General features: G+C 48.3%; 6 protein-coding genes across 8 annotated transcripts; 4 read left to right on the top strand and 2 right to left on the bottom strand.

The window, feature by feature from the left end:
• Positions 1 to 263: 263 nt before the first annotated feature.
• On the top strand, positions 264 to 14,623 carry CATSPER4 (cation channel sperm associated 4; the record flags this gene model as incomplete). Its single annotated transcript, XM_080921254.1, has 11 exons — positions 264 to 329; positions 421 to 492; positions 890 to 1,033; positions 4,918 to 5,019; positions 8,940 to 9,037; positions 9,219 to 9,339; positions 9,530 to 9,663; positions 11,361 to 11,538; positions 12,843 to 13,054; positions 13,328 to 13,493; positions 14,341 to 14,623. The coding sequence occupies 11 exons, from the start codon at positions 264 to 266 to the stop codon at positions 14,389 to 14,391; spliced, it is 1,344 nt and encodes a 447-aa protein (XP_080777380.1). The 3' UTR covers positions 14,392 to 14,623.
• Positions 14,624 to 22,003: 7,380 nt separating this feature from the next.
• LOC308424327 (uromodulin-like) lies at positions 22,004 to 31,659 on the top strand (the record flags this gene model as incomplete). The annotated part of the gene is made up of 9 exons (XM_080921253.1): positions 22,004 to 22,094; positions 22,148 to 22,990; positions 24,634 to 24,839; positions 25,856 to 26,010; positions 27,258 to 27,494; positions 29,413 to 29,572; positions 30,013 to 30,127; positions 30,602 to 30,634; positions 31,607 to 31,659. 9 exons carry the CDS (start codon positions 22,004 to 22,006, stop codon positions 31,657 to 31,659), a joined length of 1,893 nt encoding a protein of 630 aa, XP_080777379.1.
• A 1,869-nt stretch (positions 31,660 to 33,528) lies between these two features.
• On the top strand, positions 33,529 to 71,251 carry CEP85 (centrosomal protein 85). 3 transcript variants are annotated; one of them, XM_080921496.1, is made up of 14 exons: positions 33,529 to 33,630; positions 46,629 to 46,690; positions 50,085 to 50,237; positions 53,189 to 53,883; positions 55,427 to 55,560; positions 56,029 to 56,146; positions 57,775 to 57,960; positions 60,260 to 60,412; positions 60,866 to 61,017; positions 63,518 to 63,611; positions 64,443 to 64,493; positions 67,831 to 67,938; positions 69,126 to 69,351; positions 69,726 to 71,251. In XM_080921496.1, exons 2-14 carry the CDS (start codon positions 46,636 to 46,638, stop codon positions 69,884 to 69,886), a joined length of 2,286 nt encoding a protein of 761 aa, XP_080777622.1. In that variant the 5' UTR covers positions 33,529 to 33,630; positions 46,629 to 46,635; the 3' UTR covers positions 69,887 to 71,251. The 3 variants fall into 3 exon arrangements, with proteins under 3 accessions (XP_080777622.1, XP_080777623.1, XP_080777624.1); XM_080921497.1 differs by lacking the exons at positions 33,529 to 33,630; positions 46,629 to 46,690; positions 50,085 to 50,237 and adding an exon at positions 52,617 to 52,697; XM_080921498.1 differs by lacking the exons at positions 33,529 to 33,630; positions 46,629 to 46,690; positions 50,085 to 50,237 and adding an exon at positions 52,751 to 52,844.
• Positions 71,252 to 72,278: 1,027 nt separating this feature from the next.
• On the top strand, positions 72,279 to 73,631 carry SH3BGRL3 (SH3 domain binding glutamate rich protein like 3). The gene is made up of 3 exons (XM_080921037.1): positions 72,279 to 72,412; positions 72,951 to 73,118; positions 73,230 to 73,631. The coding sequence occupies exons 1-3, from the start codon at positions 72,365 to 72,367 to the stop codon at positions 73,293 to 73,295; spliced, it is 282 nt and encodes a 93-aa protein (XP_080777163.1). The 5' UTR covers positions 72,279 to 72,364; the 3' UTR covers positions 73,296 to 73,631.
• A 634-nt stretch (positions 73,632 to 74,265) lies between these two features.
• UBXN11 (UBX domain protein 11) lies at positions 74,266 to 97,386 on the bottom strand (the record flags this gene model as incomplete). The annotated part of the gene is made up of 15 exons (XM_080921341.1): positions 97,362 to 97,386; positions 91,961 to 92,064; positions 91,191 to 91,219; positions 90,667 to 90,765; positions 87,728 to 87,828; positions 87,271 to 87,325; positions 86,651 to 86,727; positions 83,918 to 84,044; positions 77,277 to 77,491; positions 76,985 to 77,062; positions 75,940 to 76,060; positions 75,732 to 75,835; positions 74,753 to 74,826; positions 74,529 to 74,669; positions 74,266 to 74,449 (listed from the first exon to the last, which is right to left on the bottom strand). Exons 2-15 carry the CDS (start codon positions 92,029 to 92,031, stop codon positions 74,266 to 74,268), a joined length of 1,476 nt encoding a protein of 491 aa, XP_080777467.1. The 5' UTR covers positions 92,032 to 92,064; positions 97,362 to 97,386.
• A 9,977-nt stretch (positions 97,387 to 107,363) lies between these two features.
• CRYBG2 (crystallin beta-gamma domain containing 2) lies at positions 107,364 to 126,848 on the bottom strand (the record flags this gene model as incomplete). Its single annotated transcript, XM_080921499.1, has 19 exons — positions 124,380 to 126,848; positions 123,956 to 124,003; positions 123,761 to 123,873; positions 123,494 to 123,623; positions 120,553 to 120,692; positions 119,012 to 119,138; positions 118,680 to 118,715; positions 118,276 to 118,412; positions 118,010 to 118,136; positions 117,612 to 117,751; positions 117,398 to 117,524; positions 117,035 to 117,067; positions 116,802 to 116,914; positions 111,870 to 111,999; positions 110,520 to 110,659; positions 110,098 to 110,221; positions 108,350 to 108,508; positions 107,556 to 107,715; positions 107,364 to 107,452 (listed from the first exon to the last, which is right to left on the bottom strand). Exons 1-19 carry the CDS (start codon positions 126,837 to 126,839, stop codon positions 107,364 to 107,366), a joined length of 4,533 nt encoding a protein of 1,510 aa, XP_080777625.1. The 5' UTR covers positions 126,840 to 126,848.
• Between the last annotated feature and the right edge of the window lie 14,072 nt (positions 126,849 to 140,920).

Here is a 140,920-nt window from a genome sequence, read left to right as displayed (position 1 = left end):
AGAAAGGGGACCTCTGTTTACTATATTTAGAGGGTATGAGAGGCCAGACCTATTCCCACCAGTCTCTAGCCTCTGACTCCATCCCGAAGCCCTTGGCTGAATACTTACTTGGTTCTTTCTGTGAGGTACCTTGTGGAAGCTTGGAATGTCTGGATGGAACACAGAAGGCTGTACGCAACAGCTGTCTCTGTGATCTCATCACAAGGGGGAGAGAGACTGCTCACAGCCAAGAGGCAGTCTCTGAAGAGAAGGGGACAGCAAAGATGTCTGAAAAACAAACGTGGTGGCATCGGGCAGAGACCGTCGATGTCCCACATGGGGGCCCTAAGGTAGGGAACCTCTGCCTGGCACTGCCACCAAGTTGGCATCCTAGGTTAGGTGGGGGCAGTGGCCACACTGAAGGTCTGTTCCTTCCTTCAGAAAAAAGCCTATGAGCTCATGGGTCGGCACGAGGAGCAAGTGTTAATCAACCGCAGGGATGTCGTGGAGAAGGTAAGGAGAAGAGGAAGATAGGGACAGGCAGGGCTGCAATCCGAGGTGACTGTCACCCCATAGGTCCCTTCTCCAGCTTTCTGCCCTTTAAATTCCCTCCCTGAGAACCTTCCTTGGGAGATAATGCCCCTTGGGGTGATTCTTCACCAAGATCCCTATAATGTGATAGGACCTCATCAGCAGAAACCCCCAAGCTCCCAAAGGTCCCCAGTAGTGACCCTCTTTTTGATGACCATATAGGTTATGACTACTATACAGAACTCAGACAACATCACCCTCTAGGGCAGACCCCTAAGTACACCCGTTCACCAGGAAGGGGCAGAGGAGTTAAACAGTCCTGGCAGAGGCCACCTGTGGTGATACCTGCCTGAAGGAAAGGCCTTCCATCTCCTTCCAGGATGCCTGGGATGTGCAGGAATTCATCACTCAAATGTATATCAAGCAGTTGCTTCGCCATCCGGCCTTCCAGCTGCTGCTGGCCTCTCTGCTGGTGACCAATGCCATTACCATTGCCCTCCGAACCAACTCTTATCTCGGTCAGGTGAGATGCTAGCCTGATCTCTACCCCCACTGGCTCTGACCTGGGACAAGATGCCTTCCAAGGCCTGTGGCTCTTGGTCTGTGTCTGATGGTTGAATTGGTTATTCTTCAAAATTCGGGTCCCCACCCAGACCTGGTGTAGCAAACCTATGATTCCAGTGCTAGAGAGGTGGAGACAGGAGGCAGGAGGAGGCAGGAGGAGGCAGGAGGAGGCAGGAGGAGGCAGGAGGAGGCAGGAGGAGGCAGGAGGAGGCAGGAGAAGGCAGGAGGCAGATCTCTTGTCTGGTCAGCAGGTTACATGCTAGGTTAGTGAGATTATGTTAAAGTAAATAAAATATGTCATTGTCAGCCTTGCATGGATGGATCTGTAAGTTGAGAAAGACTCCTTGGGCTGAAGATATGGCTTGGGCTAAGCCAGCTCTCTGCTGCTCTTCCAGAGAACCCAGTATGGATCCCCAGAATTGAAATAGAAGTTGGAGGCCATGGTTCAGTATATGTCTGTACTCCCAGCTCTCCCGTGGAGACATGGGAAGTGGGGACAGAGAATTCCTCAGAAACTCAGGCTGGCTAGGCTGGAGTAGTCACCAGGGTGGCAAAGAGCAAGACAAGACCCTGCCTCAAAGTGGGCAGGGACCAGTTCTTACTTCTCACAGTGTTTTCTTATTGCCACATACACACTGAGGAAGGTTTGCATCCACATCCACACACACACACACACACACACACACACACAGGTGTGTACACACATGTAGTCACATACACATAGGCACATACAGACACACACAGGCACATACACATAGACACACACAGGGACACACACACAGGCACACATATACACAGGAACACATAGGCACACATACAAACAGGCACACACAGAGAGACACACACAGATACACAGAGAGGAAGAGGAGGAGAAGGAAAAGGAACATGAGAGAATTCATCATGTGTATGTCCAACTTGAGAGCCCAGTCTTGCTTCAAACTTTCCATGTCTCCCAGGCTGCCCTCAAGCTCAAAACTACTTTAGCTTTGTCAGTGCCGACATTATACCTGTGCACCATGATACTTGATAGATTTCTTGTTTGGTCTTAGATTTTACTTATTTATCTCCTTGGTTTGAGACAGGATCTTACTATGTGGCCCAGCCTGGTCTCAAATTTATGACTCCCCTGTCTCAAGCACCTGAGTGCTGGGATTACAGATGTATGCTGCCATGCCTGATGGGTTGGTTGATTGTTTCATTTCTTCTTTAGACAGAGCTCCGTATAGCCCAAGATGCCTTCATATATATGCATATATATACATGTGTGTGCATATATATGTACACATATACATATGTATACGTATAATCTGAGGACAGATTTGAAAGCCTACAGCTTCCTCCTAAGTTCTGGGAATCCAGGTGTGAGTCACCACCTTTCTTATAAATTGTACACATATATGCTGCTTAAATTCAGTATGTCCTAGGTGGTGGTGACAACAGATGAGTTCAGAAAGGTGGCCAGTGGCCAGATCACACATAAGGTCTTTATGTCAAGGGAGATACGTTTGTAGCCAGGAAAAGATATAAGCAGCATTGAAGAGAAGTGAAATTCAGAACTGGATGGAATTGGAATTTTAGAAAATGGACTGCCTGGGACTGGAGAGATGGCCTAAAAGTTAGAGCACTCGCTGCTCCTGGTTTCTGGGACATACCTTAAGGAGCTTACAACTGCCTGTAACGCTAGGCCTCTTTTGGTTTCCAAGGGCATCTGCATGTGTGTGGTGCACATACAAATCACACACTTTCTAAAAGAAAAGAATCTTGTAAGAGGCACAGGTTGCCACAGTGTGGACCATGCAATGAAGAGGGTCAAGAATGAAAGAAGATGAACCAAGATGGGTCAGAGATGTCCAGGGGAAAGATACTGTGACCTGGACCAGGACGATGGTGGTAGGTGAGAAGAGCATCATATCCGTGGCTCTTCTACCTCCCCCTTGTGGTCCGTGGACTGAGGCCAGGCCCTTGTGCATGCTAGGCTAGCATTATACCACCAGACTATAGCTCCAACACCAGGGCTTCTCTGATGAGTCACACTGCTAGTTAAATTTAGTGAGCCATTACCACGTACCACCTTATGTTACCACATAGCCTCATGCTGTGCCACAGCAACACTGTGAGGCTTATGGAGACAGCTCAAGCAGAGCAGATAGATCTAAAAGGCTGGATGCATAGGGCTAGGGATGGACACTTGAGAGCTGCCAGTGTCCGGGTCGGGGTTAAGGTTGAGTGGAGATGACAGTCAGGATGTGAGGGGCTCAAGACAGGTTCCCCAGAAGAGGAGGAATGGGGAATGTGGGAAGCTGACTGAGGAGTGACCAAATAGAGAGCTCAGGAGATTTACAGCCAGGGGAAGCAGCCAGTAGGGCCAGCCTTGGTGAGGAGCAGGCCTAAGAAAGACTACAAGTACTCCCTAGAGTTAGAGCCCTTGGCCTCCCCCAGAACCGGCTATCAGGGAGGAAACCACTCATGTAACTTACCCAGCGTGGACAGTGGAGATCCATGCACAAGTCATTGCTGGGTTATGAAATGAATTCAGACTGCAGATGTCAGCAATCTGATAGGGAAATGGAGCTGGGGAGAGGAGATAAAAGAAGAGGGGTGAGAAGGCAGGGACACCCCCTTCCCTTGTTCTCTCCCTTCCTCCTTCCCCCTCCTTCCTTCCCTCTTTCTCTCCTTCCTCCTCTGTGTGTGTGTGTGTGTGTGTGTGTGTGTGTGTGTGTGTGTGTGTCTACAGACCTCAAAGAACAACTTTCAGGAGGAGTTCGTTCTCTCCTTCCACTGTGGGATCTAAGGTTGCCAATCGTGTTGGCACACACCTCTGACCACTGAGCCATCTTGCCAGTCCCTGAAGATCATTTTTCTAAAACGTAAAAAACAGCTCTTCTTATGGGTCTCAGTTAAAACTGTTGGAACTGGGGCTGAGGATGTTCAGTCGATAAATAAGAAATCCAAGGTCATCCTTGGCTATGTAGTTTTGAGGCCAGCCTGGGATACATGAGATTGTCTCAGATAATATAGTAAGATGGGAAAATAAAATAAAATAAAGCCTGAAACCCTACTGTTGAACTTGTGACTGTGAAGGTCAGTCCCTAGAAGCCTGTAGGCTCAATAACAGGTACTCTGTTGGCTGCTGGGGTTTAGAAGTAGAGGGGGCGGGGTGACTGGTTTGCTGGGGTTTAGAAGTAGAGGGGGCGGGGTGACTGGTTTGCTGGGGTTAACTCTGTGGACTGGAGTTTTTTTTTGTGGGGGTGGGAGGCAGGGGGATAGATCACAGCTATGGCAGACCTTAGCTATCCATCTACCAAATCATTCACCCAGGGTACATGTCCTGGATCTACAATGGGGAGGGTACCTCAGACCTGACCCAGAGAACTTAAGATGCTGGAATCAGTAGGGGTTGTAAGGACCAGACTAGCAGAGAAGTTCTCTGGAATTTGGGGTCTGCTGCTCCAGGGGCCATGCCCTTTTCTTTAAGTCCCAAAGTCTGCTTAGCTCTTTTTACATCTCACTTTCCCAAAGAGCCTGCTCTAGAGGTTAGGGGTGAAGGCTGTGTGCACCTGGGCTCCCAATCCTCCATCTGTGACATGGGACAGAATAGAAAACTACTTTCCAAAACAGTATTCACAGTCACATGACACGCTTTTAGTATTGTGTGGCTTTTGTGCAGCAAGTGTCCCCTAAAGGAAACCATAGAGATATTGAGGAGGAAGAGCAGCCCAGGTTCCCCCTACACACACACACACACACACACACACACACACACACACACACACACACACCTTTTCTCCAGCCTGGCATGAGTCCTGCTCACTAACACCTCATCTCCTTCTGTCTTCCATGTAGAAACACTATGAGTTATTCTCGACTGTAGATGACATTGTGTTGACGATCCTTATCTGCGAGGTTCTGCTCGGCTGGCTTAATGGATTCTGGATTTTCTGGAAGGTGAGCTCCGGGGATTCCTGGCATTGCCCTTGCCTTATTTCTCTATTGCTGTCTACACTACATCGGGCCTTTGTCCTTCAAAGTAAAGGGTTTGTATGGAGAGAGAGTGTATCAGTGAGTGTGTGTGTGTGTGTGTGTGTGTGTCTGTGTGTGTGTGTCAGTGTGTGTGTCTGTGTGTATAAGTTGTTCGTGAAATGCCCCCCTCCACGTGTTCCAACCCCTACTCCTGTCTTCCCAGCTCCCTCTACTCACCCAAACCCAGATTTCTTTATCTGGGAAATGGAGTTGAGGGATTGAGAGTATCTACCTTCATTTACATGGTTCTGGATCAATACTCTGTAAACATCTTCTGTAATGAGGTCATTGGTATTTTAAGCTTTATGGGTTCTAGTCCCCGTTGTAACAATTCACCTCTGTCAGGTAGTGTAGAGCTGTGCCAGCCAGAACATGGGTGAGTGGGAGTGGCTATATTTCAGAAAAGCCCTCCCCCCAGTGTGTTGATAAAGTGTTCATTTGTTTGTTTGAGAGTCTTACTATGTTGCCCAGGCTGACCCCAAACCCCTGAGCTCCAACTAACTAGGACTACTATGGGGATTGGCTCTAGTCCAGTAAGACTTCATTTGCCAAGCACAGTAGTGCACACTTACATTAACAGTAGTTAGGAGGCTGAGGTAGAAGGGTCATGAGTTCAAAGGCCTGCCTGGCCTAAGTAATGGAGGCGCTGTCTCCAGAAGACAGACAAAGCACTTTGTGTGTGAACACTACAGTTTGAGTTTCATGTAAGTTTCATATTTCCCAAGCCAGCCTGCTGATTTCTCCCTCTTGCCTTGTTTTAAAAACCATGAACTGACTCCTTAGGATTTCTTCCAGGCTAGGCCTCTGCTGCCCTGTGTCTCCTTCCGAGCTTCTACTTATCTCTCTGGCAAAGTTAAAGTCTATTCTCTATCTGTCTCAGAAAAATCTGTGGGTCTAGCAGGGTGAACAATTTGTATTCTCAGAAAATAGACCAAGATAGGGGATCCAGCAGGAACTTCATGCTGGGTGGATTTGTAGACCAGCCAGTTTGGCTGGGCTTTTTGTTCTGACTCCTTGTGTTGAGAACAGAGCCAAGGGTCTCACACTTACCAGGTGTCTCATTCACTGTTCTGTTGCGGTGAAGAGACACCATGACCAAGGCTCTTATGAAATAAAGCACTTATTGGGGCTGGCTTACAGTTTCAGAGGGTTGGTTTATTATCATCAGGACAGGAAGCATGGTGGCAGGCAGGCAGACAGGCAGTGTGCTGAAGCAGTGGCTAAGAGCTTTACATCCTGATCCACATGCATGAGGTGGGGTCAGGGCAGGGGGAGGAAGAACGAGGGTGGGGGAGGGAAGGGGAGAGGGAGAGGGAAGGGGAGAGGGAGAGAGACTGAGCCTGTCATGGGCTTTTAAAATGTTAAAGCCTACTTCAAGTGACAAATCTCCAACAAGGCCAAACTACTCTAAGGCCACACCTCCCAGTCCTTCCCAACAGTTCTAATCTCTGGTGACCATAATATAATAAAACATTAGCCTATGGGGGCCATTCTCATTCAAACCACCACCATACTAGGTTTAATCACTCATCTAACAAGTTATACTCTAGCTTTTTTTTTTTTTTTAATCCAAGACAGGGTTTCCCTGTGTAGCCCTGGATGTCTGAGAACTTGCTCTTTAGACAAAGCTGGCCTCAAACTCAGAGATCTGCCTGCCTCTGCTTCTTTTATTTATTTATTTATTTATTTATTTATTTATTTATTTATTTATACACTGTACACTGTAATTATTTTCAGACATGCCAGAAGAGGGCATCAGATCCCATTACAGATGGTTGTGAGCCACCATGAGGTTGCTGGGAATTGAACTCAGGACCTCTGGAAGAGCAGTCAGTACTCTTAACCACTGAGCCATCTCTCTAGACCCTGTCTCTGCTTCTACCTCTCAAGTACTGGGATTAAAAGCATAAGCCACTATGGCCTGTCCTGTGGCCCTCTTTTTACCTTGGAACAAGGACTTATCAAGTTTCCCAGGATGACCCTGAGTTTACACTGTGGTCCAGACAAGCCTTGAACTAGGGAAGACATCCCTGTAGCTTTAATTTTTTTAAATCTACTTTTAATGATGGCTCTTAAACTCTTTAACCTCCCTTCTAGCCCACCACCCACCAGAGGTAGTGGAAAAGAAAAGATGGGGGAAAATGGCCCTGTTTAGAATTGGCTCTTTGGAGCAAACCCCATCTGCGTTGTCAGGAACTTAGCAGTTCAGTTCACAGGAGTCAGCAGCTGGACCCACTCACAGATACTTCATAAATATCAGCAGTCCAGTTTGGTAGAGTTGGGACAGCAGCAGTGGTGCTACGACATAGCAGGAAAAGCCAGGTCTTAGTGTGAGTCAGCAGGAAGGATTTGGACCAGCAGGGACACCAAGAGAGAGCCGTCTCTGTGCCTTTCTCAGCAAAGCAAAGATCAGCAAAGACAGGAGACCAACAAACGTTGCACAGCTAACTCTATAAGCAAGCCTAGCCCAGCCTCCATCACTGTCCCATGGAGGCCTTTTCTACTCCCTCCAAACATCACTGGTCTTGCCTCAGCAGGAAGTAAGTCTGTCTTAGTTGACATTACTCTGCCAATCGGCCTGAGTCTGCTGGAATGGCAAGAAGCTGCAGCCCACCACCAGAAGGTTTTAAGCATCCTTTCATGTGCTTGCTTTAGCAGAACACTGTCTCACCTGTGTCTGCTCCAGTGAAACCCTCCTTCACATGTTTACCCCACAAAACACCATCCAACACCACTGAGTCTCCAAAGAACCTTTACCCAATTCATCGCCCCAACCCCTACCTTAGTTTCCTGAGTGGCTGGGGTGTTACAGGCCTTGATTCCACAGAAGGACAGACCCGTGTCCCCCATATGTGTAGTATGTGGCATAGACCAGAGTTGTCAGGCAGACTTGTATTTATTGGATTGCCTTCCAAATTTAAGGACATCCTCCATTAAAATACCGGGTTTGTTTGTTTGTTTGTTTGTTGTTTTTTGGGAATTTTCTTCAGACACACAGTGGCCAAACTTTATTGAAAAGCATGTGGAGTCCTGGGTCCACTCCAACCCCTCAACCCATTGTCTTCAATCTCTAGATAATCTTCTCATAGTCTCTGTTTATCTGCTCAGCAGCTGGTTTATAATCCTAGGCAAACAGGCATGTATTTTTAGTGCTTCCTTTTCTGACAGTAGCCTTTGGTACACAGCGCTTTGCACTAAGTTGCTGGTATTTACAGGGGTCCTAGAAATCAGTCTCTAATATTAGTGAATGATAGATGTACAACCACTTCTATCAATCTCCCATTGCAGGCCCTGTTAGTTGTTTTCAACTTCTTTTTTTTTTTTTTTAAACTTTGTTTTCAACTTCTATTGATTGATTGATTCATTGATTCATTGACTGATTCATTGATTCATTGATGGTCTCACTGTGTAACACTGCCTGGCCTGGAACTCCCTCTGTAGACCTAGCTGGCCTCGAATTCACAAGCTCCAATTGCTTCTGCCTCCTGAATGCTGCAATTAAAGACATGTAACCACCAGGCAAGTCACTGGCTAAGGGGCTAGCCGTGTGTGTGTGTGTGTGTGTGTGTGTGTGTGTGTGTGTGTGTGTGAGAGAGAGAGAGAGAGAGAGAGAGAGGGTGTCTTCACTGTATCTGAGAATGGCTGCTGGCATAGGTGTAGGACTGTAATTCTGTGTGTTTGCAGCATGTTGGGACAACAATAGGATGACAGCCACAAGATGGCAGCCATTTAGCTTTGCTTTTAGAGGATTGTTGAATCTCTCATCCTTGGGGTGTGGTAGGGCCAACAGGGATGCTCACAGAGGCTGAACTTGATAGACCCTTATGGTCTGCTCCCCTATTCAGGATGGCTGGAATATCCTCAACTTCGCCATTGTTTCTATCTTGTTTATGGGGTTCTTTATAAAACAACTGAACACCATCTCCATCACCTATACTCTCAGGTGAGTTGGGAACCCTGAAGGTGAGAGGGGGGACATCTTGTCTGGCTCCAGGAAGAAGAGAAATCGTTACCACCTGGGGCGCAGCAGCTCTGCCTCTTTGGGAAGTTGGTGGGAGGGAGGCAACAAGGAGGAAGGGGTATGGGAAGGGTCAAGAGGCATCTCTGAGAGGTGCTTCCCACAGGGCGCTTCGGCTGGTACATGTGTGCATGGCGGTGGAACCCCTAGCCAAAATCATCAGGGTCATCCTGCAGTCAATGCCGGACCTGGCCAATGTCATGGCCCTCATCCTCTTCTTTATGCTGGTAAGTGTCTCCTGACCCCAGCCTTCCTTCCCTGGTTAGAGCCTGTAGGACAGTGGGGAGGGATGGGTGCCCCGGGAAGCAAGAGACTTGGGTCTGAATCCTTGGCAGTATTTGCTTGTGTCCCTTTGCATGTCTTGTCAAGCTCCAAGGCCACTGGTGAAATTCAGGTGGGTTCTGGTGTTTCTGACAGGTATTTTCTGTGTTTGGGGTCACGCTTTTTGGTGCATTCGTGCCCGATCATTTCCAAAACATGGGGGTTGCTCTGTACACACTCTTCATCTGCATCACTCAGGATGGATGGTTGGACATCTACAGTGACTTCCAGTGAGTACCACTCACTGGGGCTCTCTGAAGCTTGGTTTCTTCCTGGCTAGGGCAGGGCTGGAGTTCCTGCAAGAGGGAAACAACGAGAGGGGGCTCCTGGGAAATGATGAGAGGAGGCTCCTGAGACTTCCAGGAAACTGGCCTCATAGGAGGCTTTGTGGTACTTGAACTTTATTGCCATAGAAACTTCACACATCCATAGGGCCACCTGACCCTGTTCATGGAGACTTCAACAATTGCAGCATAGCTGTGTGGGTCAACTTCTGGCCAGGAAGCAGGTCTGTGGTTGAGCCTGAGGTTACTAGGTAGCCTCCACCTTGCACCAGAGCACAACGAAACACCTACACTCCTGGGAACTTTGGGTTTAATCCACTCACACTCAGACCTGCTTCCCAAGGTCATTTTCTCGTTCTAGTCTTTGCTTCTTCTCAATCAAGTCCAAGTCCAGGTTCACTGTCCCACTCCCCACTGTGAAGTAGGAGGCAAGTTGGCTTTCTGCAATCAGGATTCATCCATCGTGACTCAGGGAGCAGAGTTCCAAGCATTCAGGGGGCAGAGACAGGCAAATCAGGAGTTAAAGTTAATTGTTGGCTATAATTAACAAGACTTGCTTCAAAAAAAAGGAGAAAAGGGGAAGGGTAGGAGAGACAAGCTGGGGTACAGCTTAGTGTGTAGCTTGGAATCAATCCCCAGAACTAAACAAAGCAAGATTGGTGGTATTCACGTCCATTGTACAGTCTGAGGCCAGCCTGGGCTAACAGGAGTACCAGTCTAAGAAGGTACATTGTGACATTAGACAAATGATTCCACTGTTGGCCTCAAACTCACAGTGATCTTCCTGCCTCGGTCTTTTTAAATGCTGAGTTTACAGATGTGGGCCACCAGCTTTTTTGTTTGTTTGTTTATCTTGTGGTTCTGGTCTTAAGCATGCTAGGAAAGCCCTCCACTACTGAGCTCCAGCTCCCCACTTCTAGCTTTTAAAAGCCGGAAGAATTTATTTATTTGTTTTGTTTTTCAATGGAGTCTAACATAGCCCAGGATAGCCCAGAAATCCGGCTCTTCCTCCTCTCACTTCCCAAATGCTAAGCTTACGGTCATGCGACCCCACTGGCTCATGTTGTGCAGGGGCTTCATGCATACTAGGCAAATGCTCCACCGACCAAGTTTCATTCCCAGGTGTTTTGTTTTGTTTTGTTTTTGAGGCAGAAGCTCAGGTGCCCAGACTAGCTTCAAACTTTTGAACTTTCCTATCTCTACTTCCTGTTATTTCTCAGACCCTCTGTTTAATCACTCACAATTAGATACTACAGGACAGAACTGACTGCCTCAACAGACACTTGACTGTGGCATAAGGATCAGTCTAGAAAGATCTATAGGAGTGTGCTGGCTTCTGTTCTGAGAGCTGGCCCTGCAGTCAGAAAGAGCTGCCACAACCAGCGGGCGTGGGGAAATTTATTTACTTATGTAATTGACTTATTGCATGTGAGTGCTCTCTCTGCATATACACCTACCTGCACACCAGAAGAGGCCATCGGATCCCACTACAGATGGCTGTGAGCCACCATGTGGTTGCTGGGATTTGAACTCAGGACCTCTGGAAGAGCAGCCAGTGCTCTTAACCACTGAGCCCTCTCTCCAGCTCTAATTCTCTGAAGCATAAAGGGCCAGGGAAATGGAGCCCTGACCCCTATTTCCAGGATGGATGAGAGAGAATATGCAATGGAGGTCGGGGGCGCCATCTACTTTGCTGTCTTCATCACCATTGGTGCCTTCATTGGCCTCAACTTGTTCGTCGTCGTGGTGACCACAAATCTGGAACAAATGATGAAGACAGGCGAGGAGGAGGGGCATCTGCACCACATAATGTTTAATGAGGTGAGCTGGGTGTGGTTGTGAACACCTTTAACCCCAGCACTCGGGAATCTAGGCAATTTGGTTGCTGTGAGTTTGAGGCCAGCCTGGTCTCCAAAAGAAGCTCCAGGATATCCAGGGCTGTTTTGGGGAATTCTGTCACAAAACAAGAAACTTTTAGTGAGGCACGTGGAATGGGGAAGACAGGAGGGAGGACAGTGTGCACATGGATGACCTGAGCACATGTGGATGTGCATGTGTTTTGCACACTCGAGTGCAAAGAGAAAGCCAAGCCCAAGACCTGGATTCAAGACCCCACGTTTGTAATGTACACTTTGTGACTAAGGCTCCTGGAGGCCAGCATGCATTCCTAGATGGGCCATAGCTCAAGCTGAGCATGGAGTGGTATTTGGGCATCCCCTCAGATGCATCTGAAGTTCCTCTTTATGACAGGAATGGTAATATACTCGCTTGCCAGCACTCTCAGAAGAATCTCAAAGGATCTGGTGACGGCTCCTAAGTAAGAACCCAACAAGTGCACTGGAGAGGTGGCTTGGTGGTTAAGAGCACTTGCTGCTCTTGCTGAGGTCCCAGGTTCGGGTGCCAGTCACATGGCTACTCACAATTTGTAACTCTAGTTCCAGGAGATCCCTACCCCTTTTCTGGTCTCCACTGGCATTTCATGTACACGGTGCCTTTACTTACATAAACACAGGCAAGACATTCATACACATTAAATAAAAGTAAATAGCTGCTGGGTGTGGTGGAGCACACCTTTGGTCCCTGCAGAGGCAGGTGCATCTCTTAATCTGAGGTCAGCTTGGTCTACAGAGTGAGTTCTAGTCAGGGCTACAGAGAAAGAAAGGAAGAAAGAAAGACAGGAAGGAAGGAAGAGAAAAAGGAAGAAAGAAAAAGAAAATTTGATATGTAAGCTACCCAGTAATCACTTGGCAGAATTTGTCTAAGCTGGAGTGGGCATGGACTTTGGAGAGGATAGAGGGCCACACAACCATCACCTCAGAGTAGGCAGGGTTTTAGCAGTTTCCTGGAGTGAGAATTCCCAGAGGTAAGAGGAACACTTATGTGCTTGAAATTGAGTTACTGCAACAAACTATGGAGGCTAAGTTTGACTGGAGCTAAGAACTAAGTGGGCCTAGTACTAGACCACTTGCCTAGCTTGCTGGATACCCTGGGTTCCATCCCTAGCATGCACAGATTCAAAATGTTATAATACCAAATCAAGTTAAAGAGGCACGTCCTAAGAGATGCGTCTTCCCTGAAGCCCCATGACCCTGAGCTGTCTCTCTCCCTCTATCCACTGTCCCCAGACAGAGGCAGAGGAAGAGGACTGGACCGATGAGCTTCCGCTGGTGCATTGTACAGAGGCACGCAAGGAGACTTCCACTGTCCCCAAGGAACCACTGGTCGGCGGCCCCCTGTGTAACCTCACGGAAAAGACTTGCGATAACTTCTGCTTGGTGCTTGAAGCAATACAGGAGAACTTGATGAAATACAAAGAGATCCGAGAGGAGCTCAACATGTAGGAAGGGTCCTGGGGAGTCTGAGCTAGGCCTGGCCTCAAGCTCATTTGCAAAGTACCATGCCCAGGGTTCCTGCTTCCCAGCTCAGGAGCTGGCATCTGACCTTTGGGTCATTCCTGTCTGCTGGGAGGGGCCGACCTGGTGGCCAGGGTCTCCGTGAGGGATGTTTCAAAGGCCAGTTAGTGGGGAAGGGAAAAAAAAAGTGTGCACAGCAGGGAAGAGATGGAAAGGCTTCAACAACACCAACAAACATGGTATCTCTTATGCCCCAGGATCATAGAGGACCTGCACTCCATCCGTTACAACCAGGAGCAGGAACAGGTGATACTGAACAAACATACTTCCAAAAGCATGAACTTCCAAAGTGAGTCTTCGGTGGACATATTGGGGATGGTTAACAAGCAAGACTTGATCACTGCGCTGGTCAGCAGAGAAAAGGTGCGTGTTCCTTTCCCTATGAAATAGACCCCTGGCACACACACACATGCATACCAATAGCCTACGGGCACATAGCTAAGGTTTCCTTCCTTTTCTTGTACACCTACTAAAATGTCACTCATCTTAGCTGGCACCACCCAATCTGTGTTGTTCCCACCCTCAGCACCTACAAATCCTTTTTTTTTTTTTTTTTGAATTTTTATTTATTTTTATTTGTATACTGTAGCTGTCTTCAGACACACCAGAAGAGGGCATCGAATCTCATTACAGATGGTTGTGAACCACCATGTGGTAGCTGGGAATTGAACTCAGAACCTCTAAAAGAGCAGTCAGTGCTCTTAACCTCTGAGCCATCTCTCCAGCCCATACAAATCTATTCTTGAGTGGCTTCTGCCAACTCAGCTCTTCCTTAGAAACAGATGTTTAGCTCCACATTGGGTAAAAGGCCCTCTGTGTGTGTCTGTGTTTCTGTATGTGTATCTATGTGTTTATATGTCTGTGTGTCTGTGTGTATGTCCATGCGTATATGTCTGTGTGTTTCTGTGTCTCTGTGTCTCTATGTCTATGTTTTTGTGTGTGTATGCCTGTGTGTGTATATGTCTGGGTCTCTGTGTGAGTGTCTGTGTTTATGTCTGTGTGTGTTTCTGTGTCTCTCTCTGTCTGTCTGTGTGTGTCCCCTTCTTTCATGGGACTGAAGTAGAATGGAGTCTTGGGCATGCCTGAGCTCTCCAGTTTAGAGTGGGTACTAATTACCTGGATGGAGCAGCTTTTGAGGCAGGAGGAGAGAGGAGCAGCAGGCTATCCCATTAAGGTAAGCAGAATGACAAAAAAATCTCTTTGTTTGCAGGTGTATGAATCGGCTACAACCATGGTTAGCATGCACAAGTTCAACTTCTGAGAAGGCAGTATGGGAACAGAAGGGCCTGCACCCACAGGGCCAGCTGCTGCATCCAGACTGGAGCCCATTCCTCTCCCTTCCACCCGGGCAGCAGAGGCCATGGGGCTGGAAAGGGCAGCATCTGCAGGGGGGATATGCCTGGGAGCCTCAAGTCCAGAGGAGTCAGGATTCTGGATGAGAGTCGAAGTACAGAAAGATGTAGCCAGGCTTTGGCCTAAAGATGAACATCCCTGACCTCTGCTTCAGCCAGAGCTGGATGAGGCCTGTGTGGGGCCCAAGCACCATAGAGAAGAGCCAGGCCAGTGAGACCATGTGCACCGAAAATAAACTTTTGCATTGTAAGCATTGTGTCTGACTACTAGTCCTCTACTTGTTCCACATCCCTGTCTTTGGTGAAAAGAAAAGATAGTTCTTGTATCCTAAAAGCCTGCTTGCTTGGGACACAGTGGTTCGTACCTTATTCCCAGCAGTTAGGAAAGAGGGGCAAGAGAATCAAGAATTCAAGGATATTCTCAGCTACATGTAATTAAAGGCCAGCCTAGGTTACATGAGACACTATCTCTAACAAAACAGAACATACAAACTTCAGGTCTATGCTGAATGTGGTGTGAATGTGGTGACAACCATATAATCCCAGCCCCTGAGAGACCAGGATAGGAATACTGAAGAGGGTTAGAGGCTAGCCTGGAGTTCTCAGTGAGAACTTGTTTTGAGGTTGGGGTAGAAAAAGTCTGATGACCCTCTTAAGGACTTCTAATCCTATGAAGTTATCCTCCAGGTTATTTTGACTTAATGACCTAAATTAGGGTGAGGGTACTGTTTCTGGCATCATGCTTGGGAGCCCCTGTCTGATGAAGCAGGGCCATGTCCTCTGTCCCTTCTCACCCTAGGAAGCCCTGACAGGATTACCACGGTTCAACCTGCACAGGTGGCTCTAGCCTTAGACATCAAAGGGTAGGCAGTTAAACTGTGAGTCCTCAAAGGCCTTCTGGAAAAGAACAACACTGAGACTTACTGGGAGGAAGCAGGAGGATTTTGTGAGTCAAGTGAAGTCAGGTGGGGGAACTCAGGGTCTGAGCTGGAGTGGTAGCTCAGAGCTTATATCATGATCTGCAAGCATGAGGCAGAAAAAATACTGGGAATGATGGAGGCTTTTGAAATCTCAATGCCACTCCCAGCAACATATCTCCAATAAGGCCACGCCTCCCGATCCTTCCCAAACAGCTCCACCAACTGGGGACCAAGCATACAAATATAGGAACTTATGGGAGTCATTCTCATTCAAACTACCACAGGGAAAGCTAGATCAGTATATGTAAGATTGTAGGCCACAGGGCACAGACCATAGAACACAGCCACTTGGGGAGGCAGAACTCAGAGTTTGACTATACTGTCCCACCCTGCCACAGGGCAGGTGCTGGGCTGTAGGGAAATTCTGAGACACCACTCTGGCAATAAGAAAGTGCAATCTGAGTTGTAGAAAGCCAATTTTTTTGTGGGGGGTGTGTGGGTGTGTCCCCAGGACTACAAAGAGGCCAAGGTTGTAAGGTTCTCAGACTCTTGGACATTCAGGTGCTGCTGGAGAATGGAGTCAGAGGCCTGCGAGCTGGAAACAGAATCTAGCCAGGGCAGGGGGTTGAAGGAAACTCCACCTTGTCCCAGCAGAGATGACTGTCCTTAGCTTGGCAGAGGCAGGCTTGGTGGCGGTTGTGGCTGGATTGTGAGCGCAGAGAGGCCTTCTATGGAAGATTGGACTGAGGCTCTGTAGGAGAAGGCCTTCTTCATGGTTCCCCACTGCGGATCCTGATGAAAAGAGACAGTCTGTGGTTCTAAACAGTTTATTGTCATGGTGAAAATGGATGTATAATGTATCATACCCCACTTCTCAGGGTGGGCCTGAGATTAAATACTTTTTGTAGGGAGGAGCATCTGGGAAAGGAAGCTTATTGATTAAGTCCTCCAGGCCTCTAGGTACCTCATTAGCACGGAAAACTCTGTCTTGAGCAACCATGACCATAGGACACATTTTATGTGAGAAGTATGACATGTGTTCCAAGTCAGGAATCTGGCAGGGAGCTGGGAGTCACCTAAGCCTCAGCTGTGTGTTCACCGAGTCTCCCAGTCTTGACCTGCTCTACCTTACCAAACTTCCTGGCATGGTTTTATGTCTCACAAGCACAGGCAGAAGATCTGATTTTTCAAATGTCAACTCAAGCCTAGAAGGTGGGAAACCAATATCCCTGAAACTCAGATACTCTGGTGCTGGGGACAGGGAAGCTGGGTGGCCCAGAGTTCTGCCCTGCTATTTGTTAAGGACTGACAACTAGGGTCCTTGGGGATATTCACTAGTTGGAAGTGCAGTCCCCAGAGGCCCACTGATTACAGCTGATGGGAAACAGCCTCTCCCCCTCCTCTGACTCCCCATCAACATTGGTTCTAACTATAAAAAGCCCCAGGACCGTGTTGTCTTGTTTGTCTCTTTGTTCGGCCTAGAGTTCCTTCCTAACATCCCCCAGGACCACCCACCAGCACAGACATGGGCAGCCTCTGGTTTCTGCTGCTTCTGCTGCTGCTCAGCAAGGAAAGAGCCTTCATCCTGCCTGGTGAGTGCCGGACACCTTTCCATCTCCCATTTGTAGCTTCTTTTCTGACTGGCCAGGGAGGGGAAGAACTTGCTAGAAATCCAGGGGATGCTTCTCTGGAGATAGCAGGGAAGCCCTGCTATGCCCTAATGAACCTCTTCAGCAATCTAAAGGGTATAGGATAGAGATACCAGAGAGGTTTAAAAACAGGGTGACATCTATGGGGTTCTGACCTCTCCCACATGTCTCTTCCAATTTGTCTCTGCTTGCCTGACTCCTCCAGCTGTCTGTCTTGCCCTTTGTTTGTCCTTTCCAACTGTGACAAGTTAATAATCTTGGGTTTTCAGCGGGCTGAGGGCCTAGGTGTTCAGAACCTGTTGCTTTACCTTCCTCTGACAAGACCAGCACCCCGCTGCCTCGTTTGAGAGTGGAAAGCATTCTGGGTTCTGAGTTTCTAGGTCGGTATGAGAGAGGACACAGGCAAGACACTGCATGTGACATCAGCTCCCCAGGTCTGTGACTTGGACCATGGACAGGGGCCTCTTTGACAGAGCAATGAAGAAACAGGCATCAGTAAGCATGCTGAAGGCAGGGTGTGGGTGATGTCATTGCTCTAGCTGCAGGGTTCCACTCACAGAGTACCTGCTGGAGCCTGTTCCTGTGCCAAGCACTGTGTGAGGGCTTCCATTGTCTGTCCTACTTTAAGCAATCTTAGGGTCACACTGAGGTACTGTCAGCATCCCTGCTTTGCAGTGAGGGAAACAAGGCCCAGAGTCACATGTTGATTTCCATGTCCTCCCCAAGTCACACAGTAGGAACTGTGCCCAATCACACAGTAGGGATTGCCTCCAGATCTGACTCTAAAGTCTAGGTCACATGCCCTGGCTGAGGGTGAAGAATCTCAATTATCCTGAAGATGATTAAAATCTCAATCGGGTCTTGTAGATAAGCTGAGTCTAAGATGTGTAAGGAAGGGCAGAAGGCAGCTGACTGCTGCAGCTCAAACTTGTAATCCCAGCACTTGGGAGGCAGAAGCAGGTGGATCAGGTACTGGAGACCAGCCTTGGCTATAGTCTCGAAGAATCCAAAAAGTAAAAAAAAATTCACAAGGATTGTAAAAGTATCTACAAGTGTGTGTGTGTGTGTGTGTGTGTGTGTGTGTGTGTGTGTGTGAGAGAGAGAGAGAGAGAGAGAGAGAGAGAGAGCAAGACTTGGAAGAAGCATAAAATTAGGTCAAGAGTAGTGTTATATGCTTGTAATCTCAGACCCAAGATAGTGAAAGGATCAGACACCAGACTAACTGGTGGCCTTACAGAGGACAGAGCAGGGTAAAGGAAGGGAACAGGGTCCAAAGCCCTGGGCCATCAGCCCACTTAAAGCCCAGGCTATTACTAGGGTGTCAGATGCGCTGGATCCAGAGTTAGAAACCACTGTCAGCCATGCATCATGGGCACTGGGAATGAAACCTGGGTCTTCAGGAAGAACAGCAAGTGCTTTTAACTCTGAGCCATCTCTCTAGGCCATCCCGCCCCAAAGCAATTGTTTTTTCTGAAGGACAAAATAGGAGACTAGAGGTAGGGGTGGGGAAGATGTAAAGGAAGAGATGTTGCTGATGTTGGTGCAGTGATACAGAAACAAGCCAGCCAATGGAAAGACAGCAGGGAGACTCACTGATTGCAAGACCTATCAGCATGACTCATCAGTGGGGAAAAGAGAGACTGCTGCATAGGGACAGAGCAACTGGCTGACCACTTAGAAAAAGCATGAAGTCAGATTAGATGTAGTAGTGTGTGCCTATAATCCCAGCCCTGGGAAAGTGGACGATCTGGATTTGAAGGTTAGTCTGGGCTACTCAAAACTGGTCTCCAAAAAAAAAAAAAAAAAGCAGTTCAAGTCGAGGGAGATAGCCCTCTATGCAAACAAACACATGAGGGACCCAATGACAAGGCATCTGCTCTGTTAGAGTGTAATAATCTCACTATGCTGAGTGGGAGGTGGAGACCAGTATGCATTCCATAGGTTACACAGGAAACACAGTAGAACCAGTCCCCCCATCCCAAGCTTTTAAGCTTCTGTTACCCTACGGTAACTCCTCCGGTCTGCACAGGAGGAGGAGGACCTTGAAGTATCAGCAAGTCAGGGGCACGCAGAAGGCCAAGGGCCAGTGCCTCTTCTGATGTAGTTGATGGGAAAGAGAGCTTGGGCCATGCAAACTTCCATTTTCTGAGTCAGCTCTCTGGTAGTTGTATAGTTGCTAGGAGGGCATCTGTTTAGGAGGGCATCAGGTGATGGTCTGTTTTTGCCCTTTGCCCAGGGGAAGGAGCAAGGTTTCTTGGGAATCTAGTTCTGCATATGTGAATGGGGTTTCCCCTCAAGGGAGAGATTGGCTCTGCTCAGACTTGGAAATGAAGCGATGTTATTGTAAGCTTCACTGGGCAGCTGAGAAAAAAAGACTCAGGGGTCTTATGGACCTAGTTTCAAAGGCAGTATCCCCACATCCGAGGGTTGTGGCTTTGGACAAACTGCTCTACCTTGTTTCAGCCTCAGTTTCAATATCTGAAATGTAGGATAATAGACATCACCAAAGTTAGTGAGCAAACTGCGTATCAATTTGAACGCTTTAGACAAATGAGAGAAAAATATGTCAGACTCATTAATGACCACCAATGTTTCAAAACAAACATATTATTATTATTATTATTGTCATCGATGTTATTGTATGTATGTGTGGTGGTGGCAGGAAAAAGAAGAGGCTGCATTTTGGTACAGTTAGAAGTCAGATGATAAACCTCAGAAGCGATCTGGGGATTAAACTCAGGTGTCAGCTCTATGTGACATCGTTATCTGATAAATCATCTTAACGACCCCACAGAGAGACAGGGTCACTCTGTAGACCAGAGTGGTTGGAACTCACAGAGATCCTTTTGCTTCTGCCTGCTCTGCCTCTGCCTCTCCTCTGCGTCACCTCTGCCTCTGCCTCTCCTCTGCCTCTCCTCTGCCTCTGCCTCTCCTCTGCCACTGCCTCTCCTCTGTCTTCTCTGCCTCTCCTCTGCCTCTGCCTCTCCCTCTCCTCTGCCTCTCCTCTGTCTTCTCTGCCTCTCCTCTGCCTCTCCTCTGCCTCTCCCTCTCCTCTGCCTCTCCTCTGTCTTCTCTGCCTCTCCTCTGTCTTCTCTGCCTCTCCTCTGCCTCTCCTCTACATCTCTGCCTCTCCTCTACATCTCTGCCTCTCCTCTGCCTCTCCTCTGCCTCTCCTCTACATCTCTGCCTCTCCTCTGCCTCTCCTCTACATCTCTGCCTCTCCTCTGCCTCTCCTCTGCCTCTGCCTCTCCTCTGTCTTCTCTGCCTCTCCTCTGCCTCTGCCTCTCCTCTGCCCCTCCTCTGCCTCTCCTCTGCCTCTGCCTCTCCTCTGCCTCTCCTCTGCCTCTGCCTCTCCTCTGCCTCTCCTCTACATCTCTGCCTCTCCTCTGCCTCTCCTCTGCCTCTGCCTCTCCTCTGCCTCTGCCTCTCCTCTGCCTCTGCCTCCCAGTGGTAGGACTGAAGGATTATACCACATGCCCAGCCTATGTTGTTGGGGTTTTTGTTTTTGTTTTTTTGTTTTTTGAAGCAGGATCTTGGCTAGCCTCGAACTTGCTTTGGAAAGTTTCTCTCTGTTTCCCAAGCGCTAGATTAAAGCATCTGCTACTACATCTGACTTTTGTATATGCCAGCAGTTCTCAACCCTTTGGGAGTCGAATGTCACCTAAGACCATAGGAAAACACAGAGATTTACTTTATGATTCATAGCAGTAGCAAAATTACAGTTGTGGTGTAGCAACAAAAATAATTTTATGGTTGGGGAATCACCACAGTGTGAAAAACTGTATTAAAGAGTCACAGCATCAGGAAGGTTGAGAAGTACTGGGGTGTGTGTGTGTGTGTGTGTGTGTGTGTGTGTGTGTGTTACTAAGGTTTGAAGTCAAGGTTACTAGAAAAGCTTTCTACCACTGAGCTGTGTGTCCAGCCAGCTTGCACTATGATGGTGCACAACACTTTTGTACCTTTAGTTTGTTTGTGCCCCATTTTCGTTTTGAAGCATATGTGTGTGGAGTATTTTGCATGCACATGTGACTGCGTACCACATTGAGTATCTGGTGCCCTCTTAGGCCAGGAGAAGACATCAGATTCTGTACCTGGAGCTCCAGACAGTTGTGAACTATCACACGAGTGCTGTGATTCAGAACCAAGTCTCTGCCAGAACAGCAAGCGCTCTGAATGGCTGAACTGTCCCTCCAGCTCCTTCTTGGTTTTCTTCTGGGTTTATTTATTTAATGTGTACCAGTGTTGTGCCTGAATATATGTAGGTGCAACACACGTGTGCCTGGTGCCTTTGGAAGTCAACTTTCCTGAGACTATAGTTGCAGATGGTTGTAAAACACCATATGGTCGGAACAGAATATAGGTGTTTTGGAAGAGTAACCAGTGTGCTCTTAATCACTGAGCCATCTTTCCAGCCCAAAGACACCATTTCTTTTCTTTCCTTTTTTCCCCAAGATTTATTTATTCATTCATTCATTTATACATCATTCTGCCTGCATGTATGCCTGCAGGCCAGAAAAGGGCATCGGATCCCATTACAAATGGTTATGAACCACCATGTGGTTACTGGGAATTGAACTCAGTTCCTCTGGAAGAGCAGCCAGTGCTCTTAACCTCTGAGCCATGTCTCCAGCCCCAAAGACACCATTTCTACGTATTTTAGTCTTCTGGCCCTCACAATCTTCCCAGCAGCCCCACCATCCCCCACCCCAGCCTTCAGGCGAAGAGATATGTTTTAGACGCATCAGTTGGGGGCTGGGTACTTCAAGGTTAGTTTTCTGCATTTGAACCACTTGTGGCTTTCTGTAATGGTGTCCATCGATGGCTGCTACAAAAGCCCTCTTTGACCGGCGAGAGCTACACTTCTGCGTGGCTATGAGGTGAATATTCAGAATGCAGTTAGGAAACTAACTCCAGCCAGCCTCTGAAATCTATCGGGCTAGAGTTGGCGCGGAATGAGCATGCCTCTCTATACGGACTTCCGGCTGCTGTTGTTTTTATCGGAACTCCTCATCGGATTCGTGGGAGCCAGAGAGCCTGAGAGCGGTAGGAAGCGTGGGCCAGTGTCTTTATTTTCGTTGCTGTTCTTGTTTTCACAGGCAGTGTTCTAGTCTGCGTGGCTGCCTCAGGCCTGCCTTCCACAAGAGGCTCTAATGAGAATCTACCCTGCCAGTGTTCGAGTTCAGTGCTGCCTCACCAAACAAATGGCCACAACTCCGTAGAGGAACTCAACAGTTCACCTAAGAGCAAGACGCCCCAGGGAGAGATGACATCAACCACTCTTCCAACATCACCCCAAAGCAGTAGCAAGACAGGGCCCACTGAGCAGACAGCCTCAGTCACCAATAGTACGTCACTATTAGATGCCACGGTGACCTCTATAGCAAAAGAGCTGGCAGGGTCACCCAAAACCACGGCACTCAGCTTGACCACTTCCACTGAGACCCCACAACCGAGTCAAACCTCACCCTCATCAACACAGGACAAAGCCATTGATACAAATAAACCTTTACCCACGGCAACCACGGCAACGATGGGCACCTCTTCACCAACCACAACCATGCTGAGGACCACTGTGCTTAACACAGCCACATCTGAGACTCAGGAAAGGGACACCACAGCTGTGCTCCCAAGCCCAGTGACAAGCCCCACAACAAGCCAGCTGCCTGACACACACCACAGCACAGTCACACAGACACCTTCCCAGACAGTGCAGATGGGTTCAAGCACCAGCCCGGGCACAACCCAAGCATCTGACCATTCTACAGGCCTTGCTCCTGGCTCCTCAGAGACAATCAAATCCTCCACGATCATTGGGACTAGTAAAGCACCCCCCAACTCTAATCAGAATGGCAGTCCAGGAGATGGCACCTGTGCTTTGGACGAGTATCCAGCCAGTATCGGAGGTTGTGCATGCAACAACAGCTACTATTCCCACTTGGGTAAGTGTGTATAATCCCTTCCAGAGAGCTGCCATTGGCTGCTGCTGCTGCTGCTGTTTCTCTTCCTCTCCTCCTCTTCTTTTTTTTTTAAGGTTTCTCCTCTATTTGGATTTTATGTGTATGGGTAACACGGAGTAACACGAATAACTCACGTGAACAAACCAGATAAACGGCAGGGACTAGAAAGGTCATGGAAGACCCAGAGGAACCCTGTCCAAAGGTTGGTAAGGCAGTAGCATGAAATGAGCGAGTCCACCAGAAGTGATGTCTCATGAGAGGGCAGGCGGCTGCGCAGATGAGATGATCCACCCTGCTCCAGCTCCTGGGACCTGAGCTGCTGTCTGGATACTGATGCACATTACAGGCGTGTGTGGCATGTGTGTGTGTGTATGTGTGTGCACGTACACACACACACACACACAGAAAGAGAGAGAGAGAGAGAGAGAGAGAGAGAGAGAGAGAGAGAGAGAGAGAGCAAGCTCTAGCTTCCTGCTTAGTGTTGGAGAAGAACTGGAGAGTAAACAAATTAACCTCCCCCAAACCACTGTTTGCCAGTTACATTTTGTTGAGGTAAAATATACCTATTTCATCATTGTGGTCCACGCCATACTCCCCGGTTCCCTAGGGACTAAAAACTGAACTTGAAATTGGAGTGGAGCAAGAGCCACCTCCTTTCTAAAAACTCTTACCTCTCCCTTCATCTTAGCTTATTCTATTTCTCTGTCCACTGGCCCAACTCTCAGTGTACCTGGCTCAAAATGGGAACCTCATCTCCCAAGCTTTGTTGTTGAGTCATGGTCTCCTAGTCCAGAACTGGCCTGGTCACTGAAGACGACCTAATGCTCCTGACCCTCCTGCCTCTGCCTCCAAGTAAATGGGTCAATGAAGCTACATTCCTAGCTCCCACATTAGCTTTGAGGCCCTAGTAGTCACTTTTTAAAAAGATTTATTTATTTTATATATGTGAGTACACTGTAGCTGTCTTCAGACACTCCAGAAGAGGGCATCAGATCCCATTACAGATAGTTGTGAGCCACCATGTGGTTGCTGGGAATTGAACTCGGGACCTCTGGAAGAGCAGTCAATGCTCTTAACCGCTGAGCCATCTCTCCACCCCCTCCCTAGTGGTAATTCTTGGAAAGAAGATTCTAAGAACCTGTGAGGGCCAGGAATCAGAATCCCATAACTCAATAGATGATTCTTGGAATCCACATGTGTGAGAATCTGCATTTAAATATATTTAATTTTTTTCCTGGTGTTTCAAATTTGAAGCCAGGTTTCTCTGTGTAGCCCTGGCTATCTTGAAACTTTCTCTGTAGACCAGACTGTCCTCAAATGTACAGAAATCTGCCTCTGTCTGAGTGCTGGGATTAAAGACTACTATGTCCAGTTACGTTTACAGTTTTAACAATTATTGGTGTGTTTGCGTGGTGCATGGTGTGTGTGTGTGTGTGTGTGTGTGTGTGTGTGTGTGTGTGTGAATTAGGGGGCACACATGCCATGGTGAAGTCAGATCTCTCTTTCCACTTTATGTGGGCTCTAAGAATTGAACTCTGGTCTCCATGGTAAGCCTGTACCGACTTCTCATGGCTTCTTCCCAAGATCCTCAGGAGATCCCACCTCTGGCTCTTGTTCCTCTGCAGAACTAGACAGAGAGATAGCGACCCTGCGCTGCGGGCCCCAGGACATTGAGGTGTCTCTCAGGAGCTGCTTCCTGAAGACTCAGCACTGGGTCCTGAAGCAAAATACCTTCGAAAAATGTTCCAGTATCAATATGACAGAACAGGGTCATCGGGTCCAGGTCTTTCAATTGGAGAAGAAGGAGAGAACTTGTGGACTCCACATCTCTGTAAGCTGAAGGGGGTTTAAGAGGGAGAGGAAAGTTGTGGGCGGGGCTGGGAAACCTGTGGGTGGAGCTGAGAAAGTTCTGGGGTGGAGCTGGGAAGACTGTGGGGTGGAGCTGGGAAGACTGTGGGGTGGAGCTGGGAAAGTAGAGGTTGAGTAACTCTTGACTTTCTTTGGTGGACTCAAATCTTTGCCATCAGCCCATCCCTGATGAAGAAAAAGAACAAGCTGTCTCCAGACTGGGAATTCCTTTATACGTGCTGTGTGTGCTGAATTAGGATATTGATTGGTTCCCAAACTGTCAGCCGTGAAACACTTAAAAACAGTTAACTACAAGCAGTTATTTATTGGTTTCTGGCCAAACACCAGGTCTATCAAATAAATTTTAATGGTTCTGATCCTGAGAGGTTTCGAGTAAATCAATGGCCCAGAGAACTTAAGGGATTTTTCTCAAATTGCAGTTTGAACTTGAGGTAACCCTCCTGCATCAACCTCCTGAGTCCTGGGATTACATGCTTGCACCAGCACACAGAGATTAGTTTCGTAACAAAATATAACTCACATAAAAATTGGGTATTGTGGCACAAACTGGTAACCCTGACACTGGGAGGTGGAACCCAGCGGAATCCCAGGTGGGTCACGGATTCAAGACCATCCTTAGCTACATAGTCACTAAGGCTAGCCTGAGCTACATAAGACTGCATCTCAAAAAAAAAAAAAAAAAAAGAAAGAAAACAAACAAAACTTAGGAACCACTGCATGGGGATGAAAGTGATAGGCCCCAGAGCCAGAGTGATGTTGGGTTTAGGCTCCGTTGCTTGCTTTGTACGTCTCTTAACCTTTATTTTACTCATTCACAGAATGGGGCTGATGACAAAGCGCTGTGTTCAAGCCACAGGACCAGGCTCAAAGAGCTCAGTCACTGATTTTATTTTAATAAACATCTTGTAGCTAGACAGGATGGGGTGTTTGCTCCAGGGACTTATGGGTAATGGCTGCTCACCTACCTGCCTTTTCTAGACCAACAGCAGCCACGCTCTGTACTCTTTGGACGTGCACCTTGAACAGGCTCTCCCTGGCTCCATCACCACTGTCAGAGTGCTGCAGTTCAGCTGTGCCTATCCACTGGCTGTGAACATTAGCAAGCCTGTATCCTATCAAGAGGTCTCCATCCCGTGAGTAATGCCCAGCCAGCCGCCTATGCAACTAGGCCCTGGGCCACCCTACGTTCTCACTGCTAACTCTAATCCAGGCCAGAGACGCAACTCCCTCAGGAAATTGGCCCTCATGCTCACCCACCATATGTAAGCACCTCTTACACAGAGGGAGACTGCTTCTGAGAAGAAATGCAGTATGGGTGTGAATCACCACGGAGTTAGATAGATGCCAAGGTTTTGGGACCTATGATGGAGCACTTTATCTTTTTAGGTGGTCTATAGAAAGGTTAAAAGACTTACCCTTCTGCCCATCTCTTATTTTTTTTATATTTATTAATTTATTAATCGTGTGTGTGTGTGTGTGTGTGTGTGTATGTGTGTGTGTGTGTGAGAGAGAGAGAGAGAGAGAGAGAGAGACATGCACAAATCTGTTCCCGATTTCGTCAGGTCAAGCATGGCAGCAGGAGCCTTTACCCATGGAGCCATCTTGCTGACCCATCTTTTTCTTTCTCTTCCCTCTTTTTCAAGATTTATTTATTTTTATTTATGAGTACACTGCAGCTGTCTTCAGACACACCAGAAGAGGGCATCGGTTCCCATTACAGATGGTTGTGAGTCACCATGTGGTTGCTGGAGAATTGAACTCAGGACCTCTGGAAGAGCAGCCAGTGCTCTTTACTGATGAGCCATCTGTCCAGTCATTTCTTTCTCTTTCTTAGTACATGTTTGTTTGTACTAAGGACAACCTCTGGTATTCCTTAATCACTCTCCAACTTATTTATTTATTTATTTATTTATTTATTTTTGAGTCAGGGTCCCTCTGCATGGCCTTGACAGTCCTAGAAGTCACTATGTAGACACCAGGTCGCCCTTGAACTGACAGAGACCTGCCTGCCTCTGTCTCCTGAGTTCTGGGGTTAAAAGAGTGGGCTACATATCACTTGTTTCACTTTAAATCCACATTTGTGGAATTTTGTTTTGAGACAGGGTTTCTCTGCGTAACAGCCCTGGCTGTCCTGGAACTTTCTTTGTAGACCAGGCTGGCCTCAAACTCAGGGAGATTGCCTGCCTCTACTTCCTGAGTGCTGGGATCAAAGGTGTGGGCCACTGCCGGGCATGCCTGGGCACTTTAACATGGGTTATGTGTCTTAAGTCCTCTTGCTGTACAGTAAGTACATTACACTCAGTGACCTCGAGAGTAAGTCAGAAGGTGGATACGCATCCTTCTCTCTGAGGGACTCACTCTTGTTCCTCTCTGGATACAGTGCCATCCACGTTCCAAATACGGGGGAGACTGTCGTCACCCTGAGCATCTTCACAGACCCTCAGCTCTCCGTTCCACTCAAGAACAGTACAGCGCCTGTCGGTGTGCCTCTCTATGTGGTCCTCAAGTCCACCAACAGTGATCCTGACCGGTTTGCCCTGGTGGCTAATGAGATCTTTGCAAGTACCAACCTCTCCAACAAAGAGCCTAAGGCCACCTATCATTTTGTGAAGGAGAGGTAAGAATCCCTCAGGTCCCAGGACTCGGGCTGTGACTTACTTGGGTACTTTTGTACCTTAGCTTCCTTATCTATATTCCAGGGGTAAAAGTAAGTTTTATTCTCCCGACATAATTGTTGTCTTGGGGGCTTTTCTAAGTCTTTAAGATTCCTTTACACCCTGGCGAACAAACATGGGAAGAAGTAAAGGACCAATGAACGTTTGTTCAGTGAATGCATTCAGCTTCATTTTACAGACGAGTAAACTGAGGCTCAGGGAAAGTAAAACCTGCTCAAGATCTCACAGCAAAAAGATAATATTTACTTCTATTCTTCTCCCCTTCCCCAAACAATTTCTGAGGGCCTCAAATGATGAGATAAAAAAAAATGCTAACATTTCAGAATACCATCTGCTATTATATATATATATATATATATATATATATATATATATATATATATATATGTATGTATGTAATTATATACACAATAGAAAACAGCTAATAATGACATAGTATTTTTCCCATGCCAGGCATAATTGGAGTCACTTCGTATCTATCAGTTAATTTAAACCTTACACACTATGATGTAGTTATAGCTCAATTCCCGTCTGACTCAAGGAGAAACCAAGGCTCAGCTCAGGTTGCTCACTTTGCTAAGTGTTGAACACACTGAGACAAGAGCTGGGTCTCTTAGACAGGTAGGATGGCCTAGGCTCCAAATCCAAGCCCTTCGGAGGCAGAGGCAGGGGAATTACCCAGAGTACCAGGCTAACCAAGTAAGGCAGCAAGACCCTCTTTTAAAAATAATAATTACTTGGGGCTGGAGAGATGGCTCAGAGGTTGAGAGTACTTCCAGAAGTCCTGAGTTCAATTCCCAGCAACCACATGGTGGCACAGAACCACCTGTAGTGGGATCTGATGCCCTCTTCTGGCCTGCAGGCCTATATGCAGGCAGAACACCGCGTATATGTGTGTGTATAATAAATAAATCTTTAAAATACTACTACTAATAATAATAATAAATAAAAAACTGGGTATGGTGCTGGATGCCTGTAACTCAAGTTCTCAGAACAGAAGAGGGGGTTAGCTAAGGAGTGAATTCCAGGCCAGCCTGTGGGTTGCATGAGATTGTGACTCAAAATTAGCGAGAGAACGAATATCTCCTGTCAGACTCACATTTTATTCATGTTGAAAATAGTCCTCATAGGAGCACAGTGGATTGCCCATCCATTTACAGATCACTGAGCAACTCCATGAAAGATTATTTCCTCCACTGTGCAGACGAGAGAGCAGAAGGCTGAGTCTGACAGAGGACTGCTTATGCTCAGCCTGGACCCAAAACACACTGCTGAATTGCAATTAGCTTTGCCCCGTGTTCTGAAGGTTCTGGGGTTCCTACTTAGGGACAGCAGCCTGTTCCAACAGCACTGTGGCCCAACCTTGAAGACCCACCTAATATCTCTAAGCCTTAGTTTTCTCCCTGTTTAAAAGAGAAAAAGCAGGGCAGGGGGCTGGGGAGACGGCTTGGCAGCTAAAAGCACTTGCTGCTCTCGAACAGGACTTGGCTTAGGTCCCCAGCATTCACACGGTTGTCCACAATCATCTGTAACTCCAGTTCCAGGTGACGGGCCAGCCTCTTCTGATCTCCGCAGACACTGTATTCCCGTGGTGTACACACTACAAGGCAAACACTGACAGGCATAAAATAAAATAAATAAACCTTTAAAAACGGGGAGCAGTCAAAAGTATGGTCTTCCTCAGAGTATTGATTTAGGGAATAAAATTCAATAATCCATGTAAAGTTAGTTCTCAGCCAGAGATCCAACACCTATTATTACACAGGACAAGCTAAAGTGGCAGAAATCAAATGTTGTGTGTCCGCACCTTGGGCCCCAAACCTGAGTCTCAAAGATGGATATATGGCCTTTTCCCTGCAGCTGCCCTGTCCAAGGCCGGATGCTTCAGAACTTCAGCAATGGGGCCTCCGTGTATGTGACACTGGCCTTCATTCTGTCCCGATTCTTGGATAGTGACATGCTTTACCTACATGCCCAAGTGACCCTCTGTGACAAGCAAGTGGGACACCCATGCCAACCGGTAAGTAGGGTTCCTAAAGGCCAGCAATACTTCTGGTACTGAACCAAGGGCAGTTGCGGGATTGTGTGCTGGCCTCATTTTCTAGGACCGGACTTGTAGGAAAAGTTAAAGGCCAGCATTTGAAAAACCTACATCTTTTTTTTAAAAAAAGATTTCTTTATTTTATTTATATAAGTACACTGTAGCTGTCTTCAGACACACAAGAAGAGGGCATCAAATCCCATTACAGATAGTTATGAGCTCCCATTTGGTTGCTGGGAATTGAACTCAGGACCTCTGGAAGAGCAGTCAGCGCTCTTAACCACTGAGCCAACTTCAGTAGCCCAAAGACCTACATCTTGTAGATGAGAATGAGTGAATTTATCTGGGCCACGGGGTAGGGAAGCATGAGTCTTTGCGGTCCTGGGGTAAAGTTTCCAAAGCTTTTTTGTCACCCACAGTCTTGTAGTGGAAAGAATCCCCTGCAGAGAAATTCACCCTGGGACACTCGAACTGGGACCCAGATGGAGCCTGGCAGTGGCAAGTGGATCGTGTTTGGACCTCTCCGAATAAGTGGTACGTGGATAGATAGTTCAGAAAACAGCATCCAGTCCCCTGGAACTGGAGTCACAGATGGTGTGAGCCACCACGTGGTTGCTGGGAATCAAACCTGGGTCCTCTGAAAGAGCAGTCAGTGCTCCTAACCGCTGAGCCATCTCTCCAGCCCCGCTAAGCTCTCTGTCTCCTTTTCTATCACATCAGCTCAGCCTTCTCAAGTTGTCTTTCATGCCAACCTCAGTTTGATCATTTTTCTTGTCCCAGCACACTCTTGTCTTTTTATACTATTAGAGTACTTTAACCCTCGCTGGGAAAATCCCACGCCTTAAGTCCACCTAGAAGTATCTTTCTCACCCTTCTGAGTCTCAAAAACATAAAAATAAAACCAGCAGCCTCCTCTGTGCCGCCCTGATGGAATGGTGGGTGAGGGCTCTGGTCATGTCTTGTGTGAGGGGCACTTTGAACTTAATCTCTGTTTCTGTGTGGTTGCAGAGTCCAGAGCCTCCGGCAGCAGGAACTCGGCAGGTTGGTATAAAGGGATTGCTTTAGGAAAGAAAGGTCTAATGTCGCATGAGTTTTCTAGGGGTTTGTATGGTGTTGATCTTGGATACTGTTTCTTCTCTGAGCTGTGTGACCACCATGTCAGTTTACCTCCTGCGTCTCAGCTGGAGCCGTACATGGCAGTTAATATGAGGCTGTTGCCTTCTCCTGCCTCAAAATCTGATACTACCCAGAAATGACTCAGAGTGAGGGGTTGAAGGTCTAAAATGCACCAGGCATGGTGGAGCATGTTGGAAGCTGGAAGTTTAGAACCAGCCTGCAAAAGACAACGAGACCCTACTTGACGTAAAAGCCACGTATAGAGGTTTACCCTGTAATCCTAGCACGTAGGAGGTGCAGGCAGGAAAATTAAGTGCTCAAAGCTATCCTTGGCTACAGAGCAAATCTGAGGCCAGCCTGGACTATATGTCTTAAAGCAAAAGAAATAAAGAAAGGAAACAAAACAAAACAGTGTACACAGTAACACTCCAAACTGAGGTTGCTTAGTGAGGAAAGGTGCTTGCTGCTAAGCTTGATATATCTGAGTTCTATCCCTGGGAACCATGTGTGGTAGGAGAGAACCAGGAAAAGATGCCCTCTGACATCCCTATGTACGCCATGACTTGCATGAACTAACTAAATAAATAAATAAATGTAATAAAAATTAAAACTCTCCCAGACTCTTAAAACTCCTCTGATCCCATTTTTAAAATATTTATTTTATTTAAATTATGCATGTATGTGTGTGTACACTGTGCACTTGAGGAGTAGCACCCAGGGAGGCCAGAGGTGTCAGATCGCCCTGGAACCGAAGTTACTGATGATTGTGACCTGTCCCATGTGGGTGCTGGGAACTAAGCTAAAGCCCTCTGCAAACGCAGTAGGTGCTCCTAACTACGGAGCCTCCTCTCCAGCCCTTTTAATACTGTCTTGCAACCATTTCTTTCTTTCCTCTAGGAGCCTGGATATCCATCTTTCTCCTGATCGTGATTGGCTGGATGCTGGAATAAAATCTGACCCAGCCTCCTGATTCGACCCTAGAGTTTAGAGTCTAGTTTGCTTGCAGAAACAAGGGTGGAGTGGAGGAGTTGTGTCAAGACAAGTGGTGTGGCCTCTGTTAGGTACCAGAGGAACTGGCCATGGACCAGTGTGAAGTTCAATACTGTGAGGAATGTGCAAAGGCCTGTTGCTTGCTCTTAATAGTTTCTTTAATTGGGACTCTTGGGGGAGGGTGTGTGATTACACTGCTCAATATGATGTGGGGAAAAGTAGAGAATTTGTGGTCAATAAACACAAGAAATTCTACATTTTCTGGTTCCTGTCTGTATAATCTGAACAGAATGATTTGGTATTCCAGGTCAGCTGGCTGATGGATTAGAGATGGCACAGAGAATATGTGTGTGTGCATGTGCATGCATGTGTGTGTGTGGTGTGTGAAAATCACTTTATTCTCTATGGGGCTTCATCTCCACACATGTAAAATGAAAGTGTTTGACCAGATGACCTCACTGTGGGAGTCATTCTCAGGAAGTCCTTGGGCCTTGGTCAGCTTCCACTACTTTCTCTTCTTTCTTTCTTTCTTTCTTGAAAAATGACCAAAACTGTTCAGTTCCAGAATGAGAGTTAAATGCATATATAAAATATTGCTCAAGCCTTTTTGTCCTATCCCTTGGTTATTCCAGGCCTTATCAGACCCCCTTTTCCAGTCAAGGGTAGATATAGCAACAGTGGTTTTTCTGCCACCATTAATTCATCCCAAACCAGAATCTATAACATCTCCGGGACTGTGTTACACCTGGGCTTTCAACAGTTCACAAGTCAATCTTGGACAAATGTAAGGACAGGGTAGACAAGGGCTTGAAGAAGACGGTGAACTAGGAAAGAGAACCAGGTTTAGATGTTAGCAGGCTAGCCACACAAGCCACACAAGCCTGTAATTCCATGGCCAGGAGACTGAGGCTGGGAGATTATTCTGAGTCTGAGGCCAACCTGGGTTGTATATCAAGACCCTGTCTCAAAAAAATAAACAAATGTAATAAGCAAAATTCCACAAAAGGGTAGATCATTTGCATAGCATATACAATACCTTGAACTCGTTTCTCAAAACCACAACAAACCAACTCAAACAATTCCCAAACATATGCACGCCAAAAAAACCAATCAGAAAATGGAAGCTAGATATAGTGGAGTATATCAGTTTTGGTCTTCCTTCTTCTTGACCTTCATATGGTCTTTGAATTGTATATTGGGTATTCCAAGCTTCTGGGCTAATGTCCACTTATCAGTGAGTGCATACCATGTGTGTTCTTTTGTGATTGGGTTACCTCACTCAGGATGATATTTTCTAGTTCCATCCATTTGCCTAAGAATTTCATGAAGTCATTGTTTTTAATAGCTGAGTAGTACTCCATTGTGTAAATGTACCACATTTTCTGTAGTGACCCTTGAGTAGGCAGTGACCCTGTCAGGTCACCGGCACAATCTAACTTCCTGGTTCCGTAGGGAGGAGGATGAGGTAGGTTGGGCAGGATCTCTAAGACCTGGCCAAATCCCGGCAAGGCCGCCCTCAGCCTCGTGGACACAGCGCCACCGAGTGGCAGGACCCGGTATGGTGCAAAGAGACCGATCTAAGTAGCCGCTGTGTCATGCGCAGAGGGATGCACCGGTCCAGCTCCTCCTGCGCAGCCATCCGCCCGCCTACAGCCCAGGACACAGTGAAGGGGCAGGACGCGAGAGAAGCCTGGCTCTCCATTGGTCAATGGCAGGCAAAAAGAGGCGGAGCGGCCACGCGCCTCGACTTTCTATTGGCCAGGAGCAAGCAGAAAGGGGCGGAGCCGGGCGGCGCGCGCTCCGGGGCGTGCGGCTTGACGGGCGTGGAACGGCCGTTAGGCGACCTGAGGAGCGGATTCGCCGCTCGTGCGGACGTGGTGGCCGCCGTCAGTGTCCGAGTGAGGGGGGTCGCCGCTCGCTCTCAGGCCTGTGTAAGTTCTTTTGGGGGCTCCCGCCGAAACGGCGGTCCCTGTCCCTCATTTTGTAACCCCGGAAAAACCTTGGAAAGTCGGGACCTAGCTTCTTGGGGGGTGGGGGGGGGATCCTCGGGGGAGAACGAAGCGCATGCGCAGATGGACCGAGCCGTAATTCCATCCCAATCTCTTCTCTCACCGGCTGAGTTTCCTGGCTAAGGATCCTCACACGCCCCCTCGCGTCTCTGTCCCTCCCCCCCTGCACCTCGGGTCCCCCTCGTCATTAAGTCCACAGCAGTTTTCATACTTGTGTGCCAGACGCCCCCTGCTCTCGTAAGAGCCCACGGCCCGCGGGAAGAGCTGGGCTCTAAGAGTAGAGGTTAAGCAAGTTGTCACTCGGCGGGTGGAGACCTTTCACAAAGGGCCAGGAACTGAAGGCGCCGGTGTGTGGGGTCAGCGAGCCATCCCCGCAGAGGTGGCGTCTGAGCTGAGGGGTAGTTGAGGGGCAGAGGACCTATCCCAGGGCTTTGCTACAGCATTTAGCACGAAGAAGCTAGCGATGCCATTAGATTCCTGTACGTAAGACAGCCCTCCCAACCCCCACCCGCAGTTAGCTGAAGCTAAGGTCAGTGGTGGTCAAGGTGGTCTGAGGCTTGGGATGAATCAAAACTTTAGTTTGTCTAGCGGTGTTAGAACATTTGACTTAAGTAAATCGGGAAGGTCAGACCGTGTCTTTTTGTTGTAGTTGTTGAAATACTGAGCATTAAATAAGCCCTTAGCCCAAGTGAAGCAGACCCTCCACTGCTTAGCTGTGTTCTCACAGAGATCCTCCTAATGTTGTCCTCTTTGCTGAGATTAAAAATGTGAATCACCATATCAGGCCCAGGCTGTCTTGAATTTTTTTTTTTTTTTTTCATTTTGCCTTAGCCTCCATAGCGTTGAGATTGCAGGCTTACATATGACCAGTAGTTTTTCTTTAACACAATACATCTCTAACTTGGAACAGAGCCGGGCAGATAGTAGGTCCTCTGTAAATTTGGGTTGGTGAATATCAGGTCAGGACTTCTTAAACTGCCACTGTCTTTTGCTTTTTTAATGTTCATTAGTAGTTGGTCTGCATCCATGTCTGTGTGAGGGTGTCAGAAGTCCTGGAACTGGAGTTATAGACATTGTGAGTTGCTATATGGGTGCTGGGAATTGGACATGGGCACTCTGAAAGAGCAGCCAGTGCCCTAACCACTGAGACATCATCTGTCTCCCCAGCCCTTAGACTGCCACTCTTGATCTGTCTTTTTGCTTGGAATAAAATTTTGAGATCTTTGCTGATAAGGAGAAACTTACTTTGAGACAGTTATTTGAAGTTTGGTTTGGTAGCCCATGCTTGTAATCTGAACACTTAGGAAACTGAGGCAGGAGAATTTGTAAAAGTACTGACTAGCTCAGTCGGTAGAGCATGAGACACTTTAATTTAGGGTTGTGGTTTGAGTACCACATTGGATGGCAAATGTTAAATACTGGGGGCTTTTCTATGCCTACCCTAGTTCCCAAGTAATGACAGATTTTATATTTATTTTATACCATACACTTATATATAAATATAGTCTATATTTATCAAAAGGCCTCAGGCATTGTAACTGGGCAGGTTGAGCTATTCCTACCTGACTATGTCTTCTTCCCAGTCTTCTACTTCCCACTCTACTTCCCAGGCAGATGGTGTTACTGTCATCTTAAATTCACTCTGACACTTCTTTCTTCATACACATCCTGATGGTGACCTCCTCTGTCCCACCTGTGATCTTCTCTCTCTCCATCTCTGGGCTCGGAAGTCTAACCTTACCCTCTCCTGCCCAGCAGTAGACTAATCAGCTCTTAACTGAGCAATTAGAAGATGATATTCTGAGTCAGGAAATACTTTATAATGACAGTACCAAGTCCAGACTATGCCCAGATCTCTGGGGTACAGAAAACAACAATTGAATATACAGTGTGCAAAACCATCCCCTAACATCATTGCCTGGGAGTTCAGTGCTAGCCTGATCTGCATATTGAGTTCTAGCCTGGGCTGCATAGAAGACCATAACTCAAAACAAGAAAACAATTCTTTGGTATATGTATAATTTTTGTCATTTATCAAAGATAACAGCTATTTGTATAATAATGAGGTGCTTATTTTTATGTAATTAAATATTGCCAAGATGGTGATCCATGCCTGTATTCTCAGCACGTGGAAGATAGAGGTTTGAAGATAATCCTTGGCTACATAGCAAATGCTAGGTCACTTGGGCTACATGAAACTTTGTCATAGAAACCAAATGAAATCTTAGGTGGGGGGCTGGAGAGATGGCTCAGTGGTTAAGAGCACTGACTGCTCTTCTAGAGGTCCTGAGTTCAAATCCCAGCAACCACATGGTGGCTCACAACCATCTGTAATGAGATCTGATGCCCTCTTCTGGTGTGTCTGAAGATAGCTACAGTGTACTTATAATAAATAAATAAATAAATAAATCTTAAAAAAAAAAGAAATCTTAGATGATTGTTTGATACTGCAGGATATATACCATCTTCAACGTTTTTCAGAGTTGGTATTTTTTTGAAAAAAAAATTATTTTAGGTATATGAGTACACTGTAGCTGTCTTCAGACCCACCAGAAGAGGGCATCAGATCCCTTTATGAGCCACCATGTAGTTGTGGGAATTAAACTCAGGACCTCTGGTTTAATAGTCAGTGCTCTTAACTACTGAGCCATCTCTCCAGCCCCAGAGTTCGTATTTTGATGTTATCACTATCAATACTGAGAACTCAGCTTCCCATAAATACATAGTACAAGATGGCAGAAGTGTATTTAGGGCCATTTAATATTTATCTGCACACACGTGGTGGGCGAGTGGAGAGAGAGAGAGGGAAACTTTCAGGAATTCTTTCTGCCCTTATACCATAGGATCCAAGGATTGACTCAGGTTGTCAGGCCTGTGGCAAGTCATTTAACTTGCTGAGCCATCTCATTAGCTTGTCAAGCATTTGGACACCATGCATCACATACATGTGCTATAAGGCCAAAGAAGACTGAATTTCTGGTCTTAATGCTACAACTAGGGGTGAATGCTACTTTGCTCAGTTTTGTGTGGTACTGCATACAGATCCAACTCAGAAAAGTTTTATGAACTAGAGAAGCACTCTACCAGCTGAGGTACATCCCTAGCTTTTTGTTTTGTTTTGTTTCTGTCTTGTCTTTTCTTTTTTGAAATCTCACTGTAGTCCTGGGTAGCCTGGAACTTGCTGTGTAGAGATCCTTTTGCCTTTGCCTCCACTAGGTGCTGGAATTAAAGGTATATCCTGTCATGTCTGCTTCCTTGTGGGTTTTTTGTTGTCTGTTTTTGTCTTTTTGAGACAGGGTCTCATGTATCTCAGGTTGGCCTGGACCTCACTGGAAAGCAAATTCCTGGTCCTCTTATCTCCACTCCTCAAGAGCTACAGATTACGGGCATCCACCTCTTCAAACACTATTTTGATGCTTAAAAAAAAAAAAAAGATAGTAGGAGAATATTAAAATTGTTTTCTTCATAAGAGTATGTTTCCATAAGAGGAGAAAACTTTCAATGCTTAGTGAAACAGTCTAGTTGATGCCCTGCAAGGGCCTCAAAGCTGGGCCAAGGTGTCCAAGGCCATGTGTTTGGTATAGCGTAGCTTGAGGGCATGTACAGTGCAAAGAGTTCATGCTGCATGTTCAGAACCAAGGCTGCAGAGAAGTCAGGAAATACAGAATAGGTGAGCCAGAAACCTTGCATTTGTTCCGTTTGATTTAGAATTGATAACTGTCTGTTATATATTCAAGTATCTTTTACTATTCTTAGATTTTTTTACACTCTTCACTTTGCATTGTATCACCTGTCAACCCATAGGCTAAGAAGTTGTATGCTGAGGCCTGCCAGTAATTGCACCAGTAATCTCAGCACTAGAGAGGCAGAGCAGGCCAATCTACGAGTTGAAGGCCAGCCTGGTTCTACAAAATTAGTTTCAAGATAGCTAGGGCTACACAGAGAAAACAAAATGATCAAACATAATGTGTGCTGGACCTTCAGAGTGGCTCCATAGATAAAGGTGTTTGCGGCCAGGCCTGAGAACCTGAGTGTCCGCACACATGCACACACGAATGCACAGGTAGGTCCAAGGCTGATGGCAGTAGTCATCATTGATTTCTACCTTCATGTTAGCAGGATCTTATCTCAGTCAACCCAGAGCTTGCCAACAATACTTAGTCTTGTGAGCTGGCCTGCTCTTAGGATCCCCTATCTCTGCCTTCTGACGCTGCAATTAAAATAAGCTCCCACTCCCACTTGGCATTTACTGGGGTTCTGGGAGTCTAGACTCTTATTCTCGTGCTTATGTGTGAGCATTTTAACTACTCAGCTGGCTTCCCAGCCTGTCAGTCTAGACCTTTATTTTCTTATCTGTAAAAGGAGGATGGTAATAGTAACTGACTCAGTATTAAACAGGATGCATGATATATATGTAAAATAGTTATTTAGCTCAGGGTTTAATAGGAAGTTTTACATACATACTACATTTCTTTATGTGAGTGAACATTTTTTGTAGTCTATTCACTTTTAGTTTAGTTACCAATTCTGTTAGGAGCTTTTATCCACTTTCTATCTGCATTAAGTTATATTTCTTTAGCTGTATAGTTGATTATTTGTGTCGGATTTTTTGTTGTTGTTTGTTTTGTGTATTTTATTTTAGAAAGTCTGTAGCCTTTGATGAGTCCTAAAAATCTTTGTTGTTGTTGTTGTTTTGATTTTTGAGACAGGGTTCTTTATGTAGCCTTGACTGTTCTTGAACTCACTCTGTAGATCAGGCTGACCTCAAACTTGTAGAGATCTGCCTGCCTCTGCCTTTTGAGTGCTGCAATTAAAGGCAGGCACTCCTACCACCTGGCCCCTGAAAATCTTTTTTAAAAATACTTTTAAATTGATTATATTTTATGTGGTGTGTGTGTTTATTAGTGTGACTGGCAATCCTTGTGCCCTGACGTCTGTGTAGAGGTCACAGAATGCATCAGCCGTCAGTCCATGTTTTTAACTTGTTTGGGACAAGGTCTTTGTTTGTTGCTGCACATACCAGGCTAACTGGCCCACAGATCACTAGTGTATAGGAGCACTGAGAGATGAGCTCCTGTCCTACACTTTGTCTTGGTTTGGTTTGGTGTGTTGTTGTTTTTAGGTTTACACAGAAGCACACACTTGTGAAATTCCTACAGAGATCAGAAGAGGTTTGAAGCTGGAGTTACAGGCCTGATGTGGGCCCTGAGAAATGAACTCCGAGCAGTAACTGCTCTCCTATCTCTAGTCCTGATTTGATGTTTTGGGACAGATTCTCACTGGGTAGTCCAGGCTGGAGATCCCCTGTGTAACATCCAGAGTGCTGGGTTACAGTGTGCACTATGTTCAGCCTAAAATTGTTATTGTTGCTCATCTGACTCTAAGCTTATTAAGAAAAGGTCTAGACTGACTTACATGGTTTATTAATGGGGATACTTTTGAAAGTTTATTCACAAAATTTTTTTTTAAACTTTTCATTGGTTCTTGTTGAGTTTCACACCGTGCACCCCAGTCCTACTCATCTCCCTGTCCCCCTCACCCTTCACCCTTGAAACCTCTCCAAATAAAACACACAAGCTAACAAACAACAATAAAAACAAAGCATAGAAAACAACTCATCATGGAAGTTATAGTGTGTCACAGTATGTCCCACAGTGTATCCCTCTGTCCACATATCTTTACTAGCAAATGTTCACTGTAACCAGTCATTGGTCTGTTTCAAGAGATCCCTGGCTTCTGTGACACCATCAATATTGTATCCTCACCTGGATTCCTCCCATTTATCTTGTTGCCCTGTGTCATGTAGATCCTGCAGCTTTGGATCAGCAAGACTGGCCTTTTCATGCATTCCAACTATTCGCAGATGATACAGATTTTTAGATGGGCCAGCTCAGTGCCCTGGATCTGGGCATGGCTGTTAGCTGAGCAGGTCAACCTCCTGGCTCTCCCTTCTCCATACCACCAGGGCGAGTTCTACAGCACTGTTCTGGATAGGCCACCCAATGCCACCATCAGCAGGAGGCAGTGTCAGCTCTCCCTTTCTTATGACCCCAGGGCCAATTTTCCTCAACTGCTGCAGATGGTGAGGGGTAACTAATACAAGGAGGGAGGGCATCGCCCCACACCCATATCACCTCATAACAGATGAATGGTGGAACCCGCTCTCTGTCTTTGAGGCTGGCCTATCTGCTTCCCCTCAATCCGGCCCAGTACGGCTGTGCTACCTAGGTGAGGCACAGGGCCCACACTGCTGAGTGCTGATTCTGTTGATGTACAGGGCCAGCTTTCTGGCTCTCGTGACCTCTCTTTAACAGCCTCTGGGGACAAGGGGACAGAGAGCATTCTCTGCCCCCCACCCGGGCTACCTCACAGCAGAGGAGTGGCTGGGCCAGCTCTCTTGCGCTCTTGGTGCTGGTTCACCAGTGCCTGCTCCACTAGGGCTATCTTTTCTATGCTGCCCAGATAAGATACAGGGCTTGCTCTCTTGAGTACTGCAGCTGTCAGGGGGCAGGGCCAGCTCACCAGCTCTCCTGACTGCTGCAGGACATGAGGTGGGTGGTGAGGGCATCAACCATGCCACCTCATATTAAACTAGGGCTGGGGCAGGCTCACCTCCTCCCTATCAGGGTCAGCACTATTGTGTTGCTGAAGCAAATTGAAAAACCCACTCTGCTGAGCGTTGCAGGCGGCAAGGGGCAGAGCCAGCTTACCTGATCTAATGACCATGGGACCAGCTCTCCGAACTACCATAGGAAGTAAGGGGCAAGGAAGGGAAGGCATCACCTGTGTACCCATTGTCACCTCGTGGCAGACATGTGGTAGGGCCAACTCTTGCTCATCTGTGCCCCTGCCACCAGGGTCAGCTTTGATGTGCTGTCCAGGCAAGGTACAGGACCTGTTCTGAGTTCATGACTGTGATCCATGAGTGATGGTGGTGGGAAGGGTGAAAGTCACCTCTGTACCCGTTCGGCCTCACAGAAGATGAGTAGCAGGATCTGCTCTCCTAGTCTCATGCCTGGGCAAGGAGCAGGGCTGTTCTCCTGAGTGCTGCCAGTAGTGAGAGATGGGGCAAGTTCTCCAGAGCATTGCAATCACTGAGGGTTGGGAATAGTTAGACATAGCTGCTAGACATCCACATGGTCCCTGGCTGCTGTCCCAAGCAGGGACATCCGATAAGGATACTTAAAAATAAAAACAACAACAACAAAAAAAAAAACCCTTGAAATTCAAAGTGACATGATAACCTAAGCCCCTAATCCCAGAGATAGAGTCAGGCCAGCTTTTACCACATGGAGTTCAAGGCTAGCTAGAGCTATATAAGACATGTCTCAAAACAACATGGGGAGGGTGTGTGCAGAAATTGTGCATGCCTGTAACCAGCCTCTTATCTCTGCCTTCAGTGCTCTTCAGTAGTTCTCAACCTGTGGGTCGCAACCCCTTTTTGGGGAGGAGTTTACTGGGGTTGTATAACACATATTTACATTATGATTCATAATAGTAAAATTATGAAGTAGCAATAAAATAATCTTGTGGCTGGGGATCATCACCACAACATGAGGGACTGTATTAAAGGGTCATAACATTAAGAAGATTGAGAACTACTGAAGAACACTGAAGACAGAGACTGAAGAATCACTGCAAATTTGAAGTTAGCCTGATTTACATAAGACCCCAAAGAAAAAACAAAACCCTGAAATACAATTAACATTTGTTTTATGCAAACATTGTAGTTTCTGAGAGGATTTTGATTACATACACTAACATAAATATATTGATTTTTAATATCTTCCACTGTAGAATCTAACCCCTAAATATTGAGCACTCTGAAAAGAAAGATTATATGTATTAGCAGTTACTCTCTAGTCCCTGCCTGCTCAGCTCTTATTTCTGCGAAGTTAGCTATTTTAGACATTTCATATGACTTAGACCACTCAACATGTGGCTGTTGGTGTTTGGCTTCATTTAGCATGATACTGTTTAGGTAACCTGTGCAGGTACATGTAGGGGCCGTTGATCAGCCTCAGACATTGTTCCTCAAGAGATATCCTCTGCTTGTTGAGACAGGCTTTCAGTGGGACCCACTCCCTCAGTTAGGAATCCCAACAAGAACACCAAACTACTCAGCCATAGCATATATGCGGAGCACCTAGGTCAGACCCCTGTACGTAGTGTTAAATATTTAAAATAAACCAACCCTCACTATGGCCGGCATCATAGAACCATATGGTATTAGTGGGGTATTTTCATCTCAGCAGCAGCTGCCCTCCTGGCTCTCTGTCCCTGGCTACTCTTTGGTCCCAGTGGCAATCTCACCGCCTCTGTGACTAGCTCCATCTATCTCACAGCTCTCTGCTGTGGACCCTGAGGGACAATTAAAATCTAAAGTCAGCCTGAACTGCATAGTAAGACCCATTCTTCAAAAGGGGGGGTGCAAAAGAAGAGGCTTAGTGAGAGGGTAGAGTTGGTGTTGACAGAAGTATCACTAATAAGTGGGTGATTATGCTGTATCATTAACTCAGTAGCCATCAGTTGAATGGCTAGCTATAAATTGATTATAACTAGCCATAAGTTGAAGAAGTTGTTATTTTAAGGGGTTTTGGTCTTTATTTTTATGGATATTTTGCCTGCATACATGTCTGCACAGCATGTGCATGCAGTGCCCACAGAGTCTAGAAGAGGATGTCACATCCTTTGAAACTGGAGTTAAACTGGTTTGTTTGTTTTTTGAGGAACTGTGTGGGTGCTGGGAGCCAATCTAGATCTCCTGAAAGAGCAACTAGTGCTTTTACCCACTGACCCATCTCTCCAGCCCGTTTGTTTTGGAGACTCACTGTGTGGCTCAGGCTAACCTGGAACTTTCAGTCTTCCTGTTTCTGCTTCCTGGGTGCTCAAGTATACTTTTATGAGGGAAGTGTGGCTTTAGGATATGGTTTCATTATGTTATTACACAAAATGAGTTGATGATGGGTTATTGTTGCTAAGATTGCACTGTAGAGATCAATAAAGTACATTAAAAGTGCCATATAACCCCCCCTTTTTTTTCCTTTCAGATTTCCTCTAAGAATTGTATCCTGTGAATTTTCCCAATTTTTTTTGGCCACTCACAAATTCAGTTTCTGAATTCCTGTTATGCCCACCCCCATTTTTGTTTGTTTTCCTAAGGACATCTCAAACAATGGCATTAAATACAACAGATAATTAAATGTATACTTTTGTTTGTAGACTTGAATCTACCATATTAGTACTTCCACAAATCTACACAGTGCACCTCATGAAATGATCTTACAAAAGACAGTTTTTTAGAAAAATAACTAAATTAATTAACATTCCTACTGTAATCTTAGACTTTGCTTAATGGTAAGTCTTGTTATAAATTACATTTTTTTTTTTTTTTTGAGCAAAAGGACTTAGCCACAGCATCACATATAGCTGTTGAAAAGACACCTTGATGAAGTCCTCCTGAGAAGCCCATACCCATATCCTGCATGTTACAGTGTTTTCCTATGTGTAGCTATCTAAATACTTAATAAATACAACTTAGTTTCACTTAGTTCAACCTAGCCAGAGGTCTGGCCTTACCTGAGTGAAGGGCCCCCGTAAAGGAGAAAGTCCACTCATGGCTGGCCACAATGCTGTCTCCTTGTTAGCATTGACAGTTGACTTCATCTTCCTCTTTCAATTCTCTCCCTCCTTCCTTTGTTTATTTCATTTTGTTTTCCTCATAGGGTCTCATGTAGCCTGGAGAGTGTGAGTGTGAGTGTGTGTGTGTGTGTGTGTGTGTGTGTGTGTGTGTGTGTTGTGTGTGTGTGTTTTCAGACAGGGATTCCTGGCTATCTTAGAGATCCCTCTATAGACCAGGCTGGCCTTGAACTCAGAGATCTACCTGCTTCTGCTCCCTGAATGTTGGGACTAAAGGCAAGAGCCTAGAATAAATAGTCTTAACCAGTGTCTCCCAAATTGTAGTGTTCAGGCAGGCATGGTGTAAGAAGAGCTGAAAATTCTATATCTTATTCTGAAGGCAAACAGGAGAATACTAGTTTCCAGTGAGCTAGGAGGAGGGTCTTAAAGCCCATGCCCACAGTGACACATTTTCTCCAACAAAGTCACACCTACTCCAACAAGGCCCCACCTCCTAACAGTGCTACTCCCTGGGCCGAGCAAATACAAACCACCACAGCTACCCTCTTGTCTTCCACACAGGCTGTATGGCACACATACACATCAGAATGACAATTATAGAATGAATAATTTGTTTGTAAATTTAAAACATTGTTTCTTTGGTCTGATATCTCTGCAGTCAGGAATTAGAGGGATGAAGATGACAAATTCAGGGTCATTTCTAGCTACTTAGTGAGTCTGAAGCCAACCTGACCTAAGTGAAACTGTTTTATACCCCCACCAGCAAGCTTTTACATTTTTGAAAAGAAGACAGAGACTGGCTTAAGAAAACTGCTTGGGAACTGGAAAGCTGGATGTAAAATCCTAAGGAACTGGATACGGAATCCAGTTGGCTCAGCAATATGCATTTATAACCCCAGTACTTCAGAGGAAAGGGGGTAGTATGGCCAGCCAGGCCAGCTGAATCAGTGTGCTTCTCTTTAGCACAAGAAAATATGGTAGAGAACACTTGATATCTATCTGTGGCCTCCTCAGATTGGTGGAGGTGACTAGCATGTAAAAGGCCCTTGTCCCAAGCCCAACAACCCAAGCGTGATTCTCAGTCTGCACATGGTGGAAAAACAGATCCTGAAAGTTTGCCCTCTTGCTTCCACAGGTGCACTATTGTGCACACATACAATAAATGTTAGTTTATTTTCATTTACTTATTTATTTGTTTTTTTGAGACAAGGTTTTTCCGTGTAGCCCTGGCTGTTCAGGAATTCATTCTGTAGACCAGGCTTGGCCTAACTCAGATAAACCTGCCTCTGTTTCCTATGTACTAGAATCAAAGATGTAAGCCAGTACCACCTAGCCAAAAATTTTTTTAAATTTAAATTCTATGTATATGTGTGTGGTATGTGCATGTGAGGTGTGAGTGCAGGTGCCTATGAAGTCCAGAGGAGGGGATTGGATCCCTGCAGCTGAAATTGTTGTGATCTGCCTGACATGAGTGCTTAGAACTGAACTCAGAACTTCTGCAAGAATAGTACACAGACTTAATGACTGAGCCATTATCCAGCTCCTTTTGTTTGTTTGTTTTGAGATGTGATCTTGTTATGTATTTCCCAGGTTATGAATTTCTTGAACTTTTTGTAGTATCCAGCAGTTTTTCTATCTCAGCCTCTTAAGTAGTTGGGACTATATGCGTGTGTCACCATGCCCCATGTTTACTTATTTTTGGGTTTTTGTTTTGTTTTTTGTTTGTTTTTAAGACAAGGTCTTCATAGTCTTGGTGGTCCTGGAACTCTCTATTATATACCAGGCTACCTTGAACTCACAGAAATGCCTCTACCTCTACCTCCTCATGCTGGGATTAAAGATGATTATGCATGGGTGTTTTGTCTAGATAGTTTTTTGTGTGCCATGTGTACCTACTGCCTGCCACCATAGATCAGAAAGAGAGTGTTGGATTCTTAAAGTTGCAGGTAGTTGTGAGCCACCCAGGAGATTCTGGGAATCAAACTTTTGTCCTCTAGAACAGTACTCTTAACCTAAGCGGTTTCTCCAGCCTCAAAATACTCTACAGTTAGGGGCTGGAGAGGTGGTTCAGCGGTTAAGAGCACTGACTGCTCTTCCAGAGGTCCTGAGTTCAATTCCCAGCAACCACATGGTGGCTCATAACCATCTGTAATGAGATCTGGTGCCCTCTTCTGGTGTGTCTGAAGACAGCAAATGCTCTGCAGTGTAAAATATGGGAAAATACTTGAGTATGTGGTATTTGTTTCTTCTCTTGCTTGTTGTATACTAATAAAGTAGCCCTAGAATCTTTGAAATGTTATGTGTCTTTTCATATGCTAATAAATCTATTAGTTGGCTGATAGCCAGCCCCTGGATAGTTTTTATGGTTCTTTGGGGGAGGGGTTAGCCAGGGTTATTGTGCCTGCCTGGCAATCCTATTCCTTTTGATATGGCAGTAAAGTATAATGGGCAGCAGTCTTAGTGAGCAAATCTTTACAACTCATTATAAACATCCTTAGTAACCCTAAACTAAGTAAAGCCCTATTTTTCTTAGCTTCCAATAGTCCCTAGGAAATGTGGGTAGTATGCTACTTATATTTCCAGTCATATCTGAGGCAGTACTCCTTTAGCTAAATTCTACTTTTGTTTAATTTATATTTTCCCAACCAAGTTTATTTGTAAGTCCTTTATAATATCAGTTTATCATTTCTAGCTTCTCCATCAGTAGCAAACTCGAGGGAGTGTGTTCTCTTTGAAGCTCTATAGCCATTATTTGCCTTTAGGCTATGCATCTCTTTACCTATATCCCTGTCATATCCTCTTTTTCTCCTTTTCTTCCTGTTTTCGTTTTATTTGAGGCAGTCTCATTGTGTTGTACAGATTTGTGGTAATTCTCCTGCTTCTGCCTCTTGAGTGCTGGAAATACAGAATTCAGATCATACCTGATCTGAACTAGTAAATGTAAAGATTCTTTGAGATCTGTAAACCATTCTAGCAAATAAACTCTAGGTTGGAGTCGTGTGACTGTTGACTTGTAGCTGGTTGATAAGACGTATGGCTACAACAAGCTGGGAGTTAGGATAGCATTCGAAGCTGGGCAGTTGGAACACCAACACACACACACACACACACTGATGCTAGAAGCATATTGTTAGAGTTAGGAGGAAACTGAATTTGTTTATTCTTATATTTAGATCATGGCGGGTTTTGTTTTGTTTTATTTCCATCTAATGGGAACAGAGTTACAAATAATTTTTACAGAAGTATTGGAAAATTCTGACTGGTTACTTTTTCATTCTCAGGTAACTGATGGCCATGCAAGAAAAATACCCAAATGACAGGTCTCCTCACGCTGCTTCACCGGGTGAGTAGTCTTCTATATTGAATTTTGACTTCTTTTATTTTATGTGTGTATGTGTGCGCAAACAAGTATGCTGTTGTCTTGTGCATGTGGAAACCAGAGGTTTAACTTATATGTCTATGAGACAGTTTTGAGTGAAATTGGAGAGGAACAGCATGAATCACTGTGTTCTACTCACATGCTACTCCACAAGGATTGGAATTCTTGGATGCCCGCCATCTCTTGTACCATGAGAGCTGGGAATTTATCTCTAGATTGGACTGACAAGCTTTTGAAAGCTCAATAGATGCGCACTCTAGGTAAATGAAGTGTGTGTGCTAGTCACACACACAACTATAGCGAGGGGAGTTAGTTAAGGAATCTAAAGCTAAGTAAAGCAACTTGATTTTTTGAGATATTTGTCAAGAAATGACATTTTAAAATTCAACTTTAACTAGACAGATGCTTTTTTTGTTAAGATTTATTTATTTATTTATTATATATGAGTGCACTGTAGCTGTCTTCAGACACACCATAAGAGGGCATCAGACTCCATTACAAAAGGTGGTTGCTGGGAATTGAACTGAGGACCTCTGGAAGAGCAGTCAGTGCTCTTAACCTCTGAGCCATCTCTCCAGCCCTAGACAAATGCTTTTAAACTTCAGAGTCTTAGTGCCTGGCTCATGGTAGACCCTGGTTCTTTCCCTCCCTCTTTCTTTCATTTTTATTTGTGTGCATGTGTGTGTACAGGTGCAGGTGCCATGGAGGTCAGATCACAACTCTCAAGAGTTGTTCTCTTCTGCTACCTTGTGGAATCTGGGCATCAAACTCATATTGCCAAGGTTGTGCCAAGTGCTTCTTTCTACCCCTGAGCCTTTCTGTTGGCCAGCTTGCTTCTCACACACAGTAGGCATCATGATAAGCATCTGGATTAAGTTCAAGATTCCTGCAGTAGTTATTGAATGTTTGCCATGTCCATGCGCTGTTTTATAGGTAAATTATGATTTTACTATTGTGCAAGATAGTTCTTGCCTTTTTTGTTGTCTTCAGTAGCATGTCTTTTGGATTAATAATGGTCTTTACAGCAACACAAGCACATACACATAAAATGGGTTTTGTTGGTTTAGCAGGGGATGAGGTCGTGCGGCCCTGGCTGACAAGGAATTCACTATATGGACTAGTCTGATCTTAGACTTGAGGCAGTCACTCTGTGCTACCACACCTAGCTATACAGATGCTGCTGGTGACTTTAAGCTTACAACTGGGTCGCATATGTACCCCAGGCTGGTCTGAAACTCCATTCCTAGCCAAGGGTGACCTTGAAATCCTGATCCTGCTGCCTGCACCTTCCAAGTGCTGGGATTTTAAGTGTGAGGCACCACACCAAGTTACAAAAGTATAGTATAAGTGTTGGCATTAGGATAGGATGGCTCCACCCACAGGTGACAGGAACCTAGCACATCAATTGCCATGGAAACAGCCAAAGCATTCCCAGAAAACATCAGTTCAAAATTCCACCTCCACCTGGGAGCAAGTCACTACCCCTACAAAAGACCGAAACCCCTCCTTCTCTCTCTCTCTCTCTTTCCTCTTTTGTTCTCTTGACCTTGACCCCTGCCCCTTCCCATTCTATTAAACCTCTCCACGTGGAACCCTGTTTGTTTGGTGTGGTCTGTCCAGGCGTGGGCCAAGAAATATAATTAACAGCAATAAGTAACTCAAATAGTACATACTCACAGAACACACATTAAAATATGTCAGATAAACTGGGCATGATGGTACAGTTTTAATCCTAGCACTCTGGAGGCAGAGGCAGATGAATCTCTGAGTTCAAGGCTAGCCTGGTCTACAGAGCTAGTTCTAGGCCAGCCAAGGATACACAGAGAAACCTTGCCTATAAAAAGTATATATAAGGGCTGGAGAGATGGCTCAGTGGTTAAGAGCTCTGACTGCTCTTTCAAAGGTCCTGAGTTTAATTCCCAGCAACCACATGGTGGTTCACAACCATCTGAAATGGGATCTGATGTCTTCTCTCTTCTGGTGTGTCTGACAGCTAGAGTGTGCTCAAATACATAAAATAAATCTTTTTTAAAAAAAAAGTTTGGATTTAAGTCTTTTTAGAATTTGCTTTATTTTTTGCTTGCTTGTTGGTTTTGTTGATGAGAATTTGCTATGAGTCCAGGTTGGATTCAAAACTGGAACCAACTTCTTGATTTGAATTTCCAAGTGCTGAGATTTTAAAGACTTTAAAACTAAGTGTATGTGGGTATATGAAGTGAGCACATGTGTCAGGCCAGGCCAGGAGAGGATGACGGGTCCCGTAGAGCTGAAGTCACAGGTAGTTCTGAGACACCCAAACTTAGATACTCATTGAGAGCAATATGTGCTCTTAACCACTAAGCCATCTCTATGACATGTTAATTTTTTAAAAATTCTAATCTAAGTTGCCTAACTGAACATTCAAAAAGCTTGAAGTCAGATTCTGGTAGTCTTTTTTTTTTTTCTTACCTGCTCAGAAACTGGAGTGCTTTCTTTAATTTCTTCATTTAAAATTTTAAAGATTTTATGTTTATAAGTGTTCTTCCTGCATGTATGTCTGTGCCAAGTGTATTCCTGGTGCCCTCAGAAGCCAGAAGAGGGTATCAGACCCCATAGAACTGGAGTTAGAGATAGTTGTGAGCCACCATTGTGGGTGCTGGAGACCCAGTCTGGGTCCCCGGAAGAGCAGGCTCTTCCAGTGCTCTTCACTGCTGAGCCATTTCTCCAGCCCCATACGTGGGTTCTTTGTATTGTCCTCACTGTGTGCCACTGGCCAACCGTGAACTCAGTGAGAGCCTATCTCTGTGCTAGGACTAGGTGCACCACCACCCTGACTCACCTTAACCTTTGTGGATTAACTTTCAAAGTTTATCTTACTGACCTGTTGCTGGGACTCTGGTTCAGACTGGCAGTCGTTTTCAACAGAGTTGAAATGCCTGTTCTGTGTATGGCCTTGGGATATGTAGGATAATTCACACATCATTGTGATTGAATGAGGGTTGCCACTGATAATTAGTTGGTAGAGACCAGGGATAGTATGTGCTTTGAGCTTGACTCTATTGTGAATCTTTCTATTTTGCTGTGATAAGGTTTTATATGTTGGTAGGTATAATTGAAGTAGAATGTAGCTCTAGGTGTTTAATTGATTATTAAACTAAATGTTGTCATACAGGGCTAATAACACAACTGGATTAAGCACCAATCCTTTGAAAAGGGCCTATCTTGAAAAATCGTGAGCTTCAACAATGTGAATAGGAAGTTACAGAATTACATGTGAAATCACCTAAATAAAAATGTACTGACCTTACACCCCAAAAACGTGCTTAATTGAATTTCATCAGCTGGCTCACACTAGAGTGAAAAATGCCTCTTGTTACAGGTTCCAATGTGATTCAAAAAGGCAGTTCTCTGGGAACTGAATGGCAGACGCCAGTTATCTCAGAGGCCTTCCGGAGCCGCTTCAGCCGCTGCTCAAGCATAGCTGACAGTGGGGACACAGCCATTGGAACATCATGCTCAGACATTGCCGAGGGTAAGGTTGATTCCCGCTTTGGTTGTCAGCATACTCTGCCATTTTCTGTTTGAACTCCACATAGATTGTTATTTACAGAATGATCATAAGGACAGGCTATTCAGTCATGGAATCTGAATAACCATAAATAATCTCAAGCATGTTTCTTTTTTAAAAAGATTTGTTTACTTAACCTATTTATTTATTATGTACACAGTGTTGTCCCTACATATTATGCTTACATGCTAGAAGAGGGCATCAGATCCCATTACAGATGGTTGTGAGCCACCATGTGGTTGCTGGGATTTGAACTCAGGACCTCTGGAAGAGCAGTCAGTGCTCTTAACCACTGAGCCATCTCTCCAGCCTCCAGTTTTTGTTTGTATACTGTGTGTGTGTGTGTGTGTGTGTGTGTGTGTGTGTGTGTGTGTGTGTGTTGCTGGAGATCAAATCAAGGTCTTTTGTACATGTTAGGTAATTGCTCTATCACTGGACTATGCTAACCCAGTCCTATGCCATACAATTTTAATTTTTTTAGGTTTTAGAGACAGTGTCTCATATAGTAGCCCATAGCAACTTGGAAATCACTATTTAGTCAAAGATTGGAAGGCAACTAATGGAATTACATGCATCTCTATCCAGTGTAGCTTGATTTTTGTTTAAATAATTTATTTTTATTTTATGAGCATTGATTGGTGTTTCACCTACATGTATGTGTATGTGAGAGTGTCAGATTTCCTGGAATTGGAGTTACAGACAATGTGAACTGCCATGTGGTTGCTGGAATTGAACCCTGATCCTCTGGAAGAACAGCCCAATCTCTCCAGTACCCCAGCTTGATTTTTAATTAGGTTTTTTAGATTTCAGAATTTTGTGTTAAAGATGCCCAGCCAGTCAAATCTGTGCAAATATCCCCAGATTACCTTCTGTCCCCTTCCGACACTTATACCACTTTTGGTTCCAATTGCTTCAGAATAGAATTATTCAACCTAAAGTTGCTGGGCTGATTCAAACTCTCATCCTTGATAACCTGTGTAGAATGTAGTCAGAGCTGATTGATTCTTAGAAATGACTGACTCTTCCTATACCATGAAAGGAGGGCTGCTGGGAAGAGTGAACTGGTCTTTGAGTGACAGCATATGACTAAGAGACTTAGGATTATAGCCTTGAAATATCAAAAGAACTGTGTCTGTACATAAAAACCCCATAAGCTAACTGGAATACCTTTGCAAATCACAGATAATAGTGCAAGTGTGAAAATAAGAATTGCTATTTTGGGGTTGGGGAGATGGCTCAGTGGTTAAGAGCACTGACTGCTCTTCCAGAGGTCCTGAGTTCAATTCCCAGCAACCTCATGGTAGCTCACAACCATCTGTAATGGGATCTGATACCCTCTTCTAGTGTGTCTGAAGACAGTGACAGTGTGCTTATATAAATAAAATAAATAAATCTTTAAAAAAAAAGAATTGCTATTCTCTTTCAAAATATTCCTAAAGACAATTCATATTTCAGGTGTGACTTGCTGTTTAAAGCCTGGGTCTAAGTTCATTGTTTTAGCAGTGCTTGTAGTCTCAGTGTCCTTTTTCATCACCGAGCTTTGGGAACAGGACAGAGACCTCTTCTGAGAGCTGTGGGATGGTGTGCTTGTCCCACATGAAATAGATTGCTGGCTGGGCTTAGACTCACTGCAGTCTCCTTCTGCCTTTAAATAGTCATACTTAAATTCTGAACTGCAGAGCCTGGCCTTTAATTCAGAAGTTTCTTTTTTGATCCTAAGAGGCTAATTTGTGCTATCTTATCAAAAGTTACTCTGGTTTGGGGGATTCCATGTACTTGCTTCTTTTTAAGAGAGTTTGACTGTGTAGCCCAGCCCGCCTGGAATTTTATGTGTAGCTCAATTTGGTCTTGAATTTGAAATCCTCTCTCCTTAGCCTCCCAGGTGTTCTAGGATTTTAGGTATGTACAACCACTCTAGGCTTAGTTTGTTGGTGGTGGTATTGGTTTTTGTTTTTGTTTTTTAGTATAATCTTTTATAGCCTCCATGATAACCTAATATATAGGAAGTTGTATTCTTCTCAAAAAATTACAAGAGCTAATTTGGATTGGATGTATTTGTTGTTACTTGTTTTGGTTTTAGATATATTTTGTTTTGTTTTGAGACAGGATCTCACAATATAACTCAGGCTAGTTTTCAGCTAGCTGTGTAGCCCAGAAGGGCCTCAAATATAAGTCTAAAAAGTTTAAAATCGTATTCTAATATAAACAAGTGGACAAATAGACAACAAAATACAAAACAGAAGATTCTGTATTTACCCACTTGAGCGTGCTCAGTGTGCTACGGTGAAACCTGAGAGTTACTAAGAATAACCTTGAATGTGCAGGCAGTCGGCTCTGGGGTGTGGGAGAGAGAACAGTCCTGACTCAGATGCTGTGTGCTCCTGCCTGGATCCTCAGCAGCTCCGTCTGTCTCCGAGCTTCAAGGTAGTTTGGGCTCGATACTCACTTTCACTAAGGAGCTTTTGGAGGTCAGAGGGCTTTGGCACTCCCTGGAAGGAAAATTGTTTTTATTAAAGTAGATTAGAATTGTCTAGCTTCCAGAAGAGTAGGACCTATTCCATTTCCCTTAAAGTAAGTGATTTTTTTTTTTTTTTTTTAAGTTTTCAGCTTTCTTAAGTTGTTCCATGATTCTTTTTTTCTTCTTTTTTTAAGGGCACAAGGGTTTTATTCTGTAGCCATGGCTACCCTGGAACTGTTAGTATAGCCCATACTTGTCTCAAACTCGGGATGATTCTTCTATTTCTACCTCCAAGTGCTAGGATCTTAGTCGTGAGCCACCACTTCCAATTCTTCCCTGCTCCTCTGACCACACACTCTGCTTGGTCTGAAAGCAGACAGAGAACATCTGGCACTGCAACCAAACAAGAAAAACTGCTGCTTTTATCTTGACTCATGAAAGACTCTTCTCTCCACAGATTTTTGCAGCTCAAGTGGCAGCCCTTCCTTCCAGCCGATCAAAAGCCACATAGCCATTCCAACAGCCCATGTGATGCCTTCTACTTTGGGGGCCTCTCCTGCCAAACCAAATTCTACACCTTCTGGGCCTTCTTCTGCCAAACTCCCCTTGTCAGGATTGACTGAAGGTGTGGGGATGACAAGAAATGGAGACTTCGGTGCAGTGAAACGTTCTCCAGGCCTCTCAAGAGACTTTCTGTATCTCCCTAGTGCTGCTGGAGAAAATGGGGTTCAGCAGTCCTGGTTTCCAGCCGTGGGCCATGAAAGAGAAGGAGAGATGAGGAAGTTTGATGTTTCTAGCATGGAGTCTACCCTTAACCAGCCAGCCATGCTAGAGACATTATATTCAGATCCACATTACAGAGCCCATTTCTCCAACCCAAGACCTGATACAAATAAGGATGTCTACAAAGTGTTGCCAGAGTCCAAGAAGGCACCAGGCAGTGGTGCAGTATTTGAGCGGAATGGACCACATACTAGCAGCAGCGGGGTGCTCCCTTTGGGACTCCAGCCTGCTCCGGGGCTTTCCAAGTCACTATCCTCTCAGGTGTGGCAGCCAAGTCCTGACCCTTGGCATCCTGGAGAACAGTCCTGTGAGCTCAGCACTTGTCGGCAGCACTTGGAATTGATTCGTTTACAGATGGAACAAATGCAGGTAGAGAGCTATTTCTTGAATTCTACATGCTGTGTTCCTCCTTGAACTTAATAATCTTTGTCTTATATGTTTTGGGTGCTTGTTTGTTTATTTGGTTAGTTGGTTGGGTTGGTTTGGTTGTTGTTTTGTGACAATGTTTCTCTGTGTAACCCTGGCTGTATTGTCACATTTATATGTGAGTGTAGTGACCAAGAAGGCCAGGAGAGGATGTGAATCCCCTGGAGCTGGAGTTAAAGGCAGTTACCTGACTTGGGTACTAGGAACTGAACTTAGGTCCACTGGGAGAACAATTCTCTTAATTGCAGAGCCATCTCTTCAGCCTATTTTGCCCTTAACAAGTTTTAACTGTTAAAAACAATTATGAATGAAGATAATGTTTGTAGATAGGAAACAAAAATGTAGTTATTGGCTGTTGAACCTGTTGGGTCTGATAAAAGACCAGTTATGTTCTCCCAAGTAGAGATTAGAGAGAAAGCTAATAGAACACTAACGCCAATCACATACGTACCTGTATTTAATCCTCATAGCACTTGGGGAACTGACAGAAACTTTAGTCTTGTAGAATAATCTGCGCAGGGTCAGCAGAAAGGATAAGCACCAGAACTAGGGATTAAAGATCACTTTGTTTTGTTATTTTGACACAGGGTCTCTGTGTAGTCCTGGTTGTCCTAGAGCTTGCTATATAGACTAGGCTGGTCTTGAACTCAAGGAGAGCCACTTGCCTCTGCCTCCCCAGTGCTGGGATTAAAGGTTACCACACCCAGCCCTAAAGATTATCTTTAAGGGGCCAGTGAGATGGGTCATCATGTAAAGGCACTGCTGTAAAATCCTGGAACAGAGTTCCATCTCCAGAACCCATGTAAAGTAGGAGAGAGCTGACTACACAGTTGTCTCCTGACATCCAAGTTCTCCACCCTTTCTCTCCCCAACACACATCAGCATTTGAAGCTAGACCCTTCCTTGAAAACAGCAGTGATGGGTATAGGCAGTGTCTTGAATTCTTGATTGGACTTTTATTTTTAAGTTTTATCTATTTTATGTATATAAGTACACTGTAGCTGTCAAACACACCAGAAGAGGGCATCGGATCTCATTACAGATGGTTGTGAGCCACCATGTGGGAACTGAACTCAGGACCTCTGGAAGAGTAGTCAGTGAGTGCTCTTAAACACTGAGCCATCTCTCCAGCACTCTTGGTTGGTTTTTGTTAAGCTGTTCTAGTGCCCCCTTACCCCACCACCTGTGCTACTAAAGAATGAGATGGAAGCAGGGTGTATTTCCTTCCCTGATCTGTGAGCTGATTTAATAACTGACCTTAGAAACTAGAGACTTTCTGAGCAGAGAGTTAGTTTAGTTGGCAGACATCTGCCTGGCAAGTTCTTTCCAGTCTTGCATCAGTGCTAAAATTATTTTTAAAACATTGACTTTATCAAGCTGAACCAGACTAGACCTTGACTTCAAATCCTAACTGACTACTGCTCAGGTGTTTCCAGGTACCTGTGGTTGGGCTCAAACCTCTCTGGCCTATTTGTCTTCCTTCCAGCTTCAGAATGGAGCAGTCTGTCACCATCCTGCTGCTTTTGGTCCATTAGTGCCCACCTTAGAGCCAGCACAGTGGATCAGCATCTTGAACAGTAATGAACATCTCCTGAAGGAAAAGGAGCTCCTCATTGACAAGTAAGACAGCCGGGGTGCCAAAAGACCGGGCTGTGCTCTGGCAGGGCCCCAAGACCAGGGTATATGTGACCCCACTAAATTCCCTGGTTTAAGTCCTTGCCTTTCCTCAAGATAGAGCCTGGTTGATGTGCAGCTTGGTCTTGTACCTTACTAATGCGATAGACCAGTCTCTCTGCAGGGGCTCTATGGGAGGAAGGCTTGGGGCGGGGTGGAGGGAGTGGTTCATTGCAGCTAATCTTTCCTCGGTTTTTCCCATTAAACCTTTTCTCATTTGACCCTACATTTCTGGCAAAATATAATATCCAGCATACTTTCGTGGTATAGTGGTAGAGCATACATCGCTGCCTTGCAAAATGTGATGACTAGAACCAAGGTGTAAGGATTGTTAGCTTTCTATCTAAAGAAGGGGGCTCATGCTATACAGGAGTTAATGGCAGGACCTCACATCTGCCTTTGTTGGTTTTGCAGGCAGAGGAAACACATCTCTCAGCTGGAGCAGAAAGTTCGAGAGAGTGAGCTGCAAGTCCACAGTGCCCTTTTAGGCCGCCCTGCCCCCTTTGGGGATGTCTGCTTGTTGAGGCTACAGGTAAACATAGCCCCCAGGACAGCACTGTTCTTACTATAATTTAGTGTTTTCCCTGTGCTTAGATATTCAGGAAATACAAATGGAGTCAAATGACAAAGGTGCCCTGCCCTTAAACTTTGCTGAACTCTTGAAATGTTAAAAAAGGCTTCAGGGGAAAGTCTTGATAATAGAAGATACTTGGAAAGCAGAGTACTGTAAGTAGGTCCTAGCGTCAAGGTAGTCTTAGAAGTCCTTATGTTTTATACGTTTGTTTGTTTGTTTGTTTGTTTGTTTGTGTGTATGGGTGGGTGGAGTTTAAGAAAAGGTTTATGTGTTTGAATGTGTTGACTTCATGTACATATGTGCACAGTATTTATGCTTGGTGCCTGAGGAAGTCAGAAGAGGATGTGTAATTGCTATAAGTAATCTAAACCAGTGTGTCATCTCTTTAACCCCCTATATGTCTGTGGAAGCCAGAAGAAGGCATCAGAAATCCCTGGAATGAGAGTTATAGATGATTGTACATTGTTACATGGATGCAAGAATGAAACCTAGGTTCTCTAGAAGAGCATCTAGCACTCTTAGCTGCTGAGCATCTCTACAAGATTATTGAACTCTTTTGTTTGTTTGTTTGTTTGTTTTTTCCTTTTGGTTTTTCAAGACAGGGTTTCTCTGTGTAGCCCTGACTGTCCTAAAACTTGCACTGTAGACCAGGTTAGCCTTGAACTCAAAGATCTGCCTGGCTCTGTCTCCTGAGTGCTGGGATCAAAGGTGTGCACCATCACTGCCCTGTATTCTTAGAAGCCTTAATCGGCCAGCCTGGTCAAATAGCGTGACAGAGGCAGTGCAAGTTTAGATAGAACTCTTGTCATCTGTATTTCTTTGTATCTAGGAACAACTTAGAGAAAGCTGTTTTCTCACTGTCCTTTAGGATTGAGAAGGAATCTACTTTGTAAACCCAGGTTGTGTCTTTTGTGCTTTTGAGTAATGAATTACAGTATTAAAGCCTATTCAATCCAATAGCATCAGAATATCACCTATTTTACTGATGAGAACAAGAATGAGGAGAGGGAGTAGTCTTGGGATATTTGTCTGTGGTCCTTCCTCTGTGCTAGGTCTCCTTGGGTATTGCTGTGGGTTTCATTTTAATTTTATTTCTATTTTTTATCTGTACAGGTATTTTGCCTACCTGTATGACTGTGTACCATGTGGTACCTGGTGCCCATGGAGATCAAGAAGGGGCTTCAGATCCCCTAAAATCAGAGTTACAGGTGGTTGTTAGTTGCCATTTGGGTGGTGGTACTGAACCAGGGTCTTTCGCAAGAGCAGCCAGTGCTCTTAATGACTGAGCCATCTCTCCAGCCCCCAGTATTGCTGTAAAAACAGTAGTTCTCGTATTTGAGTGCACATCTTTGTCACTTGAAGGGCTTACCACAACACAGATTACTAGGATCTATCCCTAGACTTCTGATTCAACAGGCCAATGAAAGATTCCAAAACTTAGCAAAGTTCAGTAGTGAGTGATACTGACTGTTGGCCCTAGAGAAGAAGCACTGCCTGTAGAAATAACTGGAGAAGGGTGACACCTGGTCTAGAGTGGGATTGGAAATTGTAGGGAACCAGTTACATATTAAGAATGTTTTTGGCAGGAGCTACAGCGAGAAAACACTTTCTTACGAGCACAGTTTGCACAGAAGACAGAAGCCTTGAGCAAAGAGAAGATGGAGCTTGAAAAGAAACTCTCCTCCTCAGAAGTTGAAATCCAGCTCATCAGGGAGTCTCTCAAAGTGACACTGCAGAAGCATTCAGAGGAGGGGAAGAAACAGGAGGAACGGGTGAGCTGGGAAGCTGACTGCTCTCTAAACCACAGGAGAGTTGCAGTCAGCCCTCGGCCAGATAGGCTCGCCTACTTCTAGTCTGTTCCCCAGCCAGGAGCAGCAGTTAGGTGAGACTTCATCAGCTTCTCACAGGCCAGTCTAGAGATGGAACTCTACTTCTCTGCTTTATTTCTACAAGATGGCTCCGGTAAGGGAGAGGTATACAGTCCCTCTCTAGCCCAGGTTCTGTTGTGCTCCCAGCTCTGCGGGGAAACCAGTCTGGGCACAGATGGCACGTGGCAAAGGTTTAAGTGCCTGGGGCAAACTTAACTCCATTCCGTCTGGTATCTCTTCATCCTGCTGAAAAGTAGAGAGAGTCATGCTTGCAGCTAGATTATGAGTTTGTCAGTGTTCTTAGAACTCCTTAGGAGAAAATTTGTCACTATTGGGGAAAGTCTTTAAAATCTAGGCCAAATAAGGCAACATAGTGAGAACCAGTCATTAAAAAATAAAAATAAAGGGGCTGGAGAGATGGCTCAGCGATTAAGAGCACTTACTGCTCTTCCAGAGGTCCTGAGTTCAATTCCCAGTAACCACATGGTGGCTCACAACCATCTGTAATGGGATCTGATGCTCTCTTCTGGTGTGTCTGAAGACAGCTACAGTGTACTTATATAAATAACTAAGTCTTTTTAAAAAATCACATATATTTTATTTTAAAGACTGTTTTATTTATGTGTGCGGGTATATGCCACATATGTGGCGTTTCCTCCTACATTGGACCTGGAGTCACAGGAGGGGATGAGCTGCCTGACATGGGTGCTCTCTTAACTGGTGAACCAGCTCAGGCAAACCTGGATTTTTTTAAATTTAGTTTTGGTCTTTCTGTTTTACATTTGAATCAGTGCATATGTATGCGCATGCCTCTGTATGTGTGGGAGAGCACAAAACCAAACCGAGGTTCTTTAGAAAAATAATACTCTCACCAAGCTAATTTCTCACCTTCCTTTCTTTTTTCTTTTTTTCTTTTCTTTTCTTTTTTTGAGATGTGGTCTTTGCTATGTAGTCTTGACTAATCTAGCCTTCACCATGTATGTAGTCCAGGCTGTCCTCAAACTTGACACAGTCTTCTTAAGTGCTGAGAACTACACAAACTGGGAATATATGTGAAGATTACCCCAGGACACCTACTTTTGGCTGTTTTCTTTTCTTTTCTAAGATAAGGTCTTCTATGTACCCTGCTGGCCTCAAACTCAGGAAGATCCACCAGCCTCAAGTGCAGTGCCTCCCAGCTTGTCTGTTACAATACTTGATTTACGTTTTACTGTGATCACTTTGTCTCTCTGGCTTTCAGTCTAGAATGGATTTATCATCATTTTTCAGTGAACATCCCAGGTGGTTTTGGTCCAGACTGAAAGGTAAATGCTACAGCTTCAGAGCGTGGTGGCCACAGCTTAGATCTGAGATGAAGTCATTCTTAAAGACTGTACGTAATGTCATCACATCCTTGAGGGAAGAGTAGGGTTATGTCTCTGCTCTGACCCAATTATCTGCCTCAATTTTGCTATTTTGGTTCCCCTAGCTTCCTTATTGTAAGCCAAAGAAAACGTCCTCACTCAACAACACTTTATTGAACTCCTGCTGAAACAAGCATTGTGCTATGCTTTAGGGGTGGGATAATTTAACAAAATGGATATCAATCATAGAAATAGCCATTCCTCTTCAAGAGCTTACCGTATCAGAGGATGATGTCACCATAGTGCTAGTTTGTTGTTAATGCATACTTGTATGTCAGCATGCCATGTTCATGCAGTGCTCTTGGGGCCCAGAAGAGGGTACCAAATCCCCTCAAACTGAATGTACTGGTAGTTGTGAGCCACTGTGATGGTACTGGGTCCTCTGCAAGAGCAGTCTTAACTGCTGAGTCATCTCTCCGGCTCAGATACCAGTTTTGTTTTGTTTTAAATAAAATCAATTTTTTTAAAGGGATTTTGATATCTTTGCTGTCCATCCAGGTCAGCTAGGTTCAAGGTTTCTGAAACAGCCCCTTTTCTTTGCTTTACATGAAAGATGCTTAATCCATGTATGCTATCAGCCCCTTTTGCTTTACTCTCTCCTTCATCTAAGGATACAGTCATGACAACTTTATGGTTTCACTAGAGGATTTCTGACAGTTCCTTCAAACAGTTTACTTTAGAAACCATTTAAAAGTAGATTTACCTATCACTTGCTGACCAAGGGTAGAGACAGCAGTCACTGAAAAATGTTCATAGCTTTAGAGGAATGAATAAAACAGATGTGATGTTTTTTTCACTAGGTCAAAGGTCGTGATAAACATATCAATAATTTGAAAAAGAAATGTCAGAAGGAATCAGAGCAGAACCGGGAGAAGCAGCAGCGTATTGAAACTTTGGAGCGCTACCTAGCTGACCTGCCCACCCTGGAAGATCATCAAAAACAGACTGAACAGGTAGCAACTATCTCTGGCTATACTGGAAGTAAGCAGGGAGTGGCAAGGTGAGGGGACAGTCTCATTATCTCTGAGTTCTTGAATATCCCAAAGGAGTCACGTCTAGTTAGATTTACAACTGGATGCATTTGATTTTTTTCAATCGAGATGCAGTCTCTCTATGTAGTCCTGGCTGTCTTAGAACTTGCTATGTAGACCAGAGAGAGACTACCTGCCTCAGCCCCCTGAGCGCTGAGATTAAAGGCCTGCTCCACCATGCCCAGCTCCCTCCCCACCCCCCGGGAAAAACAAGGTCTCATAGAAAAGTTCTGACTGGTCTAACTTCAACTCACAGAGGTCACCTGCCTCTTGTTGGGATTAAAGGCATGTGGCACCACACCCAGCTTCAGAACTCCAGATGCTGAGATAGCTGCTTAGTCTTTCATGGCTAAGCATGGGGGTCCTGTCTCCTAGCTTAAGGATGCTGAGTTAAAGAACACAGAACTGCAGGAGAGAGTGGCTGAGCTGGAGACTTTGCTGGAGGATGCCCAGACAACCTGCAGAGAGAAGGAGGTGCAGCTGGAAAGTCTGAGACAAAGAGAAGCAGAATTCTCTGCTAGACACAGGTAATGTCCTGTGTACTTGGGGGAAGGAGGGAGTTTGGTTTTGGTGCAGTGTTAACTCTTGTGTGTTTAACAGTGTTGATTCCGAGTGAATGTGAAAACCTCTTTCTTCTAAGAGCTTTGTTTTCTTTCAGTGAACAGGGAATTTGTCTTTGTAGAGTAGTGGGGGGTTTTATCATAGTGTGATTGGGAGAGCCCACTTCAGTTCTTAAAACAATTTTGAGAGCCTGGCATGGTAGTGCACACCTTTAATCAAAGAAGTTGCACTTGGGAGGCAGAGGCAGGCAGATCTTTGAGTTCAAGTCCAGTCTACTCTACATAATTGCAGGTCAGCTAAGGCTACATAGTGAGACTGTCTCAAAACAACAGAAATAGTTTGTTAAGTAGGAAATGAAATCATCTATATTTTCAGAAGTAAATATTGGTGCTAAGGCCTAGGGATTTTTGGAGTATCCACATTTGGAGACTGTAAGCTGAAGGCTACCCAGAGTATGCACCTATTTCTTATCAGCTCAGGATGAATTTAGGGGTGTTTGTTTTTACAGATTTATTTATTTATGGTGTACACTGTAGCTGTCTTCAGACACACCAGAAGGCATCAGATTCCATTACAGATTGTTTTGAGCTACCACATGGTTGCTGGGAAGTGAACTCAGGACCTCTGGAAGAACAGTCAGTGCTCTTAACCACTGAGCCATTTCTCTAACCCTGTTTGTTTTTTAGTGGGGGAGAAGAATTTTTGAGACAAGGTTTGCTGGTCTCAATGTACCTGCCTCTGCACCCCAAGTGTTAGGATCAAAATGTGAGACACTACTCCCAGTCTTCCAAATTATTTTTAATTGCTAGGATAGTCTCTGAGAGCAAAAGAAGATGCTATAGTGTACTCTCAGGGCATCCTGGGAGGTAATAATACTTTCTGAAAAGGATGGATGTATTTCAGCAGCCTCTTGGAGTGAATGTTTCCAGTGGGTAGATTGGATTGCTCATTCTTTGTCAGGCACAGTGACTCTTGTTTATCCCTGTGGTGAATTATGCTAGAATGATTTTGAGGGGCAAGTTGGAGGATGTTGGTTGGAAACAGAATTGGAAGACAGTTATAGTGTCATCTTTGCTGCTGTGATTAAAAACATACTGACCAAGCCATGTAGGGGAGAAAAGGTTTATTTCATCTTACACCTCAGTTTACAGTCCATCATTGGGGAAGGCAGGGACCCTAGAGGAAAGCTGCTTCCTGGCTTAAACACTGGCTCATGTTTAGCTAACTTTTTTTTAGGTCTTATTTGTGTTTATGTATGTGTGTCTGTGTGTTGGTATATATATGTCCATGACATATATGCAGAGACATCAGATCCTCTTGGAGCTAGAGTGGCAGGTGGTTATGAGCTGCCCGACATACATGTCCAACAAACTCATGTCCTCTGCAAGAACACTTGATTTCTACTGGCTGAACCATGTCTCCAGCCAAGCTAGATTTTTTTATGTAGCCCAAGACCACCTGACTAGAGATGGTGCTTTCCCATAGCCAATCTGATCTAGAAAATTATCCAGTCAAGGCTTTGAGGGTATCTCAAAATGAGTTTCCCTAAGATGATTCTAAGTTGACCATTAAAGACCATTAAAGGACAAAGCTGGCTTTGCCTTATATAATATGCATCAAGAAAAACAAGAGACATGATTTGTTTTGTGACAGGGTCTTGCTCTGTATCCCAGCTTGACTTAATACTTTTTTTTTTTAATACTGTGAAATTCGGCAAATCTCTGTTTTCCTCTGTTTTCTGGGATATGCTAAAATTCCAGGTATATACCACCATGCCCAGCTAAGAGAGTTCTAGTGTATTTTTCAATTTATTTTTATTTTTTAAACTCTTTTTGCTTTTGTTTTTTGAGACAGAGTTTCTCTATGTAGCCCTGACTGTTTGGAACTCTGTAGACCAGGCTGGCCTGAAACTCACAGAGATCCGCCTGCCTCTGACTCCTAAGTGATGGGGTTAAAGACGTGCTACCGCCATCCACCTCAAATTCTGTTTTTAATGTGAAGACAGAATACAAGAGCCTTTGGTAAATACAGGGTTGATATATTGTGCAGATAGATTCTGGCTCCTGGAAAAGAAAACTGAATTTGAGTATCATCTGTCAGGGGCACCCTGTCTCACACAGTCCTCAGCTGTGGGTAGGAGTGTATAATTGTTTTGCTCCAAAGACATAGAAAATAGTAGAACCAACAGTTAGAAGTCACAATGGGGGCTAGAGAGATGGCTCAGCAATTAAAATCACTGGCTGAAAAAAAAAAAGAAAGCACTGACTGCTCTTTCATAGGTCTAGAGTTCAATTCCCATCAACCACATGGTAGCTTACAGCCATCTATAGGGGGATCAGATGCCTGCTCTGGCATGGGAATGTAGATGCAGCAGCAGAGCACGCATACATTAAATGTATAAAACTTAAAAGCAAAAGCCACAATGGTTCTAATTTCATAGTTCTAGAAGAAGAAATTGTCTTTCAGCTTCCAAGATAAACAGTCTGTGGAGGAAGTCAGTGGAGAAAGCCTCAAAGTGGAAATGGAATCCCAGCAGAAGGAGTGTGACTCCCTCCGAAAGGTGACTAGGGTTTTTGAGTCTGGCCTGGGTAGGCTGGGAGGAAAGAAGAGATTGTATACTGGGAATGAAGCAGGAGTTCCTGGTCTTAAGCCACCTAGGGTCTGCTTGCAAGAGCTTTTCTCTCTTCAGAGAGGTCAGCCTTGTGTAGTAAGTTTACATTTTAGATATTCAGTCTTATCACAGGCAGATTGCTTATCACGAATATACACAAAAGTTAGGGGCAACATGCCCATCAAATGAACCAGAATGGTGAACTGAATCCCAGGTGCACTGTGGCCATGGTTCAGGTCCTGGAAAAACTGCAAATGTTCATCAAAACCTTAGAACTAGGGAGATGGCTTAGTTTCTCAACTCAGAAAATAATAGAGATCCTGTAACCTGCTGTGAGATAGGTTAGCAAAAAACATTTAGAAATGGTTCAGAGACTATGAGCTCCTGAGGCACAGAAAGCTGATACTGTTTAGAGTCTCTCCTGGAATAGTCACTGTGACCAAAGCTCTAACCCCATACCCATTGTAGGTAGCCCTGGATAGGGAGATCCACTAAGCTGAATTTGTACTTTTGAAGAATATGTGTACTGGGAGTTTCTTCCTCTGACCTGAAGTCATTAGGTGAAGGTCCCCAACCCAGAATTACTGGTGAGGAATGTTGCATTCATCTGTAACCTCTATTACATCCTGAGTACAGTCCAGCGAAGATCAGGAGTCTGAGTTACATTTCTGTAGGTTGTGCCAACCAGTCCTTACCCTGGTCTTATACTGGGCTACAGGTGGTCTTGGATTGTCACATCAGCCTGTGCTTGTAGCCTTTCTTGATAACTTTGCCTTTCAGATCGTGGAGAGGCAACAGCTGAAGATGGAGCAGCTGCTCTCTCAGGTCCAGGTGAGCAGGAGCCTTATCCCTTGGTGGGTACTGAACTGACGGAGCTTAGAATTCAGCTTCTCATTCCCTTTTCGGCCGTATTATTTGCTGCTTGTTTGCTGTCCAAGAAGGAAACAGTGCTTCTGAGCCTCTCGCTTTGTTGAGATGACAGATATGACAGCAGTTCTCTTGAGAGCAGGCTCATATCACGTTTGGGGGGGGGGGTGAATTCAGGAGAGTCAGTGGGAGGAGGGGAGGTCAAGGACAAGTTTCTGAAGATCCAGAGTATGAGTGAGGAGGCATTCGCCAGGCAAACAGGAGCTGACTTAGGATGTTACTGGCGTCCTATAGGAAGAACATCAAGATGTAAAACTGCATAGTTTAACAGGAACCTGCAAACAGCTTGATACTTGTTGGACTTCAGCATGTACTGCTTACCAATGAGGAGGCATTTTGACCAATGTGCAGTTAGATGATTTCATCTTTGTGAGCATCATAAGTGGACTACTAAGACACTTCATCCCTAGACTGTATCTGACAGGGTCTCATCGCAGTGCATGCCTAGGTCAAGTGAGTGCAGAGCTGAGCTTAAGGGGTTATGGGAAGGAAGGAAGGAAAGTCTTCTCTGTCCTACAGTGTTAGTGTCTTTTTGGTTTTTTTTTTTTTTTTTTGACTGCATCTATGCATGCCACATATGTGCCTGGTGCCCACAGAGGTCAGAAGTGGTGTCAGTTCCCCTGGAGCTGTAGTTACAGATAGATGCTTGTAAACCGCCATGTGTGCAGGGTGCATAGCCTGGCACCCAGTTTGCCCAGGAAGGCAGCAAAGGTGTATGGAGTTAGCGATTGAGGTTAAAGCCACTTTATCTTTGACAATTCCTTAACTCTGATGTTCTGTGGCCAAAAGCTACCTACTTCTGGTAATTCTTCTGTCTTTAGCTCTGTTCTTGTGTAACCCAAAGCTGCTTAATCTTGGTAATTCTTCTCTTTCTTTAACTCTTTGCTGTTCTAAGGCCAGAAGCCTCTGGCTTCTGGTAATTTGACTCCACTTTATAGCAGCAGGGGAATTAGAAAAAAAGGCTTCCTTTCTCTCTGGCTCAAGGGCCCCTCCCTCCCTGACCAGGGAAGAGGATTAGAGTTTGTTAACTCTTTGTGAGCCAGAGAGAAGAGGGAGAAAGGGAGAATCCAAACACACACATCGACACACACAGACACACACAGACACACACACTTACACTGGGCTTGACCACCTGTCTCAACAGTTCCACAAATGTTCATGCATACTTACATGCATACGCATTATACCTACACATGCATGTATCGATAGACAGACACACATGCATACACATTTGGTGGATGGGGTTCAGCCCCAAATGCCATACTTTATTTCTTCTCTCTGGCCTTCTTATACCTTACTAGACAAAAATTATAAAATTACCTCATAGATGAAACATTACACAAAAGGGGAGTTACAGAAGAATGTTGGTAGTAAGTTCAAAGCAATGTTTCATGTCATAAGCTCATTATAAATTCAAAGCAACGTTTCACAGGGCCTTGCTCTATCACACCTGTGACTTCATCCTTGGACCAGACTTTGAATGTTTTTCCTTGATCAAAATTTGCTCCAAGCCTAGTACGATTAGACCATGACACGTGAAGGTTTATAGAGCTCTATTTGTAGCTCTATTTGGTGCTTGAGATTACTTGTATCAATTTAAGAGTTCTATAAAATTATTACCCAGAAATTGTGAAATCATTAATTTGTCTGTACAGCCTTACTACATGAGAATACATCTTCATGTTGATCTGAAGAAAATATACCCAATAGGGTGGGCAGATGCCCAGGAATTGGAGGCTGTATGATCACGTAAGAGTGGCAGAAAAGCCTGTCAGCAGCAAGAAGCAATCCTGGGGTGATGTCCCTGGTGACCTTGCCTCTCAGAGCTCACTCATCCCAGGCCATGAAAAACAGTGGGCCATCTCCAGAAGACTCACTTCCACATCTTACCCTTTTCTAGATGGCTTCTGACATGTGTGCTGGGAATCAAACCCAGGTCCTCTGTAAGAACAGCAGTGCTTTTAACTGTGAGCCATCTCTTCAGCCCCCGCCATGTTAACTTTTAATCTTCAGTGGGTGATGGTAATCTTACTAGAACATTATCTGTAGTGTGGCACAGTGAGGTTTACGGTTCAGGTCAGTGAGAAGATTGGCGTCCTATAGAGGCAGCAGAAAATCCAGTGGGGTGTTGGGAATGTGGTATAAGACGTGATGACAGAGGTGTAAGGAGACAGCCCGAAAAACACCTCGAAGAAGTCAGTGACTGACAGGAGTAAGGAACAGTAAAGAGCCACGCAAGGCAAGGATAACTCCTGCTTCCTATTTTCGGCCACCGTAGGAGTGTTCATTAATTGATTCTCTGAGAAACCTTGAGTGAAATAGACTCAGGTTCTCTAAAAGGTTTTACATGCAGATTAGTGGAGGAAGCACTTTCCTGTGTGTCAGGACCAGAGTTCAGACCCCAGCGGCCGTGTGATGCTGGGTGATATGGCACCGCTCAGAGGCTAGATGCCCAATCACTGGAGCAGACGAATGAGCTGGGCTGGCTGGCGGGTTAGCACTGGGCTCAAGTGAAGACCTTCCCTCAGGAGACAAGGTGAAGAGTCAAGAAAAGACTCATCAACCTCTGTCCTCCCTCCGTAATGAGTGAACCTGGACATGTTTGCTTGCACATAAACACATGTGCAGTGTGCTCGCGCGCGCGCGCGCGCACACACACATACACACAAACACACACACATACACATGCAGAAAATAAAAGGTTTTCACACCTGTCTTAAAGCACCGAGGAAAGCTGAAAGCTATGGGCCTGCCCTTCCGCCTGTGTCTGTGTAGTTCTCGCTTCAGTTTTTGTCAGGAAGTAGTCACACCTGGTCAGCATCTAAAATGCCCCAATTTTAGTTGTTAATGGCTTATTGAGTGGAAGGTTTTAACCAGTGGTTCTCAACCTGTGGAATTCGACCTCTTTGAGGTTGATAACCCCTTCCACAAGGGCTGCTGCCTAAGACTGTTGGAAAGTATGGGTATTTATATTATGATTTATAACCGTAGCAAAATTACAGCTATGAAGTAAAAATAAAAATGATTTTATGGTTGGGGTCCCCACCACATGAGGGGCACAGCATTAGGGAGATTGAAAAGCACTCTGTAAATGGAAGGTAGCGGCCTCAGCTCTTCTCACACAGCCCTTAAAGCAGCTGTGTGGTAAGTGCACTTCATTGTGTGGCCTAGGTGAGGGATAGCATGTAAGTCAGACTTGTACTCTTGGTGTGTTCTGTACGTGTTGCTGTGTGGTCTTTAGAGCCAAAAGCAAGAACTGGCACAAGAAGAAGGAATAAGCCAGGCATTGAGAGAGGAGGCACAGCGGAGGGAGACAGCCCTGCAGCAGATGCGCACAGCCGTGAAGGAGGTAAGCACTGGCTAGGCCCATAAGAGTCTCCACAGATGTGATTTCTCCCATTGCCTACCCCATCCTTACCTTTCAAGAGTTTGGAAGGGATGTAATCTTCTCAGCAAAGGGATGGGTAGTAGCATTGTATTTCCCTTTTATGTTAAAAGACCTAGGCTTGTCTTAGAGTGACCGAAATCAGTCTGGTTTACATGTGTGTTTTAGGTCAGCCAGGGCTACCCTGTAACAAACAAGCTAAGGGTTGGGGACATAACTCAGTTGGTAGAATATTTGCCTTGCATGGTGAAGCCTTGAGCTATAAACGGGGTAGTGGTGTACACTTGTAACCCCTGAACTTGGAAAAGTTGGAGACAGAAGGATCAAGTTTAAGAACATCCTCAGTGATATAGGAAGTCTGAGACCAGACTAGGTTGTGTGACCATGTCTCAAAAAGGGGTGGAGGCAAGATGCCTTTCAGTTCTGGATCTTCAGGTCTCTTATCTTTCCCAGCCACACCCCCAGTGGCCACCAGCCACCTACTGTTTCCCTCACCCCTTTATTCCTCTGAAGCCTCTTATCAGGCTGGCTGGTGGCCACTTTTGTCAGGGTGGCAGGGAGAGATTGAAACCAGTGTCTCCTCGGATTTCACTGTTCACATTAAGCCATCTCTAATAGCCTGGCTAACAGAGCCAGCCGAGGGACTGGCTTCAGATGGAGTTCCTAGGGGGTGGGAGCATCTTCTCTGGTTCCTGGACCGAAACCTGGAGGCTGATGACTCAGATCCTGCTGAGGAATAGTTTCCTCTCCAGTGCTGGATCCCTAAGGGCCTGGGCTCAGCCTACACACAGGAGGAACTAGTGTTTGTAGAGGAGAGGAGGGGTTGGGTTACATGGCACCAAGCCTGTGTGGGTAACAACACAGAGAGACATAGTCTGTGACGCCTTTTCTCTTCCACACACATTCACACCCATGTACATTCAAACGCACACTTCCTCTTTTTTTTTTTTTTTAAGATTTATTTATTTATGTACATATATAAGCACACTAGCTGTCTTCAGACACACCAGAAGAGGGCACCAGATCTCACTACAGATGGTTATGAGCCACCACGTGGTTGCTGGGAATTGAACTCAGGACCTCTGGAAGAGCAGTCTTAACCACTGAGCCCTCTCTTAGAGTCTTAATCAGTTTATCATTTGTTTACTTAGCTCTCAGTGCAAAACCAGGACCTGATTGAGAAGAATCTGACGCTTCAGGAGCACTTGCGCCAGGCCCAGCCTGGGTCCTCATCTTCACCAGACACAGCCCAGCTAGCACATGAGCTGCACCAGGAACTGGCCAGTTGCCTTCAAGATCTGCAAGCTGTCTGCAGCATTGTGACCCAGAGGGCCCAGGGCTGCAACCCCAACCTCTCTCTGCTCCTAGGCATTCACTGTGAGTCATCAAAAGGGCCTCCATTCTCTCTGTCCAGTGTGGCTGTTCTTGTGGTAACTGAACCAGGTGCATAGGCCTGACCACTGCTTTGTGGTAGTTGTCTCCCTCGTCCCCTTTATTCCTCTGACAGCCTGTAATCAGGTGGCTGCTTTTGTCAGGGTGGCAGGGAGAGATTGAAACCAGGGTCTCCTAGATTTGAGATTGTAGCCTGTAGTAGAGACCTTAGTATAGCAAAGCACTGGCTCAGTCGTCAGTAGTGAGGGGAAGCCGTGCCCCACAATGACGGATGCGCATTACAAACTGCTGTTGTTACGCTCGTTCTCCATGCAAGGGTTAATTGCCTCGTTTGCTAACACTTAGAATTCTCTCCTCAGCCACCCAGCACCCAGGGACGCAGCTAGATCTGCAGAAGCCAGATGTGATCAGGAGGAAACTAGAAGAGGTTCAACAGCTGCGCCATGACATTGAGGACTTAAGGACCAGCCTGTCAGATAGATATGCCCAGGACATGGGAGAAAACTGTGCCACACAGTGAGGAGTGCCAGGGAGGGCCTAGGCTGCTGCTAGCCTCACCAGAAGGTTCCTTCCCTGACAGTTCTCCCTTCTGCTGCTGCATCCAGAGGGGAGAGCCTGTAGTATCTGGGGCCAGGGTTGTGAGAAGCCTGCCTGTTTTGCCGTACTCTGGCTTTGCCTTATTGGCTTATGTTTTGCCTCTTAACCTTAAGTCACTCCTAAAGGCTGAGTTACTAATTAACCTTTTTGCAGTTTTCCTCACAAGCTGTGCCCAGCTCTAGTCTGACATGAGAAACAAACAGGCTGCTTGCCTCCCCTCCATCCTCAGGATGGATCCATGTTCATTCCTGTTCATACCCTGATCCTACTGATGCTCTACCGGCCTAAAGGGTTAAGTTGGAGTTATGACCTTTTGAGAATTCTCAGGCCCCTGTGTCAGCCTTCCTGGGAACTCAGCTGGCTTTCTGGGTTCTCTCAGGTACCTGCTTCCTCAGGGCTGTTGTTCCCACAGAGGCCTCGGGGTTATCCACCCCACAGCAAAGTCCCACTATGATTCCTGGCTTGGGACTATAGCAGGGCTCCTCAGCCTGCCTGCTGTGCCATCTTTTATAGGAAACTTCTTAGCTACCCTTTGTCTGTCCCTAGAACTTTGGCTCTTCTAGGAGTATAGACTCCTGTGGTTGCCCTGTGGTTCCAGGTTGGACAGAAGTTCCCCCCATAAGACCACAGGGCAGCTGTCGCTGCTCACTCCTTCCTAAGGCTGGGGTCTGTAGCTGGCCCTCTGAATTGTGCTGCTCATTTGGGGTTAGGAAGATTTCCTTTTCCTGCTCTCACCTTGAGAGTTCGGAGCACCTAGTATGGGGTCAGCACTAAGATAAAACAGTGTTGAGTGTTTCCTATTTTTTTTGTGTGTGTTTTTTCTCTAGGGCTTTTGACCCTTGGCTTTCTGGTTTTTCTTGCCTCCCGATTTAGGGATTGTCTCAAGTTTTATCTGGTTGTTGGGCCAGCCCTCACCCTCCTCTGGTTGGAGCCATGGACCCTGTAGTTGGGGTGCCAAGGCAGCCATGACCAGACTTATGCTAAGCCTCTGGGCTGTTAAAAGCACTCTGGACTTCCAGGGCCTAAGTGGTCCTCTTTACAAGTGTTTTAACAAGTTTATGTTTTATTTATGGAGTGGCTTACCTTTTAGAGTAGCCACGCCTAGTTGACTATCCCCTCAACTTCCTAAAAACAGAGCTTCCTGGTTGGTCTCCACCCTATGTCATCAGGAGCCTCCATGCTCACGGGTATTTTTCTTCTTTTCTTCGTAAAGTTTATAAAGTTATTTATATGAATCTTTGTTATGTCGACTGGTTTGTATTGCCTATTTTGATTACAGAATAAAACGTTTAACAAATGCTTCCGTTTTCCATTGCCTCCCCGCATCACTGTCGCCCCTCTCTTTGACTAGTTGGAAATGAATTTAGGCTTGGAGTCTGAGTCTCTTGCCTTTGTGTGGAGACAGATGCGTCTCTGCCCCACTCTGCTGCAGAGAGCAACCGCCAGTTGTCACTACAAAGTTGCAGACCTCAGAGGTCAGCAGCTTCTGGGTTTCTGTGGCTTTGAGGAAGTGACTTCTCCAGAAGCCGATAGGCAGTTTGCTTCAGCCGGCAGCAGAATTGTGTTGGCCATTATATATGTAGCCCCAGGTCTGCTCTTGAGGGGGCGATAGTGAGCCTAAAGGTTTGATCCACAATTGGACTGGGTGCTGGACCCTCTTCCACCTCATTAGCAGAATAATTAATATTCAAAGCTATGGGGTGTCATTTGTAACATAAAGGTAGAGTTAAGCTGTGATCACCCCCAAAATAGCTCTCTACCAAAGGCCAGTAGAAACCAGGCTAAGTCCCGACTCCACACACTAGCGAGCTGGCCTGCAGCTTACTTCCTCCATCTGGCACCTGAAGGGTGTGTGCCGCTCCCTCATCCCCTCCTTACAGCCACCACCCCACAGCTTGTCTGAGCCTGTTTTGAGTAGAGAGGTGCTTTAGAGAAAATGTCCTGGCTGCCCCTTCTCAGTCTCCAGCGCCCCACCACACTACCCCCGGCCCTTGCTGCCTACACTTGAGAATTAACCCGCCTTCCAAAGTTCCTTGCTGAGCTGTACTATTAAGAGACCTCCTGGAGACGAGGCTGGCACTGCTTTAGCCACTGAATGTACAAAGCCCGGTAAACTGGGGAAAGCTCTTAGCTTTTTGTGCCTTTTAGTCTGTCCCCAGCCCAGTAAGGGTTGAAGGGGAGGTGGGGGGAACCAAGCAGCTGCAGAGGCCACGGAGCAGGGCGGTGTCGTGCAGGCCCCGCCTTGCCCGCCTACGCAGCTCATTGGTCCCGAGAGCAGTGACACGCGGGCGGAGCAGGAAGGAAACCGCTCCCTAGCGCGGCGGCAGCGGCAGCGTAGTTCCTAGCCGTGCAGCTGCCGCTTCCACCGTCCCTCAGTTGGTCTGTGTCCCCTGCCTGCAGCATGAGTGGCCTGCGAGTCTACAGCACGTCGGTCACCGGCTCTCGTGAAGTAAGTGTATGCCTGGGCTGGCGCCCGGAGAGGGTGGGCCGTCTCTCTGTGTTCCGACTGGTGCCCGGGAGCCGCCCCCACGATGGAGGCAGTGAGGTGCGGGGTATGGCCTCCCAGGTCTAGTCCAGGGGCTCGGCCCGGCCTGAACCCCTCTACCAAGGGTCCCTCGGTATCCCCAGCATGAGCTGCCCACGCTCATCCCCCCATTGTAGAGCCATCCATTCTCTTGCACCATCCCGCCCCATCCCCCGACCGCCTTAATCCCCGCTTCCTCTCCACTGTAAGGCTGTGGAGGAGGATATTTGTCTTGTGGGGCCTGCCCCTCGCCGAGTCTAGTGTCCTTGTCATGCCCAGAACTTGAGCGTCTTCTTTTTCTGGAACTCATGCAGTTTACCTGTCTATCCTTAGACCCTTCTCATCCTTTAGTAGCGAGAACCTCCCGGTAGAGTGGGCAGGACAGAAGCTGTCGCTCACACCCAGAGTTCCTCCCATAAACCCATCAGCTTGCCTGCCAACCCTGTCAATCCTCCGCCCCTAGATCAAGTCCCAGCAGAGTGAGGTGACCCGCATCCTAGATGGGAAGAGGATCCAATACGAGCTAGTGGACATCTCCCAGGACAACGCCCTTCGAGATGAGATGCGAGCCTTGGCTGGCAACCCCAAAGCTACCCCACCTCAGATTGTCAACGGGAACAACTACTGTGGGGTATGGGGTTTGGGTTCTGGGGGGTGTTGGAGGACTGCAGCCAGGGTCAGACCTGGGCAAACAGCTAGGGTCCCCTGCATCTTGACTCAGGGGACTACCTCCCTCCCTCAGGACTATGAACTCTTCGTGGAGGCCGTGGAACAGAACACACTGCAAGAGTTCCTGAAGCTGGCCTGAGTCAGGACGGCCACAGTCCCTACCCAGCTCTTCGCCAGGCCTTGTAACCAACTCCTTGTCATTCCTAATCTGACCTTGGAGTCCCTCCCTGCAAACCCAGGCCTTTTCTGTAGCCTCCTCTCTTCCTTCAGAGGCAACATTCCTTATTCAACAACTGGTCTCAAAGATTGTCTTAAGCCCCGACGATGGCCGTCCCTAGCCAGACCATGGGGCCACCTCTCCGCCTGGCACTGCCTGATGAGCACTTCTGGTGCTTCCATCAGCCAGGGCTCTGCCAAAGGCCCCGCATCCCTTCCTAGGAGCATCCTAGGGACAATTAAATGCCCATTCCACTGGTGCTGTCTGGCTGTGGTGTCCCGTTCCCTGCCTGGCAGAGGCAGGTGGCTTTGGTGGTGCTTGGGCGGTAGTGATGCTGGCTGCCTCTCCGTGTGTGTGGAGCACATGGCCGTGTCTGACAGCGCATGACCACAATGGACATGACGTTTCTGGACATGGTGGCTGAGTCACCCTCAATTTCCCATGCTGGTTCTGCGTCCATCTGCCCCAGGGCTGCCTCCTGTGTTGGAGCTGATTCAGTCAGTGTAGGTCAGTGATGGGGGCACGGGCAGCAGTTGTATTAGATTTCGTGCACGGGGATAGTTGTGGCAGTGCTTTTGTACACACTATGGAGAAGTATCCACATGAGCTTGTGGATTTACAAGCATCTGGCTATCTTCAGAGGCCTTGCCCCCATTGAGGCCCCCTGTCCCAGCTGAGACAGAATGTCAACCCAGCTAGGGCTGGCCACTCCCTCCATTGGATCCACTTAGTACAACTTGGAGAACAGGAACCCAGGGGACAGAGAGTCGGTGGCTTTGCCGGCTAGGGCTCCAGTTACAGGCCTGAGTGTCTGTACCACCCCCTCCATACCCCAGCCTCCCCCTCTCTAGAGAGCCTTATGGAGCTCATGATGTCAGGGGCGGCACTTTATTCATGGCAGTGAGCCTGGGCCAGAGCCAGTACCAAAGCTGGGATTCGACAGCAGGACTCTTCGAGTCCGTAAGAGCAGCGTTGCATTGGGAACCAGGCCTGCGGCCTGCAGAGTCACTGCATCATCCTGGTAGACCGTGGGTGGGAAGGTGCTCAAGATATCAAAGGCAGCTGGATCCATATCCCTGGGTGTCCATCAGAGTACATGAGGCCAGGCCACGGCACCAGGAACTCCCTGCAGCCCCCAGCCCTGCCTATACCCACCTGGCCTGTGCTAAGAGGTTCCGCACATCACCGATGGTGTCCTCCGGCCGCATCATCAACAGGAAGGCCTGCTCCCCGTTCTCGGACTTGATGCGCAGCATGGAGAGCGGGGGTACCGGCATGTCAGGTGACTCCTGGTTTCTGCAGAGCCAAAGGCCCTCAGTGCTCCTCAGCTCCCTGGTCCTCTCCTCTCCACCCTGCCCTCACCTCTGCCCTGCCCTCACCTCTGCCGCTCAGAGGCCAAGGCGGGTGTCTCCACTATGACCTCTTGGATCCGGACAGGCATTGGGCAGCAGTTCTGGAAGGCAGCCATGGGGAGTGGCTGGAGCCTAGGTCCCACCTAAATCATGTCCTCCACCCTCAGGGATGGATGGGACCAGTGAGCTGAGGTGTGTGTCAACTGGGGTCTCAGAAATGGAAAGGAAAGGAGACTCTGGAAGGCAACATTGTCATTCTTGAGTCCAGTGTGGGAAACAAGCCCACTCAGATGGTGACTAGACTTGGGGACCTAACTTCACCTGCAGCCATCTGAAATGGAACAGGAGCAAGGAATCCCTACAGCACAATAACCCTGACCCACAGGAAATGAGAGGAGGGACAGGGTTGGGAAACTGACAGCGGCTGACAGCTCCTGAAGCAAGGAACCAAATCAGGCAGGCAGGAAGGAAAAGTCGGATAGAAAGGGAAAGTGACACAAAATGGACCTTCGATGCCAGGACAGTGGCAGCAGACAAGGCTGCTGGGGCACATGGCTAGCAGGGGCAGAAATCAGGTAGGCATGGGTGGGGGGCTGCAGGGAGGAGCTGGGGGGGCAGCCAAGCTGGACAAAGGCAACAAAGCAAAAGAGACCGGTGTCGGGAGGCATGAGGCTTGGCATCTCCTTTTTTGGGTGGAGAAAGGAAGTAAAGACAGAAGATAATGAACTCTGAGCATCTGAGAGGCTTGCAGGACAATTAGCAAGGGGCACCTAAGCCAAGTCCTCAAGAATGTGACCTGGGCCTTGGGCCCATACCCTCACCCCCTCAGCTGTAGCCACCAACCCAGCTGCCATATGGGGGGCGGGGCATAGAATCCTCACCAGCTCCACAGAGACATGATAGTCTGAGGGTCTCCTTGCCTCCTGGCAAGAGACTGCAGGCTGAGCCAGGGCTGATAATAAAAGTCCCCTGCAGAAGGCTGCTGGGTAGTTAGGGCTGGCCTCACCTGCAAGGTGTCCCTGATGGGGCCCCGGATGTCAATCACCTCGCCTTGTCGGATCACACACTTGGGAAGCCTGTTCAGAAATTTCTCTGCAGTCATTGTGGAGCCTGCGGGAGGACATTGGGAACCTTGGTCCAGGAGGGACTGTAAGTGCTGGCAGAGGTCACCTGGAGCTCTGCACAGCCCCAGCCAACCTTGGGGCCCAGCTTACCTGAAGTCTCCTCCACCCTGTCTGTGAACTTGCGCATTTTCTGCCGGCCCACCACACGACCCTCGCCTGGGAACGGGCCCAGCCCGTCCTCTGGGTAGACCTGATTTCGCAGGTCGCTCACCTGACAGAGAGCAAAGGACCACAGAAGCGAGGAGCCCAACTCTTCAGCCCTGAAACCTCACCCCGCTCCTGCTTGCCCAGGGGCCTCAAGAACAAGCCAAGGGATGGTCTAATACAAGAGCACCCTAGTTCATATTCTATCACCTCAGGCCCTATTTATGCAAGCACCCTCTTACTCATAGTAGCTGAAGCCACAGTACTGAAGCCCCCCTCCCCACTCCATCGTGGGTATGAATGTCAGGAAAGGGTAGAGCTGCTCTGGTCTAGTCTGCAGCTCAGACTACATTCCTGCGTGTCTGTGAAGACATGGCTCCAAGACTGTCTTCAAAGACACAGCCACCTCAACACCCCCGTCATGACTCACGCTATCTTGTGCACCATGATGGCACACACCCTCGCTGTGGAGATAACCCGCCCCTGGAGCCTGCTGCTTCCTGCTCCCCATGAGGACAACCTTCATCCCACTCAGCCCCGGCAACAGATGGGCTCATCATCTGTCCCTGCAGCTCAACCAACTCTACCCCTTTTCAGCATTTGCAACTCATGCCCTGCCTTCTACCCCAACCACGCGCTTTCAGAAACTTCTAGGGGAGACTGGGCCCACTGTGCACTGCAGATTCCCCACTTGTCCCAGGCTAAGGTGCCCTGAATGCTGGGAAGGGTGGGCAGAATGTGGTGCTGTTGGCAATGCTGTACCTTCAAGGTGCCAGCAGAGGGCACTGTCGGCTGCTCAGCTTGGAGGAGCATCATGGCTACTGTGGCCATGACAGCCTCCTCACTCTGGTCCCAGCTCCCCCTCCTGCAGGGCATCCTGAATGGGTGGGTCCCTTGAGTGGATGGCTCCCTCTTAGGAAGGCTGATCCCTGAGGAAGTTATTGTCCCCATTCTCTCCAATGCTGCACAGGGATTGAGGCGTGCTGGTTACCTTAAAGGGGACTCCATCAGGATACAGCCGCTGTAGCTCTGAGGGAAAGAAGCCATCCAGTATGTCCCGGAGGCAGCGCTGCAGGGGAGTGAACATGAGGCCTCTGTAGCCATGCTATGCCAAGCCTGCTACCTGACTGGCTGGCAACATAAGCATCATATTCTGAAAATACTGGGAGCTCCAAGATTGGAGGGGTAGGACCTGTATGCTCTGTGGAGGGCAAACTCTCACAGTAACACCCCGCCACGTCCAAGCAGGGGTGAGCAGGCATGGGCCCAGAGCTCCATCCTACCTGCGTGGACGGATCGTAGAAGGGCTGGAAGGGCCCATCAAACATCATGATGCCATTCCGGTAGAGCTTCAGCGGGATGGGCTCTAGGGTACGGAACTGAGCCCCACCAGGCACTGGGGTCACCTGGGCCTCTCCCTCCACCACCAGCTCACTCAGATCCTGCAGACTGGCCAGCAGTCTGTCAAAGTCCACCTCGGGGGGCACAAAAGAATCCCCTAGTAAAAGGAATAGATGTCCGTGAGCCTCTATGGCTGCTGTGCGCCCTGGCAGCTCTGGCTTCTGGGGGCCCTCCACACTGAGCAGAGGTCTCAGTAGCAGCTATTGGATATTTACTTTGAACTTTTTATTCCAGCCCTGATCCACCTTGCTAGAACTGATGGAGGTGAGGAGGACCTTGAACTCCTGATCCTACCTCCACCTTCCAAGTGCTGAGGTTACATGCATGTCACCACACCTAGCAGGACACTTACTTTGGGTCAGAGGCTTAATGTGCACAGTTCCATGTCTTCTGCCTATGACCGATCCTACATTGTGAGAGTTACATTCCATTACAGTTTTCACAGATGGAAACTGAGGCCAGAGAGAGTTCACTGGCTTCTTAGCAATGCTCAGTATTAAGAGCAAAAGTAAAGTTTGATACTAGCCCTGTTGGACACTGGGCTGGCAAAGCTCCCAGCTCTAGATAAAGCTTTCATGGTTCAAATCCCAGCTTCTGCACTTCTCTCTGGCCTTACCACAATGTTCTGAGTGGCTATAAGGCGCCAAGGAAGTGGCCACATGAGGGCTAACTTGGAACAGCCTGAACTGTCTGAGTTCATCAGTTCCACCTTGTACAAATGGTCCTCAGGCCAACCCCAAGGCTGAGAGGCAGAACTGTCTAATCTCCACTTTATTCATGAGGAAACAGTATTAGAAAAGGAAAGGTGACGAATACCAGGCCACCTGGCAGGTTGGAGAACTTAGAACACAGCTGTCTCATCAGAGAGAGGGCACGGTGGGACAGATGGCTGTTAGGGTGTGGTGCTAGCTGCTGACCAGATGGTCAACAGGCTCTTGAGCATCTGCCAAGGTTCTGGACTCCTCTGGAAACCACTGCATACATGGCCCTGCACAGTTCTAGGGGTACAGACAAGGAGACCAGGACACGCAGGAAGGGGCCACAAAAGAAGGGTGGCAGGCAGACGGGATGGGGTGCTGGGTGGGCTCCTTTGAATGGCCCTAGAGTATGAACAGCATCCAGCACACAAACGGCTGTGAGCTTCCCGGGAGGTGTTTTCCAGGACAGGATGTAGGTCAGGGCACTGGGGATCCAACTGCTCTCCCCAAGTGGAAGTACTGGTGCCAGGGGCTGTTTCCTGTTGTCTCTGCAGCTGCAGAGCTGCAGGCCCTCCTTGAGCCTTCCCTTCTTCCTCCTTTCTCCTTGACTCTGGCTACTATCTGAAGGGCTATGCCTGCCCCTCCTGCCTCGGGGCTTGTTGTGTGACCAACAGCCCAGACTATAGGACGCTGGGAACGGAACCTGTGGCTTCATGGATGTGAAGCAGGAAGTCTATCAGCTGCATTGCACCTCCTACCCCACAATGATCCTGGCGTGGGTTTTCTTTACAATACAAAGAACAAATTGAGAAACGTAAATATAAGTCCAGAGAGTGTGTTCTATAAGGCCAGCCTGTACCTCTTCCCCCAGCTCAGGAGAGTGAGGCCTGCCACAGAATGGACCAGAGGCTGCTATCCAAAACAAGCAACCTCAGAGCCAAGGTTCAGGGATAGACACGGGGTGGGCAATGGGGAAGGGGACAGACTGGAGTCCCTGAGATGGTACTTAGAAATGCTGATGGCAAAAGTTTGCCTCAGAATACTGGTCTCGGGGACATGGGGCTACGGACAGCGGCAGAGCATTTCCATAAAAGAGATGTGGAAGAAGACAGCAGGGAGAGACAGGGTGTGAAGGAAAGTGGGAACTGGTCTGCTTTCTGCCTAGAAAAGCAAAGGAAACTTATCCCTGGCCAGCAAAGGACAGAATAGGTAGGGTGGGCTGGGCTGCCATTAGGTCAGAGGACAGGAGGGAGAGGCTGGGCACCCAGGGAGAAGGAAGCACAGCTCCATGGGGAAGCGTTCAGGAAGTAGGGCAGGGTGAGCCTGGTATGGCCAGCCCAGGGCAAAGTTTTAAGTCAGTGAACACTTGCCAAACAGTGTTCAAAGGAAGCCTTCATTTGGAGAAAACTGTCGTGGGAATTCCCACCCAAGACAGCATAGGCTGAAAAGCAAGCCTTGTGTTAGTTAGCTCGAGCCAATGGAGAGACATGTCTCTTTTGTGGGATGGGCAGGTAAGAACCCTGATCTGGCCTCAAGATCATGTCAGTGGACCTGACTTAATGACCCTTAGAGGCCTTGTGAGGTATCATGCTCCAGGTCACGTAAGCCTTGCAGGGTCTACATGACTCATTCAGCTCTCTGTGTAGGTGACAGCTTCTCAGTGATGGCCCTTGGGACACAGCTACCTAGGACCCCTTTCTAGGAAGGGTCACAGTGCGAGGGAAGACCTTTGAGACTTCATGTAACTTTAGGAGTTCTGTTTTTAAGACAGGGTCTTACGTAGCCCATACTCTAGGAAGCTGAAGGTGACTTTGAACTCTTCACCTTCCTGCCTCCCCCTCCCAAGCGCTGGCCTGACCTCTCCCCCCTTGGCTCTTTCTTGGCCCTCCAAGGCCATACAGCCAGGGCTGCTGCTTGTGAGCTAAGCAGGCTGAAGCAAGCTTAACTTCCTCTTGTGTAAAAGGAGGATTCGAACATCCCCCAAGCTCCTGAGGGTGGCTGCTGTTGTCTGCTCGGGCCTCAGGCTACACCATGCCCTATCTTGAACCCTACCAGGAACCCTTGGCACCCCTTCCTGGCTCTTTTGCCCCTGAGCCCATTCCCTTGGCCCTTGGCCCACATTCTTGTCATTTTGGATGTTATCATTTGCCTTTCAAGTACTCTGGGCACTTCTCAAACACAGATTAGAGCATTGAACCCTAACCTGGCTCAGGGGGGTGCCCCCAGAAGCATGTGCTGACCCAGCTACCTGCCAGTAGGTCAGAAGCAGTGTGGTTGTTAGGCTCTGAAAGTCTGCCCCCTCTCAGCCTCATACCCTAGTCAGGATGGGAAACAATGGTAGATGCGAAGAGGTCCTGTGTGTACGGCACAGCACACGGCAGGGCACACAGCAGGCGCAGGCCCGGCCACTGTTGGCACCCCTGCAGGCTTTGGGGCTAGATGGAGATAGCCCACCTCTCAGCCTCTTGCACCAGGAAACAGCTTCTGTTACCACGACTCCGCAACCCAGGCCTACTCTGGCCACTTCCCTGCATGCATGCTCTCTGAGCCTCAGTGGAGCCCAAGCAGAGAGAAGCTCTGAGACTGGGTGGTTCCCGAGCACACCCTCAACCAGAGCAGGTTTGTCCTGATGCCTGCAGCTCTTACCCTGACCTCTGCAGTTGAGCTTGGGGCTTATCTAGAGGAGTGACAGTCCCAGATACCCAGGCACCATAGCCTTCCTTGTGCTAAGCACTGTGTTGAGTGCTCTTGGGTGTCACCAGTGAAGAGACAGTGAGTTCAGAGCCTGCTAGCTGTCCCCAGAACACCGAGCCTGAGCCTTTAGACCCCTCACTCCAGCACTGCCCTTCCCAAGACACTGGCACAGCGGCAGGGCAGCCCAGGTGTCTGCGGGGACCTGCTGCGGGCGCAATGTCAAGACAAAAGTGAGTTCAGGAGAAGCAAGCCTACCCAAGGCCTAGGAGGCTGCCAGTGTGGCCTCTTGACCAAGGAATGTGAGAAGCTCCGGGGGCTTGGGAGTTGGGACAGAGACTAGGGGTGGAGGGAGGGACCTAGTGAGGCAGTTTGGAAGAAGAGTGGGAATTGGAGGAAAGACAGGAGAGAGACAAGCACCAAGCCCACTGTTCTCGTCCCCCAGGCCCAAAACCTGCTGTGTGTTGTATCCAGAGCAGGACCGTGAATGTTTGTATCCTGGTGATATGCTGGGGGCCCAGCTGCAGACCACCCTCTTTCCAGGCTCCCCTTTACTGGCCCCCTTCATGGAGAAACTATCAATCCTTCCTAAAGCAAAAGTTCTGGATCTAAAACATTCTAATTACCCACTTTGGCTACTGATGCTCTGGTTCGCCTGCCCACTGGTGGTTGTAGGAAGTGACAGACGCCCAGACACAAGCTAGCAAGAAGCTAAAGCTGGTAGCAGAGGACCCAGGGACAGACAGAGACCCTGAGACAACGAGGAATTCTAAGGAGAAAAGCTAGACATGGAAAACATTTCCTCACCTGGCAGGAAGAACTTAAGGCCCCTCCCACACTGAAAAGCAAAAGCAAGAGAAAAGTGCAGAGGGCTCTGTGGTCCAGGAGCTCCAAGGTGGAAGGCAGCGGTGGTCTCCACCATGGCTCCAGAGCCATACCTGGAGCTGTGCCAACACAACAAACGCAGGATGCTGTCTGGGAGGGTTGTTGGAGGAAGTACTTGGGACACGTAGCAGGTATGTTCAGCCGTGTAGCCTGACCCTTTCCTAAAGGAAGCAGAAAAACCTTCCACCAGAAGGAAGGCTGCTCTCCAGAGTGTGAGGGCCTAGTGTGCTGGGCTCTGGGGGCAAAGCCCTGGATTACTGTGGTTACTTCCCACAGCCTGAGGCCACTCCCAGCACCTTCTCACAGCAAGGGCCTCTCAGACTCCTCCTCTCCCCTCCATCGCTCACAAAGGCCAAGGACCCCACTTCCCAAATCGCTCCTGCCTCTTGTCCTCCGTAGCAGCACACCTACCTCATCTTCTATCCAATGACTGGGGCCATCTCCCAGTGGGCTCTCAGCCCCTCTGTTCAGCTCAGACACTCCACTTTAGTTTGCTATAAAATGGCGCACCTTCTGGCCCAGGCCAAGGCTGTTTTCTCAAAACTCTTTGAAAGCGGTAAAGACAGTTATGGTACATGGCTTTAATCCTAGCACTAGGAGGCAAAGGCAAGAGCTCGAGGCTAGCCTGGTCTACAAAGCAAGTTCCACGACAGAGTTCCAGGACAGCCAGAGCTACATAGTGAAGTCCTGTCTCAATTTAGGGAGAGAGGGATGAAGCCTAGGCCCAAATACAAGGTAGGACAATGCTTGTAACAGGGTTTAAGAGGGTATTTGGATCCCTGGTGCTGGAGCCATAGGTGGTTGTGAGCCATCTAATGTGGGTGCTGGGAACTGAAGGCAGGACCACTGGAAGAGCAGCAAGCACTTAACCCTGAGTCATCTCTCTGTCCCCACGTTTTGTTTTGTTGACATACAGTCTCTTGTAGCCCAGGGTGTCCTCAAACTGCTCCACAGCTCAGAACCATCTGATCTTCCTGTCCTTACCTGCTGGGTGTTGAGATTGCATGTGTGGACCACCATGCCCGTCCTAACACGGGCTTTATACACTATGGGTAAACACACTACCCACTGAGCCACAGCCTGAGCCCTAGAACCTGGGTCTTTATGCAGAAAGAGCCTTCTGCTATTGTCCTCTTAGACTCCCCTGGGGGGTGGGGGCTGCCAAGATGCTCTTCCCTCAGAGCCTGGGAACAGGAGCAGGACATGCAAGGGGCTTTGTATTTGACTCATTTCTTCCTGGTAACCCTGAAGGTAATCATGCACCATTTTGTTGATAAACCTGAGACTCAGGGATGGGAAGTGACTTTCTCAAGCCACAAAGCAATCTGGAACAAGGGGTGGAGGAGAAATGAGAGTATCTGAGTTAGATTCCGGACCCTAGAGATAGATCTGCTCCACCCCAAAGACAATAAGCCCTTCAGAAGCAGGTCTACGGCCCAGATCTAAGGACGAGGTGGGCTGGGTCCCTAGGAATACCAGTGGTTAACAATGGGAAAAAGGAGGCAGAGGCAGGATGATCTCTGAGTTGAGGCCAGCCTGGTCTACAGAGCAAGTTCCAGGACAGCCAGGGCTACACAGAGAAACTTTGTCTGGAAAGAACAAACAAAACAAAATCAATACAAAGGATGATGACAAACCATTAAATTCAGAGCCTGTCAGAGCAGATCCCACACCCTGGCTCACACAAACCTGGCGGGACAGGGAGGTGGTTGAGGCCTGGAAACCAGAAGGCGGCTTTCACTTTTACTCTTCCCAGAGCCCCTCCCTTCCCCTCCCTCCCTGAATTAGACACAATCTCTTTAAGTAGCCAGGCTGGCCTTGAACTCTCAATCTTCCTGACCCAGACTACCAAGTGCTGGGATTAAAGGTGTGTCTCACCAAGTCAGGTGAAGTTTGGTTTGGTCTTGTTTGCTTAAAGACAGTGTGGCCTTGGGCAGTGGGAGTGAGTCAGGCAGATCTCTCTGAGTTCGAGGCTAGCCTGGTCTACATAGTGAGTTCTACAGCCAGGACTACACAGGGAAACTCTGTCTGGGAGGAGGTGAGAGCATCAAATGTCTAGTAACTCTGTGGCTCTTACATGAGCAGACAGAGACTAAAGTGAGACCAGGGAGGGAGACTGTGGCTTTTCTTTTCCTGACAAGGTGTTGGGTAACTCAGCACCCTCCATCTCACCCTAATGTTGGGATGCTAGGGCTTGAAACAATGGGCCACCAGGAAGCTGGGGGACAGGGTCAGGGCAGATGCTCTACCTGGCTTCCAGAACTTCTTGGCCTTCATCCAGTCTCGCTCATCATTTTCAGACACTATCTTGTCCTCTGAGTTCTCCTGGTCCATGGGCTCGCCCACCCACTGGAGGCCATAGTCACTGAGGAAGCGCTGTCAGGCAGAAGAGGGAGGGGTGGTGCTGCACTACTTGCAGTTTCCTGAAAACCGTCACCTGGTCAGCACAGGGTGGCCTGAACAAAAAATGTGCTGGAGGCTCTGCGCACGTCCTGCCTGTGACCCCAAAGCCCTTGACTTCTAGAAGAGCAGGTTCCGCTTTCTTTACTCGTCTCCCTGTGCTCAGTAAGACCCCGCAGGCCAGTACCTATCACAGCGCATTACTCCAGAACGCCAGAGCTGGCCACCTCAGCAAGGAGGACTGTGTGGGTCTGGTCTAACCGTGACGAAGAAGCAGACACCTGCTCTACAGGAGTGAGCCTCCCCCTTCTTTCTGCCATTCTAGGCTTTGTGTGTTCATGTGTCTGTGATCCCAGTTGTGTGCAGGTACACATGCACATGTGCACTTGTATGAGGGACCAGAGGACAGGCCGATGTCATTCTCCATCTTGTTTTTCAGTCAAAGGCCTGGGCCTTGCCTGGATACAAAGCTGCCCAGTAAGCTCTAGAGATCTACGCCACTGTTTCCCCAGCTCTGGGATGATCAATCCATGAAACCATACCTGGCTTTTGTTTTTGTTTTACATAGATTTTAGGGACAGAGCAAAGCAAACACATTACTGACAGAGCCTTTTTCCCAGCCCAGAGTCATCTTCCCTCTATACTGTTTTTTTGTTTTCTTTTTTGTTGTTGTTGTTGTTTTTGTTTGTTTTTTCAAGACAGGGTTTCTGTAGCTGTCCTAGAACTTGCTTTGTTCTAGGGTGGCCTCGAACTTACAGGGATTCACCTGCGTCTGCCTCCCAAGTGCTAGGATTAAAGGCATGTGTCACCACACCTGGTTAGAGTATTCTGTTTCTGTGACCACTTTCTTCCCTTTGCCAGATACTCTGCTCCACAGCCCACTGCCCTGTCTGTGGCACAGCCACCAACACCAGCTGCCTGCTGTGTGAAACCCTGACACCGTTGTGTCTGTACCTCTTCCAGTGCAGAGCTGGTTGCCTCCCTGCCAACAATACACATGCGAGAGTAAGTGTGTGTGTGTGTGTGTGTGTGTGTGTGTGTGTGTGTGTGTGTGCGTGTGTGTCTGTGCACGCTCATGTGTGTGTGCATGTGTGTGTGTGTGAGAGTAAGTGTGTGTGTGTGTGTGTGTGTGTGTGCATGTGTGTGTCTGTGCACGCTCATGTGTGTGTGCATGTGTATGTGTCTGTGCCATTTCTCTTTCCTCACCCAGCTGCAACCACGCTCTCTTTTAGGACTCTTCTCCACTCCCACATACACAAGGACTCCCTCCAAACAGAGCCAATAGTAAGGCCCGTCTGGCCTCTCTTTCTCCCTGCCCTTCTCGTGACTTCAGCAGACATTATCCCAAGTCTGCCACCCCCACCCAGCTCGGCTTGCAATGGACTCCTGATTATTTCCTTGTCTAGTCACATGTGACTCTCTGCTTCTGTGGACAGTCAGCCTCACGCATGTGGGGGCTATGACATTTTGTCCAGATGACACAAGCTTAATGGTGCAGTGTCTACCAGGGTAGATACTGTACGTTTGTTCAATTAACAAATCAGCCAGCCCAGTGCTTGGGAAGTAGAGGGAGGCTGATCTATGAACTCTGAATTCGAGGCCAGCCTGGTCTATAGAGGTGTTCCAGGACAGCCAGGGCTACACAGAGTAACTCTGTCTCTGAAAAACAAAAAACAAAAAAATTAACAAATCAATAAACATGTGAAGGGCACGTGCTTGAGCCAGGGGTGTCCTTGATTCTGAGGCTGTGCCCTCTGCCACTGCCACATTCCCAGCAGGAAGGTGAGGCAGCTCTGCAGCTGTAATTCACAGCCCTAGATGTGACTAGGCCTGCAGTGAGCGAGCTGGAGCTTTGGCAACATCTCTGCATGAAGAGAGACATTTCAGAAAGGACTCTGAAGGGACTGGCTCGGCACCTGCAGGAGGAGGCCAAGTGGGCACTGCTGAGTGCGCCCTGCTGGGGGCCAGCGTGACCACAATTCTGAGCAGAAAAAAAGAGACTGAGGTGATCGAGTGACCGAGTGAAGAAGTCATGGCCTGAGGCAGGAGACTACCCAGCACTAAGTCCAGGGTGAGCCATGGGCCCCTTGTGGAGGTTACAGTCCCGCAGGGGACTAGAGCTGAGACTGTGGGAAGCAGAGGATGAATGAAGAGCCTGCACTGGTCAGGTCGGGAAGGCTTCAAGGACACGAGTGAAAATTCCACTCCAGAAGGAGGCAGGTCCAGTCCACACAGGGACCAGCATGGGCTAGCTAAGGTTGGAATAAGCTTAGTCAGAGAGCCAGAGGACGGTGACATGGCAGGGCGTAGACAGGCTCCAGGTATAGAGCGGGCCCAGTCACAAACCCTCAGTGAGGACTTGGGAATAGAGCAAGTGGAGAATAAGGAAGTATACTAAGCAAGAGTGGGCGTGTTCAGGGTTTCAGCCCCAAAGGGAGTAATGTGTCATGGTGCCAGATGCCCAGAGCACAGTAACGCAAGGGGCCTGCAGAATACTGAGGGGCGCTGCTGCAAATCCTTCCTGGCAGCTCTAGGCCAGGGGTAGCAGCCTGGCCATCGGTCCCACCATCCTCGGCTCTCACCTCCATCTCGCCAACCTGCCGTTGCAGCTGAATGCACTGAGTCTCCAGCTCCTCCTGCCTCTGCAAGGCTGAACTGCCTGGGGAAGAAGTGGGTGAGAAAATCTACTGCCACACTGGAGGATGCAGATGCTCTGCCACTAAGGCCTTCTGGGGACAGACCTAACACTAATAGGGTGGGAAGAAGGTCACCTGAACTGAAGGTCACCTGAAGGTCAAGAGCTACCCATCCCAGGGCTAGAGAGATGGCTCAGTGGTTAAGAGCACCGACTGTACCTCCAGAGGTCTTGAGTTCAATTCCCAGCAACCACATGGTGGCTCACAACCATCTATCTGATGCCCTCTTCTGGTGTGTCTGAAAACAGCTATGGTGTACTACTCATAACATAAAATAAATAAATAAATCTTTTTTAAAAGTGTGAAAAAAAAAAGCCATCTGTCCCTTCATCCCTTGGAGTGTGTCTGTGCATAAGGCACTAAGTGAAGTGTGTCTCTCTCTGGTCCCAGCTGTCCAGACCCCACCAGGAGTCTGCCTGATGCTGTTGGAGCCTTGACACCCATTAGTCTCTGTCCAGCACCCGTGAACCAGGGACCCGACCGAGCACCTGACAAGGGCTTCTTACTCTGGTGCTGCTGGAGGGTCTGCACCAAATCCTCCAGGGCCAGGATCTTCTGCTCCTGAAGCAGTGAGACTCGGGGTGAGTGTAAGTCCTGGAGGGTCCCAGAGCCCCAGACGGTGAAGAGGAGGTAAATTTTAGCCCTTCTACTGGGCAGTGCACACCTTTTGCCCAAGTGTGAGCATGAGGCTGTCCCTACCCCTGAGGCACAGCCTGAGCCTCAAGTGACATCTCGATCAACAGTCACACTAGGTGAGAAAGGCACGGCCATGTCTTGGGCCCTGTGTCTAGCTCCCCACAGCTCAGCAGCCTGCTAGCTCCACCCAGCCCATGCTCTATCAGCCTCTGCCCTCTGCTCAGCTCATGGGGACCAAAATCATTCCCAGGTCGTGGCTTGACATCAAAATAGCCAGTTTAATTTGAGGAAACAGTGCTCCCTGGCTGTCCCCTCCTCGGGTCCTACCTTGGACAGTATCTCGTCATTCTGGGCCTTCAACTGCTTCTCCAGCTCCTGCAGCTTCCTGGCCATGGAGGTTATCAGCTCTGAGTCATGGAATGCAGGGCCTGACAAGGGGACAAAGTATCTTGTGCCAGCCTGGAGGTGAGGCTGAGGTGAGAAGAGCAGAGAGGGAGGAAGCCACGAGAACAGAACCAGCAATACCAACACAGCAGCTAATGCGTGGGTGGTAGGGGTGCTTGAAACTCTACACAGAGCAGCTCATGCAGTCCTCACAGTGGGCCATGACGTCAGTGGGCTGCTTCAGGAAGCTGGTGTGTGTGTGTGTGTACACATGCACGTACACATCCACTCAACCCTTTTTGAGGGTGAGGAGACCAAATCTAAGGCCATATGCATACTAGGCAAACACAGCACTAAAGACTGATGTTTAGGGTAGGCTGGCTGTCCAGAACACTCCCACAACCCACATGTCTCTGACCTCTAGTAGTGGGATAATAGGCATACACATCCATGAGAGGCTTTTCTACAGGTGCTGGGTACTTGAACTCAGGGCCTCTTGCATTCATAGCAAGTGCTTTTATCTACTCTGCTGTCTCTTTGCCATCAAGCCTGGTGTCTTAAACTGGATTCCCAGGGATCCACATGATGGAAGGAAAAAAATGAGTTTTCTTTGACCCATATACACACAGTGTTGTGTACACACACAGAAACAAACACACACAAAGCAAAGCACTCAGCACATCTGGACTCTGCAGCATGGATGGATGGGACTTTATCAGATGGACGTGGTGCCCCACATCTTCAATCCCAGCACCCAAGAGACAAAGCTAGGATCTCTGTGAGCTGCGAGCTAGCCTGGTCTGCATAGGTTCTAGGAAAGCAGGACTACATAGTGAGATCCTGTCCCCAGAGAGAAAAGTTAATGTCATTGTTTTAAGAGACTGGAGATGGGCTGGAGAGATGGCTCAGCAGTTAAGAGCACTGACTGCTCTTCTAGAGGTCTTGAGTTCAATTCCCAGCAACCACATGGTGACTCACAACCATCTGTCATGGGATCTGATGCCCTCTTCTGGTGTGCCACAGTGTACTCATATATGGTAAATAAATAAATCTTTAAAAGAGAGAGAGAGAGAGAGAGGAGATTATCTAAACAGGCATAAATACTACAATGATGCATGAGGCCTCCCTGCCGTTCAGGTCCCAGATGAGGGGAAAATGATTCTGAGAGATATCTGGAACTACTGAGGAGCATGCAATGTACAAGAGCTAGGTGTTAGGAGGGTTACTGAATTACTCATGCTCAGAGGTGCAGCAACGACACGGTATGTGTCTCCTTATTATTAGGACTTGTAGGGCTACCAAAGGAGTTAGATATGGCTGTCAGGATACCCTTGTGTGCGAGTATCTCTGTGCAGGCAAAAAGGGAGGGACTATGGTGAGATGGCAGATGCTAGGAAGGGAAGATACTCTACTCCTGCTTCAGTCTTTCTGTACAGTAAAAAAATTCAGAATAAAAGCTTGAGAGCTGAGGGTGGAAATGTGCCACTTTTATCCCAACACAGGAGGGTCAGGAGTTCAAAGTCATCCAGGATACACAGTAAATTAGAGGCAGCCCTATCTGTCCCAACCCCACCCTTTGGGAAAAAATTAAAAAAAAGTGAGATAAACAATACACCCCCCCCCCATAGACCTCTTTGTCACCATAGACACTCTAACTACAGGGAAACAGAAACTGCAGCCACACAGGAAGCCCAGGATAGCTCAGGAGAAAGATGATGACGCCTTGACTCCACCTTGATGTCATCTTCAAGTCCCAGATTTATCATCTCCCTACTGGGCATGCTCACTCAGGGACTTAGAGCAGAAGCATCTTAAGCCACTGAAGTGGGAACATTCGGGACCTGCCAGCACACAGCACAGCTGTCGTCACTGGGGTTGCATGGACAGACAGATGCGTCAGGCAGCGGGAATGTCCACGGTGAACATCGGGGAAGAAAGGAGGTACTGAGAAGAACAGTAAGAGAAAGAGCCTGGGAACAAGGGAAGCCATCAACAACCTAGCCAGCATGGAACTGCTCAGAAAGGGGGGGGGCAGGTGAGGGGGCTTCTGGGCAGAGACGGGAAATAGGAGAGGTAGGTCCTATTGGAGACCTTGGTGGAGACACACCAGCTAGATGTGGCAGAGAGAGGATGCACAGTCCCTAAAAGGGAAGGAGGTGGCTGCATGAGCACCACTGTGCCTGGCAGTCATTGTAGAACTTAGGCTGGGCGGGTCTGGCCAGTGTCAGATGGAAGTGAGTTTAGTCCAGGGTCTCCTGGCAGTTCCCTCCCACTGCCCTACCTAATGCAGGCCTCCCCTCTGAATACCCTGTGTGACAGCCAAGAACCCCACCAACAGCACTTCACCAAATCCTTAGAGCCCGCCAGTCTGTTGCTCTTCCATCAGAGGACAGGGAGGCAGGAGAATCTTAAAGTAACTTAAGATGTCACGCCTGATGTTAGTTGCCTCATTACAAACTTGTCCTGATCCCTCCCGGTGCCTGTCTGCCCACCCTCCCTCTGTCTCCCCATCCTACCGTAAGCAACTCTACACAGCCCTTTGAAGACAGGGAAAATGGCCTCCTAAGGAACACGGCCCTTTTTGGAGCATGCAGATGAGAAAGCAGATGACCAGAGGCTGAGCTCTCCCTTCAGGCCCATCACTGTCTCTGAGCCTCAATCACAGACCTGCTGACATCACACTTGCTGGAAAGTGGAGAGTTTCTAGCCAAAGCCTGGTCTGGGGCTTGGCCAGATCCCCAACCTGTGGCTCTCAGTTAAACCCTGTCCTGGACAGATGTGGAAGTGCAAGCCGTGGGGCAGCGTCTAAACACAGCAGGCGAGAAGAGTAGGAGCTATTGTTTACAGAGCAGGGGACCCACAACCCTTTAGCCCTGTCTCACCTTGCCTACTCACAGGGGCACCGATGCCTCCATAGCAGGAGGGGACAGAGATCTTCTCTTCTGAGTCCTGCCCATCATTCAGCATGTTTACCTCATCTTCTGCAGACAGGAACGCCCGGGTCACTGCTCTGGGACCACAACCCAGAGAACACTCTGGCCTGGGTCCTGGCCAAGACGAAACAGCTTATACACTGCCCCACAAGGTGCACAATCAGGCCAGGGCTTCAGGGAGAGAAGGCTACAAGACAGAGGCTGAGGTCCACATCTCTGGTCTTCCCATAGTTCTGAGGGACCCAAAACCATCTTCTATTGGGCAGAGGAGTTCTATGGTGGGGATCTCTCTGCTGAGGGGTTGGAGCAAGCAGGTGGCCCAGACCTCGAGCAAGGGGCAGGGAGCTCAAGTACAGGAAGCGGGCCAGATGCCCAGTCTCACAAGACCTCAGCATGCTCTTTCTCTACATGCCCTGTTGTAAGATGTAGGCTGGTGAAAGGGGAGGGGACGTGAGGACAGGGCACATACTCACCATCTCCGTAGATTCTTATCCCTCGCCTCCTGGGAACCCAGGCAGGAAGAAGGAACAAATAAAAATTAAGCCCCTTGGAATGCCACCAAGGGAAAGTTCCAGGCCCCATGCAAAGCTAGAGATAGAGGTTAAGCCTCTGTCTCCTGAAGACTCCCACCCCCATCTATCCTTAGCCAGGGTGAGCCAAGGGACACACTGTCCAATGCCTAGCTCCTCCCAGAGAAAAATAGGGGGACGCTGCAGGGCCATTTTGTATGGAAAGACCACAAGATTCCAAAGCCCACAAGCTGACCCTGGTTCCTCTCTGAAGTACTTTGGGCCCCTGGGGTTGCTGCTTAACCTCTCTGGATCATCGTGGCCTTAGTCAGACTCTAAGTGTGCTCAGAAAAACAGCAAGGGAACAGGAGGTAGAAAAGGCCTTGCACAGGGACTGCCTCAGGATTTAAGGCAATGCCACTTAAAAGAGCCCAACACAGAGTCTGGCCCAGGCTGGCAGGACATCCACGTTTGCAGGGATGGTGACTGGTGGGTAAACTGAATGAGGAGCAGTCAGTCGCTCATACAGGGCCATGCCTTACAGAGAGACCCCCTCCATCTTTGGTCAAAACAAACCAGTTTACTAAAGGCAGAAAGAGAGGTAGACACAGAAAGCCGCTAGCTGCTCTTTGCTTTCCCCAGGACGCTAGGGGTCATTCTCCTCTGGTGAGGAAAGGATCAAGGAGGAGACAAGGTCAGGGGCACAAGGACCTAGAGGCCAGCTGGTTCCTTACCCAGAATTCACAGGCTCCGACTCTAGGGGCACCTTCCGAGTCTTGCTAAGAGAGGCCAGAGGTGAGCTCATAGCTTTAGTCTTGAGGTTCACTGTCAGGGATTCCTGAGGGGAAAGAGGGAAATCAGTCCTTGGGGACAGAGACCCAGAGCTTCAAGTCACAAGGAGGGAGCTGCAGCTTTTCCTCACTTCTCCAGTGTGGAATGAGGTTTCTGACACAGTGACTCCCCCAAGATGCTGCCTGCCTCTCTGTTTTGAACATGCAAGTCCTTGCCTGGTGGGGTGGAGGACCTGCAACTTCTCCAGACTTAGAGTGTGGGTACTGACTACCCAAAAGGCTGTGTGATTACTGACTCATCACTGAGCTGGGAAGCACACAGCCAAGGTATCTCCTCCTGGCTTCAAAACCCAGGTACCACCTCCATCATCTCTGAGGCAGAATGGACATGCTCTGTGTCTTACATGGTCTCTCATTTCCTCCCATGTAAAACATGGATGGTCTCAGCCCCTACCAGGCAGATGACTTGGCAGGGGACAGAGTCCTAAAGCACTCGCCAGTGCCCAGCTCAAAGGAAGCTCCTGAAAGTCGAACTGTGGCTGTGTGGGGCCATTGTCATAGGCACGAAGGTGGACTAACACTCAAACATGCTGACTCACTTCTTGGATGAAGAACGGACATGTGTACAGCCAGCTATACCTAAGAGCTACCAATGTTCCTTCCATAACCTGACTAGAATGTGACAGGCCTGGAGCCAGAGAGGGCATCTCCATTGGGGAATGTCTGAATATTTCAGGCTAAATTCAAAGTAGTCCTCTGGAAATGCAGCACTGGCCTCGCCTGAGGAGATGGTTAGAGATGGTTAGCTTTTGTCAACATGACACGAGTTAGAGTCATCTGAGAAGAGGGAACCCCTCAACAGAGAAAACATCCCATCAAATGAGGCTGTGGCCTGTTCTTGACTGATGACAGATGAGAGGGCCCAGCCCTCTGTGGGCAGAGCCACTCCTAGACAGGGAAGTCCTGAGTGGAATAAAAAGTCTCTATTTCAGTCCCTACCTGACTTCCCTCCATGTTGGACTGTGACCTAGGAAGTATCATCGAAATAAACTCTTCCCCAGGTTCCTTTCAGCAGGGTCTTTATCACCTCAATAGGAAGCAAAGGAGATGCTGAGCCTGACATTCCACATGCTACCTGGAGGCAGCCTCCCTCACCTTCTTCCTGGAGTCTGGGACTCACACCCCACCCTTGCCCCAGAGGGGCCAGAGGTCTCTCACCCCATTATCCAGCATCCTCACCATAACCCTGCATTGCTCTGAGGGTCTGGGCTCCCTCAGGATGTGGTTAAATAGGACAGCTCCCATAGTGGCTGCCTTCACTGATACTCACAAGCAACAGGGACATGCCACAGCCCTGAACAAACCTCCCTAAGGGCTCCTTTTTCCCCTGAAAGATAATTAAAACAAACAAACAAGAAAAAAAAAAACCAGAAAAACAAAACTGGGCATGGTGGTGCATACTTTAATCCCAGCACCTGGGGAGGACAATTTATGTTTGTTCCAAGCCAGCCAGAGCTACACAGTGAGATCATATCTTAATAATAATAATAATAATAATAATAATAATACATTTTTAAAAGGGGAGGAGGGCTAGGAGGAAGAGGAGGAGGAAGAAGAATAAGAGGAAGAGGTGGAAGAAGAAGGGAAATAGGTGGAGGAGGAGGAAGGGAAATAAAATTCCCATGGGTGATCTAGCCTTGTCTGCCTCTCAACTTATCCTCACCCACCTGAGCATCCCTGCCACGAAAACACCTGAGCTAAGCCTTGAACACAGGGCTCTCAGTCAGTTGGCAGCCTCCCCTTCTAGAATGGTCTCTCCTCACCCATATTCTCTTCCTCTGGCTAAGCTGACCGCTCAATTTCCCTTCTATTTGTTCTTAGGATATAACTTAGCTTTCTATTTGGAGATTATCAGAGAGTCACAGGACAATGGTTCTGAGAAGCCCTGTGGTGCCCTTCCCTGGGCTTCCTTCTGTAGTCACCATTTACACAACCACAGCAGAGCATGCTGGAAAGGGACCAACTGTTTCTGTAATCTATGTGCACAGGCCGGTGCCATCTGCTAACAGGAACAGATAGGGTTTAACCACCAACATATAAAAGCAGCCCTTTCTCGTCCCACAGGCCGGCCTGCTGCAGCCTGAGTCACAACTCTGCCTCTTCATTAGCTGGGCCTGCTGGCCAGCACCATTGTTTTAACTCTTGAATTTTATTCCTTCCCCCTCTCTCTCTCCCTCCCTCCATCTCCCTCCCTTCCCCTCTCTCTCTGTTTTCTATTTGTTTGTTTTTTTCTTTCAACAAGGTCTTAGCATGTAGCCCTGATTGGTCTAGAACGCAGACATCTCACCTGCCTCTGCTTTCTGAGTACCAGGGCAGAGAAATGACCCACCATTCCTGCTCAGCTCTGGAATTTTCTTTGATAAAGTTACATAAATGGAATCACACAATCAACTTTTTTCTTACTTAGCTTTACCCAGCCATATACTTCATATACGCCATCATTTCAAAGTATAAATAAAATTAACGTTTTTTTCAGTTTGTTTGTTTGTTTGGATACAGAGTTTCTCTGTGGACCTCTAGCTGTCCTGGAACTCCCTCTGTAGACCTGGTTGGTCTTGAACCACCTGCCTCTGCCTCCCAAGTGCTGGGATTAAAGGCCTGAGTTGCTGCTACCACCACCTGGCTAGAGTTCTTTTTAATGTTCTCTTTGTTTGCTTTGTTGTTGAGACAAGACTATCTAGTCCAGGATAGCCTCTAGTTTGTGATCCTCCTGCCTCAGTCTCCCCAGTATTACAGTCCTGTTTATTTATTTGTGTATACATGGCTTTTATGTGCAGGTGCATATGCACTGCAGTGCTCTGAGGACCACCTGGATTTTCGCCCCCAGGAGCTTGTGAACCAAGCAGCAAGTCCCAGGGACCCATGTGACTCCATTTCCCCAGCACTGGGGTGGCCTGTGCCATGTGTGGGTTTTTGTTTTGAACATTTGTTTATTTATCTATTTATTTATATGTCTGTGTAAATGGGCCCAGAGACACCATGAAGTTCATGTGGAAACCAGAGGATAACCCTGAAGAAATCAGTTTTCTCTTTCCACCCTGTGGATCCTGGGGATGGAATCCTGGCGTTCAGACATGGCGGCAGGAGCCTGGACCCGCTGTTGGCTCCCAAGCTTCACACCTCTTCTGTCTTGTTTTTGAAAATACATTCTAAAGATCAAAATCAGGTCCACAAGTTTGCTAGGCAAGTGCTTTACCACTACCCTAAGTCCCTAGTTATTTTAAGACAAGATTTCACTGCAGAACCCATGGCTGACCTCAAAGTCACAGAGATCCTCCTGCCTCTGAACGTGGATTACAGACATGACACGACTCACCAAGACTCTGCAAAGCCAAGTGCAATGGTGCACACCTGTGATCCGGCAAGGGCAAGGCTGGGATCAAGGTTAGCATGGGCCATGCCAGTCAGGGCTACACAAGAAGACCTACTTACAAAGCAAACAAAAAAGTCTGTATACCTTAATTACTTACCTTCCAGTTCCCACCTTACTTCTCCCAGCCAACCCTAGGTGGCTACTAATAGATCTGCCCATTCTGGACATGTCATATAAATGAAGCATAAAAATGGCGAGGATTTATACAGTGAAGGGTGATTTATAATCTATGTTAATTATGTTATCAGTAAAACTACCACGGGGGGGAAATGCTCCCCTAGTCAACACTGTCCCACAGTCACCTCCTCCATCTTCCCTTCTTTATGGGACCCCACCACCTTCTCCTTTATCCTCTCTCCATCCCTTCAGCTAGAAACCCTTTAGAACAAATGCTGCCAGGTCTCTCCTGAGGGATCTTTTCTCCCATGCTGCTCAGGAAAATTTTTTGGAACTATTACTCTGCCCTTCCTCTGAGCTCTGAACCCTGATGATAAAGACCTAACTAATGCCGGTCTGGGGCCTTCTTTCTCCCCTGAGCCACGGACATTTTATTTGTTGCTGTTTTGTCAGTAGGGGCTGAAATGCTAGGCCAGCACTCTACAGATGAACAATATGCTCAGCCCTTTTAAATTTATTTATTTTAAAGATGTATATTTATTTTATGTGAGTACACGGTAGGTGTCTTCAGACACACCAGAAGAGGACATCAGATCCCATTACAGATGGTTGTGAGCCACCATGTGGTTGCTGGGATTTGAACTCAGGACCTCTAGAAGAGCAGTCAGTGCTCTTAACCACTGAGCCATCTCTCCAGCCCCTTAAATTTATTTTTAATGAGTATTTTCAGTGCTGGAGGTTGAGCCTTACACAAGTACATCTGTACAACAGTGCTGAGTGATAGCTGCAGGTTTATTCTTTTTTATGAAATAAAGTCTTGAAAATGGCTCAGAGGTTAAGAGCAACTGTTGCTCTTGAAGGACCTGGTTTGGTTCCCAGAAAATTGTAGCTTGGAACCCTCTTGTAACTCCAGTTCCAGGGGAAGGTGATGCCGCCTTCTGGCTTCCTTTGACACCAGGCATGCACATATGCACGTGGTACTCATACATACACGCAGAAACATATGTATAAAATAACAATCATATATATATAAAGGTCTCTGCCCCAAATGGCCTTAAACTGGCTCTAAAGTCCAGGCTGACTTTAAACATGTGATCCTCCTGTTTCAGCCTTCTGAGTAGGTAGGTTTACAGGTCTGCAGACCACCAGGCTCAGCTTGTTTTTTGTTTCTGAGACAGAGTCTCACTCTGTAGACCAGGCTGGCCTCAAACTCAGCGATCCTCCTGCCCCAGCCTCCCAAGTGTTGGGTGCTGGGATTGAAGGCATGAATCACCACTCCTGGCCTTGTTTAATTTTTTTAAATTTGAGGTAAGGTCTCACTGAATTGCCCTGATTGGCCTGGGACTCGCAGTGTAGCTAGACGGACTTCCTACTCCAATCCTCTTGCCTCAGCCCCTACATACAATACAAACCTATGTCACTACAACCTATTAAGTCCGTAAAGGTACGGTTGTCGCCTCCGGTGAGGGTAACAAACATGTCCTATGTCTCTTCATCTTGAGGCCCGAACTCAGTGCTGCCCTAGACGGTTATGACTCGACACACCAGGGTTCATGGCTGCGCGACGTCCTCCTAGTCCCTTGCTGGGAGCGCTTGCACCTTGAAGGCTACTGCGCCCAAAGCCCGCCCCAGGATCCTGCCGCCTGCTCCGCCTCCACGCACGGACACGGTGAGTAGGGTCCCCACATTCCTCCTGAACCAAACCATGCAGTTCGCCGGCCCTCGCAGTCAGGGTGAGGGCAGCGGCCTGCCGGAAGACTTAGAGGGGCAGAAAGGCCCGGAGCTGAGACTCACCACGGGGCCAGCGAGCCGTCCCGCGGCGCCGCCATCTTGTTGTCTCGGGGTTTCCCAGGCGACCAGGACTCAAGCACTTCTATTGGTTAATTACGAGAGGAGCTCTAACGAACCAGCGAGCAGCGAAGGCGGGCATAGCTGACTGTGTCCGAAATCTATTGGCCCAGGGTGAAGAGGAGCTGCACGTAAGACTTCAAATCCCAGAATGCACAGCTCTAAGAGGTCAGAGTGCATTTTTGATGCTTGGACTTGAGTTCCTGGGAACCTCTAGACATAAAGGTGTTGCACCCAATATTGTCAAAATTGTGCTAATTTGATCTTAGGTAAATCATATTTCCTTTGTTTTCCCATCTGATCATGCAAAAATGAATTGGAATGATGCAGGTTACTTAATAAATATTTAAATTTAATTTTTACCTTCTAATTTATGGACCAGATGATGCCCTGAAGGAAAAAAAAAAGTTCTAATTCTAGTTCCTATGTAGAAGAATTGGGTAACACACCCCACTCTCAGTATCGTGAGTAATTTCCCTCATAATCAGCCTCATAGCTAGAGAGGCCAGCGGGTACCAAGCCTTGGTCCCACTACCAAACCTGACGACCTAATTCAATCAGTGGGCTGGTCACACGTGACAGAAGGAACAAAAAGGCTCCTGGATCTGGCTTCTGAATTCCACACTGGCACTTCCCAGATGCACACACAAAGTAAGTTACCAAATAAATATTAATTAAAAAAATAAAATCATACTAACAGTACCAAAGTAACTAGAGATAGTTAGAACCATGCCCTGTGTCCTCGCCAGTACATAGAGTATGACCTTGAGCACATTTACATCTCGTTTCCTTCACTTGTAAGATGAAAATAAGGCCTGTCTGACAGGGTTGCTGGGAAGATTAGGAGGTTATAAGGCAAAGTACTTATCAAACATCTATACAAATGTTTTCAAAACTATTCCTTGCCAGGTGGCAGTGGCCTAGCTCAGATGCCTGTTCTCCCGGAAACCAGATCAGGGCTTTCTCCTCTTAAGCAAAGTTATACTCTGCTTTACAGCCTGATGCCATGGTGACCTTCCCATGCAGTTTTGTGATCTATAGATGCCCTGCCCTAGTATAGGACTATGAAGTTCTCAGGGGAGGGTCCCCTCTCAGTTATCTTGCCCAAGCTGGTAAATATCAATAGATTGGAAGAGTAAATGAGCAAAGGGATGGATGATGGATGAATGGTTGGATGGATGGATGGATGGATGGATGGATGGATGAATGAATGGATGGATGAATAGTTGGATGGATGGGTGATGGATGGATGGGTGATGGATAGATGGATGAGGGATAGATGGATTGATGGATGATGAATGGATTTATGGATGGTTAGATGGATGGATGATAGATTGATGGATGGATGATGGATGGATGGATGGTTGGATGGGTGATGGATGGATGATGGATGGATGATGGATAGATGAATGAGTAGGTGGATGATGGATGGATGATGGATGGATGATGGATAGATGAATGAGTAGGTGGATGATGGATGGATGATGGATGGATGATGGATAGATGAATGAGTAGGTGGATGATGGATGGATGATGGATGGATGATGGATGGATGGTTGGATGGATGATGGATGGATGGATGAATGGTTGGATGGATGGATGATGGATGGATGGATGATGGATGGATGGTTGGATGGATGATGGATGGAAGGATGGATGGATGGAGGGATGGATGGTTGGATGGATGGATGACTTACCTCAATAGAGGTTTCTGATTAGCCTGGGCTACATCGTAAGTTCCAGGCTAGTCTGCACTACCAGAAGGATCATGACTCAAAAACAGCAGCAACAGCAAAGATGGAGCTTGGGTGCTCTATGATGCTATTAAGTCAGACCTTTCTCAGTGACAATAATAATCTTAGAGCAGATCACATGATCACACTGGATGATGTATAGAACACTTCCCTCCCTTCCTCTCCCCTGCTTTATCTCAGGTCATCTTGGAACAAGCACATAAGTAGTATTCATTCTGTGTGGCACTGTGGTCCACCCTGAAACAGTTAGTTATCAAAGAACACAGGGCTGCTGGGCTCCATGGCCAGGAAGCCCATGCTTGTCATGTAAGTCACCGGCTTCTAAGCCTAGTATTTGGCGGCTGAGGCAGCAGTGGGAAGGTCACAAGTTTAGGGGTAGCCTGAGCTCAAGGTAAGACCCTGTCTCAAACAAGGGTTGGAGGAGAAGAGGAAGAATACTGTGTAGTTGGGCAGAGTGGCAACGCAAGGTGCTTGCGTGTCTACACCCTCTCCTGACCACTTGTCTGGATGCCCTTTCTCTATTTCTCTTTTCTCGCATGTCGACTTCCTCAAAATTTATAGGAACGTGAAAACGCCAGTCTTTTCTGTCTTCCTCCATTTGAACGCCTAATCCATGAGTAGAGACCTTGTCTTTTTGTTCATTGCTTTATCCCCAGAGCCCCCCCCCCCAAAAATGAGTACCAGCCACAGAGCAGGCACTTGAGAAATGAAACATTTATTTCCTTACGATCTGCCTTTCAAGGCACTAATTTTCTCTTCAGTTGTATCTAACCTGAGGTCTACCCTGTCCTCTGCGCTCTTCTCTTACTGGGTTTCTCAGTTCTCACATCTCCATTAGGTTCTTTTCTCTCGCTTTCAGCTCTCTTGTAGTATGTGGCTTTGAATGTTCCCAGGGCAGGTGCTCAGAAGTCACACTGAGGAAGTCATTGTCTAGATCCTAGGAAACAGTCACTTCCATTGCTTCCACCACTACCCAGCTCCGTTCAGTTTCTTAGGCGTCTCTTCTAGACGAGACAAATGCTTTTAGGATCAAAGCAGCTCCAATGCAGGCCTTTCTTCTTTCAGCCTGAGAATTCTTTTCTGCACTGACAACTCCTCAGTATAAAGCCAGGGGTTGCCCACAGTTACCAGGCCAATCAATGCTGAGGTGAAAGAGGACACCTTAACCTTCAGTCATCCTTTCTGTGGTCCCTGATACCTGTTGTTCCCATGTTCAACCCTCTACTGGGATGGAGAGGTGACAAGTTCTAGGTTAGATCACAAAAGAAGGTACAATCTTTTATTGTTTTGTTTGTGAGGAGGTCTCAAGTAGCTCAGTCCACTCTCAAACTCACTATGTTGCCAAGGATGACCTTGAACCTCTGATCCTCCCCAATGCTGGGATTATAGGTATCCCTGGAATTAGAACACCTGGAATTATGTGTGGCTGAGAAGAAAAACCAAGCCTTTGGCCTTCTAGGGAAGCACTCTACCAAGCTCCACACCAGCTCAGGAAACATAATCATCTTCAGAGTGGCCAAAGAAGCACTTGAAGGTGGAAAATGACCTCCATCTTGGAGAGAGTTTCACAGAGGAAATGAAAGTTTCTCTGGATAAGGGCTTTGGGTGTGAATGCTGGGGGAAGGGCAAAGGTGTCAGAGAGCCTGAGGCTGCCAGGCAAGTGTGGGTGAGGGCCAACTAGGAAGTGGTATGTGCTGGGTGGTAGAGGATGCTACCAAATGAGGTCTGACACTAAGGAAGAAGGCTGGTGGGGGGTGGGAGGGGGCACGGCAGGCGGTTGACCATCACTCTAAGGAATTTGGTCTCAATTCTCGAGAAGCATGAGGCATGTGGACAGACACCTGCTTTGTCAATGCTAGGGAACCAGGCGTAGTGAAAGTGTTCAGTGGAACACAGCCATTGGTAAGTCTAGCCTGTAGTGCCTCTGCCTTACCCTCAGTTTTCCCACCTGTCTAATGGGGCTTTCAGAGCCCTCTCAGTTTGGCAGCCAGGCTTCTGTCTACTCAGATGCTGTCAAGACAGAATGTAGCTGCTCATAGGCCAAGAGAGGCAAAGGCTTCAAGCCCTACTTCTCTTCTTGGGTATGGGCAGACAGCAGACATCTCTTCATGTCCAATTCCTTAAAGATGTTCCCAGCATCCTCCTGTCGCACCCCACTTGCCCTCCACTACACACCTCACATCTCAGGATCCGAAAAGGAAATTTTGAGGGGTTTGCACGATAGTATTTCTTACTTGGCATATAGGGACAGTGGTAGAGCACATGCTTAGTGTGCAGTCATGGGTTCGATACCCGGTGCTGGAAAATACATAAATAAAATTCAGCTTAAGGGGTTAGTGAAATGCCAAATGGGTAGAAGAGCCTGCAGCCAAACTGATTGCCCAGTTCAGCCTTCGGGACCCTCATTGAACAAACCAACTCCTGAAGGTTGTCCCCCAGCCTCCATACACACAGTGGCATGTTGGTGCTCCACACGCATACTTAAAAAAAAAAAAAAAGTTTACATCCAGGCTAGAGAGATGGCCCAGTGGTTAAGAGTGTTTGCTGTTCTTCCAGAAGTCCTGAGTCTGGATCCCAGCACCCATTTCTGGTGGTTCACAACCCTATGTAGCTCCAGTTACAGGGAATCTGGCACCCTCTTCTGGACAGCATGACCACACACACCTCTCCCAGGTGTAGCAGCTGAGACAGTAGAGTCAAGAGTGAAATCTAGGCCTGACGCTCACTTCTTCTCTTTCTCAGCTTTCTCTCAGGAGCTCAAGGCCCCTAAGGCCCTCTCAGGTTTTACCTAGGCTTGCGACAAAAGTCCTGAACCATCTAAGAGAAGCCAGGGACTCCCCTTTACCACCTGACTTGTAACTAAGATACCATATAGACTAAGCCGGGGAGAAAGGGTGAGGCTGGAGCTGGACTGCGGAGCCAAGGAAGAAGGAGAGAGAGACAAGATTTAACCGGGGGCTGGAGAGTACCTGCCTAACTTGTATGAGGCACCACACTAAAGAGAACGAAACAACAGCACAGACTGGATCAGCGCATTCGGGAGCAGCCCTGGAAGTGGCTGAGACATCGGAGGGACCTGGATTCAAGTTCAAATGACTCCATCAGTCATGAACTTGGGTGAGTCATTTTATCTCATCAGTCAATGGGAGATAATGTCCAGTATCACTGAGGCCACAGTTTTGTCTTTGGATAAGTTGGAGCGCGGTTCAAACAGTTTTTGAGGACTCTCCCATAGCTCTGGCAACAGCAGAGAGATCAATAGCTGGATCCCGGACTGTGTTTACCCGTTTGCCTTCCCAATAGTCCCCTCTCAGCCCCGCCTGAGTAGGATGATACTTCTTTACCCAAATCCCAAAATATAAAGTCTTAAGAGACTTCAGGAAGGGGCTGAAGAGATGGCTCAGCAGCTTAAGAGCACCTGCTGCTCTTGCAAAGGATCTGGGTTCGATTACCATCACCTACGAGCAGCTATTAATCCAGTCCTTGAGCATCTGATATCCTCCTCTGGCCTTCAGGGGCACTAGGCATATGCTTGGTGTACACAGGTGTATATATGCAGGTAAGACACTGTGTGCACACACACATTTTTTTTTCCAAAAATTATTCACTTGAAATAAAGAGCCCGAGGACCAGAGGAAATGGAACCTGACCCAAAACGATTCCAAACTTGCTGCCTGTTCCTGGATCTCAGTGACCCTGAGGCTCCACAGAACCAACGACAGCATCTACCATTTTATTACAAATCCTACATATCCTACACCCCTACTTTCTTAGTTTCCTTCTCTTGACTGTTCATTTGCCTGCCCATATGTTTGCTGATAGAGTCCCAGGTAGCCAAGGCTGGCTTCAAAGTGACCACGTAGACTGAGCTGCCCTTGATCCCCTTCTGCTGCTCTACCCTGAGTTCTGGGATGACAGAAACTCAATCCTTAAAACAAAACACAGCTTCCATTTATATCAGAGCTGTTACAGTTGGGTACGATCAATATACAGGGCTTTTTTAAAAAAATTATTTATGTTTATGAGTACAGCGTAGCTGTCTTCAGACACACCAGAAGAGGACATCAGATCCCATTACAGATGGTTGTGAGCCACCATGTGGGTGCTGGGAATTGAACTCAGTACCTCTGGAAGAGCAATCAGGGCTCTTAGCTGCTGAGTCATCTCTCCAGCCCATAAAGGGCTTTTTAGTTGTTTTGGTTTATTTTTATTTTGAGCCAGAATCTTACTATGTATTTCTATCTTGGAACTTGGAACTCACTATGTAGACCAGGCTAGCCTTAGACTCATAGAGATCCACCTGCTTTTGTCTCCCAAGAGCTAGCATTTTCTTTAATGATCTATTTTTTATTTAATGTGCATTGACACTTTGCGGGCATGTGTATCTGTGTGAAAGTGTTCAACTCCCTGGAACTGGGATTACAGACATTTGTGAACTGCAATGTGGGTGCTGGGAATTGAACCTGGATCCTCTGGAAGAGCAACCAGGACTCTCAGTCTCTGAATCATCTCTCCAGCTCCTTGTTGGCTCTTTTTAAAGTAAGTTATTAATCAGCAGGGCGATAAAGGCCTGCAATTCCAGAATTCAGAGGCTGAAACAGAAGGATCCTGAATTTAAACCCAGTCAGAGTGACACAGACCATGCTCAAAATACATAGATTAAAAATAAGGATTATCATTGCTGCAGATCATCCAGCTGCTGCCTTTTAAGATATTTTTATTTTTATTTATTTATTTATTTTTTTAGGGGGATGCTAAAGACTCATAGATTCAGCCTCAGGCCAGAGGTCTGAGTTGTCAAATCATGCAAACAAGAGTCCTTGCCCAGCTATATGTACAGTCTCTTTTCAAGCCATGATGACACACTCCCGTAATCCAATCCCTAGAGACTAAGGCAAAAGGATCAGGCATGATAGTGCAAGTTTAAAACCATCCTGGGCTACAGCAGACCCTGCTCAATAAAGAAATAAATAAGTACATGACCCACTTATGGTAATGACTTCCACACATTAACACAAGATACGTGTTAGCTCTTGGTCATGTATTGCTACCCCCAAGAAACACAGGATTTAAAAGGGCTTTAAACCTCTTAAACAACAGGATTGACTTGGTATTGGTAATGCCTTCCTTAATGCCATAGGAAAACTCAGTTGTCATAGTTCTTTTTTACCTCATCTCGTAGGTTCATCTGAGGTTCTTGCTTACCTCAGAACCTTCTAAGTTGTACTTAACAGAGCTAATAAAGTTTCTCTTGAACTTTTATCTTGGAAAAAAAAAACAAAACAAAACAAAACAAGATTCCTTGCCCAGTACACACTAGAAGACATTCCTGCAGGTGTCCAGATCTGTATTCCTGGCCTGTGCTTCTCCTGGGAATTCAGAATTCATCGACAGGTCTTGGATTCTCAAGGCTAGTTTCCTCCACCCCCAGGTTTGAAAGATGGAAGCTCCCTTCCCCGCCCCTAGGCCCTCCTTCCTCCCCCTCCTCCCTATCTCCTCTGCCTCCTAGTTCAAAAGCAGCCCAGTTCAACGTGGCCTGCAGATTTCCCTGAATTCACCTCTCAAAGCTGCTACGGAGCCCAGGAAGATTCAGGATGAACGGCTTCCTCCTCCTCCTCACCATCAGTCTCCTTGTTGTGGTTCAGGTAAGGACAGTCCTTAGAGCCCTGCAGCCACCGTCAGGTCTCTGCCTGATGGTCTGGCTCGGGATCTGAGGAAGGGAGGCAGGTTCCTGGGGAGGACCCTGCCTTCAACCACAGGAAGAGAGATAGATGGTCACCAACTGGAAACCAGGGATCTAGGAGGGCTATATGGTTGGGTTTCTATTGCTTTAGGTGCTATCAGGCTGGCCTCAGAGAGGCCTGCGTTCCCACATGGGGAAACCCCTCATAGGGTGTCAGGTACATGAAGGCACTCAAAGGGTTCTGTGCAATTCTGGATCATGAGTCATGGAGAGGAAGCCCTGCTGAGGAGAGCCACACAAACGGTCCTTTGGGGAGGGCTGGAGAGAGGTCCAATACTGCCAGAGGTGACAGAGGGTCTCCTGCCCCTGCCATAGTGAATCATGGGTTTGTGGGAATGCAGCGACAGTCCCCCATACTCTGTAAATCAACTGCCACTCTGGAAGGCGCCTTTGTGGCACTATGTATGCAGAAGGGCCTGATTAATACAGGGAATGGAGCCATCAAGTTCTTGATCAAGAACATCTAGACCATGCATCAAAGGCAGGCTGATGGCCACCAAAACTAGTCTGATTCCCATCAATAGCAGCTTCAGTTACTGCCCGATCAAGCATCAAGGACAGCTTGTCACTTGCCACTCCTACCCTGCCCTCCTGCCCACCCTCTGCCAGGGGCCTTATTCAGGCCTGTCACATGCGATACTCTCAACTCCGATGGTCTCCTGTCACCAGGAGAGGAGGAAACCAGGACTGGGGTTTCTGTTTGCCTGTGCTGGAGAATCTGGTAGCATGGAAGGTGACAGGAAGTCTCTTTGGGGTGGGAGAATGACAAACGCTGTGCTGAGGCAGGAAGCCAAACATCCCGACAGGGCCTATGGCAGCTTTATGGAGGCCTAGAGTTGAAGAACGTCACAAAGGAGGACAAATCCTTGACAGGAGGTTTGAATCCTACTAAGCAGCGCACTTCTCTTACAGATGCAAACAGGAGGAGTCTTGGGACAAAACTCTTCCTCGGCTGCTGCTGTCACCACTCCAGCTAATAAAGTCCCCGCTGCTGCCACCACCATCCATGCCAAAAACACCCCTGGGAAACCTTCAAAGGCTGGGGCCTCATCCATCATCGATGTGGGTGCCTGCACTTTCCTCTTCTTTGCCAATACCCTAATGTGCCTCTTCTACCTCAGCTGAGGTGAAGGTGTTTCTTCCAAAGCCCTGTGTTCCACACACTTCTGCCACCATCAGAAGCAAGAGACACCCCAACACAGTCCTTGGGAAGGGTTGGCCCGAGAGGTCAAAGGTGACAGCCAATGGCTAGAATGTCGATGGACTGATGGGATCAGGGGTGTGACACCCAGCTGAGGCACAATAAAGTTATACTTATGCTTAGATGGGGCCCCACGTGTGGTCACTGTGCCTCACTGCCCCAGGAGTCACGTGGGCAGCAGCATTAGGAGTGACGAACCCAGTACTGCCCTGGACTCGCAAGCCCCCCCACACCCCAGGTTCAGGCGGGTGCCGACCTCACGACCTAGGTGCCTTCACACTGATAGATCCAGGGAAATCATACATCATTTGGCTCCGTTTCTCTCAACATTCCCAACTGGAGTACTATAGACCCAAAAACAGCCCACGTCTGTGAGGGTTTGCGGAAGGGCGGCTTCCAAGTCGCCTGACCATATGCCGTCTATCACTGGGATAGAGAATGAGGAGGCAAGGGTTGCCACCCACACCCTCAGCCAGAAAAGGCAGGAAGGACACACAGCTCTTCTAACCACCCTCCCCTCCTGGGCTTGGGCGTGGCCCTTGGAGGAGAGAAGGAAGCCCAGACTGGTTCCCAAGGGTCCTTCCTCCTCTCAGTTGTCTTCCCAGGAACACAAGAAACAGAGGATGGGAGAGCGACTGCAGCTCGAAGTCTCTAACATCCTGACCTGTCACTCAGCTATGGACCCAGCCCCCTCTCTTGGCTAAACCTTCAGGCTTGGAGAGTTAGAAGAAGCAGGAAGGTAGACCCTCCTGTCTTTCTTGCCCTGCCCACTGTGGTCTCACAGACTGAACCTTGAAAGTTTGCCCTTGGATACATCTGTATTCTTGGACTACTTTCCTCTGCTACTTCTATCTGGCCTGGCCAACTCCTTCCCATCCCGTGTGTGTCAGCTAGGGTTACCTCTTCCAAGTGTGACAGCCTCCACTTCCGTTCCCTGAACACCCATCAGAGTCCTGCACTAGGGTGGGAACCACAGAGGCTTGCCTAGCTAATGGTTGTGGCCCACAGAGAGGTCGAATGGGGTGACACACCACACAGTGTGGGTCTGGAGCTCCCTCTAGTGGTCAAGGGAGGCTGTACAGGAAGAGAAACCAACTGGAAGAGCAAATGGGCCTCTCCACCCCAACATCAAGGTACAGAGACAACAACACCTGCAACATAGTAGAAAATAGCTTATTTCAGAGCCAAATCTGTACAAAACATTTCATCACAGGAAAAGCCTCCAGCAGGAAACTGGTGATGACGGTGATTCAAAGTACATGGACAGTCCAGATCTGGGAAGGTCTGCCCTTGGTTGGTTCCCATAGCACCACATGGTCTCGGTCATAACCTCGGCCACCTGAGGGGGGTGAGATTCAGAGGCCGTCAGAGAGTGCTGGATGCAGCCCTGTCCTTAGTCCCCCTTTGTGTACCCTCACCCCACCCCTACCAGCCTATATTACCCTTCACGTCCAGGATCTGGCCTTCAAACATCTGGCTGCAGATGTGACCTAGTTCACTGATGCTCCAGGTTTGGCGTGGTAGGCGGCTCTCGGCCCACAGTACTACTTTGGAGCCTGGGCTGGGAGGTCCAATCACCTGTAGGCTCATGGTGGGGGCCACCTGAGGCCCCAGAAGATCATGAGATTTGGCATTCCACACAGAAAATATCCCACGCTTGACATATCTTTCACTCACTGGATTTTTGTTGTTGCTGCTGTTTGTTCTGTCTGGAACGCAGTCACTTTGGCTGTCCCAGAACTGGCTACATAGACCAGGCTGGTGAGCTCACGGGCCTGTCTCTGCCTCCTGCTGCTGCGACAGAGGGCGTGTGTCACCATGTCCAGCTCATACAATGGTTTTGAATGCTGGCTCTTACAACTGCGGCCCTCCGCAAGTCTCTTTATCAAATTTTTAGATTTCTCTTATGGCTGTGCAACAAATATATGCCCAGTGCCCACAGAGGTCAGAAGAGGGCATCAAACCCTCTTCTGGGACTGGAATTAAGGATGCCTCTCCCAACATTTTCATGCTGGGAACTGAACGCAGGTCCTCTGCAAAAGCAACCAGTGCTTTTTAACTGCTGTGTCATTTCTCCAGCCCCCAATACTAGCTTTTTGAAGACTTAACGCAAGAAAGATGAATGAGCTGGCACTCTCTACTTCTGGGTCATATGCCTCTTGCATCTAATTGGGCTGGGACTTCCCACAGCAGGTTGGCAAACCTGGGCTCAGTGGGGCAAGCTCTGGAACCATACCTGGTTCTTCAGCAGTCCATCTTCGTAGTACCAGATGCAGCTGCCCCCAGATCGGGGCTCGGAGACCACCACACGGCCTGCTTTCATGTCCTCCACGTGATCAGGCACTGACAGGAATCCCCCTAGTGCAGCATTCCACAGGCGAAAATAGGCTCGGCGCTGATGACAAGAAGAGGCTGAGGAGCTGCGGTCGGGGATACCCTACCACCCTCAACTCCGGACCCTCTAAGGCCCCCACACTCCCAAACTTCCCTGCCTCCAAACTTTCCCTCTGACAAAGTCACATCTTCTTGACACACCCATACTACACGAATAACACATGTACATAGCTCCAATACCATAGATATCTACACGTGTGTTTAGGGACCCTGGCAGGCAGACCCACATTCCACATTCCACAAGGTGGCACAGTTTATAGAAGGCACAAACAATTCCACAGGTCTATTTGGCCACCATGTTCACATCATGATTGACACACAGACCCTCCCAGCCTGTTCCATACCAGCGGCCTATGCTACGGGTACAGCTGATTATAAGACTACAGATGTGTCTACACACACGCACACACACAGAGAGAAAGGAAAGTGCATGCATACCTACATGCTATAAAGCTAAACAGGAGCACAGTGACATCAGATGGCCAAAGATCAAAAGTGGCTCTGCCAGCATTAGCGCAGTCTTTGTTTGAGGTGACAGTAGAGGTGACAGTAGCAGAAAGGATGCTGTAAGCCTTAGGTTCGATCTGAGCGGTGCTTCCCACTCAGGATAATGTAGGCATTATCGACCTTCAGTCTTCAACAAACTCAGGACACAAATGGCATCCCCGTTTTATAGACGAGGAAACACCAGGGCGCATTGGCACACACTTCGAATCCCAGCACTCAAGAGGCAGAGGCAGATGGATGTTTGAGGCCAGCCTAATGTACACAGAGAGTTCCAGGACAGCTAGGGCTATAGCAGCAGTCCACAAGGGTCATAGTGGGACCCTGCTTTAATATAGAGATATACACACACGTACAGAGACACACAGAGACAGACACACACACACACCCATGTGCACTCATGTGCAGAAACCAAATCCATAGACCAGTGCTTGTTCAAAATTGTGGATAAACTCCTTGTCTACTTCCCTGGGCCTTTATTTCCCCATATGAGGGTTAGAGATATTTGCCAGGATTTCTTCCGACAATGCTTTCATGAGAGGCCGTGAACAACAAGACTAAACACATGCCCTCGTACACAGACATATAAGCTCAGGAAGCTCTTGGGCATAGTTGTGAGCAGACACATTCACACCCACATTCGTACACGCAAAAGCATTCCAATCACCTCCAGAGTATTCAGATGCATGACTACAAATAACATAGGTACAGACATACTCTTAGATGGGCACATGCGTGTGCGTATACACACTCACACACTCACACGCAGGCCACAGCCATAACCTAGAAATGTATGTGTGCAGAAACGAAGTCAACTTCCAAACAAGCAGGTACGGACATGCAGCCTTGCATGCAAGCTCTGTGTGTGAAATGATTCTCAGTTTTGGCTGAATAACCGTATTGTATACATTGTAATGTCCTTTAGGACAGGGCCAAAGTTGTTTTGTTTTCAAGTTGATGTAGAGAAAAATGATTGAGATGACAGTACAAGAGAATGAGGAGGTCATGTGTGGCCTGACACCTGAGAAGCCAGGCGCACCCCGGGACAGGCACACCCGTGAGGCGCTCATGCTGACTGCTACCTACCTGTCTGATAGGGTAGAGGGAGCCCACCCTCTGGGTACCGCTGTAGGTCAGCCAGTTGGTGATCTCGCAGCTTCCCACTAGCCACTGGCGGCCCCGGAAGTCGCTGTGCTCGCACACTACCCAGCTGTGCCCAGAGGGTTCCAGAGGCACAGAGAAACACAGACAGACAAGACAGACAGACAGACAGGTGGAAGACAAGGCATCCATGTTAGAACAACCTCTGTTCCCTCTTCTCTCACACCAGCGTGAGGGCCCATAGCAGGAGGAAAAGGCTATTGTGTACATTTGGGGTATTCAGGACCCAGCATCCAACCAAGTCCTGTGAGCCAGAGGCTCTAAGGCTATACAGCTCCCTCCTTTCTGGCCTGGGGTGGGGTCCCCTTCCCACCGATCACCCAAGACAGTTTGGAGCACACACTCACACGCCACCCTTGACGCGCACAGACAGCACGTGGTTGTTGAAGCCCTCAGCTTGCAGGCTTCGCACCTCTCCAGTCAGCTCGATCTCCTTCCCCTCGAAGCACTCCAGACCAAAGAGGGACAGGGAAGGCTCTGAAAAGTGCTGGGGTTAGAGGAAGAGAGACAGATGAGGCCATGAAATACCCAAGCCCATACTCTGCCCTATGACCCCAAGATCCGTACCTTGGATCTGTAGGCCCCCTACCCTCTGAGGACGTTGACTGTGTCCCCAGACTTTCAGTCTCAGTACGTTGGCAGACTGGCACCAGTTCAAACTCAATCATCTTTTTGCTATATAGGACAGGCCTTACCTTCCAGAGTCCTGGGCTCACAGGTATGCATCACCGTGCCTGCCTATCAGAGAGCTGGCATTCCTATGAACTAACGGGCAGGCTGGAAACTTGGGGCTCCTCCTGCATCATCTGTTGTTCATTTCTCAGGGATGGTAACTGATTATCCCAGAGATTAATAACTGGTCTCCTTTATCCACGGCCCACTGCGGGCCAGATCGTTGGTAGAGCACTTTGTCCAATCCCATTCTAACTCAACAACCCTTTGAGACAGGTCATGGTCTCCCTTTAGCAGAGAGAGAGCCAAGGCTGAAGAAGGCAAGACCAATGACTTGAAGCCCAATATCTGGGCTCCTGACACAGGTCTAACTGTTCCTAGTGCCCGGTGTATGTGCTGGCACGGGGCACAAGCTATATAACCAAACAGCCCAGGGAAACATCTGCTCGGTCTGTTTCCAGCTGTGTGGCTCTGGGACTCACAAAGCTTTGAAAAGGGTTGCTCAGCAAATGTCAGCTGTTCTGACTCAGCAGTACCCACTTGCTTTCCCGGTCCCCACAACAATATCACAGTGTGCATGTGGCTTCGGTCAGGAATAGCGTATGACCCCCACTGTGGGTCACTGAAGTATTGGCCTCTCCCTGCCTTGGCCTTCTGCTTTCTCCCGCACTGCCATCTTCCCAGCTGATCCCGACAGCTCTCTCTGAATGGGCCACCACCTGGGCAAAAGCTGACCCTGCTTCTCAGCCATTCCAAGTGTCAGTTGGTTCCATTCCAGTAGGGTTTTTGATCGGGACACACCACATTGCGCTGTCACCTTTAGGTCTCGCTGTGTAAATCTGGGGCCTCCAGGAACTATTTTAGTTCAATAAACACCCGGCCAGTTGAGCTGCCTTAGGAGCCTCAGAGTCAAGGGCACACTGAGAGATTCTGGAAGCCATTGCTTATCCAGTCCACTAGGGGGTACATGACATAGGACACTCCCTGGACCTCCATGGTGGCTTGGGTCTGGATGGGAAACTCACCAGTGGAACCTTCCGGAGAGAGCCCAGGACAGTGGAGGCCAGGCAGCCCATGGCTGTGAGAGTGGGGAACTCGCCCTCTGACACAATGTGCTGGTCCGCCTCAAAGTTCGTGTCCTCGAACAGGACCCAGCTGGAAGGGGACAGATAAAGAAAGGTAACATCAGAACCTAGCTTGCCCTACACCTACCAAGTACCCTAAGTGCCCATGCCTGTGGACTTGATTCTCTTCCTCTAATCAAGGAGAGGTCCATGGTGGACAGGCAATACAGCAGCAGGGACTGAGGTCAGACATAAGGAAGGACTTAAGTGGAGCAAGGGAGAAAGAAAAGAATAAAAACAAAGGGCTGGGGGCTGGAGAGATGGCTCAGTGGTTAAAAGCACTGACTGCTCTTCCAAAGATCCTGAGTTCAATTCCCAGCAACTACATGGTGGCTCACAGTCATCCTTAATGGGATCCGATGCCCTCTTCTGGAGGGTCTGAAGACAGCTACAGTGTGCCCATAAAAATAAAATAAATAATAAATCTTAAAAAAATAAAATAAAGGGGCGGGCACAGTGGTGCCCTTCCTTAGTCTAAGCACACAGGAAAGCAGAGGCAGGCAGGTCTTGGTGAGTTTGAAGCTGGCCCTTTGAAGGGAAGCATGGCGTTCTGCAGGCAGGCAATCGGTCAGTGCTCTATCTGAGGACGCCCTTCACACATGCAAAATAATCAACTCATGTAGAAGCCTAACCTTCAGCACTGCTAGAGCAAAGCATAGTGGAACCCCAATGTCCACCAGCAGGGGACTGGCTAGCATCGGGCCTTGGTAGGCTGAAGCAGAGAATCATACAAGACCAGCCCAAGCTACTTAATAAGACCCTGTCTCCAAAAAAAGTAAGAGCCAGTGACACAGCTCTGTGGGTGAAGGCATTCACTGCCAGGCTGGGCACCTGAACGCAATTGCTGGAGCACATGTGGTGGGGGGAGAGGGTCAACTTCTGCCCCCATGTGTGGCCTTCCGGAGGTATGTCAGTTTAGAAGAGATTGTGGAATTGGGTTCCGAAACTGGGATGAGTGTTCCTTTGAGAACAGGAAGAGGGCTAGGCAGTGGGAGCGCATGCTTTTAATTCTAGCACTAGAGAGGCAGGGGCAGGGGCGGGGCGGAGGCAGAAAATCTCTGAGTTCGAAGACAGCTAGCCAGGGCTACACAGAGAAACTCTGTCATGAAACCACCCTTGCAAAATAAGAAAATAGAAGAAGAAAAAGAAGAGGAGGAGGAGGAGGAGGAGGAGGAGGAGGAGAAGAGGGTTTCACTATGTAGCTCTAACTGCCCCGGAACTCACTTTGTAGATCAGGCTGGCCTCGAACTCACAGTGATTGTGCCTTCATGAGTGCTAGAATTAAAGATGTGTACTACTACTTCTGCTTATCTGTATAAATTTATATATTTTTTTCCTGTTTGTCTTTCAAGACAGGGTTTCTCTGTATAACAGAGTCCTGGCTATCCTGGGCTTTCTTTGTAAATCAGGCTGGCCACAAACTCACAAAGACCCACCTGCCCCTAAATTTATAATCTTAAAAAGACTATACCAAAAATATGGAGAATTAGGACTTGGGTGCATAGCTCACTGGTAGAATGCTTGCCTAGCGTGTGTAAGGCCCTGGGATCAACCCTTTTCCGCGCATAAGTAAAGTGCTCCTAAAAATACACTAAGTTAATCTAACTATCTATCAAGTTGGTAACATAACCACAGACAAAAATGATTACTTCAGGGCCAGAGACATGACTCAGAGGCTTAAAGCACTGACTGCTCTTGCAGAGGACCTGGGCTTGGTTGTCAGCGCCCACATGGTGGCTCACAACTCCCTAGAACTACAACTCCAGGCATCTGACGCCCTCATCTGGCCTACTCAGGAACTACATGCACATGGAACACAGACACTGACATATAAGCAGGCAAAAAACACTCAAACACATAAAATAAAAATAAGTAAATCTCTTTCCAACAGATGATTTCAAGTTTCTTTCAGGTTTCCTTCTTCCCATGTATTCCAGGCTGGCCTCAAACTCACAACACAGGCAAGGATGATCCTAAGCTCTTTCTTGTTTCTGCTCTCCAATTGCTGGGATTAAAGTTGTGTGCCTGGCTTTGTCTGTGTATTTCTGCTTTTTTTGAGATAGGGTCTGAGAGCCTCAGGGTGGCCTCAAGCATGATCCTGCTGCTGCAGCCTTTCAAAGGGATGTCCTACTACATGGACTTAAATTTCCTTAAAAGGTAGTTTTTTTTTTGTTGTTTTTTTTTTTTTAATATTACCAACTATATATCCCGAGGGCAAAAAGAAACAGAAGGAGCCCCCACAGCTCCTAGTGGCTCCCATCTGGTGTAAAGAGAATCTTCTGTCTGTATGGACTGACACCCGTCAAGGATAAACAGGAAATAGAAGGTGGGACATTGGGAGGCAAAAGGAATTCTGGGATAGAGTGAGGGATGAGAAGAGTCACTGGGGAGAATGTAGACTAATATAAATGGGTTGTTTTAGTTATGATTCTATCAGAGCAGAGCCTAGCTATATGGCCAAGGTATTTGTAAACGTATTTGAGTCCAAGCATGAGGCTGAGAGGAAGAACCACACTTAAGTTCAACACTCTGGGGGAGCAATCGAAGCATTATCATTTTGAAACACTTAGTATGCAGATTTGGGGTGCCAATTACCATCTCCTATAAAGGGACTTGAAGTTTCTTAGGAAATTTTTGACTCTAGATTTGGGCAAGAAATGTACATAATCATTTTGGGAGAGCGTCACGTTGTGCCCAGGGAAACAAGGATGCTGGGGCCGTGTCAAAAGGACCAAGACACTGTGCTCCAACGATGGAGCTATCTGAACATGCTCAGGAACAGTGACTACAGCTATAGAAATATACCAAACACACACATCTCTGTTGCTAGTTCAGATCGCCATAGTGAGACCCTGTCTCAAAAACACTTTGTAATTAAATAACTTTGCAGGGCATAGTAACACACCCAAGGAGCAAAGACAGGTAGATCTCTATGGGTTCAAGGCCAGCCTGGTCTACATGGGCTCAGCAGTTCAAAGTGCTTACTGCCCTTACGAGGCGGGCCTACACTCAGTTCCCAGCACCCGCCTTAGCCAGCTCACAACCATCTCTACTTCCCATTCCAGAGGATGCCCTCATATCTCCACAGGTGTCTATGTCGTGCACGTAATTGCCCACAGACACACGTGCACATAAATAAATAAACATTTTAATTAAAAAAGAAGGAATAAATTAGGCAACTACCCTTTGCTAAAAAGGAGGACAAGACTCATGCAACAGGAAGTTTATGTCACCGTTAAACAGACTTGCCAACAAAATCACACAACTTCCTCAAATCCCTCAGTTAAGCTCTGTGGCAGATGAGAGAGAGAGAGAGAGAGAGAGAGAGAGAGAGAGAGAGAGAGAGAGAGAGAGAGAAGCAAGTAATCAAGTAAATATTAAAAGACAGAAGTTGAGAAGCATACAAGTCAAATCATTGGGTTCCTTCAAACAAATGTATCGTAGAAAACAAGGTGGGCATAACGGAATCAAGTCAAACGAGGCAGTTCGTGACCTTCACTGGGTCCTGAGAGCAGCAAGAGTTCCTGGACACGGACAGGGAATGTGTATGCAGCTATGCTACTGACCTGTGCCTATGTGGGTGTGGGGATCCTTTCTATGGCTTCCCTCCCAACATCCCCAGTGCTGGGGATGGAACCCAAGGCTTCCTGTAACACAGGCACCTGCTCTAAGGAAAGTTCTTTCCTTTTAAAGATTTTTAAATTGGGTTGGAGGATGGCTCAGTGGTTAAGAGCACTGACGGCTTCCAGAGGCCCTGGGTTCAATTCCCAGCAACCACATGGTGGCTCACAACCATCTGTAATGGGATCTAATGCCCTCTTCTGGTGTGTCTGAAGACAGCTGCAGTGTACTCATAAAAATAAAACAAATAAATCTTTTTTAAAAAGAAACAGATTCTTTAAAAAGATTTTTAAATCACTTTAAGATGTTGTTTAATTTTTTTTTTCTCAAAGCAGGGTTTCTTTCTGTGTAGCCCTGGCTGTCTGGCAACTCATTCTGTAGACTAGGCTAGCCTTAGACTCACAAGAGAACCACCTGCCTCTGCTTCCCGAGTTCTGGGATTAAAGGTGTGTGCCACCACCGCCTGGCTACTTTTAGATTTAAAACAAACAACTTTTTTGTCTGAGTGTCTAGCCTGAATGGACATATAGCCAGTGCAGTGGTCTGAATGTAAGTGGCTCCTGTAGACTCAGCGGGAGTAGCTGGAGACAGAATTAGAGAGGTGCGCTGACTAAGGGTCCTGGGAATCCAGCTTGGGTCCTCTGCAAAAAACACACCTGTCTCTCCAGCCCCGAGAGTTTCTGAAATTTTGGAAGGGGGTCAAAAAATTTAAAAACTCTCTGTGTGTGTGTGTGTGTGGTCTGTGCATGCGAATGCCAACTGTGCTCATGTAGACATGAGAGGAGTCTGAGAGTTGATTCTCTCCTTCCTTTGTGAGATCCTGGGACTGAATTCAGGCCCTCACACTTGCACTGAGATTGTTCTTCCTCACTGAGCTGTCTCACCAGCCTCTGATTTCCTTAAAGCACAGTTAGGAATGAAACAAGACTTGTTAAGGCAGAGTCTTGTGCAGGCCTAAAACCCACTTTGTAACTGAGCTAAGGTTGGCCTCTCCCTCCCCAATGCTGAGATTTGGGCCACGTGCCCTTCTTTTGGAGTTTTCTATACTATACTATCTAATATCTCCAGAGTTAGATTTCGCATTAAATGTTATTCTATGACTCAGGACATAAAAGTTAATCGTAAGGCAGGAAATGGTGTGAAAGGTGTGTCCCTTGCTCCCTCCCCTCCCCTCCCCCAGCATTCCGGGCCCTATCTGATCCACCTGCTCACCTGCCACCGTAGACTCGGCATGACTGGGGATGGAAGGAAGGAGGCAGAGAGGCCTGGTCATCCTCAAAGGAAATGTGGTCGCCCAGGAAGTTGGGGCCTGAGAAAAGCTGAATCTGGAGATAAAGAGGTGAAGAAGTTAAAGTGAAAGGTAGGAGAGGGGTAGGGGTAAAGGAAAGTTTTGCCAAGAAAGCTGTCAAGACCCCACCCAGATCTCCGTGCAGCCACCTCCTTACCTTCGAGACAAAGTGAAGATCGCTCTCCCCCACCTGAAGGAAGAGATCAAACGCTGTGACTGGAGGAGGCCAGCCTCTACCTGCAGCCACTGAGATTCAAAACCACTGTGGCTATCCCGCTGTCCAGCATCTACAAACTCCGCCCCTAAGATCTCCGTGTTTCCTTGCCCCGCCCTCTGAGTAGAACCTTGGCCGGCCTAGCGTGCCCCCTAGTTCCTGCCCTAAATACTCCACTTACCCTCCTACCTGCCTCCCTCCTGGCCAAGGTTTTTCTGGTCCAGCCTTAACCAAGCAGTCTGGGCGAACCACCTGGCCCCGCCCCACAGCCCGCCCCGAGGCCACGCCCATCTTTCAGATCCACACCTGCACCACTGGCTGAAGGGAGCCGAGGGCGCAGTTGCCGGAGCCCCAGTCGTCGCAGTTGCGGTACACGCCCTTCTCCAGGATGTACTGTTCGCCGGAGAAGCCTACTTGCTCATAGGCCACCCACCTGCGGGGAGGGCGTGGGGTGGGTCGGCGAGGGCGGGGTCGGCACTGCTCCTGGGCCCGCCCTGCGCCTGGGGCGAGGATTACTCACACGCCGCTGAGTACGTGGATGGCTTGCGTGCTGGGTCCGTGCTGCGCTAGCTCCACGTCCGGCAGTGCGGAACTCACCTCCACTCTGTGTCCCTGGAAATCCATGTCCTCAAACAACACCACGGCCGGGTCTCCAAAGTCCTGGGCCCCCCCACCCGAGACAGACAGGTTTCTCTCATACACCGATGCAAACTCGTAAGAGTGCCCAGACCTCAAGGAAGTCGCCCACCCCAGGGAATAGGTGTGTGGCATATCCTAAGGAAAAGCCACAGGAGAGAGAGAGACTAGCTCTTGGGGTACATTCCGCCAGGGAGAACAGACCGAGGGGTGCAAATTCTTCTCTTAAATTGTGCTGTGGAAGTTGGGGTGTGGCCAAACAGCCCAATGGCCCCTGCTCACCGTCCGGATGACCCGCAGGGAGGTTAGCAGCTCATCATAGCCTCCCCACTGTGACCAGTCAGCATATTCGCCCTCTTCTAGCAGGTATTGGTGGCCCCGGAAGCCCTCCTTCTCGTAGCCTACCCAGCTGGAGGAAGTGGAAAGATAGGCCAAGACACCCGTGAGTAAGATGGATACTCTACCAGACAGCCCTGGCCACTTTCCACCCTCCAAGGGTAAAAACCTGCAGGGACAGGGCAGATAGAAGAAATCTCTTAAATCCTCACCAGCCCCCAAGAATTCGCAGGGAGCCCACGGAGGTCAGCTGGGGACTCTGGCCGTCCTCGGGCTGCTGAAGGTTGTAGATGTCCCCACTTATTTCCCATCTCTGTCCCTGAAAACCTGGGGCCTCATACACCACAGCCTGGACAGAAGGGATGCCGGGTGATAAGATGTTGAGTCTGGCTCAACACAACCCCAACCTGGAGCCCGCCCCCCCCCCCCACGGCCTTTCTTTGGGGACTGCTGCCTGTCTGCTCTGACCTCTGGCCGGATTCACTCACAAAGCCAGTGCCTAGTGAGTCATCTTGCCTGCCCCTCTGCCCCTCAAGACCGCTATCTCCTCTCCTGGTCACAGCGACTACCACTCAAACACACCAAATACCCTCTGATCTGGAGTCTGTCCCCTTACCTTGGGTTCCCCTGGCTTCTCCACGCTTGGGCAGCCCTGCAGAGGAGACATGGCTGAAAGTCTAGTCCAGAGGTAGCTAAAGGCAAATAAGGCTGGGAAGCCTAGATTTTCCTTGAACCTAAGACTCCTAAGAATCGCAGGCCCATATTCCCCGTTCCTTCCCATCCACCCAGTGCCACACCTCAGATTAATCCTCTCTCTCTTCTAGTTCAGTTCCCAGTAGGAGCTCTGGGGCAGTAAGTCACCAAAGAACTTCCCCCAAATCTACTGCCCACAGGTACCGCACATGGGACTAGGAACAGAGGGACCTGTAGGTGTCCCATACTCCTTACCAATCTCATGGGCTTTAGTGAACCCACACTGGGGCCTGATGTACCCCAGGCCTCCAATGTAGGGTACTCTCCAGGCTCTAGGATATAGGGAGTGTCTTCAAAGAACGGTTTGGGGTATAGCAGCCACCTGTGTGGGAGAACCAGAGAAGCCAGTGAACTCCTTGGGACATACACTCAGCATGGTGGGGCAGTTTAGAGGAGAGGAAGGGCTTTTGGAGAGCCCTTGCACGGGGCTAGTAGAAAAGGCATCCTGATCCTCTTTCCATTCTAGAAGCTGGTCCTTGGTGTCCCTTCCTGTGGATGGTCCCTTCCAATCACACACCATAGTCAAGAGTTCTTTCTTATACACACACCTGCCTGACACCCTAGTAGTTCCTAGTAGTACAGGAAAGCGAAGCTACACACGGCCCATGATCTTCTTCCTTGGTGCCTCATGGAGTCTCTGTTCATACTGGGTCTTTTGTAGTCTGATTCTAAGGGTGGGACCCAGGAGCTCGTGCCTACTGAAGGTGCACCGGACCACTGGGTAACTCCTAGTCCCAGACCAAGCTTTGTTCGTCTGTTTTATTTATTTATTTACTTATTTTTTTAGACTTATTTATTTATTATATATGAGTACACTGTAGCTGTCTTCAGACACACCAGAAGAGGCCGTCAGATCCCATTACAGATGGTTGTGAGCCACCATGTGGCTGCTGGGATTTAAACTCAGGACCTCTGAAAGAGCACTGAGTGCTTTAAACCACTGAGCCATCTCTCCAGCTCCTACTTATTTATTTTGAGACCCAGTCTAAGGTGGCTTTGAATCCTGGCAACCCTCCTGCGGCCACCTCCCAAAGGTTGAGATGACAAGCATGTGACATGTCACCTGGCTGAGCCTAAGCTTTTGAAGATAAGCTCTGTCATTCCCTGATTCACATGCTGTTCCCTCTTCCAGACAGACTCCTTCCCCTCATATAGTTAATAAATACTTCAGGGCCGGCTTCTGTAATCCTACAACAACAGGATTACAGAACTGACTAAAACACACAGACTGACACCATACCTCTCCGAATGTCCCTCATCACGTCTGAATAGAATATACAAATTCCTGTCCTCCTGTATTTTAGCTTCTTAGCTAGCTTATCGAAACAGAGGTGTCTCCTCCTCCAGGAAGGCCTCTTGAGTACACCCAGCTCCCCGCCTCTCCCTCTTCAGCTGGTTTGATACTTTAGCGTGTTCCTGCAACCCTGTGCACGTCACCGCCCTCCTCCCATTCCAGAACATTCTGAGTGCTATTGGTTGTTTACCTCCCCATGTCCTTGAGGAGACTGAGATTTTTTTTTTTTCTTTTTGTTTTTTTCTTTTTCTGTTTGAGACAGAGTCTCACTCTGTAGCCTTGGCTAGCCTAAAACTCATAGAAATCTGCCTGCCTTTTTCTCCCAAGTGCGTGATCAAAAGTGTGCACCACTGAGCCGAGCCTCAGACTGGCTTTTAGGAAGGGAACTGGGTGTCTGCTCTGTGCAGAGAATGTCAAGCGATTCCAGGATGGCCAGACTCACAGTCCCTCAGCGACAGTGGCAGATGCCACCTGTAGGGGTCTCTCCAGACCTTGAGAGTCTTTCAAGTCTCCCGTGAGCGTCACTGGCTTGCCCTTGAGACCCTCCTCAGAGAACAGGCTGATCCTCGGGATGCAGTATTCCTGCAAAAGGAGAAAGGGGGTAGGGCATTCAAGTACAAACTATAGACTTCTCTGTCTCACCTGTTTCCCTGCTTCACCAGACTGGCAGGGCTCCCGGGGGCTTCTGGGAAAGCCCAGCTGGTTGTCTGCTCAGAAACCAGAGGCGTGTTCTCTACAAGGCCAGCCAGCTTGACCTCAGGCCAAAGTCCTCACGGGTGCCAAGAACCTGAGACCAAAGGTCCCAAACTGCTGTCAAGGCCTTCCCGCCCTGGGTGGCCAACTTTCCACTGTTAGAAGGGGATGGGGTGCAAGATGGCTAACAAGTTTCTGATCCCACCTTGATAGACAGTTCTGACCTTGGTCCAGATGGGCTTTTGGTTACTTTTGGTGTAGGTGCTATGTCTGGAATCCATGCCCTTGCACGTACTGGGCAAGGTCTCTTACCACACGCCACACTTCAGAGTGCTTTCTGTTTGTTTTGTTTTAGGCCAAGTTTCATGTAGTCCAGGCTGGCCTTGAACCTTGAGCTCATTAAGCTTCTTTATTTTTTAAATTATATTTTTGATTTTTGTTTGTCTGTGGGGTGAAGGGGCACAGGCATATCACAGTATGTACTTGGAGGTCAGAGGATGACTCCCAGGAATGAATGGGTCCTCTCCTTTCACCGTGCAGGTCCAGGAGTTCAAACCCAGGTTGGCAGGTCTGGTGACAAGTCACCGAGTCACCAAGTCAGGCCCAACCTTCAGCCTTTTATTCCTCTGCCTCAACCTCCTGAATGGCACTGTGCCTGGTTTTATGGGGTTCTGGGGAATCCAAATCACGATTCACACTTGCCGGGCAAGCACTCTGGCTGAGCTCTGCTCCCAGCCCCCACCTCCCAGTGCCCTTACCCAGCCAAGCCGTGGCTGGTGACTGTGTCTCCTCCCAAGCTGCAGCAGGTTTCTTTTGCACTCTGGGTATTCCTTCTCCCCTAAGACCATTTCCATTTCCTCTCTCAGATGATAAGTCACTGGCTTATTGCGCTAGGGCCATAGTCTACCTGATCCCATTTAGTCCCTCTCAAGATGGTCTCCATTTTTAAACAGACAGGAAGTGAAGCTCAGCGAAGTTAAGCAGACCCAAGGTCACACAGCTTATAAGCAATATAGCCGAGGACAGACAAGGGCTCTGTTTAGTGTTGCAACCCAGCACATCCCACGTCCCTGGCACACAGTAGGTGCCAACTCAGTGCTGAGTGAATCAAGAGATTCCAGTACTGTGTAACCTCAGAGCACTTGTTTGTCTCCTGTGTCTCATGCCCTCCTCCACAGGGATGAGTTTACTATGTCTCATAACGACTTGCCTGCCAATATGTGTGTATCTGCAGCGCCTTTGAAAACTGCCGTTCCTTTCTCCTAGCCTCCCTCAGCTCTAGGACTCCATCAATCTTACCGGAGAGAGAACAACAGTTCTGGGGTCAGGTGCTCACCTCACTAAAAATGCAGTTATCTGGGTACACTGGCACATGCCTGGAATCCCAGCACCCGGGAGGTAGAGGCAGGAGGACCAAGACTTTAAGACTAGCCTTGGCTACATGGTGAGTCTGAGGATAGCCTAGGTTGACAACAAGTCTTGTCTCAAATTAATAATAATAATAATAAAATAATAATAATAATAATAATAGCCCACATGGTGGTTTACACCTGTAAGCCTGTATGCAGAGCATTGGGACAGGTGAGGCAGGAGGCTTGCTGCAACTTCATGGTCAGCCTAGGCTACATAAGAAGTTCTAGCTACGTCTGAGCTCAGTGTGAGGTCTTGTCTCAAACAAAGAAAACAGAAACCCACAAAGTTCCAAGGGTCTGATGGGTGTTTCTGGCTTTGTTCTGCACCTCTCTAGGGGCTGATACCATTTTGGTCAAATTTGGTATCGGTAGTTTGTTCACTATGAAACCGCGCTGCCCCTTTCCTTACTGACACAAAGTCATGTTGGCTTTTCAAACCATGCCCCTATCTCTCAAAAACACATCTATTATCCCAGACAACCCTTGGGAGGTTGAGGCAGGAGGATAGTGATTTAAGACTATGTTTTTTTTTAATCTAAGAGTCTCAAAATAAAAAATGTGAGTCATCTCTAGGCTAGAAGTCACACTCCTTCAGGTCTCACCATGGTTTTTCTTCCTAGAAGCCAGTAGAGACTCTAAGTTTCCATCCTGGTCTATTGCTCTCCTGGGCCCTCGGAGTCTAGCCAGAGGAGAATCTCGGAGGGAAACCCGTGCCGAGTTGCCTGGCACAGAGCCTGGCATATAATGGATATGAGAAATGTGTGGGGTTCTCAAGGTGCCTCCTTCCCAGCCTGATAATCAGGGTTCGATCTCCAGGACCCACATGGAGGAAGGAGAGAGGTAACCTTTGCAACATGTCCCCTGATCTCTGCATTCCTTCATGCTGAGGCACGCGTGATCACGCACGTGTGTGCACACACACAAGTAAATGTAATGAAACTGTTAATTAAAAACATGAGATAGGGGAGTGTCTATGAAGATATGAATGAGTAAATAAACAAACTCCATGGAACCTTGCCCAGAGTGGTGGGTGACTCTGGTCCACTCCCACCAGTCTGGCCTAATCCTGATCTGTACCAGCTCACACGTCTCCAGATTGCTTACCCAGGGGCCCAGGCCCCACCGGCACATCAGCCTGCATACCCAAACTGTCCTTTTCTTTCTCAGTGCCTCCATCACCAGGAACCTAGAGGTACTCCATTCTGACCCCTTCCGACCTCTGTGCCACCACCCCCGGAGAGGGGGAGAGGGTGACACTCTAGGCAGCTGCCCACTCACCCGCACAGCCCTCCTCAGGGAACCGATGCCTTGGAGACTCCATGTAGATGCCAGGGCTCTGAGCTCCACGTCCCCTTCAGGCAGCAACAGCTTCTGGCCACGGAACTCTGGCTGTTCGTATAGTATCCAGCTGTGGACCCAGAAACCCCAGGGTCACAGGGCAGGAGGTTGCACCCAGAGACTCTGATGGAACTTCCTAAGGGCTGACCACCTTCCCCACCCCAGGTTCAAAGCCAGGGTCCCCTTCCCTGGGCGCTCCCTACTTACCAGCCTCGTATTACCCTAATGGAGGCAACAGGGGCCCAGGCTGAGGCATCTGCAGTGTCTCCCAGGACCTCCCTGCCTCTGCCCTGGCAGCCAGGCTCTGAGAAGAGGATCACCTGAGGAAGCATAGCAGGTGTCCTCAGGCCCTGTGCCCAGACACTGCCCCCTACCTGCCTCCACTTGCCCGCAAGCACCTACCTTCCCAGGCCTGGTGTTCAGCTTGCCCTGGGTCTTCAGTGCTGGGCTCTGAGACAGAGACAGGGTTAGAAATCTATGTGGTCATCCCCCACCCCCAGTGCTGGCTCGACTGGTCTCTACCCAAAGGATACAGCTAACAGAGATTCCACCATCGCTTCCAGCTCCCAGAGCCTCATCACCTGTCCCAGGAGCTGGGAAGACTTCCCTTCCCCAGCTTCCAGACTTCGAGAAGCAGCGAGCCTTTTGGAATCTGTACACTACTTTCTACTGTCATGGACACTGAGGCCCAATGTTGTGCATTGCAAAATTCTATTAAGTCCCTATCCAATTCCCCTGCCTCCTGGGACCCAGTTCCCTAACACCACTCTTTTCAGCCATTCAAGGGGAGCTCAGGCATCTCCCTTGCCCCTACAAGGTCACTTACCCACCCTTCTGGGGGCTGGATAGGTGCTGGCTTCTCTGGAGGTGGTCTTCCGCTGCAGAGCAAGGGCAACTGTCCTGGCACCTTCCTGACCCCTGGTGCTCCATGGGGAGGCAGAGCAGATAGTTTTGTGCCTAGTGGTTCCAGGGAAGGGGCGTCCTTGTTGGCTGGCACCAGATTGCCAAAGAGAAGGCTGCCTCCGAGGCGGGAAGTAGGCCGGTGGCTGGGCTGAGGTTCTGGGCCTTGTCCTGCTACGAGCTTCTTCATCATCTCCATGGGAGAGCAGGTGACCTTAGCAGGCTTGGGTGGGTGGGGATCCAGGGAGGGGCTGGGACCCGTTTTCTCCTGTCTCCGCTGGAGCTTCTCATCATCACTGAGGTAGGGGTTCTCCAGCTCCTCCTCCTCCTCTTCCAACGCAGGTCCCTCCTGGGGACCGGGTCCTGGCATGCATGGCCCTAGCTGGTCTTCTTCAATGGCGGGTAGTGTGGCATACATGGCCAGGTAAGAGGAGCGTGGAGCTCGGGGCAGTCGGTGAGTTCGGAGGATCTCAGGGGGCTCCATGCTCCGCAAAGTATCCAGGAAAATCTCCAGGTCAGCAGTCAAGGCTGCTTCGTCCTCCTCCCTGGATGGCTCTGAGGGCACCGTCCCCTCGGTGGAGTCCGGGATGAGCGGGGACTCTATGCTGGCCTCTGCCTTCATTGGCTTTGGGGCATGAGTGACTTCTAGACTGGGGCACTCCTTGGCCTCTGAAGAAGATGGGGCAGGGGGCAGAGCAGGGCTCTGGGAACTTTCCTTTGGGGTAGGTGATGAGAGAGGGTTCACTGGGGAATCTTGGACAACCTCATCCTGTTGGAGGGCCAGGGGAGCAGGAGCTGTGGGGCCTTCAACAGTCTCTTTGCAAGGAAGGGAATGGGGAGGGCTATTTTGAGGATCCTGGTCAACCTCCTTCTCGATGGAAGGACCTTCTGTGTCCTGCACAACTATGACTGGCCTGGAGGCTGAGGTCATGGAAGCACCAGTGGCTTGCAGCATCTCTTTTGGGGAATGGGAATGGGCAGGAACACTGGGACCTGGAAACACCTCTTTCTGAGTAAGAACAGAACTGGGCAAATTCTCAGGGCCTTGAACAAACTTAGTCTTTGGTGACACTGGAGCACAAAGGCTTTGTGAGCTAGGGACAGCTTTCCTCCTCGGAGAGGACGGGCTAGGCGGTGGTTCAGGCATTCTAACCTCACCCTTTGCTGTGGGTGGGACAGGGGCTATAGGGAGATCTGCAAAGTTCTCTTTCACAGAGGGCATGGAATGAGGGGCGGACTGGGTTTTGAGGTGTACGGGTGCCACAGGCTGCCCTGGAGAATGAGCAAGGGGCAAGGCACAGGTCTGGGGCTTGGGAGAAGAGGATGCTGGGAGTTGGCTCTGAGAAGTCTGGTTGGGGAGCAGGACGGGACTGGAGGCTCCCTGCAGTCTTGAAGAGTCCCCGGTTCTGGCACCCGAGACTCCGGTTTGGTCTTGAATTACACAGGCTACAGGGACATCTACATTCTGAGCTGGATGATCAACCACAGGGAGGCCTACTGGGGCCAGGATTGAGCTGTTACTCTTCAGCTCAGTTGTGCTGGTCTCAAGTAGTTGTCCCAGGGTTGTTCCCACTGTGCCACCCAGTCCTGAGCCCCTTGATGTTAACATAGTGAGCCTTGGGATTCGGCTGGCAGGGGGGACGCGCTCAGTGGGCACGAGGTTGCTCAGCACTTCCAGGGCCTGGCTGCGGCTAGGTGACCCCTCAGCTTTGGGGCTCACCACCACTGCCCGGACTGTTCGGGTCACATTGCGGCCCCTTGACAGGGTCTCACCTGACATCGATGGCCCCACACTTACGGAGCTGCTCACACGCCGGTCCACATTGCCTCCCACCACAGTCGTGGTGGTGGTCCTCACTGTGCGCGTCACACGCCATTCCTCACGATTCCTGGAACCCCCGCTGGTAACGCCCACATTGGGATGCGGACTTGGCTCACGAGGTCCAGGCAAGGGCACCAATAACTCAGTCCTAGCCATGGATCCGATGGCTGGTGGTTCAGTTCTAGGAGCCTGGAGGCCACTGTCACCCCAATCTGCAGGCTCCTGTAGCCTCACCATTGGCCTTTTCTCCTTGGCGGGTGGAATGTATTTCTTGGAAAAGATGGGCCCGTGGCTCTGGAAGTTCATGGATCCAGGCTCCTCCCCAGGACCCTGGCAATTGACAGTCTCTTCTTCCTTCTTAACAAAGCCATTGATTTCTTCTCGCCGGAAGCTATGCTCAAACACATCCTGCTGTGGGGCTTCCATCCTGACACCTGACACCAGGGACACTTTGTGAAACCGGTGTCTGCTCTCTTCCTGGACAGGAGGCCGTTGGCGCCATGTTAATGTGGCACTTGTCACTCGGGCCTCAGCTCGGGCCGGTGACCCAGCTGTCTCTTCCATGTTGGGCTCCAGCAAAACACGAGATGTCCTTGTCACCGTGTGGTCTGGTTCCCTACTGACAGTAAAAAGGGAGAAAGATGAGCACCAGGAAGTAGAAGGAGGGGTCCCCAAAGCACAAAGCAACTGCCAGACCCAGACCAGGCTGAGTAACCTAAAGCAAGTCATGTGACCCTTTGGTCTTTGTTTTCTCATCTGTAAAATGGAATAAGAGTCTTTGCTCAGATTGTAGTCATCAGAGACTCTTAGGGGCTCACCTCACCACTTCCAAGTTATACCCACTGCCCAGGTCCCCAAAGGGTAAAAGTTGAGGTCTGAGCCCAAAAGGAGAGAGAAGAGAGGATGTGCAGTTGGCTCACTGGCTTATAGAACAAGGCTGGGTCTCTATTCAGGGGCCCAAAGGGTAAGAAACAGGAAACAGCACCCTTCCCAAACTGTTCTCTGTCTCTGTTCCACCAATGTTTCTTTCTTTTTAAATAGAGCCTTTTAAAAAAGATTCATTTATTTATTATATATAAGCACACTGTAGCTGTCCTCAGACACACCAAATGAGGGCATCAGATCCCATTACAGATGGTTGTGAGCCATCATGTGGTTGTTGGGATTTGAACTCAGGACCTCTGGAAGAGCAGTCAGTGCTCTTAACCGCTGAGCCATCTCTCCAGTCCTCCACCAAGATTTCTTACATTTCTCTTCTTTTAGTTTTGTTTTGTTTTGCTTGTTTTTGATTTTTCAAGAACAGGGTTTCTCTGTGTAGTCCTGGCTGTCCTGGAACTTGATTTATAGACCGGGCTGGCCTCTGCCTCCCCAGTGCTGGGATTAAAGGCCTGTACCACCAATTCCTGGGTCCTTCAAAGTTTTTAGGTTTTGTTGTTGTTGTTGCTTCTTTTGTTTGTTTGAGACAGGCTTTCTCTGTGTAGAACTACCTGTCTTGGAACTCACTGTATAGACCAGGCTGATCTCAAACTCACAAAGATCCACCTGCTTCTGCCTCCCAAGGTTTTTTAAACAAGAAGTTGAGAAAAAAAAATTAGCATCAAGCAGTGTCAAGTCTCCAACATCTATCCATCACTAGCAGATGACCTTGGGCAGGTCACTTCAACTGCAGACTCAGAGAACTGAGGTCACACTTCACAGGGTTTGTCAGGATTCAGTAAGAGAGAGAGAGAACACAAACTTTACCAACTAAAATGCTGGCTCATGAACTTCCCAGTGTCCCCTTGGGGGTCTAGCAAGTGTGCACATGAGTCACATGAGAAGTAGGCAGGAGACACGGAACCACCATGGGTCTCAGAGGACCCTACATATACCTCCAGCCTTACAGTGCACTTTGCCTCAGATTTCTCTCCCCTGAAACCATTCTTTTCCCCTGGATAGATGGAGAAATTGAGAGACAGAGAGGCACTGGGGTTAGAGATAGGTGCCACTCCATTGTGCTACTCGTTTTTTGTGTGTGTATTTGTGTGAGTTTTTGACTGTATGCCTATTGTATACCTTATGAATTCAAGAACCCACAGAAGTCAGAAGAGGGCTTCAGATCTCCCAGAGTTAAAGTTATAGGCAGTTCCGAGATACCACAAGAGTACTAGAAACTGAAGCCCTGCCCTCTTCAAGAGCAGTAAGTGTTCTTAACCTTCAAGCCAGCTCTCCAGACCCCTGGATCTTATTTCCTTGCAGCACTGGGGATCAAATCCATGACTTCATGCATGCTAGGCACTCTGACTGAGTCTTGTCAGTCCTCTTGTTTGTGCCCCTCCCTCATCTGAGTCTCTACTAGTTCCTTCACTAAACTGAGGATAAGAAGCAACAGCTGCCAAAACTAAAATCTGGGTTTGGGAACTTTAGTTTTGGTAGTTACAGCAGCAGTCATATGTTGAAGACACTTGGCTAAATGCTTTCCATTTTCATTGTTCTACTGAGCCTGAATCAAGGAAGATTTGCATTGTTCTACTGAGCCTGAATCAAGGAAGATTTGCATTGTTCTACTGAGCCTGAATCCAGGGAGTGTAGACTTCATGAGGAACAAAGTGTGAGTAGGAGAATTGGCTCAGTAGTTAAGAATGTAATGCTGCTCTTACAGAAGATTTAAATTCAGTTCCCAGTGCCCATGTTGGGCTGCTTACAACTACCTATAACTCCAGCATTGGGAAATACGATGCCTCTGGTCTCCAGGGCACCTGCACTCTCATAAGCACACGACCATATGCTGATACACATACACACACATACACTTCAAATGATAAAGCTTTAAAAAGGATAACTCATTAGTAAATTATAAACAAACATTACTATTTTGCCAATGAGATTTAAAAGGTTCTGATGGATGCAAAATATTATTTAGAGTCATACATTAGCAGAGGAATCTCGTACCCTAAACCTGAAAGCTTAGCCACATTCCAAATTCCCCATATAACTTTTTATATAGGTTTACATATTTATCTGGTCAACCGAGTCTCTGGTTTGATGGTTACTCTATAAATTTTTAATATTTATTTGTTTGTTTTTATTCTTTTAGGGAGCATCTCATTATGTAGCCCTACCTGTCCTGGAACTTACTATGTAGACCGGCTGACCTGGAACTCACAGAGATCTACTGGCATCTGCCTCCCAAGGGCCAAGACTAAAGGCGTTCACTATCGCTTCTGGCCCTTTTTCAATGTTCTGAGATAGCATTTTGCTATGTTACTCTGGTTGTCCTGATAGCAGTTATGTAGCCCATAGTGGCCTCCAACTCATGCTAAGTCTTCTTTCTCCGCTCCCAAAGCCAAGGTCTGGAACTATTTATGTGTACTAGTGTGGCTGACTAGGGTTCGCTTTGAGGTTTGCTCATTTGTTTGAGACAGGACCTCATGTGGACTAGCCTGGCTTTGAATGCTCTGTCCCCAAAGAGGGTCTTGAACCTTCTTTTCTTCCTAGGTCACTTTTGGTGAGTGAGTGTGCACATTCCTGCATGTGCACGTGTGTGTGTGTGTGTGTGTGTGTGTGTGTGTGTGTGTGTCTCCTATAATGTACTCCAGGACAATTTGTGGGTTGTCTCCTTTCACCATGTGGGTTGAGAAGACTGAGCTTACGTAGAGTCAGGATAGACTGTGGACCACCTTCGTCCATCCACTCCCTAGCCATGACCTTGAACTTCTGATTCTCTTGCCTCTACTTCCTCTGAATGACCAGATGATGGGCGTGTCCCACTCCTCCTTTCGACAGCTCTGGAATGTGACCTAGGGCTTCATACTTGCTAGGCAAACGCTCTAGCACCTGGGGTGCCTCCCAGCCCTGGGTTTTACCCCACATCAGACCTTAAGGAGCAGTCCACTCTTAGCAACTGATCTCCACAGCATGACATGACAAGGCTGTCTTCAGACCTAAGGACTCAAGAATCTGCTCACCTAACCTGGGCCAGTTCATCTTTCAGTCCGGAGATGAGCCGGTCCCCAAAGCTACACCCTGAGTGAGAAATAGGCCCACTCCCCTAATTCTCCTCCCCCATCTCTACCTCCCTCCTTCCTGAGAAACTGGAAGAAACCAGGACTTTGACCTACCATGTGGCCCAGCAGTGACTCAGGTTTTATATGGGGGGGGAGATATAGATGAAATGCCGGAGGCCCACAGATACCTGACTCAACTCCAGAACCACAGGTGGCTATCACAGTGTCTGGATAGAGTCTGTGGACCCCTGACAGCCTGTGAATGACTTGGGAGTCACACAGGGCTCTCCAAGACTTCCCTAGCCAGGGTGTGTTGAGAACAGACACACATAGACACCCTAGGCCCAAACTCAGCTCCTTTACAACAACCAGACTCTGCCACCCTCACTGAGGCTTTGTCCCTTGCTCAACACCACATAAGTCCCCTCCTCCTCACAGAGCCTCCTCTCCACTTCCGAGTCCCAGCGCTATCTCCGTTCCTCCAGATGGCTCCTTGTTGACAAGTGACAAAGCTTAAGGTATAACAGATTCGTTCACTCACTCATTCATTCAGTGTTAATTATTTGGGGCAAAGAGCCAAGTCCTGGCCAGACTCACCCAAAGCTGGCTTTCTTCTGAAGGAGTCCGCAGCTAAAGGATCAGGTGTTTAGAAGAAGGTCTCATGGGCTTCAGAAAAACCCCAGGGAAACAGCTGGGGGGGGGGGAGCTGAAGGAAGGCAGTCCGCTCAAGGCTGATTGATGACTTCTCAGCAATCAGCTCCATGCCTTTCTCAGCCCAGCCCAACCCAGGGACAACACCCCCTGATGGCCATTCATTCCTTAAGCATGTGATCATAGCTTCTGCCTACATACTTCTAGGGACAGGGAGGTCATCTCCTGACGGTTCACATGTCCCATCCCTAGACAGTCACAACGGCTAGAATGCTTTTCATGTGCACTGGAATGTGCCTGCCTATAGCTCCCCATTTTTGTCTTTGTCTGGAGACACACCCCAGTAACCTAGCTACCACCCCCGCAAACAGAAGTGCCAGTTCCAAGAGTCGTCTCTTCTCCAAGTCCACAAGTGGATTTGCTAACAAGGTGACCTGTGACCTCTAAGCAAGGTGTGTGGGTATGGGAAGGGAGAGGCTGAGGGGCGAGGGGGAGGAGTGTGGGAAAAAAAAATCTCAGCTAACCCAACAAGTCCTGGGATTCTCCCCGCTTACCTGTGAGTCACCCCCAAACTAGGCCAAACCAGTCCGCAGGCCCACATGCTGCCAAACACATGCCGCATCAGACAGGCATTCACAGAGTTGAAGACCCACCACATCACACGGCACAAAAATACAGAGACACCCACCTAGACAAACACAGCCAGGAGCACACGGCAACACACACATGGTCACACACCAAGAGACACAAAATAGGCGTGCAAGCCACATGCTCCACCACGGAACACGTAGGTACCGTAGCACACATGTGCAGGTATCTCCTGCACACACCCATTCAGCTCCCAGCCAACAAACAAGCTCTCTCTCCCCTTTGCAATCCTTCTGCCCTTAAACAGGAACTTGTGCGTGGTGTACGCACAGCTCATACACTCCCACCTGCTGCCCTGCTGTACTCTGACCCTTTCCCCACATTAGTCAAGCCCGCTTAAAGAACCCTCCAGCAGAGAGTGGGTACAGAGGGACAGTGAACCTGGGAGTCACCTTCCTTCCTCTCTAGGTACTTTCTAGATTCCAACTCTAGGCTTTATTCACCTAGACCCCAGTCAACCGGAACCCCACATTCCCCACCTCAGCCTCCTGCATGTTCCCCATTTGCTTCTAAAACCAGCTCACTTCCTATCCCCTGAACTTCTTACAGGCTACCTTCCCATGCTGAGCTACCCTGGCAGCCCTCAGGGCCAGTTTGGACCACCCGCCTCCTCCTTCCCTAAGCACACCAGCTCCCACCCAGGAGACCTGTGTTTTCAGAGCCACAGTGTGTTTCACACAGCAACCACAGGCCACTCCGTGTGGTGCCCAGGGCCAAAGAGGCCTCTTTGCAAGGTGTACGGCTTGGGGTGGGGGTCGAGGGGGTGGCCAGGGCATAGACAAACCTGGGTTTGAATTCTGCCTGTCTGGTTGGCGGTGAACCAGTGACTTATCCTTGCTGGGTCTCAGTCCCCTGCTCTAATTGGCTTGGCTGATGGAAAGGTTAGCTCCCATTCGGTGGATCAAATAAGATTACCCTCACACTTAAAAAACAAACCATAGATGACTGGCGTCTGTGCCAGCGGCAGGAGCTTCTCAGAGGCCCCTCTGGTGGCTGAGGACTCGCCTAACGAGGTTCCGTCTTCAATCCCCCCTCAGCGTGTTTTGAAGAACCCATACCTCCAGCTCTGAGCCTACCGGGATGATCCTGGAGACTCACTTCAACACAAATAAAAACCGAAGCTTGGGAGTCTCGGCGCCTCTTTTTGTGGCTGCCAGCAGAGCCAGGTGGGATAATTACCATTGCCAATGCCGTGTAATTAATAAGCATCCCTGCTATTTTGTCAGCCCAGCTCAATGGAGTTCAAAGCATGCTCCCGTACCCACCCCCTTCTTCCTCATCTCTGACTACCATGTTCATTCAGCAAAGCAAGACTCAGAGATGTTAAGTAACCTGTGCCAGGGAGCCCAGCACCTTGGCTAGGTGCCTATTCCCAGGCTGGGTCCGCAATCTCTCGCAAAGAACCCAGGATTAATAGGCGTAGCTGAAAGGAAGGTTACCCTGACTAGCCCATCTTCTCCATGATGAGGTTTCCCTTCCTGAGTGGGGGCAGGGAGGAAGGCAGAGGTGAGTTTCAGCATAGGGGTGAAGAGAGAGAGAGGCATAGAACCAGGGATTAGACACCCAAGGTACCAAATGAATGGGAGCCTCAAACTTGAGGAGCCCAGGAACAAGGCAGAGGGACCCAAGTAGGAGTTGACACATCAGACCAACCTCCCACCATCACGCCCCTCGGGCGCCAACCTTTACTTACCTGCTGTGTTGGAATCCAGGTTCCCAGCCCACTCGGCGGCGCTCCTGCCCGGCCTTGCTTCCCTGATGCTGTGGGACTCTCAGCAGCGGCTCCCCAGGCGGGTTGATTGGATACCCAGTAATGGGGCGGAGTTCCTGTGGAGGCTCCTGCCAACCCCTGGATTCCTCAGGGCCACAGGGGTGGGGAGCTGGTCTGGCCGGTTCCTTACCTTCCTCCCCAGGTACCCGCCCGCACCCTTGCAGGGTGACAATGATTTGGTAGCGGGTCTTTCTGATACAGAGACCAGTGTGTAGGAGCTCTGGCTCTGGCTGGGCTGGCCCTGGGGTGTCAGGCTTGCCCTTTGCTCTTGTCGTCCTGAGGAAGGACTCTGGGTGGGGCTGTAGGGGTTCGTCTTCCAGGTTGCCAGGTAGCTCTGGCTTCAGCAGAACCTCTGGGGCTCTGTGCTGGGGCTGCTGGCAGGGGGTGCCTGGCCATCCCTGTTTCAAAGGAGAAGCGGGATCTGGGCCGGAGCTGGGACCATCAACGGCTTCAGCGGAACCTGTCCCTGCTGGGTACTCATGCTCCAACGAGCCATAGCCGGCTAAGTCACATGCACTGCCCACAGCTGGCCTCTGTAGCCTTCCCAGGGTTTCGCTTCGTCTTCCTGAGATGTGGAGTCGCTTCTGACTCCATAAACCACCATGGCTCCTGACTCGAAGGTCCCACTCTGAGTGGCTTTGGGTTTGGACCTGGTAGAGAGCAGAGGCAGGGACAAAGTGACAGGGACATGGTGTGGCATCTCCCCTCTGGGATCTAGGTACCTCTGGCTATCTTTGGCTGTCCTCCCTGACCCACGGGAAACTGAGTAGGATTTCTCAGAGCAAGACAATGGGGCAGGGCCCTGGCCACGCCTTTCCGGACTGTCTCACACTGGAGGACAGAGAAGATGGGGGTCATATGGTAGGGAGGGGAGGACCGCCGTCAGGTACCACACTGCTGCCCTATGCACAAGGGTGGCGCTGGGCCCCACTATGCCTGCTCTTCCTGAAGCTTCCTCACAGCACTCTTGCTGCTTTCTGAGTCCCCAGTCTCTGTCTAGCCCTAATCTAGGGATTAGGGAATGTGTGGGCAAACCTGGCACAACTGCCCACAGCCTCTGCCTGCTCCCAGTCATCAAAAGGCCCTTGGCCTCCTCCCTTAAGCCCTCCCAAGCCCAGGTTCCCACAGCATGCCTGGGAGGATACATGAGGGCAGGAAAGAAGCAAGAGAAAGCTTCACTACCCCGGCCTGAGAAGGGGACAATTCCTGACCTGTCTGCTGTCCTCTCTGAGATCCAGCCCAGTTGTGGGAACATTGGGAAGAAGATAAGGATCCCAGATACTGACCTTACATTACCAGTCTTTTTAAAAAAAAATTTTTTTTATTTATTTTATGTATATGAGCTGTCTTCAGACAGAAGAGGGCATCAGATCCCATTACAGATGGTTGTGAGCCACCATGTGGTTGCTGGGAATTGAACTCAGGACCTCTGGAAGTGTCTTTAACCACTGAGCCACCTCTCCAGTCCACGTTACCAGTTTTTAAGGATGGAATTGTGTTCTTGGAATCGGGGGAAGAAAATCTAAGGACAAGGTCCCATCTAGCAGGGGCCTTTCAACCACTGTCCTCTTTTGCTTTGTTTCTGTGTTTGTGTTTTTTAAGACAAGGTCTCACTATGTAGCTCTGACTGCCTCGCTCTGAAGACCAGGCTGGACTCCAGAGATCCGCATGTGTCTGCCTCCTCAGTGTGGAGATGAAAAGCATGCGCCACCACTCCCAGCATGATTCTGCCATCTTTAAGTTACTCATTTACGGAATAGATATGGCCTCGAGTTCCCCAGGGGCTAGACACCCTGAGAGATTTGTGAGACAAGATTATCAGGCCTACAAGGAGGTGACTTGGGTTGGGATCCCAGCTCCTCCACACTCTACCACACTCACACCTTCACTTCCGGATAGGGAGGTCTGTAAATTGAGTGTGGTCAGATCAGCCCCTGATTTCTGACGTGCTTCATAGAGATGATCCACACAGAGAACCCGGTAGAGGAGCACCCACTTAAGAAGAGGAGATTAGAGGGAGGACTTGGCTGCTTGATGACCTCAGGGGGAAGGTGTCTGCTCTCCAAAGGGAGAACCTTTCTCATTGTTTTATTCATGGCTCAGGTCTTCTTTACAGAGAGGGAAACCATCAAAACTGTTAAGCCACAGACCCTGTATACCTCTGTAGAACTACGTTGGAAAGTGAAGGAAAGAAGGCAAAAGAACTTAGGTCAAAGGCATTGAAGAGGCAGGAGACCCTAAAAACAGGCTACATGCCTCCTCAGTCCCCAGAGCTAGGTGTGCACTTTATTTATTTATTTTATGTGAGTACACTGTAGCTGTCAGACACACCAGAAGAGGGCATCAGATCCCATTACAGATGGCTGTGAGCCACCATGTGGTTGCTGGGAATTGAACTGAGGACCTCTGGAAGAGCAGTCAGTGCTCTAACCACTGAGCCATCTCTCCAGCCCTCTGTTTATTTATTTTTTAAACCTTTCACCTTTTAACCCACTGGATATTAATTTTTAGTCACGTGCACATGCATCTTCTGGCTGCATGCAGATACGTGCAGATGCCCATGGAGTCTAGGTGCTCTTGAATTCTTTGATGCTAAGTTACAAGCAGTTGTGAGTCACCAGATATGGGAATAGAAACCAGGTCTCTAAAAGAGCCACAAATGTTCCTAAACACGAAGCTGTCTCTCCAGCATGGAATGCATACACTTCTGACCCCCTGACTTTATGTTGGCCTCTCTGCATCAAGCACTGAAATCCTCCCTACAGTTCTGACACAGGTACTATGTCACCCCTTCAGCAGAGGATGGGGAGAGATCTCCAGGGCCACACAAGGTATCAGAACCAGGGAGAGATCACAAGTCTGGGTTCTTCATCCTGCCCAGCCCTCCGGAGGTCCTGCCCCCAGCCTCCCGATTTTCAGGTTTAGCCTACCTTGAGGCTGACATCATTGGTACTGCCCTGACCCTGAGCAAGGTCAGGGCAGCTCTGGCCGCCCCAAGGCCTAAGAAGGAAACACAGGGGAAAAAAATATTAAAATAAATAAATAAATAAATAAATAATAAGGAAAATTCTGCTGTCCCAACACTGTCCACACAGACTGAGATTAGCCGTCCCTGTCCACCTAATCCAGGGCCCACAACCCAGCAGAATGAACCCCACTCAAACCTTTGGAGAAGGGCTACCGGCAGCATCCTCTGCTTTCTTCACCAGTTACCTAACACACACACACACACACACACACACACACACACGACAAGAGCACAGTCCCCCCCTAATGACTTTAGTATTTTCTGTTTACCAAAGCTCTCTGAGTGCCAGGATTAACCCTAGGGTCCTTGTCTATCTGATCATTTTTAGGCCTCAGAAAAATATCAGAAACTGTGTTCTTCAGATAACAAAAACAGAGGTGGGCTGGAGAGATACCTCAGTGGTTAGAGCACCAACTGCTCTTCCAGAGGTTCTAAGTTCAAATCCCAGCAACCACATGTAATGAGCTCTGATGCCCTCTTCTGGTATGTTTGAAGACAGCTACAGTGTACTTATATACAAATAAATAAAAATTAGAAAAGAAAAAAGCAGAGGTACAGAGAGTCAAAGTCACTTGCCCAGAGTCACACAGTTAGTGAGCCTTAGGCAGAAGGTCAGCAGAACTGTCCCTCTCCAAAGCTTGACTGGACATTGTACTAACAGGAGAAAGACTTAGAAGTGTGTTGCCCAACCCTCTGCCCCTCCCCTGAATGGGATCAGCCCGGATCAGAGGTCTGTGCCTCAGTTCAGGGTCCCATTCCCACGGCCGGGAAGAATGGGGCCCAACCGTATACTCGGCATGCGTGTACCATCATGCGTGTACCATCATGCATGCTCTGCAGTCCTCTACTACCCTCCTCACTCCTGACTCACCTGCACCCCAAGCCAGCCTCCTTTCTGAGTGTGGAGGGGTGTGGGGAGAGCCTTTCAGGCCTGCCTATAGGGCAGGTTTCTGCCAGACAGGGTAAGGGAGAGGGTGTGTCTCAGGTGGGAGTAAGCAGAACTCTAACAGGGTGTGGCACCCCTGGGCACTCGGGCTTCAAGGCACAGGGTGGCTGGGGCCCTCCCCTCTTTAGGGTGAGAGAGCAATGCCTTCCCCTCCCTGCTGTCCCCACCACGCCCTCTTCCCTCCTGGGCTAGCAGGCCTCAAGACAGCTTCGTCATGATAAGATCAGAACAAATTGCCCAGTAACAGCACAGACGTACAAACACCCAACACCTGGTACCGACCGCACACCCACACGTTCCGCTCATGCGGGGCACACAAACCATGGGGGCCCTGCAGGAATTTTCACTACCCCCCCCCCGAAGCCATGGGGTTCAGCCATCCACAGGACAGGGCTGTTCTCCACTCTGAGCTACCATGAAGGAACTTGCTCAGGCTACTCAGTCAGTAGGCAACCATGGATAAGTAGCCCACCACCACTGGCTTCTGCTCTAGCCATCTCCATAGCAACGGGGCTTTTTGGAGAAGTGCCTTCAGAAGTCAGCCCACTAAAGGGCATATCTCAGCTTCATCTCTTCCCAACTGTGTGTGACTTTAGGTAGGTGACTTTGCGACTCTGAACCTCTGCTTCCGGATCTGAGTCACATGGCGTATGTATCTTCCAAGGCTGCCAAGAGGATTACTTCAGATCATCCAGGGAAAGCATGAAGCAAGTGGTGTATAAAGGTTTATTGTGGGCACAGTCTAGAGTTGTCGCCAGGTTCCGGGGTGACAGGGGAAAACCCATGCGTGACAACTGAGGGCAACCTGTCAGACTCACAACAAAGGACCACAGGGGCCAGAGAAACATTGGCCTGTGACGTGTGAATCAAAGTCCACAGCCATGGCTGGCATCGACAGGAGGTACTACTGGGTGAAAACTCCTTGGTCGGAAGCTTGCCTGACAGGGAGTTGTCAAAGTCGCTTTAAGCTAAAAAGCGAAAACACACGGACAATCCAAAGTGGTGGAGCATATTTGTAATCCCTGCACTTGGGAAACTGGAGAAGAGGACAAGTTTGAGGCCAGTCTGCTCTACACACATACACCAACCACTGCCCTATCTTCTAACACACACACACACACACACACACACACACACACACAAGTCACAAACCCGTACCCTAGGCCAGAGTTGCTCCACCCAGCCTTTCTCTGTTCTCCTCTCACCTATCCTGGAGTCTGGCCTCCTTTGAGATCTTCCCCTTTCTCTCCCTTCGGACCCCTAGTCCAGTCAGGACTCGGACCAGGCGAGCTCGGAAGCCTCTGCGCGGCTCTCTCATGGCGAGATACATCCAGGTCTTCAGGTCTAGGGCTTTGGGCCGGCGGGGCACTTGGCTGAGGGTGCCACCCGGATCCACTGTCCAGACCAGAGAAGCGCCTCCTCCGGCCCGTCCCTCTGAGCAAACAGCGACCTTGCTAGCAAGGGCCGCGGGTGGGGGACCTGATCCAGATATTGTCCATGCCCTGGGGCTGCGGGTGCATCCTTTGGGAGCTGTGCCCACCCCAGGTCTCAATCCCGAACACTCCTCCCAAGTCTCACACAGACCTCCCCCTCTCAAGCTCCTGCTCTCTGCCTTTGGGGACGTCGGAGATGCATTTGTGTGCACACTCTGGGAGTTGGACCTGTTCACAGAAGTTCACAAAGACGAAGGGAGTCCGGTAACCCCGGGACTAGGAAGCTAGACTAAGCCTAGGGAGCTCCGGGAGTTGCTAGATCCCTGGAGCAGAGCGCGGGCAGGAAGCAGGAAGAGTCCCAGCTAACTGGAACAGCTGGGTGGGGCTTAGCCCAAGGGGCTGGCATCCCCGCACCCCAAAGGTGTGACAAAAGGTGAGCACAGCCTGGGTCTTCGTCGCTGGCAGGGCCAAAACCCACCTTGCCATTGCCTGATGGGTTCCCTAGGAGGGTTCTCTCTCTGTCTTGGTACCACCTACCACGTGGAGTGGGATTGTCACTCCATATGAAGGTGAGGAAGCCACATGAAACCAACAAGGGTGCGACTGGCGCTCCCTGCCGCAGTGAGCCAAACAACCTCGCGCTGGCTAAAAATGAGTCATGAGTTGCAGCCTCATTTTATTGAGCTTCTAATCTGATCGTCCCGGGCAGTTCGCTTTTCTGCTAGGCCGTCTAGGTCAGGGAAAGGAACACTTCGCACATCTGAGGTAGGCCGTTGGTTCACCTTAATCACCCGACTCTTGGCTCTTCCCTTTCTGTAGTCCTGATTGGCTGGATGCCCCTTGCCCTCTGGTCCTGGTATACAGTGATCATCATGATTCTGGATCACGAGAGGACAAGAATTTTTTTTTTAATTTGTTTATTATATATAAGTGCACTGTAGCTGTCTCAGACAGAACAGAAGAGGACATCGGATCCCATTACAGATGGTTGTGAGCCACCATGTGGTTGCTGGGATTTGAACTCAGGACCTCTGGAAGAGCACTCAGTGCTCTTAACCGCTGAGCCATCTCTCCAGCCCGAGAGGGCATCTTTTAATCGCCAACACTCTGCTCCTAGAGAAATTCCGGCAACACCCCTGAAGCCGACTGCTCCTGCATCCCCTTGGATACCGAGGACACCTTGGCCATATCCCAGCCCATTTTCTCTTCCACAAGATCTAGTGCTCCTTGGTGCCTCCAGGTGAGAGAGTCGAGGGGCAGGTGGGTGTGGACCAGGCCAGGGAGCTGAGGCGTCTGCAGCTTGTGGTGCAGCTTAGATAGACATTGGGGGTGAGGTGACTTGGACAGATGCTGCAGTGGAAGGGCGTGGCACATGAGTGCAGACGAAGGTGGGTCTTGAGGTTGCTGGAGCTGCTGAATCGCTTGTGGCACACCTGGTAGAAATGGGTTCTCCTGTCATCTCCGCCCTCCGACTGGCTCAAGGTCACTCTCCCCAGCCCCCAGCCCCGTCTTGGAACCCTAATCTATCTCCCGGTCAATGCAGACCCAGAACTCTTCCTGCTGGCCTGTGGGGCTGGGCTTAGCTTTCTTCTTTCATTTCTGTGTGACTCAGAATGAGTGACTTCTCTCAGATTTTCCTCCTTTCTCTACCAGCAATAGATAAACACTTTCCTTGTCATCCATTTGGGAAGACTAACTAAGATAATCCACATGTAACAGCAGGGGGTGTAGTCAGCATTTACTGGGGGGCTGGGCAAGCCAGGCACTGACTCTGCATAGTCTTCCCAAGCAGCCACTTATTAAGCAGAGGCTCGGAGGAAAGAAACCACTAGCCAAAGGCCACACATGTTGGAAGGAGGAGGTAGGATTTGAACCGTGGTCTGGCTTTGTAGCTTAGACCAACACTGTTCTCACTTCTGCCTCTGTCAAAGGAAGACCCTGTCTCTGCCCTCCCAGAGGATGAGGGCAGACTCAAAGAAGGAACCCATGGGTCCAATTGTTTCCCTACTTGGAGTTCTAGCTTAAGCTATGGTTCCTTCAACAATCCACAGAGGTAGGAAAGAATGAGCATGGGGCGGGGGGGGGGAGGCAATCTTCAAATTCATTATTTTTCATGCATAGGCACACACAAATATATTTTCTTCTCTAACATCATTTATTCCCATGGCCACCCCCCCTTCTC

The sequence above is a fragment of the Micromys minutus genome (genome assembly GCF_963924665.1).
Source record: "Micromys minutus genome assembly, chromosome: 9".
Classification (NCBI taxonomy): domain Eukaryota; kingdom Metazoa; phylum Chordata; class Mammalia; order Rodentia; family Muridae; genus Micromys; species Micromys minutus.
This window is presented reverse-complemented; position numbering and strand designations above follow the sequence as displayed.

Bases quoted from the DNA above. Each gene is read 5' to 3' on its own strand.
- SH3BGRL3 (XM_080921037.1), top strand. From the start codon at position 72,365: ATGAGTGGCCTGCGAGTCTACAGCACGTCGGTCACCGGCTCTCGTGAA. The intron at 72,413-72,950 runs GTAAGTGTATGC...CTCCGCCCCTAG, and splicing joins CGGTCACCGGCTCTCGTGAA to ATCAAGTCCCAGCAGAGTGA. The intron at 73,119-73,229 runs GTATGGGGTTTG...TCCCTCCCTCAG, and splicing joins ACGGGAACAACTACTGTGGG to GACTATGAACTCTTCGTGGA.
- CEP85 (XM_080921496.1), top strand. From the start codon at position 46,636: ATGGCCATGCAAGAAAAATACCCAAATGACAGGTCTCCTCACGCTGCT. The intron at 60,413-60,865 runs GTAGCAACTATC...CCTGTCTCCTAG, and splicing joins ATCAAAAACAGACTGAACAG to CTTAAGGATGCTGAGTTAAA. The intron at 63,612-64,442 runs GTGACTAGGGTT...TTTGCCTTTCAG, and splicing joins AGTGTGACTCCCTCCGAAAG to ATCGTGGAGAGGCAACAGCT.